This window comes from Accipiter gentilis, chromosome 34 (assembly GCF_929443795.1).
Source record: "Accipiter gentilis chromosome 34, bAccGen1.1, whole genome shotgun sequence".
In the NCBI taxonomy this organism is placed as follows: Eukaryota; Metazoa; Chordata; class Aves; order Accipitriformes; family Accipitridae; genus Astur; species Astur gentilis.
Window position 1 is genome coordinate 2776756 of NC_064913.1, and position 144179 is coordinate 2920934.

The window sequence follows — 144179 nt, forward strand, 5'->3', positions numbered from 1 at the left end:
GTGGTAATCACGGGGGACTGGGGTTATTTATAGCTGACTGGGTGGGGAGTCACTGAAATTGTTTTACATGCACAGGGAAAAGTTCTCAGGCTGTTTCTGGTTTCAAGACTCCCAAGGAACATGAAAAAGAATGAATCATTTGGCCATAAATTATTAAGGACTGACAAATGAGTTGTTCTGAAGCAGTTGATGGGATTTAGCAGCTAGAGGCAGTGGCCATGTGCTCCCAGACTTGGAACCGAGCTGGAAAGCCCAAACCCACCCTCGGTCTTCTCAGTTTGTACCTCCAACCCCATGTCCTGCTATCACCAATGGGCAGCCCTCTCGCCTTCCTCCTGGGAGGGAAAGCAGTGTGAATGGAGGCAGCGAGGCCACCTGGGTGCCTTCCTCAGTAAGGACACCCACCATAATTTGAAGGAGAACATGCCCATAGCTACTGAAACACCTGGAAAGCCGTAGGAGACGGGTGGCTGCGATGGGCAGCGGCAGCATCCCTCTTCTGCGTGACCGCGCGCGCAGGCTGTTAGGAGGGACGCGAAGCAAAGCGGCAGGGATGCCTCGTAATGAGAAGGAAACGTAGATTTGGTTCCCCTGGCCCCGTATACTGTGAGAAGTCCATCTCAGCACAGTCACGGTGTCTCTGGTGGCTAGTGAAACACAGAGAGGGGCCACGAGAGGGCTCAGAAACTGCTGCTGGGGAGACACCCCAATCCCACGTATTGCCACGCGCTGCAACTCGGTCATCCCCACAGCACGCACCCCTGGGATTTACCGTGATGCTTACTTCATCGACCGCTACCAGGAGTAAACGGTACCTGCAAAATATCCTCCCGTGGGTTTGACACATCAGTCTGTTTCCTCAGCGATGCACCTCAGCATCATCGAGTCTGATTTGCAAGTGCAGGGCACTAATTGTCACTGAAACGGAGTCTCCAGAAGTTGAAAGCAATTACTAAAGGAGTAAATGAATTCCGAATTGCCACCTATGGGGGATTTCCCATTTTGGAAATGTTTTTGCTTTCATCTTACTGAAAAAAGAGGTAACAATATACTGAATACTTCAGAGGTAATATGTAGTAGGGAATCGTGTCGCACAGTCAGGTTACAGGGTGCACAGTTTATCTGTGTTTCTAGATTACTGAACAAAAAGGCAAGCTGTTGCTCATGTTGAAATTACCGATTCCTGCAATTTTTTTTAAGTAGCATGTGAAAAGCTGTTCAAAAGCATTTTGGCTGAACTGTTTTCTGTCAGAAAACAGTTTCATTAAAATACAAATATTTTGTAGGAGTGTTTCAGTTTCAACAAAATAAGAGATGAAATACAAGTCTGACATAAGATTTCATCATGTCAAGTATTTAATTTTTATGTTGATTACTAGCCCAGTGACTCCAACAGAACATCTCCACTGAAAAACTAAAACTAATTGCTATAACATGTCTGCTTTTTCTGGGATACTTCCTGGGCCCTAATCTGCTGCGTTCTGGCACATAATAATGTGAAGTAATACACCTCTAGAATGCAAAAAAATCTTTCACATAAGAAAACTGCATGGCCCGATGTGCTCCTTTTTATTTTCACTGTTTCTTAAGTTGTAAGTTTAAAGTACAGAGCTCACAGTTTATTTTCTCATTGTCAGCTATCCACCTACAAACCAAAGCATTGCCTAGGCATCATCAAACCACGGCTTAATTTTGCAGACAGGGTGCTTGTGTTTGTTTTGATTTTAAATATAATACAGTTTATTTTGTTTTCTAAAAGTAATTTTATCATGAAATGGTACACAGTTAAAGAATGTCAAGGAAACCAAGTATACCAGCGTAAGTAACGTGATCTAATATCGCTGCCCTTAAAATGAACAATGAGATGTGTGATGGCTTCCACTTCATTTCTTACTATAAAGTATGCAGGTAGGCATAACACTTTTTATTAAATCAGCTGATACAGTGGAATTAAATGAACATGCTCTCAGACAAATAAATCTTATCTCAGTCTAACAACATTATATCAAAAGTAGATGTCTCTAGCCTTGGGTTTTTGACACTTCTTTGCCAGAGCTGGTGGAGGTACTGCGTGCTCACAAGTTTCTTTAGTTTTTGGAGATGGCCTAACAAAAATATTACCTCTTTCTACAAGTATTTGCTTGGATTTTGGAACATCATGCTTACAACGCTACTATGACAAGTATTTGCTAAAACATTGATTCTTTGTTGCTTGATGTCATTGGCTTTAAGTATTAATATAAATATATATATATATTTGTACATTGTTGCTTGATTTTGGTTCACTATCAGTAAAATATTCATTTTAGTGTTTATATTCTCAAAGCAGCGTGCCATGGAATTTTATTTTCTTAGACCTGGGAAGATTCTCCCCGTGCATGGAAGTCAGGGTTACAGCCCCTTACTGTTCGCACCAGTGAATTACATTGTCCTTCCCATTATTAAATATTTCACTGAAGCAACTCAATCTAAAAATCCATGACATAATATAACTAACTGTCAGAGCTTCAGTACTGAAAAAACTCCGAGCAAAATTCAGCACATGCCAGGATTTAATCCTTGTGGAAGCTGCCTACTGCATAGCCACAAAGCATGGTGAGGAGAATAAACACAGCCCGTTCTGAGACAGATGCTCCTGTTAGAGAAAAGTTTTGCAATTTCCCTCTGGCTTCTCTCCAGGTTAGTCAGTAAGTGCTGAAGAACCTCACCGTCAACAAGTGACTTTCTGGTTGGTTTCAGGAGATGGAGACAGCCCCTGCCGATGCCTCTCAGCATCGCGACGGGGCATTGATTCAACCGTGACTCAGAAGGAAATGTGTCACGTAATGAGACACCAGCATTGCTGCCCCCAACACCTCTGCTCTAGTGATTTAGGTCTCCCATCTGAGAGCTGACAGTGACCTCATCTTACTTGTGGTTTCTTGGGGCAGTAAAAGCAACAGATGTCATCGCTACGAGGCAAAATTATAGTGGAGACTGTTCAGCTACTACTCTGGAGTTTGACAGCTGAAGGACTTTGTACTCTTCTTTTTTTGTTTTTGATAAGGATGGACAACTGCTCAGGTTTTCAAGAAATGAAAAGCCAGGATAGCATTTACAGTACATTGGAGCCATTAGCAGGATAATTATCAATGGTATTTATGTACACTTTAGACTATGGGTATATAACTGTGATCCACAGCTGGAGAAAAATTGGAAAATTGTGTCATTTTCTTTTTTCTTTTTTTCTTTTTTTTTTATTAATCTATTAAAAATATTACCACGAGGAAGAACCAGTTCACTTACAAAGAAATCTGGAAATGAAGAGGTTGGGCCATCAAAGGAAGCAGAATGTGCCCAAAGGGGGTTACTCCTAAATAATATCACCTCTTTCAGGGGAGCACCTAATGCGTAAAAAATCTCACTTTGTTTCCATTTTCTAAATAAATATTTCCAATTTGGATAGAGGTTTTGAGTTTCAATGAAGCCAGATGCCTGCCTCTGTGGGTCTGGGACAACAGATGGGTTGCTCTGTATTAATATTTTCTTCATTGTAACCCTGAAAAAGGAACAAAGGTTGCTGCAGTTTGGGGAGGGAGAGATGTGTGGCCGTGATGCAACCTTTGTCATAGTCTGCTTAATTTAGAAGAGGAAAAAGAGGAAGAGAAATGGGGAAAAAGAGGAAGAGGAACTTTTACTCGTACAAGTGCCTTTCCAGTGGGAAAGACAATTCATTTGCAAAACCTGTTGTTTTTGTTACCTCCCCACTGTTTGAGCTGTTCTCTATAGGGTTAGGAAAGACTGCCAACGGCCCTCTCCCCACTTCTCCCATAATCCCATTAGTTTGTCTGTTAGCAGGAGAAACACAACGCCATGGAAGATATTAAGGCTACATGTCTAACGGTAAATTGAGCGGCGCAGGTAGGAGACTGAGCCCTGGGGCAGCCATCCATGCCGCTCAATTTCTGGGGGGGTCCCTGGCCCGTGACGCCTGGTACTCTGAGAAACGCCTGGGCACGGTCTGGGGGAGGCATGTCCCCAGCATACCTGCCGAGCTTGCCCGTTCTGCGACTCCGAAAATTCAGGCTGGTAAAGATGAGCTGGGGGGGTGCCGGTCGGCCACAGAGGCAGGGGAAAGCTCCCTGGCCTGTCTTATTCAGCAGCGTAATTGTGGCTGGAATTGGTGCAAACAGCCAAGATGGTGAGCAGCAGGAGCGAAGAGGTGGACCTCCTTCTGCGAGCACGGGTCTGGGTGCTGCCCAACCCTTCTCAACCTCCTAGTCTTCGAGATTCCCTCACTGCTCCTCTGTGACCACTACACTCTGATACATCTTTCCAGGGCTTCTTCAGTACAAGGAAACACTTTAAACCTGTCCATTTAAATGTGAAATATCTTACGTTTTTATATTGATTTAACTTGGTTTTCTGGAATAACCACACAACTCTCTCTCTTGCTTTTTCACCACCTGCAAGCCAGGACTCTTTTTTGCCATTCTGTGCTAATATATTTAACAATCACCCCACCTTCTCTAGTCTGGCTACTCAGAAAACACAAGAAAATACAGTAGCGCACTGTCAAGGGGAAGATACTTCTCTAAAAGCTGGTATTTTTGGTAGCAAGATGTCATAAAACCTTTTTTCTTTTGCATCTTTTATCAGAAGTGGATCATATTCTCCTGAGCATCTTAAATCTGTTTGAGAGGGCACCAAGCCCATTAAGGGCACCTGAAAAATGAGAGCCCACCATAAGGTGCCATGCGACCTTTGCCTTGTCACTGCAAACCCCATCCTGGGTGCCACAGAGCAATCACTGCTGATGTCTAAAAGATAGCTGGGGTCAAAGAGCATGATCAGAAGTGCTGCTGTGCTAGCACCAGGCATCCTTGCAGAGTTTAATCTCATGATTAAAAACACCTCATGTAATCAACGAGTTGCATTGTATAAGACAGAATTTCTGAAACATCAGCAGTTTGGTGACGTGCTTTTACGAGACTCGTCATCAATCAACAAACATATAAAGGCTTTTGGTTTTCTAATTAAAAGGCTGAATTTATCTTGATTCCCCATATGCTAAGTGAGGTTGATTAGTGAAAGATATAAGGGATTAAAATTTTAGCTGATTATAATTAAGACTAAATTATTCATTGCAAAGAAATTATCTGACAAGTTGGCCATTATCCTGCTCCTGAACAGATCAAAAACCAATCTAACATATTCAATCCCACAACTATTTTGCAAGTTATTTCCAAATATTGACTACATAGGACAAAAACATTTCAGAAGACAAACACAAACACTTGTGTCCATCAATGTAAGACGGGTAACTCTGGAAAAGTTGGACCATCTTAAACATTTTATTGTATGTCTGAAAAAATATATAGATATATCCTATGCACCATCCAGTACAACACTCTTACGTATGCATTTTGTGTATCTTGCTAAAAGATGTTTAATTTTAAAGGAACTTATTTTCAATTAGAAGGGCACAGTGAGGCATTTACTACCGTATTTTTTTTGTTTCTGCAGAAGTGGGCCTCAGCAGCTGCTGGTTGCAAAATGGTGGTCAAGCCCTCATGGCCTTTTTCAGGTTTTTCATGCAGTGCAAGGCTACAACAACCCCTTTGCCTTTTATAAAATCAGCTTTACACCCAGTAATAGTGCTTTCTCTGCCTATGCCATCTCAAAGCTTCCTCCTGCTTTCAAAGGAACACTCTAGCAAAAGCTTTCTGTATTTCCCACTGGCAGGTACCTAAGAAAGCAGCGGGATGTACCAGCATGCCACGGTGCACTGTGATGGCAACGGGCCTCGGGGTACTGGTGGGATGTGACCTTGGTGTACTGGTGGGATGTGACCTTGGCATACCGGTGGGATGTGACCTTGGTGTACCGGTGGGATGTGACCTTGGCATACCGGTGGGATGTGACCTTGGTGTACTGGTGGGATGTGGCCTTGGCATACTGGTGGGATGTGGCCTTGGTGTACCGGTGGGATGTGACCTTGGTGTACCGGTGGGACGTCACCTTGGCATACTGGTGGGATGTGACCTTGGTGTACAGGTGGGATGTCACCTTGGCATACTGGTGGGATGTGACCTTGGTGTACCGGTGGGACGTCACCTTGGCATACTGGTGGGATGTGACCTTGGCATACCGGTGGGATGTGACCTTGGTGTACTGGTGGGATGTGACCTTGGCATACTGGTGGGATGTGACCTTGGTCTACTGGTGGGATGTGGCCTTGGCATACTGGTGGGATGTGGCCTCGGTGTACCGGTGGGACGTCACCTTGGCATACTGATGGGATGTGACCTTGGTGTACCGGTGGGATGTCACCTTGGCGTACTGGTGGGATGTGGCCTCAGCATACCGGTGCCCTCCCGACCATTCCCCCTGGCTCCCTTGGAGGCTCAGCAGCCACTCGCCAGGTAACACTGCAGGAAAGCAACCCAGGAGAGTGAATAAAGGCTTTTGTCAACCCCAAACCTCTTATTTGTTGTGGGATAACAGCTATCCCATTGATGCCTGTACGCTCAAACAGCCCCACGCCCCAGCTGCCCGAATACAGCGGTGCCTGCGGTGGGGACGGAGCTATCGACGCCCACATCACGGGATGCTCAACCAAAACCCTTCCTGGTTTGGCACTGATGAGCCGTTAAGCCTGGAACAAGCCCTTGCCAGCGGGCAGGGTGCCACGTGAACAGATGAAAAGCAGCGCAGCCGTGCCAGGGATCTGGCCGACTTCATCCCAGGAGCAACGGCACTGGGGTCGGCGGCATCGCACCTGCGAGCTCTTAGTGCCAATGCGCTTCGCTAATGATTTTAGACTGAGGTTAATATCTGCTGGGCCAAATGGGTACAGAAGCATGTTTGTGTCACTGCAGGCCAGAAGTAGATTATCCTGAGAATTTTAAACACGAGTTTAGTGGCCGCATGTGAGAAAATGTTGGACTGAATTCTTAAATGAGCAAAGAAGAAACAATTATTTGCGAGGTTTGGGTGGGGGTTTTGTCTTTTGCATTTCAGAGTCATCAGATTAGAAATCCTGTTTGAATTCTTCATACTAGAGGATGACTTGCATGGCTGGTGTCTGAATTTTGATAAGGTTCTTGAATATTTCTCTGCTTTCAAACCAAAACATCTACGTAAATGCATCTTTCAAGGAAAAATGTCATCCGGTTTGTTCATAATTAGAAGGATGTTTCAGGGAAGCAAAACCTTTTATCTACCTTTTAAACATGAACACCATATTTCTAGCTGGCTAGGAGGGTTATTAGAGTTGGAAGCTGAGGTGCATAAAATGCATTTCCAGGAAAGAAAGTGCTGTGTTATTGAGCAAGGCTGCAGTTATTTAGACCAAATTCTCCTGCTGCAGTTCTTTCAGACAGAGGAAGGCGTAAGCAGCAAAACGTCTATGTAAAAGAGCCAGCTACAATGTATTCAATGTCTTTATTATTTTCTCTTTTTCCAGTCTCCTTTGGCAAGACAAAGGGAATAAGAGTGGCTAAAGAGGGGCATCATTTGCAGAGAATCGTGCTCCTGTAAGTATTGCGCGTCCTGGGTTGCCAGCGTTGTGCGCGTGAGTCTGCCTGCGTGCGTAGCTACTAATAGTAACGCTAGACTTCTGTCTAATCCAAGCACTTTTTCAGCTACTCCTTCTCGCTTCCAGGACGCAACTTCATGTGTGACAGCGAAGGATGACTGTGAGCACGGCCAAGGCTGCGGAGAGCCGGAGCCAGACCGTATGACAGGCAGCGAGCTGGTGAGCTTGAGGCTGCGCTCCAGCCATCGCCGCCTCCCGCGGTGAGAGATTTCATGATAGATAGCCGCGGTTGCCACATCCTTGGCCTTGGAGATGATCCTCTGGGATGTGTCGTGCTTGGAAAGACGCAGTTGCAGCCCAGGTGGGGTTCCCAGATGCAAAAGCTTGTTTTGGCACGGTGGGGGATCAGTGCAGTCCTTGATGTGTCGGTGTGCTCTGATGGCGCTGGAGAAATCTGTGTACAATCCCTTCCCTCTGAGAGCAGCAAAATAGCTAAAGGCTTGTAAGAATCCTGTCATGCAAAAGAGTGAAAAGGAGAAAAACAAGTCATTAAGACTTCACAATGAGAAGAGAGAGGGATGCTAAAGAGTGTGCACTACTGGGAAGGATCCTTTTTGTCCCAGGGAGCTGGATGGAGGCAAGTGTGGAGTGCAGAACTATACCAAGCAGGGAAGGCGAAACAAATAAAAAGGCCCAAACAAGTATCCAGGCTATCAAAGTGCTTGCCAAAAGCTGAGACATTGAGAACTGTCTAAAAGACAGAGGTTTTTTGGGCAAGAATGCCCTTTTCCACTGATGGACCAAATGGAGCTGAAGAAATTGTACTTCAAAGGCCAGAGGGGGAGAGAGAGAGAAAAAGTCCCTGATTAGATGAAGAGAGTAACCTAGAAAGGAATCCCAGAAGAAGGGTGAGGAGGTAGGAGGAGGGATGTCACGAACAATAACAATTTACTGACCTAAATCCCAAAGAATGCTAAAATGTAGTAGGGAAATCAAGCAGAGATGTACATGCTAAATTTCTTATGCTGCTTAAACTAAAATTCAGTTGAAGGAGTTTGATTCAGAATGAGGGTTTCCGCATGATTTGGATTCTGGGACAACACAAGCTAAACTAATAGGGTGTATTCAGTGGTTCACTGGTCCAGAGACGTTCACCACAGCTGTACTGGAGCATCCCACATATAGGTAGTGGATCATACAGACCTACAGATCTATAGATCTATACTATCTATACTGATACAGATCCAGGGAGTGAGCTGGAGGGGCTGATGACAGACACCATGCTACAGGTTACCTGGCCCAGGACAGGTTTACAACCCCGCCAGTCAGTGCTGGCATCCCACATGCAGCCATGCAGTGAATGTCCAGCAGGGATTTTTGGCTTGGGTGACATTTCATGCAAGATCAGAATTTCATTTCAGAAGGCAGACCTAAAATATTTAAATGCTGAATATATGACTTAGAAAGTATTGATGGATGAAGGATGTTCCTTTTATAGGAGGTGAAGAGAAAATCACTGCAGATATCTCCTTTGCTAAGGAAAACAGAAAAATGTTCCTAAAATGCAAGCTATAAGCAAATGAAGTAAGGAGGTGAATATCTGTGATATTTGTGTTCCTTTTGTGTGTGAAGTGAATTTAATTTCTCTGGCACTTTTGGTTTGGTGTAGAAGTAGTGTTTCAATACTTCCACCACTGACATACAATAATCAGGGTACATCCCCTTTGGAAGAGTTCCCAGTCTAAAATAAACAAGTATTAGGGCTTAAGGAGTAATTCTGTTGGCAGATGAGTGCCAATGCCAGCTATATCTGACAGACAAGCAAAATCAGAACGTATAAAAAAATTTTGTTTTAAAATAATATTTCTACTTATTTTTTACACAAGAATTCCAGGGAAGGAATGGTTCTGTGAAAATTGTAACTGGGCATCTCTTATTCTCAAGAAACAGCAAAGAAAAAGAAAGTCATGCGATATGTAGCAGCAGGAATGATTAGCAAGCTTTTATTTTCATCTCAGGAGATGGGTTTAGAAAGTAGGATCCACAACTGCTCTGTTTTTCTCCAGAGAACTGTAACAGTACAGTATTCACACACACGACACACATGCATGTGACACAGTCCTTAAAACACAATTGTTAGTTATTTTCCTTGCTGTGGGTGGGTGAAGCCCCAGTGCTCATAAAATGTCTCTTATAAAGGAGAAGTAAGAGACCGTTTGCCCAGTTTAGAGAATACAAATGAGGAATTATTCTAAACTAATTCAATGGCTTTTCTTTTCCCCAAACTGCCATAAAACGTAAAACATTTGATAATACTGTAAACAAAAAAATTATTGCTCGCACTTTTCCAGATGAATTTGTGCAAGTTACTGCTATATTATACCACAGGGATTTTAACTATATGCTACAAATGATAAATTCTTTAATGCATTAGATATGATTAAACTTATGAAAATGCTCAATGGCGAGCTTAGAAACGTATGTTTTAGCACTAGGATTACTCCCTTCCCTCCAACAAAATTTTTATCTACAGCACCGGCAAGATCTTCTACTGAAACTGCCACGAGGCCGAGACACAAGTCACTTCATGGTAGACTTGAATTAAGAACCTTATTTCCTGATAACTAGTGAAAATTTGGATTTTCCCACATTTCTTTATTTACAGCGGCAACAGATAGTGGAATGAATAGCTGAGGCTGGACATTTGCAGCAGAGTAACCATCTGGAGAAACACAGAGAAAACAGGCTGCTTCTGGGTGTCAGATCCGCCTGGGAAAAGGGCTGGAGCGATCTGCCCCAGGCTGTGCTGGAAACCCATCTCCCTGCTCCACCGCAGCCGGCGTCACGCCGGGAACCTTCCAGCACAGGTCCTGACCGAACACACTGCGACCTGGGCTCGGTTAAACACGACTCTTCTGCAGGCAATTAGCAGCGATAATAATGATAGTACCAAGAATAACATTGAAATTTGGCTCCCCAAATCCTGCTTATGAGCACCTATGGGAATCGCAAGGGAGTATACAAAACTACTTACGTAAACGTGAATTCGCTCATGAAGAGCTAAGCCGGCAGCAGTTAATGCCTACCAATGGGTGTTTCACTTTCAGCTCAGACCCAGATGAATTTGGCAACGAGTGTCCTACATTGTACTGTCTTTTATTGCTTTAGAAGCAATAAAACCAGAAGCGATGGCTACAGACACCGCTTTAGTGGTTGACAGGACAGTAGAACCCCATCTGCGCCAGAGCAGAGAGCAATGCCAGCTCCGGTAACCCAAAAGCAACGAATGATGACAGATTCACGCGCTTCACCCAAGAGGAGGGGGAAGAAGCGCAAAGACCAAACTTCCTAGTGTTTCGCTGTGCAGCAGAGCAACGCACCGCTGTGCTCCCAGGGTAGGTCCATCCGATGTTTTGGAGGCAGACACGAGGCCTCTCCCACAGCTCATCCTCCCTGAAAACATCATAATTTAGTTAGCCAAGCAGAGAGACCGAATTATTAGGGCTCCCTGAGCTAAGCAGCTTTTCATCAGTTTGCAATGTGACTAGCTGCAAAAAAAAAGCAACCCCAAATGCAGCTACCTGCCTTCAGACCATGATGGCTCACGCCATACCTATGCACTCCTGGGTCACAACACATTCTGGTCCATCCCAGTATGGGCTTGCTGACCCAGCCAGAGCTAGTTCATAGCTTTTCCTGATTTTATGTTGACTGCTGAAGGACGGACAATAGATGGCGTGGCATGAAGCTAGGCTCCTGTTTTGGCACAAAGCCTGCTGCTACAAAATTAATTCATTTACATTTTTTGCAACAAACATGAACTGACAGAAGAGGGGCCACAGTCTTTTAGAGTCAATACTGGGAACTCTGAAGCCAGATTTATTTTCTGACCAAACCCCAAGTGGTTTCAGCGCTCAGAGCACCAACTATCTTTTCACCAGGTTGGCATGAGAAACCTCCATAAATGTTCTCAACAAAGAAACACTCAAGGCTGAGTGGGGAAAGCTGGGACAGGGTCAGAGTATACCTGGGATGCTGAAGATGTCTCAGATTAGATCATATTTGTACACTTTTTTTAAAAAGATCATACTCAGCAGCCTTTGGCTAGTATTTTACTTGGGTGCTAGTACGGATTGCTAACAAGGATGTGGCAACCACAACTATTCATCACAAAATTGCTTGCCATGCTAACAATGCTAAAAATCATAAAATCTTTGCTCAGGATATTCCATGTTTGAATATAAACCATTTGTCATATTGTTTTTCTCCCTAGGGAACACTTTCCTTGAACTGGAAAGGCCAAGCTAACTGTAGAGTAAGCTAGTCCATCTGCAGTCCCAGTCAGCAGCTTTACCCCTGCACTGGAGCTTGGGAGAGGAGACTTTTACATGACTTTTAGCAAGTCACTTCAGCTCTTTTTCATCATCTCCTCCATTTCTGTCTTGTCTGTTTTGACAGGAAGCGCTCAGGAAAGGCATGTCTCCAGCTATGTATTTATAACACTAGAACCTTGATCTCTGGAGCTCGTAACAGCTCTTTGTGCTGGTGAATTTGAAATAAATATGCCTTCATACTAAAAAGCAGACATAACAATCAGTATGAAAACAGGGTGTTAGAACTGCTACTTACATTTAAAGAAGCAGATAACAATTTCACATCAAGAAACTGTTCTCCTGCAGATGATTTTTCCAGCCCTGAAAAAGGCAGAGTCCTTCTGAATTTGTTTTTAGTAATATACATTAGGATTTCATCGTTTTATATCTAGGATCTTCCTATCAAATTAAATGTTGCAATCAAGAGAATACTTCCCATTCTTTTATGCCAACATATTTCTTGACCAGATTTACCATATAGTGCATAAGAGAGAGACCTTCTTGCATACTTTACAAACACAGGCCCTGAGCAGAAAATCTTTATATTTGTGCACAAACTTTCTTTTTAGTAAATGCCTCCTAAGTATGCAGAACAAGCAATATTCAGGCTTCCCATTTGAGTAAACAGACTGTATAATCTCTCCCAGCTAGCACTAGCCATCCGAACGCCACACATCCCATCTGCTCCAGTCACCTGCAGCCAGCAGAGACACCCACCCTCAGGAGGGAGCGGAACGAGTGAAAATTCCCTTCTCTCTCCGTTGACTTGCAGGAAGACTGGCTGAATAGCTCAGACCAGGCGCCTCCTTTTCAGACAGCTAAAGGTGGTGAGATGAATCGTGTCCCTAGCTTTCAAATTCATCTGACTTAACATCAAAGGAAAAATATGAAAAGTGAAATATATTTGTGTGTGTGAGGTACACGACTCCTGTCAGTACATGATAGTGTCCTTTCAGTTACCGGTGGGAATCAGTGTTACACCGTTGCTTAGTTATAAGGGAAAGCGTGTATGCCCCACGGAGTTGCTGTAAACATAAGCTTGCTGGGACTGTACCTGGAAAAAAAAAAAAAAGAATTTAAAATGTACAGGGTTGTCTCGGTGGGTCTGCCCCTGTGCCCAGCCCAGGCACCACCTGCCACAGCTTCTGCCTGTGAAGGTGCTGCAGAACTGGGGCTTTAATGCTTTCATTTCTAGCTATCACAACCCATAATGAAATAGGAAACATTCTGGATGTAGAAATCATAATTGTAAGTTTTGCACAATAAGACCTGCGTGTTTCAGGCCCGTACTGAAATCTGTGGGGCTCCCCAACAGGCGCAGCAGTTCGTTTGCGCAGGAGCCGCAGCAGGAGCGGGGTTAGTCTCTCGTACTAAAAGGATCTGGCTGCTGATTGCAAGAATATTTATACCACTGTGCATGTGATTTCAAAAAGACAGCAAAGTAATGGCCTTAAACTGAAAAAGGGTAGAATTAGATTTGATGTAAGGAAGAAGTAGAAGTAAGGAAGAAGTTCTTCCCTGTGAGGGTGGTGCGGCACTGGAACAGGTTGCCCAGAGAGGTTGTGGCTGCCCCATCCCTGGAAGCGTTAAACCATCCAGGGCTTTTGGGGGCAGTTTTGTAATAAAACAGCATCCTATCGGCTGCAGCAAACCGGAGACCCAGGAAACCTCTGGAGGGTCCTGAGCTGGCACATGCACATAGTTATATCTCCTGCTGGGCTGTGTAGCGAAGGTGGAGAAGAGCTCAAAAGCAGCCGCTATTGCTCCGTTACAGAGCACTACAGTCCCTGATACAGGGGGTTGTTGCTCAGCTGGGAAGGCTCAGGCTCAGCCCTGCGATGGTAATGGCTACTGGAGTTTCCCAGGCGTGCTGGGCGTTGGTTTTATGCAAGCCAGAATGAAAAGTAATTCAATTCAGTATACTGGCTGCAGACACAGTTTAGCTTTGATGCAGTAAGTTCCCTCTCTCATCAGCCTAGCAACACGCTGCTGCTTGAATTGGCTAAGGAGGTAAGCAGCAGCTTTGGACTTACGATCTGGGTTTCAGCCTTCCTTGAGATGAACAGGCAGATACACCAAGGCTGGCAAGAGCAAAAGGATGTGCTTTTTGTTTTTTCTGCCTAAGTCTGTAGTAAACAAGTCTCAATTTAAAACGTGAGCTGATAACGGCTTTGGAAAATGAGGTAGCTCAAGCCCTTCCGAGCCCTTGTAAGCCTCATTCTGTCCTGGATCTGCAACCCAGTAACAGAAATGGGTGCCGTGCCTGGCAGATGGCCTTTGGCCTTATCTCAGGAAAAATATAAGACTCTCTGCCGACGTTCAGAGTCACCTAATGTGATGATCAAGACTCAGCAAAGCTTTCAAAGTGGCTTAAAAGCTGACTCTCCTCTTCAAACAGGCACAAAGCCCAGCCAAACACTTCTGCAGTCAGCAAGCACTCCCAGGGTCTGTCCACACGTGAAACCACCCACAGGCCGCAGGGCCGGCATGAGACACGGGGTAGATGACGGCACCGCTGGGGAGCTCAGGGACCCTTCTCCAGGCACCATCAAACTTCTGATCGTGGCATGAGTTGGCTAACTTGTGCTGCCCGGGCAGCCGTGCTCTTGGGGGTCTTCTGCAGCTGCACACTGGTGACTTGCTTGAACAGGGCTGGGGCCATGGTCCCAGCGCTCTGCCCAGTGGGACAGCGATACTGGAGTCCTCTGGCTTCTGGTGGGATGGCAGACTGTCGTCATCTGCTGTAGCCAGAGTTCATTTGCTGGGTTCATTAACACTTATTTAAGGGAGAGCACATTTTTGGAAGTAGGCCTGACTGTCAAACTTGAAAAACTGTCAAAAAACAAGAACTAGAATCCAGCACTTTCCAGCCCCCTAGGCTATTCCCTTCCCCAGCTGAGACCTGTCATAAGGGAAACTAATCCTCCTTTTACCATAGATACTGCGATTGCTTTCCCCAGGCTGCTGGCTATATATTTGCCAATCATTTTTACAAAGCCCTTGTAATAACTCTTACTTCCCAGCTTAACTTTTAATTATCACCATCTTAAGCACTTAAGTTTATGTTTTTATCAACAGGGACTGCAGCTTAATGGGGAGACTGTGCTATGTAGCACATATTCATAGTAAGTACACCAGTTAATCACGGGGAAAAGTCATGCCAAAAACACCACAACATCCAAAATAAAACATTGTCTGTCTTTTGACATGATCACAAGTGGTGTTCCCCAGGGCTCCGTACTGGGTCCAGTTCTGTTTAATATCTTTATCAACAACCCAGACGAGGGGATCGAGTGCACCCTCAGTGAGTTTGCAGAGGACACCAAGTTGGGCAAGACTGTTGATCTGCTGGATGGTAGGAGGGTTCTACAGAGGGATCTGGACAGGCTGGATCGATGGGCCCAGGACAATTGTATGAGGTTCAACAAGGCCAAGTGCCGGGTCCTGCACTTGGGTCACAACAACCCCACGCAACGCTACAGGCTTGGGGAAGAGTGGCTGGAAAGCTGCCCGGCAGAAAAGGACCTGGGGGTGCGGGTCAACAGCCGGCTGAATATGAGCCAGCAGTGTGCCCAGGTGGCCAAGAAGGCCGACGGCATCCTGGCTTGTATCAGAAATAGTGTGGCCAGCAGGAGCAGGGCAGCGATTGTATCCCTGTACTTGGCACTGGTGAGGTTGCACCTCAAATTCCGTGTTCAGTGTTGGGCTCCTCACTACAAGAAGGACACTGAGGTGCTGGAGCGTGTCCAGAGAAGAGCAACGGAGCTGGTGAGGGGCCTGGAGCACAAGTCTGATGAGGAGCGGCTGAGGGAGCTGGGGCTGTTTAGCCTGGAGAAAAGGAGGCTGAGGGGAGACCTTATCGCTCTCTACAACTGCCTGAAAGGAGGTTGTAGCGAGGTGGGAGTCGGTCTCTTCTCCCAAGTAACAGGCAGTAGGAAGAGAGGAAATGGCCTCAAGTTGCACCAGGGGAGGTTTAGATTGGATATTAGGAAAAATTTCTTCACCGAAAGGGTTGTCAAGCATTGGAACAGGCTGCCCAGGGAAGCGGTTGAGTCACCATCCCTGGAGGGATTTAAAAGACGTGTAGATGTGGCACTTAGGGACAAGGTTTAGTGGCAGACTTGGCAGTGTTAGGTTAACGGTCGGACTTGACGATCTTAAACATCTTTTCCAACCTAAATGATTCTATGATTCTGTGATTCTATGGTTTAATAGTTTCAAACAAGAAACAGCACATCTGACCAGGCAGCTCTCCAATAACCACCAGCAAGAGCACCACTGACTGCAATCTTGAGAACTAAGATAGGAAGGGTTCCCCTGTCGCCACTGCCGTAAGTCCCGTCTCTCCAGGGATAATCGTGCTTGGGAATGTCAGTCAGCACCTACTCTGACACCGGCTTGTGTTTCTCTAACACTTTCTCTCCTCTGGAAAACATATTTCCGTCTGCAGCATTATTCTCTTTCTCTTAAGACATACTTGAAACTGCTGCTATCTCTAACTCTTGATTTATCCTCTCATTTACTAGCACTCTGGCAGACCTCTTAGTTGCTATACAGCAGCACGAAGTATCTTATTTTTGGAAAATTTTACATTTTATCTCCTGTTTGGGGTCATATTATTTTCCAGAATTGGCAGATTTCTTTTTAAACTTGGTATTTTTGTTCCCTGGTACTCTGGTATAATTAGCACTAAATCAGACACTGAAGGCACTACAGCAGAAGGCTGAGATAGGGTTTCCTGATAGTAAAAATATGAGAGACTGAGATAAAGATACTTCCGCTCCCAATATTCCCTCCTGGAAACTACAAATCCAGCAGATGAGAGGCCATCTGTGTGGATACCTTGTGATGTGTTTTAACACTAAAACAGTAATGGAGCTGCACTTCTAGGGCTTCCCTTGCCAGCAGCCATCCCTGGAAATCCCCTGTAGGAGTGAAAGGATAGATAAGGACAGTGCCATGGAAACAGCTGATCCTTCCCTTACCTTTCCTAAATAAACTAGAAATTGGAGACTGACTTGCAAAAGTCAAACTAACTAACCAAATCTTCCCAAATCTAAGTATTTTGTGCTCCATTTTAGTGTAATAATTAAGAATTATGAGTAAATACAGTAGGAAAATGAGAGGTCTTAGTGCTTTTATTCTTGAAAAAAATGTTTTAACACCTCTCCGGTGAGATCTTTAGTATCAGATTTGGTGTACACTTTGACACACCTTTATCCTTGTGTTTTAGAAATATTTAAAAAATGAAATAGGCTATATTTATGAAAAAAAAAATCTGCTACGTTCTTCTAGGGCAAAGATTAACTCAGAACAGTGCTGTAACCCTACAACCTTCTTCCAAAGAAAGCAACTGAGAGACTTTTGAACATCATGCAGCAAGAAAGACATCCGTGAGAAGCTGCCGCTCCCGATTCATGAATCTCCCACAGTTGGAGTTCAGCAGAAATCAGACACCTTTCCTTTGCCTCCTTCAGAAGAGGTATTTCACTGTTTTAGCTCATCAAATGCACCTTGCAATGGAGGGGCACTACCTTCTGGTTCAAGCTGTTTCTTCTAAGGGACTTAAACCCTAATTTGAGAAAGAAAATACAGCCTGTTTCACCACTGCTGAAAGGCTGCTAACCCTTGCTCTAGGTGACTGCACTGTATTTGTTTTTCCTGAGGAATACTGGGACAAGCTGTAGGTGGGAGAAGGAAAGATCCTTGCTGCGCTCCAATGCACTTTTATGTTCTATTTAAAAATTACTTAAAGGCTGGCTATTCAGCATGTTCTGCCTCCGCTCATGATTGAGGATGGTGGTCTTACTACGAGTAATTTAATTTTACGTTTTGGTAAAGTGGAACACCCTAACTGTGGCCTGCACATACTCTGGGCAATTCGCTTTCCTCCCACTTCTGTGATCGCAATGCCCACATCTATCAGGAGCTCCATCTCAATGGGGCCAAAGAGCATCCACAAACTCTCTGGAGCAAAGGTTCAGAAAAACTGCAGAGAATTTCCAGTGAACACCCAGAGCCCTGACAAGGAAGCGTTTGGGGATTCTGAGCACATCCGTCTCCCTTGATGACCTCTTCCCCAATTTTCCAGCCAGATGCTGTAGGCTTTTAGCCCTCTGTGGGCATTAGCCGAAGCACTAGCCAGCCAGAAATCCAAGCGGCTTCTAGAGGAGTGTCACGATTGCTTCAGAACATGCACATTATGGCCCCAGCTTTCATGAAGATCAGGTAAAAGACTGTGCTGATTGACTTTAAGAGCACCACACGAACTGTTGACTGCATGGACCTACACATGCAACCACCTGCAGGACAGGTTTTCTGAAATTGCTGCCATCATGTATTATAGTTCCTTCACCTGTGCTGTTATAGACAAAAGTTTGCAGCCTGACTCCTAGAGACATTCTTACATTGATTAAAAAACTGGTGTGTATCAGCCTACTCTGTGAAATAAGCCAAGGGGAAAAAAAGATACCATTGATTAAATGAGATTAAAAATAACAAATGCATATCTGTTTGTAGACGAAGACTTCCACAAGGAGGTCAAACTGAATCATACAAGGTTCAAAACAGATTAGGAGTGTCCATGCACAATTAGCAGCCATTGCATTAAATGAGCTCAGGACACTTCTTTAATTAAGCAGGTGCAACTATGCAAAACAGGCCTCACCATTGTAGAAAAATGTATTGAGCCAAGACTAAAACTAGCAAATGTATGAACACGTATATGACAATACATCCTCTTCAGCAGCTTCAAAGGTTATTTTAAAGCATGAAAATGCTAACAGCTTTCACTTTCTTTAAGAAAACAAATGAGGAAGTCAAATACACACCTACTAGAGCAGCAGTGACAGGGTTCCTCAACTAAGCACATAGTTTTAGGCAGAAGGGCAGGTTAGATTTTTTTTTAATTAACAGAATTTAAATCACAATTTACACACACTGTGATTGCTAGTTAGGTTGTTGCACTAAGCTAACCAGTCTAAGACAAGAAAACCTATTTTTCACCCGTTCCCTAGCTCTGTTGAACTATACAGGCTTCTTGTCGTATAAATGCCAATTGATTTGCATGTAAACCGTGATTTTGCAATGGACAGAGAGATCAGCCCACGCAGATGAAATGACAGTGTCAGGTGCTTAGTTTACTTGCATCATATCATTGGGTATCCTAAGTATTAACCGACTTCTCTTGGGGAAATACAATGAAAATTAACTTTTGAAAAAGAAACTCAGACCATTAAAGTGTAAAATGAAACATTATGAAGCAAAATGTTTATAAATGGATGTAAAAAGGGTCAGTCAAGACTAGAGAAAACAACAGGAAAGATTAGTAAGATTCATTACTGTTTTCAGTATAAAAGTGCTGCCTTTGTATCTGTCATGTGGTGTAAAGAAATCTTTGATTTTTCAGATCGAACAACTAAAGTACTCCAGAAGTTCAGAGATACTCTACTTAAAACAGGATGTCACTTTCGCTGTTTTATAATGGTCTGTTTACAGCAAATGTATGAATATTTGCATGACAAAGGAAAGGTTAAAATATTAGAATAAGAAAAAGCAGTATTTTCCTGGGCAAAGTGCATAGACATTCCTTTCAATGACATGGCACCCAAGCTCAGCACACAATTGTGGTGGCATTAAGAAACTGGCCTCCTCTCTTAGATGAAAGACTGCGTTCGCTCATCTTCGAAACTTATGTTGACAGAGACGTTACTGCAGTACTAACATTTCTATAAAACATTAGTATCGTGTGACCTACTGAATACTTATTTTTTCAATTCAGTTTGGAGGTCCAGCATCAAACCTGAGAAGAAAGCACACATGTGAAATTATTGAAAGAAACTCACTGTTTCTGGTAAAGTATTATAAGTTTGTCTTTCTTTTTGTCTGAATTTTTTGAACTACGTGATGATTTCATAACAAAATTAAGGTAGAAGCGCCGTTGTTTTTCTTGACGGAGCGGAGAAGCCACTTCACAAAGAACGCTGGCCTCGATCCTGTAAACACTTGTGCACAGGCTTAGCTTTTGTGCCGTTGACAGTCTCATTGAATTCAAGGGGATTATTTGCATTACGAGTGTTTTGCGCATCAGCGTGTGCCGTACCGGAGCCACTGTTGTAAAACGCGTGCTTTCAGAGCCGACAAATTAAAAAGTCCGGTTGTGTCATCTTGGCAACGCTTTCCCATTTTAATAACGAAGCGGATAGCAGGGCCTGCCTGCCCGCTGACAGAGAAAACACCAATTTTCACAGGATTTATCCCACCAGGGCGGTAGTTCCTGACCTAGATCCTCCGCAGCCGAAGGCACAGCCTTCAGCAAGGCCGGGCCGCTCCTCCCGGGCTCTGTCACCCGGGCAGAGCGGACGGGCCGCGGCCACAGGAGATGGGGCAGCCCCTCGGGAGGCCGGGGCCCTTCCCGGGGGGAGGCCGGCCGGCGTAGGTCTCCACAGCCCCCCCGCTCCCCGGGCACCCCCGGGGGGCTCCCGCCTCCTCAGGGAGCCCCGCCGCCCCCGCACCCCTTCTCCGACCCGCCCTCTCCCCTCACAAAATGGGGGCCGGAGCCCCCCTTCGTCCCCGGCCGGCAGCGTCTCTGTCAGCGCCGGCGCCTTGCGGCCGGCCTAGGCCCGCGGAGTCTCGGCTGGGCCCCGCGGCCTCAAGCGCTGGGCCGCGTCTCCCGCGGGAGGCGGAGGGAGCGCAGCCGAGCGAGCCGCGCTGCTGCTGCTGCTGCTGCTGCTCCTTCTTCTTCCTCCTCCTCCTCCTCCTCCTCCCCGTCGCCCTCAGCCCCTCCGCGGGGCCGCTCCGCTCCGGGCCGGGCCGTCAGCCGGCGCTTGCCCCCGCCCCTCGGCGCTGGCTGCCGGGCCGAGCGGCAGCGGCGGCGGCGGCGGGGGTCACGGCGGCGGCGGCCGGGTCAGAGGGTAAAGGTTGCTCCCCCAGCATCCTCCGTGCTGGATACTCAGCCATCTTGAATCCGCGGGACAAGAAAATTCATGCGGTGAGTCCGGCCCCGGCCGCCCCCTCCCCGGTCGCCGTTTCCCCCCCCCCTACTCCGCCGCCGTCGCCGCCGCCCCGGGGCCCCGTCGCCGTCCCATCCGCGGGCCGATGAGGGAGGGTCGGGCGGCGTCGCGGCCCGCGGCGGGGCCCTGCGGGTCCGGGGCCGTCCCGCCGGGTTTCCGTTTAGCTTTTGTCTCCGAGGGGGAGCGGGGGGGGACGCGCGGCGCCCGAGCCGGGAGCGCAGCCGCAGGCCCGACCCGGCTCGCCGACCCCCGCTTTCCTCCGCGGCCGCGGGAGGCGGCGGCGGCCGCCGGGCTCCGGCTCCGGGGCCGGCCGAGGCCGAAGGCCGCGGCCCAGCGGTGCCTGGGCCCCGCATCCTTCCGCCGCCGCCGTTGGCAGCTCGCCCCGCGGCCCGCTCGGCCCGCCCGGGACGGCTCCTTCCCGCTCGACGCCGCCTCGCCGCCGGGCCTAGCGGCGGCCGCCTCCTCGGCAACCCCCCCCCCCCCCCCCCCACCCCCCCATCTCCTCCCCGCTCAACTCCTCCGACCCCGCGCCGAGCCCGTCTTCCGCGCCGCGGCGGGGGTGCGCGGTCGCCCGGCCCCGACCCCCGCCTTCCCCTTCCCACCCGGGGCAAGCGAAACCCGCCGCCCACGGCCGGGGCTGCCGCCGGCCCCGCTCCCGGGCGGCGCCGGGCTGAGCTCCTCGCCGGAGTGGCCTTTGCGGCCTGCTCCGCCGGCCCCCGGGAAGGCCCGGGGTGAAGAGGACCGGGGTGCTGCTGGCCGGTTTTCTTTGGAAAAACAAGATATTTGGGGGATTTTTTAATATTTTTTTTATTTTTTTTTGGACTGCGCCTTTCACACTCTCCTGCCGGCGGCGGTTGAGGTGGTGCGTGAAGAGGTTGTGGTGTTCCCTGGGACGCCTTCGTAAAACAAACTTGAGCCGCTTTCCCCAGCGCTGCCGGCGGAGAAGGGAGCCGGTCGTCCCCGGGGCCGGTGCGAAGCTTTGGCGTGAGCCGGGGCCGGGGGTGGTGGTGGTGGTGGTGGTGGTGGGGGTGACAGGTTAGGGGTCCGGGGTGGGGGGGGACACACCGGGGAGGGTGCGAGGGGCAGTCCTCGCGTGTAGTTAGTGTGCGTGGGCTCTTGACAGAGGGAATGGGCTGCTTATGGGGATCCTGGGTTTAGCGGTTCTGTTTGGGGGCAGGTTTGGGGTTTTTTTGTTTTGTTTTTTTTTTTTGTTTTGTTTTTTTTTGGGTGAAGTTACAGGTAACTTTGTTTTGGAGGTTTTGTGACGTGAGAAAATGAAAACGCGCGCGTGTTAGGCGTGGATCAGCAGCAGAAGCTGCGTGTGACTCGAGCGTGTGAAGGAGACGTTCCTGTGTGCCTGCACGGCGGTAACATCTGGTGCTGGTGACTGGCTGCTCGTCTTAACTCTGCAGCTGGGGGAAGGGAGTTTGAGATGATCAAACCTGCTGTCACATCAGTTAGTGGAAACCTTTCTGTTTCTGGAAACTTGGATATGCTTCAGACTGTTAAGACTTGTAAAGACCTGCAAGAGCAAAATAATTGTTTAGGTTTATATTGCAAAGGCGTCTCTGCTTGGACCTGGAGGAGTTGGTGTGTGTGTGTGTTGGTGTTTTTTGAGTTCTCTTATAGTGGCATGTGAATAGAACGCAGCTTGCAAGATCTGGTTTTATGATCTTGAAGGCAATGTATGTGTCCAATGCCTTTTTTTTTTCCTTCCCCCCCCCCCCCCCCCCCCCCAACTTCCACTGTTGTTTATGTTGAGAACTCTGCTGGCATGCTAAAATTCAAGGTGTTGACTGCTTCTGATTTTGGGAGGGGATTTGAATACTCGCTATCATAAGCTGACTGTCTTGACTTGCAAGTGTATTTCCGTTTCACTTTCAGGAAGCTGTTGATAAAGCTAAGAGTGTAGTAGTAGATAAACCTTGTCTACACATCTCTTCTAGAAACTTAATATTGCTGTCAAAGTAGTCACTGTTATTGCAACCCATTTGTGTGTCAGTTCTACCAACAAATGAAAGCAAAAGCCCTTGGCTAAGAACTTAAAATGAAGAAAACAATCCCCGGAATTTATGAAAAATTTAATCTGAATTCTCTTTGAAATAATCTAATTTTAGAGAATTGTTATTCAGTGGAAAAATAAGGCAGTTAACACGTCCTGAAGTTTGATGCTAAAAACTGGTCCCATAAGTGGCTGTTTGCACCTGAAAATTTTGATCTGTGCCTCAGTCCCTTCATAGGAAAGTTGTGCATGCCCACAGTGGAATGGTAGCTCTCAGTATTTCTGCTGTATTTGCTATACTTCTAAATGTATTTCTGTCTAGATAGAGATTAGCTCTGAAATTAGAAACATTGTTGCATTGTTGGCCTCTGCTGTTAGCTTTTAAAAAAAAATTTACTTGTTTTTGTGTTGATGTAAGGGTCTGTCTGTTGTGTAGTAGTGCAAAGTTGTAACCTCATTATAGCCTTAGAGCAGTGTTACAACTTTTTTTATTCAAAAACATCTTGCACCTCCTTGTTGTTATTGACTCCAGAAGTGATTAGGACTTAAAAATACGCCATAGTTGAATTAAAAGAGACGTTTCTTGCACCTGGCTTTCTGACTTGATCTGGAAACTTAAGAGAAATATAGAATTGCTTGTTTTGTTATGAGGTGGTGTAGTTTCCAAGTACAGAGTTTTGTTCTGAAGTAAATAGATCCTTGTATTTAATTTTTTTTTATTATGTCTTCCCTTAAAGCTGTAATGTGCTTGAATACAGATGTTTAAAAAATGTGTGCTTAAAAAAATAAAAACATAATAAATTCTTGGCAGAATACTTGCTGTATTTGTTGCCTGTGTTTCTAAATGTTAGCTTGGATAGAAAGCTCTGTGCCAGTTTATATAGAAGTACAGTACCATAGTAAGTCAAAACAATGGGTTTTTTTGCCACAGATGTAAATGTTTGCTAAGTGATACAGTCTTTCTCCTTTTTTTTTTTTAGTCGTTATTAATACAGTGTGCACATGAATTACAGTGCTTGTTGTGAAAAGCCAAGAAGTTCAAGTTAGGTTAACTTTGCTTCATCTGGGCTTTTGAGGTATAAATAAATAAAAAATTGTATGTAAACATTCTTCTACACAACAGAGATCTGCTAATATTTTTGCTTGAAATTTATCCTGATGTCTCAGATACGCTGTACTGAGCAATTCAAAACAACCTGTTTCAGTTGTGTTTCCTGAATAGCGTTGGCCGTTGTTTTTTTTTTTTTCTTTTTCTTTCCAAATGTGCTTTAGCACATACGTTCTGTGTTTGTGTGTGTTGCGTTGGTCTCCTGACCCAGGTTCCTGTAAAAACATGTGAACAACTGCAAGTTTGTGGGTAGTCTCATTGACTTAAAAGCACCTACTTGCATGTTGACAGTTAACTTTGTGTGTGAGAGTTTTCAGGATGGATGCTGTATGTTGACAGCTAACTGTGCTTTTACTGAGCACTATGACAGTGTAGGAAGAATTGTGTCAAATAAAATTATTGCATGGTAGGATGTTTAAAATTGTCCTTATGGAATTACTTTGGTTTTGGAGAAGGTGTGTGTATACCAAACGTGGTCTGTGCTAGTCAGTAAGAGATTTCTGCATAGGATTTAAAAACTTGTTATGTTTGTATCAGCAAAAATAAAAAAAAAAAACCACAAACAAACCATAAAATGTTCAGATTGCTTTTAATTATACTTTATCTTTTATTTATAATGCTCTGCTGAAAAATGAATATTTGTTTTGTAGTGTGTACCAGCTCAGTTTCTGCTCCGGCTGTGTAACAGGCCCCAAATCAAGGTGTCAATGGTCCTGGCCCAAAGAGGTTACTCAGCCCCTGCGATTTGTCTTGACATAGCATTGGTTATCAGTAGTGTTACCGAAAAGTGTGCATTATTTTTTCCCTTTAGGTTGCTTGCGCTGCTATCTGACCACTCTTTACACTGCTAATATATTTAATTTCACAACTCTCTACATTTCCTAGGAGGATTCCTTTCAGTTTATGCTGGTAGGTTAAAACACGTTTATAATTGAGACTTTTTTCAGACACATCCTCCTCTTGTTGAATTGCAATGCAAGAGTTGTTGATCAGAAAGTCATTAGTAAGTAAACCATTGTTTCCTCCTGTTTTCATTTTGATTTGGGATAATTTGGGGGTGTGTGTGTATTTTTAAGCATCATCTTGTACCCCATGTCGCTCAGGGTTCTTTTTGGTTGCAGTGAACAGTTTAATGAACTTCTGAAGCATTTTCAAAGTTCTGCCTTCAAATTTTTCATGCGTTTGAGATCAGTGATGGTTGAATATTGTTGGCTGAGGTCAAGTTCTTTGTAAAAAGGTATAGCTTATTTAAAATGAAAACTAGTTGAAAATGCTGGTGTATTTGTGGGAAGTAAAATGGAAACTCCTCCTTTGTATTACTCTCACTGAGCAGACAGTAATCCAGTGGATTGAGCGTAAACGTAAGAGTTGGAGCATGCTTTCTGTCTTTCTGAGTTACATACTGAAGTGATGGGTGACTCTGGGTAAGTCATTTAACCAATTTATAGCCAAGTTCTAGTCTGTAGTAAGAGGATGACGCTTTCCTGTGTTTTACTTGCATGGTTCAAGGCTTCTGTGGAACTAGATACCAGTAGCAGTTAACATACGTAGTCAGAGAAAGCAATGTTCACCCCCCCCCACCCCCCCCCCCAAGTGGTCCTATACCAAATTCAGTAGGTGGCAGTTGTATTGTTTGTCCTTACGTGTTTCTGAACTGTATGTCCGCAACGCTTTTATTACAATATAAATATGTGTGTATTTAAAAGCAATAGCAAGGAGTTTCCAGGCACCAAAAAGAAGCAGTATGACTAATTACATTAAAACAACCACCAACTATTTTAAATTACAAACTGCGAATGTTTAGATTTGTAGGCAACTTCTTGGCAAACAAGTTTTTCTAAGGCTGCCTTCGTAACACAGACAGTGATAATGTAATGTCATATCTTCTGTCTAAGGTTTGTAGGAAGATGCCCGTCCTAGTGCAAAATAAGTAACTAATGCTTGTGTCCGTGGACTGCGTACTTGTCATACAGTCTATATATATGGCTGCATGAGTTTTTTTTCTTCAAGCTTCACTGGAATAGTATTTTTCCCCTTCCAGCCTACTAAAACCTTGCATTGTTTGAGGTAGACGGACTATTCTTTGTAACTATTTTTAATGCATTTTTTTGTTCTAATTGTGAAAGCTGTTCTTGCAAAGGAAGTGTTGCCAGAGAATTATAATGATGGAAAAAAGGTCTGCCAACCTTCCTTTTCTGTTGCTCTGCTGTGTAAGGGACTTGTTCAGGTATATGCTTGGAGTCTTTCACCATTCAGCAGTACTGCAGTTTGTCAGAAAGTACTTGTTGTGTATAAATATATTTAAAAAAAAAAAAAAAAGTCCAAACCAGGAAAATAGCTGTGAAGCAGGTATTTTATATAATGACTAAGTAAGCTAAAAAAAAGTATAGAAGAAGGGCTTCTCTCTTCTTGAGAGTTGAATACCATGCTTTGTGGTGTGGAGAAGTGGAAATCTGAAAGGTTTTAAAAAAGAAATTAGAGCTGTACGCAGTGTCAACTTTTGAAAGACTGAAGAGATGATGAGCAGTTCTGAACGTTAGAAGTACCTTGCAATATTGTGTCCACCTGTAAAACAGTTCCAGTAAAAATCCTTTTATGTGAGAGATTTGATTAATTTGTTGCAATGTCAGTAGCGTTCTTGATACTTTGCTGTGTGGTGTACCTTTTTCAACATGTCAAAAGCATCATCGTGAAGTAGAAGGGTACCTCATGTTGAAATTTTAATTTGTTGGTTTATTTACTGGATGTGGATGCACATTTCTAGTAGTTGATTCTTCAAGATTAAATTGATTAAGATCAGCATTATACATGAGAATAAGTCAGTATCTCTTTATTTCATGGCAGAAGTTGAAGTAAATTCAGGTTCCTGTGCTTTTGTGAAACAGAGTTTGGTTTGGTTTTGGGTTTTTTTGGGGGGGTGGGGTGGGTTTTTTTTGGGGGGGTGGAACTTTTGGGCACTTGCAGGATGATATGCTTTGGGCAATAAATATATTATTTTTCCCCCTGATTCATGGAAGTTCAGTTATACAAGAACATGTATGTTGTGGGGCATCTATGATGAAACAGGAGGTATTCCAAATTTCTTGGAAGGGTAAAATGTAGTTTTTCAAGAGATTGGTGCTCTTCTGAGCTTTCCTTATATCGGGTAGGTGTGTATTGTGACTACCAGCAGTATATGCTTGATGGCAAGTAGTATGTTCATGACAGTTTAATTAGGAATTTTCAAACTGTTGATATTAGCTGTGATTCTAATCTTTTATTTGTCTTCAAAAGACACATAACTTTAGTGTAAATGACCTTTTTTTTAAAGCATCTGGCAGTTCTTTTAGGGTCCTAACTGTAGATTCAGTTTCAGGCCTCCCTTTCTTAAATACGCTACTAGACTGAATTTGTTTTTTTTTTTTTTAGGAACAGCTCAAGTCTTGAAAACTGGGATGACTGAGTGCAGGTCTGGTTGGCAACCAGGAGTGACTCACTGAGAGCAGGTGTTTTTAGCTGCCCCTTAACTTGTTGTCCAGTGTACAACTGCTGGACTTTTCTATATCGGTGAATACCTGTGTCTGCACAGTCTGGTTTTTAAAACAAAAACATTGAGAGGTGTGTTTTAAAACTCAGTAGACTAAGCGTAGTCCACAGGCCATGCTGTTAATCTACTTAGCAAAGAGCCTGAAGAGGAATAACGTAGGCTGCAAATGAACAAACAGTGGTAGTAAAATCTGTTGACAGTAGGATGTGCTTAATGGCTTGTTTTATGTCTATATCTGCAAGAAATGGGGGAAGCAATATTGATAAATTCAGGTTGGGTTGTTTTGAAGAGCAGTGTGATGCGTGATGACAAAGTTAGCTGTAGTTTTTTAAAAAGTGGCAAAAATGAGACGAACGGTGAAAATCGGAGATGGTGAGGGAGGAGCAAAGTTTAATCTAGGCAAATGCATGCTGGCTTCATTCTGCGGTATCTAGTACTGTTTAAAGAAAGCAAATGCCTAGGAAACTTTGATTCATTTTGTGGGGGGGGGGGGAGGTGTGATTTGTGAGGTTATTTGGTTTGTCTGTGTCTCAGTGAGACATAAAAATTTAAAATAAGTCAAGTATATATAGGTAACCCAACTTCTGAGTCAAAAGTTAAGCATTTTACTTAATTTATACTTAAAAATATATTTATATATGGAAACTTAAATCAGAAAGAGAAATTAAGACTCAAATTATGGTCCTACAAACCTCATAAAATTGTGTCTAGGTTGAGGAAGGAAGTCCAAATTAGTGCATCCCCTTGGAAAAGAGATAGTCAGACCTGATCTAGTATATATTTTGTATGGTGGCAGCTGGTCAGGCAGCCTGTGAGCACATGCAGACATCCAGAGTGTTTGCACTGTGACTCTTTTCCCTGGAGCGGCGGCGAGGGAGATGGTCATGAAGAGACATAGAAAAGAAGGAAGTTGAGGGTTATCGTGGTGTGGGAGAAGTATTAAGAAACAAAAGAACAAATCTGTAAGAAATGAGTTTTTATTAGTTCTGCTGCTCATAGAAGAAAATATGTCCATATTTATGATTAGGAGTGTGTTTGTGGTTTGTTGCGTTGTTGGGGTTTTTTTTTTTTTAATGAATGAAAATTAACTTTCTTAGTCTCAGATGGTTCAGTATGTTTTGGGATTGGCAGGAGAGAACTCTAATCTGAATCAAATCTAATATTCTGCTCCAACTGAGCGATTGTTCTTTGTGCACATTGATGTAACTGTCCATGGCTCTGCAACAGATTCCAGTGTAGTACTTAATTTTGTAATGTGCTTCTAAAAATAAGTGCACAGTCTTATGTAACACTTCTTGTATTGTCAGCACCTAGAGGCTTCATCCCCGGTATGAAGCGGAACACTTCCTACATAATTTTTGATTGTATGTGTTTACTTCTGAAATATTTTCCCTGTCAGTGTCTGTGGCCAAACAGTAACTTTGCTTGTGTTTTAGGAATATTGGGTATCTTGTTTGCACAGTTAGATATGTTACTCCTCTGCATTTGCAGAGTGTTGCAGTATTATTCTGGCATATCTGAGTGAAACAACAGTTTGGAAGTACTATATAGTACAGTAGACCTTTGCTTCTCTAATTTAAAGAAGCCCGGTGGATTCCTGCATGAAGGTATGTGCACTTTCTCAGAGACCTCTCGCATAATCTGGCTCAACACTGTAACTGTTGGAGTTGGAAGTCTGTGGATGCTGCAGACATGAAAAGGAGGTGTTAATTGTATTAATGCAACTTTGAGGTCAAACTTGAAATACGCTTGAAAATAAACCACTTTTTTTTTTCTTCAGTATTTTACGTGACATTTATGATCAAATTATACTATTCTCTTAGCTGTTGTACACTTCTTGCTGTAGTCTTAGCAATGTTTTGATCTTAATGTGACTTTTCTCATGCTTTTTGAATTCAGGCTGCAAATAACATGTTGAATTAAATGATAAAATGCATCATGTCTTGCTGATAGGATGACACCTGTACAGAACAAACTTGTCGTATGTAAATAATTTAAAGGACAGAGACTGGATTTGTCAAGGATTATACCTTTATTACAGAGTAACTTCGTTCTCATTTTTCAGCACCTCTTGAAGTAGGTGCTATATTTTTATGTTAGGAGCACAGCTGAAATTTCAGACTAGAGGATCGATAGTTGAGAGTCTCAAAATCTGAGGCCAAAACAGAGACATTCATTGTTCTATTACTCTCCTTATAAAAGTTAATTTTCTATAGTGTTGTTTACCGACTTCCCAAGTGCTTCATTTTACAAGGTCCTTCTCTTTCCCTGAGGGATCCTGTAGTTCAGTGAAGAATGAATTCAAAGGGATCTGAGGTCTGAAGAAATAGATACTTTTAAAACTAAACAAACAGGTAGTCTCTTCATTAGGTCACAGCTTTAAGAATAAATGAGGTTTTGTAGATGCTTTTAATGATTGTTTTATCTGAACAATTCAAATTATTTAATTTCCTAGCAGTGTCTAGGTCAGGTATCGAGAACTTTGGGGCAGGGGAAGTACTGCCAGCCCTCAGACCTCCTTGTCAAGCATGGAGGTCATCCTGAAAGACTGAAAAATTTGTGAAGCTTGGTGTTTATGACACCAGCAGCCCATGCTTCAGTCTGAGGGTTGCCTTTGGCAAAGTATGGGTTACCTTTGGCCTTCCTGAGGCCAAGCAGCTTCTATACATATTCACATAGGTATTTGTGTGCCATTCCTACGTGGATAGGTTTTGTTTCTAGGTTTGGCTTGGGTTGTTCGGTGGGAGAGTGAGGCCTGTCACCCTGTGTCTTCTCCCTTTGGTTGTGGGTCTTAAGAAACCCTCTTGACCCAGCTGGTGTACTGGGAGGCTGGGGAAACACAAAGCACTATACCACCCTTCCTGGAGGCCTGGGGGTACCGTCCCCTTATCCTGGGGATGGGGAGGCAATCCCTCCTGTTTTTGGGGAGCTGCTGAGCATGCCTGTGAGGGGAAAGAGCAGGACGTCCAACACAAACCCGTTGTTACTCAGCTTTGCCTTGTGAATACAACATTTTGTGTTTTTTCTCAGTTCTGGGCTCTCCAAGGAGCCCTGGGACGCAGCCGGAGCGCTGTGGCTCTGGGGGAAGGAAGGACATTCGTCTGCTGGTGCTGAGGGACTCCTGAGTGCCACGTTCTTTGCGTAGGAAGGCCAGGACTGTGCCCTAGCCGTGGTGGAGCGGGCACACAGCTTTGGCAGGTGAGACAAGGAGCAGGAGGGCAAGGGTGGAAGAATCATCCCAGAGAGGAAGAGCCTGTGCCGGCCAGGCCATGTTCTGCACCTGGTGTGTCAGCCAGGGACTAGTCTGTCAGTTAATAGTGCGTTTGCAAAGGAGAAATGCAATGTTTTTATAGTAAATACGTTCCTCTGCTCTGTTTGGTATTGTTTCCTCTTATTCTTGCGTTTGGCTCCCTGGATTACCACTCTAGAAAAACACATGGGTTGTGTGTTTCAGCATTTATGTGCCTAGTCTTTTTTTTAAGAGTGTACCCCAGAGTTTCCTCACCACAGCTGTCTGTTGTCCATCTGTCCACTGGTAAGAGAAGACTGCTGATGTCGAGGAGGCCCTGGTGATTGTTAGTATTTTACCACCGAGTTGTCTTGGCCTGGTTTGAGCTGGGCTGTGTCAGGAAACTGTTGGTATCACTAGGTTCATGGGGGGTCATTAGGAGAGGGGAGTTTTGTGAAAAGAATTTCCTATTTATTTTTGTGTAGAGAGTCAGCACATGCTTTTTACTTTAAAAGCTTAATTGTCCTGTTAATATAATTTAATTCTGTGAACTTAGTGTGTTTATCCTGCACTCCTTGTATAATTTGCAATTAATGAAAAGTTTTAGATTTTTGTGGAAGATGGTGTAACCCCCCTTTTCTCTCTAATTAAGTAAAACTTTGAGATTTTATGTCAGGTTTATTCAACGTCTGCCTTTTTGACTTGCAATTTACAGAATGAATGAGTAGTCTTTTCATTGACTAACGCAGGGTTAGAATGAGCGCACATCCCTCTAATGTTGCCCTTGCCACGGCACTCTGTAAAACTGTGTGGGTATGTTTTGATCCTTCTGAGGTATGGATATTTTGGTTGTGAACATGTTTTCTGTGAAAACTCTTAGTCACTAATAATTGTAGTGACACTATAAAAATATCTGCTACTGTTTTTAGTGGAAAGGAAAAAAAGTGTATAAAACCACAACAGAATGACAGATTTTGCTTAGAAGGTAAACCTCTGAAATTGTTATGCATGAAAAGCATTTAAAATAATCCATTTGTTAGTGTTAAACTCTAATACTGAAACAGGGGGAGGGGGGGAAAAAGTGAAAATGGTCTTGCCTAATCAGTTGCCCTCATGCTTTGTAGTGTCAAACCCAGAAGACATACCAAGTTTTGCCTCTGTTAACAAAAGAAATTCCCTTTGGTGGTGTCTGCCCACATTATCCTTTTCTTTTTTTTTTTTTTTTTTTTTTTTTTTTTTTTTTTTTTTCTCCTTCCCCTCTCTCCTCTGAAGAACCACTCAGTATTTTTCTCTCAGAGGTGACAGTCTAGCGGTGTCAGGGTAAGGGTGCTGTTCTGGAACAAGCTGGACAGCTGCTGATAGAATGGGTTAGGTTTGGGTTCCACAGCAAAGTCTTGTCATTCACTGGAAACCTCACCACGTCCTGCTCCTGTCAGCAGTCTGACCTCTGTGGGCACTTGTCTAACTGGCAAAATAAAATCAGCAAAAAATCAGAATTACAAATGGCTAGGTTACTAATGGAAATATGTCCCTTGAGTAAGAATGAGACTCCTAGTGATACCTTGTAATTACACATCTGTTATGAGGAACTGCTTTATATTTGGGGTTGATATATGAAGTGATAGCGATAAAAATCTCGGCAACACTGCTGAGGTGGTCATATCCTCACTCATTTTGTAATATTTCCATTGAATTTTTTGTAATATCAAATATGCTTTGAAATTTTAGCTATTAAAAGTTTAAATTTTTATTTACTTAGTGTGAGAAGCTTTGAATTGGGTTACTATATAAATCTAGAGAGGAGCAGCTGTGTTCCATCAAGGCATTCCTGGTGTTAGTATAGGCACATGATGCTGTGAAGTTAATTTTTATCTGAAGCGAGGGTTTTAGATAAATGCAGAACACTTTAGCTAGCCATTTTGTCTTCTGTGCTCCTTTTTCTACCTTATGTATTCTTATGATTTTTTTTGTCCCTGTCCTTTTCTTACTCTTTTTCATCTATTCTTTCCACTCAGTTTCTTTGCTTCCCCAGCAATTTAAGATTGAAAAGCTAAGATTTGGATTACTTCATTGTTCTTCCTGATGCTTAGCCTTTGTATTGCCATGTCATAAACTTGTCTCATTTTCAGTTCATAAACAGAAGGATGTAGGTCACTGGTTATATGAGCATTTGAAGTTTTGTTACAAACAAACCGCTCCCTTAGTACATAAAACCCTACTTCAATGACTTTAAAATTGCAAACTCAAGGCAATCTGAATTTAAGAAATGCTGGAATTCTTTCCTAAGTCAGGTTCCATCTGCATATCACTGTTATATAGTTTTTTGATCAAATGGTGTTTTTCCCAGAGGACTCCAGCCTCATTTGTTAGACAGGATGCATGGTGTTCACTCACTGAGGTTTTTCTTTTTTAATCCCGTTGTTCAGATCATGCTATCCAAAGTTATAAGTAAATTCTGGATTAATGTTTTCTCCCCAGTTTCTTCATTACAGTTTCATAGAAGTGCTTTATATATGTTTTTTTAAAGAAATATATATTTTTATATTGCCTCACTGAGGTGACATCCATGCATTACAAATGAAGAAATGAGGCATTGGCTTAGTATTTTGTAGCAAATACCTTTCATTTAATTTGCAGCTGTGAATGGTTAATGCTTCTGCATAGACTCTTGAAATATTTTGAGCAGAAGGCACTCATGAAAAATCTTTGTGTGGCTCCCCCAACGTGATTACAAAAATAATAATAATAAAAAAAAATAGACAAACCTTAAGAGACAGGCATAAAATCAATTTACCTATGTGACATTTAAACATCTTAGCTAGACATGTTGTTTTCTTCCTGTAGTCTTTGCATCGTTAATTAGAAGAGGATAGAGGCACATCTTGAGGGTGGTCCCTGGTCCACCAAAAGAATGAGGAAATGCAGAAAGTGGGTCCAGGCTCTGAAGCTCTGCATGCTGTAGTGGCTGGGTCTTTGGGACTCTGCTTTCCCATCAGTCTTGCATGTCTGTCTCTTTCTCTCTGCAGTTTCTTTTTCTGTTCCTGTTTTGAACTCTAATTCCTTTTCTGGTTTCCTCCTCCCCTGTGTCCTAGCTATCCTCCTGATGGCACCCAACTGATTTTTAAGAGAATTAAAAGTATTTCTCAGTCCTAGGATGAAGTGTCCTTAGCTATCCTGTGGCTAGGCTTACATCCACACCATGGTGCAGAGGTCTCATGCGAGAAGGTGAAACGTGTTGTAGATCAGCAGAGAGATGTTGTGAAATTCTGTATGATCTCAGTGTAGCATGTGAGCAGGGTGGTGTTGCAAAGTCTTACAGCTGAAGCAAACCTGAGCAGGTCTTCCTTGTGATGGTACACAGTGCTTTCCTAAGACAAGAACATGCCCTGCTTGTCAGTGTTGCACAGCATTCAAGTGCTAGAGTGTTCCAACAGACTAGATTTTAAAATGTTTTCAGCTGGAGGGGGAATATTTTCCTGTTTAAAAACATTCAGAAATGAGTGAACTATCTTAGCTACTTAAGAAAAATAAATAAAAAAATCTGATCAGTTCAGCCTGAAAGATGGTTAAGGAGGTATTTGGGCATAAAAGGCTTGTGCATTCTGTAATTTGGCTAAGTGAATAAATATGGGGTCTTAAAAGCAATGACTAAGATTATCCAACACTGTATTACTGCCTGTACTGTCCATAACAATGTAGTTGCTCTTAAAAGTAAAACAGAATCTGTATATTTTCATAGCTTTTTCTTCTTCTGAAGTAGTGCATTTGAAGGCAACTTTAAATAAGGCCCAGATTAAAGTGCGTTTCATGTGCATGCAACTTACTGTGCAGTTCTCTGAACATGGAGTATAAGAAGAGCGACAGAAAATTTCTGGAAAATCGTTAGTCTAGAAATGTTGGATAAACCTCAAATTACAGGATTGTTTTCAGAATTCCTAGCTTTAAAACATGGTACAGTTTTCAAAGTAAGTTAGCTGCCCAGGTTTTTTTCAAAAATGGCACTGCAGTTTAAATGCTTAGAAAAAGTATTTTTGTGCTCTTGATTTTTTTTCTTTTCTGAAAAGAAGCTTTACTTGAGGTTAGCTGTAACTTCATAGTTAAAGAATGACTACCATTGCTACATTAAAAAAAAAAAGTCTGTGTTGTAAATGAAGATACTGTAGTTGTAAGGTTATAGGAGGATTATGTAATGAGGAAAAGGGTGAAGCAATTAGAAGAGAAAGTGTTCGTTATAAGAGGAGTGAATGTTCTCAGGTGAGGTGAAGGTTTAGTTTTATTTGATGTGTTCACCTATGTTAAAACTGTTGTGAAAACAGTAAAGATGTCTATTCAAGTAACATATGACTCATTTTCTCCTCTTCTTTGTGTTTTACAAGTGAGGCAGTTAATACCCAGAGTCAGCTATAAATCTTTGGGTGTCAATTCAAGATGTGGGATAAATCTGGGTATCTTCCTCCACTTAATTTTAATGCTTGAGGTGAAATTTCTCTCTTCTGACTTCAGCTGGCTCTGAAGGTAGGAGGTATCTAGGCTTCTGGAAGTCCAGGGAAAGAAATGGAAGAACTTCTTGTGTATCCTGGAAAACACATGCATATACCAGAAATGAGCATTTGCTCTCTGAACGAATAAGCGTAACTGAACAAGAGCACGTGTGTTACTGTAAGGCGGATAACAGGTCATACAGTCGGTATAAGTGTTGCTGTACCCTTTTCCTCCTTTTCAAACTATACTCGTGGCAATACACAGATAGCAAAATCTATGTGTTATGCAAATACGCTGCAGAAAATGAACAATCAGTAATTTTCACTTGGATTTATAATGTGTAACTGTGACATTGTGAGTTACTGGAGTAAAACTTTCCCCCTTTGCACTTCAATTTCCAGGTAGAGGTATTTTTTTTTCTTATTATGCAGGTCTCATTTTCTGCCTGTAACTCAGGGTTTTGGTAAAAATCTTACTGTATAAATAGGCAGTAGCGATGCTAGACTTGTGCTAAAGCATAAGAATCTAAATAAGTCTTGTATCACTATAGCAATTACAGTATAATATATTAACAATTGTGAAACCTTTGAGTAATCTTTTTTTTTTTTTTTTTTTTTTAAAAAGCATGCAGCAATGTATAGTCAGTAGAATCCCTATGGGATTATGCATTTTTTGAAGACTGCCTCCATGTGCCTTTGTGAGTAGTGTTTATTGAGATCACAAATGAGAATGTGGTTAGCATATTTTCCTGTAAGGGATCAGTTCTGGACTCATACTTTCTTCTCCCCCCTCTGTCAGGCCTGTGTTGTGGTGCTCATCCTTCTCAGTAAAGGGCCTGTATCGAATTATGGTTTGTTTACTGGCTCTTCACTGGCTTCTTACTGCCTGCTCCTCAGGCACAGTGCTTCTGGGATCTTTCCTTCTAAACCTTCTTTGTCTGGGAAAACCAGTGCCTGTAGTTTGTAAAATTTATTTTAGTTCTTTTGGCTGCAAAGTGTGATAATTTTTTAATGTATAGTTTTATATTGATGTGTAGTGTTAGTGCAGAGTTTTGTTAAGTTTGCAGACTCTTAATGTGTCCTTCCCCCTTCAGATGCACATATAAATCGTTGCCAGTTTTGACTAAAAATATGCTTAAGTTAGTTTAGTGCTTATTTTTAGAAAATCGGAACAGTATAAATTGGATTAGGTGTAGAATATGCAGAATAAGAAGTTTGTGAGCTGTGTAATTTTTGCTCAGTAAATGACTCTGTGTCCTCTAATTTTGCACTTCTCTTTAGATCTATTGTGAGAAAGCCCTTACTGGGCCACCATGCTAATGGTATGAAGTTAGCCCAAGGTTCTGACCTTGCTTATAAAAACCTTAAAATATGAGGCAGAGTTCTTGTCACCAATTTCTGTGTCCTAACAAAGTTCTAAATCAGGCTACGTTGCCTTTCCATTTGGGTTGGTTTTTTAGTTGTTTTTTTTTTTTTTTTTTTTTTTTTATTGAAATTTTGTTTGTCTGTGTCAAGTCAAGTATGTAACGTACTCAAGAATCACTGAGTTTTAATAATGGTAAAATTTATTTTTATGATCTTTAGATTGGCTGTTAGACTTTACAACTGTAGAAATGTGCTTGATACTGATGGATTTACTATAAACATTTACTGTGAAACTTTTTTTTTTTAAAAAAAAACCTTCTGGATCAGTAAGAAATGTAATGGTAAAAATCTAATTTTCTGAAAAGAGGTAGATATGGAAATGGTTAAGGGAGCCTCCGTTAGGGCAGCAGAAGTATATTACTCCCATATACATCATGTAACTGACACATGTTAATCATGATGCACTTCAAAGGAGTAAACTACTGAAACAATTTCTTTCATTTAGGCTTTTATCTTGGGATGTTTGGTCATAATTTAGGACTGCTTTACTCTGAAAGAAAAGTATGAGTGGGTTAATGGTATTTAATTGAAAACTCTTTCTTAAAGGATTTTTTTACGCTGGAGCCATACTAAATGACATTAAATAGTAACTATGCCAATTAGGAAAGATGATGATCTTTCATACTTTAGTTAAAACTTCTAACTTACGTTTTATGTGGTTTTGAAGATTCTTGAAGGGCCAATTCTTTTAAAGTGAAATTTCTTTTGTGTTAAGTATTAGCCTTGCTGGATTGAATTTCAGTATTAAAACCTATAGTTTCTCAATATTGCAGATAATAGATTTAATTGTGAAGGTGATTTTTTTATTTTATTTTATTTTTTTTTTAAATCCTGTTACAGAGAAGTCTAGAGATTTCTGGGATTCTATTTTTTTTAATTCTGTGGTGAAAAGTATGTTTACTCTTGATTTGCAAACATGAGTTGCAATCTCCAAACTGATGTATCATCAGGTATATACTACAAAATTGGGCAATTGGGTTTTTTTACATATAGATTTGAGGGATAATATAATGAGATTGTGGCTTTGCTACATTTTGGATTCTTGCAGAATTTAGTAAACAGTTCTCAAGTGAACTTCTTCCTTATAGAACCTTGTTATGGGAAAAGTAAAATTTAGTATTGCGTATTGAAAGGTGCCTCTAAACATCTCAAACAGTGTCACTTTCATTAAACCAAGTTAATAGTTCAAGTTTTTATCCGTATAAGAAATAGAAAATCACACCACTGCAGTCCAATAAGGTGCAGAGAAATGCCTGTGATGTCACTAACAATAGCTAGTGATCTCAAGATCAGAATGGTGAGTAAAGGAGCCACTGAAATTAAAAGCACTTAAAAATTATCTTCAGCTTGTGCTCAGACAGGAGACTGACAGTACTGTCTTCTGTTCGTTTCAAAGCACACGTTTGTCAAGCAAACAGCTTGGATTATTGGGGTGCTTAAAACTACCTGAGGCAATTCCTAAGTAATGTCACTGTTAACCCTCTAAGTAAGTAATGTCTCCGTTAAAGGGTTAACAGAGATGTTACTTAGGCATTAAATCTAGCTTTCCTCAGTTAGCTCCAAGGACCTTCCCACAGGGTTGTTATCGGAGAGGGACAGCTGATTCTGGATTTCCTGTCTTGGAGATCAGTGTCCTGGAAGTTACGAGCGTTTGATAAACAGATACCACACAAGACTGTAGGAGGGTGTCCCCTGAAATGCTCTTTAAGGGTCTATAAAGCAAAAGTCTTGAAACTGTTCTTCCTTTCTATGATTTCTCTGGTTCCTTGCAGCTTGCTATTCCAAGGACATAGAGGAATAAGCTCTGTCTCTTAGAATGATTTTCACTTCTCTGCCTTTCTTGAAAATGCCAGTGTTACCATTCATAGCCTGCAAAAGGTGTTTCGTATAGGAGGGAAAAGCATAGATGGAGAGATTTTGGAAAAAGTGTGGGAAGGTAAAAAGCAGTGAAGGTCTTGGGCTGTTCAGGACAGCGTCGTGTTTTTCTCTCTTGGAAGCAAGAGACAGAAACCATTTATGCAAGCAAGGTGCTGGTTTCCCCTAGAAAGAGGTTAGGGAAGAATGATCTATACCTATTCTGCTTTACTTGTGGTGTCAGCCTTCCAAGTGAAATGTCAACTGCAAAGCAGTAGCTGAGATACAGATGTGTCTGAGCAGAGTATTTAGGATCATCACTGCCACAAAGCGCTTTGCCCTTCCTTTTTTTTTTTCCTTCCTTCCTTCATAAAAGCTTCCTTGCAAACAATGGCCTGCCAGCACAGGTACCTGTACGACAGGGAAATGAGCAAATAAACATAAACGCAGGGGATCCTGCCAGTCCGTGCACTGGCTACAAAGTTGCTGTGAGAACTGGTGGAGAAGTTGGTTGGCAGAGCCTGCTCTGATAAATCTGGAGTCGTTTTTTCACTGTTCATTGCTAGACAGGCTTGCAAGCACTGCCTTAGGCTCTAACAATTATCTCTGATTTCCAGCAAGGCAGCTGAATTAAAGAGAAGTGCTACATCAGGGAAAGACAGGAACAAGTTTCTAAAGAGATATTTCAGGTAGTTTGCTGGGCTCTTCTCCAGCTTAAACGTCATCTAGGAAGCTATTGCTGTTCTTGGTCCTTCTCACAAAATTAGATTTTGGAGGTCATAGATGGAATATTTCATAGATGCAGCAAGATCCTGGCTCACCAACTAATTTAAACATGTCATTAAAGTAAGATGTTGTGCATCTGTTCATGATGTGACTAATACGATACTTCACGGAGTATCCATTTGAAATTACTTGAGTCTAGGTGAAGTCCAGGATCCCTTTCTGTATAGGATGCCTTTTTCTGTAACTGTCTTTAGTGAATATACTTCTTTTGCACACCACTTCCAGAATAATTTCTGCATTTTTGTTCTGCTTTGATGCTACTTAAAGAGGAGTATCATGCCAGTAAGCAAATGGCGAGAAAGGTCCTGTTGCTTCCCCTGTCAGTATTACCTTTTTACAAAAGTCATCTGATAAGCCACTAACCCAAACCAGAAAAAGTCTATTGGGACAAGTCTGCAAAATGAGTTATGGTAAAATAAACTTTATGGGGGAGAAACTTCAAATCTGTCGTCTTGCATTCCTCTCAGTTTTTTTCATTTTGTTTTTTTTTGTTCTGTTTTTATCTATATGCCTGTCTTATCCAAAGGTAGCTTTCTGATATTTTCCTAACAGTCAAATTACCTCTCAGCTTCTTTAAGTGTGTCTGTTTCTAGGAGCCAGACCTTCCACCTTTCTAGTAGCAAGTCCTAAGTCTGGCTCTTGGCTGCTGCAGGCTGAGTATCCATTGTAATAAGCTTATAGAATTTATTTCTCTAGGAATAACAGTTTTTATAGTAATTTCTGTTTGTCTCGCTTCTTGAAGTTTAGATAGAGAAACAGAAGCTGCATTCCTTGCATTCTATCCATAGGGAGGGAATGAAGGAGGGAACCTGTGCCTTTCAGTAAAGAGCATAAACCTGGGATTTGCTCTTCTGTGTAGTAGCAAAATATGCTAACAATTCCCCATAACTTTTGTTTGGGTTACTACCCTCAGCTTGTTAATGTCTATCTGGTACTAACAAATACTCAGTGCAAAATTTTAGCTTTAGAAACTGATTGATAATATGCAAAGGAAGAAAAAGTAGAGTAACTTGTATCATCATATTAATTCTCATTGTCAGTCTTTGATAATACTGTCAGCCCCATTTTCCATATCTGTTGCTTTTGGTGTTTTAAGTGGTACTGTCTGAGGCCTTTGGGGTTTTTTCCCTTGTCTCAGTTGTTCTTGTCCAGAGTGAGTGAAAATGGACATAAGGCATGTCCAATTCAACTCAAAGCAAACTCTAAAAGAGACCTAATATTTAGTCATCTTTTTATCTAAACATAAACTTTTCTATTATGCTTTTTTCAAATAATTTATCATGAGAATGCATTGAACTTTAAAAAAAATTGATTTGCATATTGATATTGTGACTTCAGACATATTTGGAGGTCCAGATAGGTACAAGAGCAGAGATTATACCAGCATTATTTTTAAATTGATTTGTCATGGAAGGTTTTCAAATACTTTTTTTGTTATTGTATTGTTACAGTAACTATTTTTAAGGGATAAAAGGCCAGCAAATACGTAGCAAAAAAAAAATTTGAATATAAGGCAGCCTGAGGATGATACTACTGGGAAAACTTATTAAAAATATTATATATTTTTATATTTAAATCTATGTAAATGTCATTATCTCTAGCATTGACTTTGGAGCATTTTTTGAATGTTTTATTATGCATACATGTCTTTTAATCTTAACTACATATAGTCAGTCAAGAAGATCTCTGGGTACTCATTCCTAGAAGCTTAATTAATTTTAAATACTGCAGAAGAAGGGTTTAGCATACATAGTAACATTTGTAATACTGAAATTTGATGTAAAGCCTTAAGTGTTCTAATGTACCTTCCCTTAAAAGAATGGTTCTTAATGTATTGTAAAATAATAAAAGCAGTGCTCTGGATAGCTCTATTTATAAGAGTGCCTGTGTAATGACACATATTTTAATTACAAGATCCTTGTGCTTTCAGATATATAGAAAGCAAGCTTTTATTCTTTAGCTGTCATCTACATATTACTAGTACCTTGAGAAGTGATGAGTGGAATTACTGTTCTGGTCCATCAAGAAATCAAGAGTGTGGAGTGGCATAGACAATACTGAAGCAATAATTTGGCCTAATGAGTTCTTGCATTGTTGTCTGCAATACATCTAAAGAAAACTTTGCCATTTAGCTCTTCAAATTTAAAGAGCAAAAGGCTGAATAGTTTTCTGACTTGACAACTGAGCATGTTTATGAGAGAGGAGATGAATAAGCTTCTTGTTGTTCCTAGGTACTTTGGATTTACCATTCAGGAGTAAAGAAGAGTTTTCTAATCAAAGGCAAGATAACCTGGACACTGATCAGCTGGAAGAGATGTGCAGATTGGTTAATTGACAGCGGTACCTTGCTCCTTCCTATAAAGGGAATGTAAAACCTGCATGAGCCTTAGAAGGAGTAATTGTAGCCATACTTTTACATGTTAAATGCAATTAGATTTTTGTAATTTTGCTTGATAATTATGGGTATTCTGCAAAGACTGAAATATTTTAAGTTGTTATCTGTTGCCGAGTGTTGAAACATTAGCAGCAAAGTCCAAATTTTTAGTGTACCTGGCCAAAGGCAGTTATACAGGTAAACATTCAGTTAAGAAAAAAATGCTATGATATTTAATGTGAGAACCAGCTTTTCTTTAAATTCTTGTGTGAAGGATATGTTATTGCCAGGGAGTTGTAGGTCACAGTGCTTTTCTTTTATTTTTCTCTTTGAATTTTTCTGCCTTGCTGTCTGTTTAAAACAAAAGAAGGAAAAAATGAAGGGAAAGGGCTCTTCTACAACCCCCTTTCCCTCCTTAAAAAACAGGGAGAGAGGTGGCAACTTAGTTTTCAGATTTTAATTTAGAATAGGCTGGGCCCTGTTGGTATTGGTAGGATTCCCTGCGTATAAAAAGCACCTGCATTTGGGGAGAGACTGGCCCCAATCCCACACTAAACATAGCTTGGTTTAAGACATGAGTTTCTGATTTGACTTCAGTGAGGCTAATTGTGTGTATAGTGTTTGCACTTGAGTAGGTTGTGTAAAAAGAAAATAGAAGAGTGATTGAAGGGGCACTGCTGATTGTTTTAAGTTGACATTTTCTAATAACGCAGTTTGAATATTATACCGTGAGGCCTTTTTATTTATTCAAATACTTCCCCCCGCATCTCTGTTGCTGATCTACGGTTGGCTGCAGAAACTCTTGCTTGTCAGCATAGGTATCTTGCTGGTCTGCTCTCCTCCTGCTTGTACACCCTGCGCTGCCTGCTGGCTCTTCAGGGACAGGGTTGTTTCTGCTCTTTGTCGCTGCTGGACGCTGCGGTTGGTCTGGGCGTGCAGGAGTGCGAGTGCACGAGCAGCGCACAGCATCGATGGACAAATCGGGAAGTGCCAGTAAGAGTGAAACCAGTGATCTGCAAAGTGCTCTCAAAGCAAATAAGCAAAAATACTAAGAATATTTTGAGTAACTTTCACTGATTAGGCATTTGTTTGCAAGCAGAGCTGACAAGTGCATAAACCACTTTCGTGTTTTAACAAAGTCCACAACAGGTGTTTATTCAAGTCATGTACTCTTGTCTCCCCAAGGAGTATGTATGTATGAAGGGTGAAGGCATGTCTCCTTATCCTTGTAAAAGTAAGTTCTATTTAGGAGATACGTAGCTGTTTATCGTGAATTGCACTTTTATTTTGCTCTGTTACTGTTGCTGCGTTACTGTAAAATTGCTGTACTGGCAACCTAAAAATAAGGGCATTTTGTGATTATCTAATATCCACTTAAATAGCAGTGGATAAAATGCTTGAAACGTTCATGGGATATTGTACTGTGGTGTCGGGTTAAATGGAAAGATTGGAGAAGAAAGATAGACCTGTGTCTGAGCTATGTGAGTAAATTAAAGGAAGTAGCTCTCTGTCAGTGGTTGACTGAGCTAGACTAGCACAGGTGCGTGTTTCTAGCTCCACATAAACATACAATGTTTGAAGAATTAAGGAGAATGAAAATTGGAGAAATATAATCTGTTAGACGAAATAGAAAGAAATCCAGTTTCAGTGTAAAATTTGATTTAGCTGCAGTGGTGTATACTGACCAACTTCAAACAAGAAAGCAGGAATAGTGCAGGTGTGCTCCAGTGAGTGGTGTCGATTCGCGCTGGACTCCCAGCGTGCAGAAGCTGGGTTGTTGCTGTCGGGACTGTCTCAGTTCCTTTTCTGCAGACACTGTGCCAAATGCTGCTTGTGCTCTAAAGCTCAGATACTGTGGCCAACAGTTTGAGAAATATTTAGTTAACTTGTTAACATCTTTGCCCAAACTTCTTATGGAATATACTACTGCTTTAATGATACTAAAAAAAGGATAAAAATAGTTACTTTTGCAGGTTTCTTGTTTTACCTTTGAGACATGAGCCACATGTGATTTCAGAGAGATCCCTGTATGCCCACAGCTACTTGAACCAGAGACCTCTGCTCCTTTGCAATTGGTGTTTAGCTGGAGTATTCTTGGTGCCCTCTCCTGTTTGCTGACAACACTTTGCTATTTTTGTTTTTTGCTGAGCTGCACTGTTTTTCACTTGGAGTTTCTGGCCTTAAATCTACTCACCCTACTTGTCATTGTAATTTGCAGTAGTGGCTTGATGGTATCTTCAAGCCAGGTGTGGTTTAGGACCAAAAGATGGTGGCTAGGTGCAAAAGCTTCTGTTTACCTCTTTTTTTAAACAGCAGGTGAGATGGCTGACTATTAACTTAACCTGTCTGGGCATGTGCTCCAGGCCGCAGATTTGCGCGGTACAGTAGTGGATCTCCGTCTTCCCCACATCATCTGGGAGTCAAATAACTTCTCCTTACAATACAGGTCTTCTGCCATCTTTGTCCTTCAGAGAGAGCACCACTTGCAGGTGCTAGTGGGACAATGGCTTTACTACTAGATTTTAGGCACTGCAATGTCCTGTGTATTAGAAACAGAAGAGGGAAGAGAAGCATCCCACAACCTCACAGATGTTCTACAGTAGCTAGGCTGTTTTTACCTGCTGGTGTGGCCAAAGCACAGCTGTGCTTTGCTGCACACTTCTGCTTCCTAGGCTGTTGGAAAGAAAGGTCAGAAGTTCCAGGCTTCTAGGAGGGCATTTTTGGTATTGTTTTCATGTCTGGCTGTCTTGACACGATCAGAGAAGTTTTAATAGTCAGAGTTTAGGCATAGGTGTTCTAGGAAAGCCCAGGATATGTAATAATACACCTGTGTTTTGCCAAAGTGCTTGTATCTGTTGTGGAAGATCTGTTTTTTAATAAACCCGTGCTGTTTGGCCTGAAAACAGATGATCTTTCATTTTGTCAGGGTTTCTAGCTGCAGTGACATCCATTGAGCATCTTTTCTTTTGCCTCTTCGCCCCCCCCCCCCCCCCCCCCCCCAAGTAAAGGTGGCTTTTACACTGCTTGAAGACTTCAGCTTCAGCTTTTCCTTACTTGCTGTTCAGACTTGCAGAAAAATACTTCCAGAGCTTGAAGGCTTCACAAGTGTTACCCCCAGTACCTATGACCCATCTATATTCCCTCTGTTGGTATCACTCTGTGTCCCAGCAGCTTCCTATCACCCTCTTTGTCCTGACTGCCTATAGTTCCTTTCTCTAAATTAAAAAAAAAACAACAAAACACAACAGAAACCCAAACCACAACAAACTGTGTCCTGTTCTTGTAAGACTTATTGCTAGTATATCAAGTCATGCCACTACTGTCCTGCAGTTCATCACTGCCTTTCACTTCCTGGAGTCTAGAGTGTGGACTTTCACTGTATGCTGGAGAAAGTTTCATTGCACTGTGGAGGGAAAGGATTTTACAGCCTGTTTTTCTAACATCAAAAAGGAGGAGAAAGATGGAGTCATTTTAGACTTGAGCATTCATCTTCTCCCCTCCCTTTTCTTTAGGGCTTCAGGACTGGCCATTCTCTTGGCCAGTCAGGAAAGAAATCGGTGTATCTCTTGATTTCAGGATACTGGAATGGATATACGGAAGTATATCCACAGAGGAAGTATCTGTATTTTTTAGTGATACAAATCTACTAACAGTAAAATACCTGATTGGTTGGCTTCTTTATGGCACTAAGGTATGGTGACGTCTCCTTTCTTGTCATAATAATGAAATAGGGGTCTCAATTAAGAGACTCAAGAAACTGTGTTGTTGACTTGAAACATGCCCCCCCCGCCCCTGCCCCAGTGGAAGACTAAACTTCAAGCCCAATGCCCAGAAATTTTGCTTATGTCCTATCGGTTGGATGCAGCTGACCGGGGTGATTCTGGGCACAGTATCTGTGAAGGCTTTTCTGCCTTGGTGGATTCAGAACTGTTAAGTCTTGGTATAGATGCCTATCCTACCACGCAGAGTAAGGCCCTTAGGATTGTCTTTGTAATGGACTACTCCTTCCAATTTAAAATTTAATTTGAATTAGTTTTACTTAATCTAGGATGAGATGCACAGGTCTTGCAGTTTAGAGTTGCTCATCCCAGTGAAGCAGAAATGTCACATCAGCTTTCTGGAGCTCTTCAGTGAAGCAGAGTGACTGACAGGTCACTGTCTTTGGGTGACAGTGATGGTGTGTATCACTACAGTATAGCAATATGGAAGAAAATACTGTGAAGTCACATGGTGTTTACCAGGATCAAATAAATTAAAGTCCAGGGTTGAGTTTGCCTTTAGTCTGTTTGCTGGGTGTTTAGAGTACCTTAGCAAAAGTCTGAGTCACTTCATGGCTTTGAGTCTGAATGGGAGAGTTGGATGAGTGTGTTAGAGGTGGATGTCTAGAGATGGATCTCTGTCTGCTCTGTTACACATTCAGAGAAAAATTCTTGAAATATCAATTCTGTTAGTTTTAGTGCTGCAGTGGTGTGTGTTGATATTTGCACCCCTTAGAGAGCACAGCGGGGTCAAGATTTGCCTCGGACCAGTGAGAAAGTTGGTCAGTGTTTTAAGTGCTACCTGTGCTCCTGTTTGGACCTGCTTCTGCATCGTATTGGCAACCTGAAGGTCCTTTTCAGTTTCCTTTTTCCAGCATAATGTCTTCCAGTTTTTAGGATATTATTAATTTAATGTTTCTTTGATTTTTAAAATTTGGGATTAAAATAATGATCACCTACAATGGATATTTTGAAATGTCCTTTATTGGTAGGAGAACCACTGCAAAACAGCTGGAATGGTTTGGGTAGCTGTAATTTGCAGGTAACGGAACAAATATATGAGACCATAAAAGCATGTAGTATCAACAGGAAATTGTGTAATTTCACTGATGTTGTAAACACTTACCTATATTGACCCAAACCAGATTATTTTTTTTTAATTCCTTTTTGACGATATACCCATTTGGAGTGCCTTTTATCTGCTTGTTGATTCACAGGGAGCCCGTGTTACGTCTGTGCAACGTGGACTGAGTCAGTGTCTTTGCAATGCTCAAATTTTATGCATTTTTGTGGTGATGTTTTCTTGCTGTTTTTTATTTGTTTAGAAGATCTTTGACAATCTGAAATCTAACTAAATGAATGCTTCATCATTTTCAGTCATCTTTATTAAAAGTAAGTAGTCTACCCATAGGAAATTTACTGAAGACAGATGAAGTCTTCGGTGTATATACCCATGCCAGGTACTGAGGAAGACACAAGTTTGTGCACAGATAAGAGATGTGGATTTTAAAGTTATGTTGTCAGAGGTGCAGAATGAGGAGGAATTAAAAGTGAAAGATGAAAAGGACTTGTCAAATCATACAAGCTAATGAAGAAATTTGAAAGGAACAAGTTGAAAAATGTTATTGAATGTGAGCATTGTTAGCCAGAAACTGAATATCTATTTAGGTTTTATGAGTTTGAATACCCTTCCATTACTCCCTTGTGAACTTTTTGGGGTGAGGAGGATAAAAGGAAGCTTACATTATAGGAGTCTTGTATTATCAAATTGAAAAAAACAACAAACAAACACAACAACAAAACTAAATTTAAGTGCTCCCAGTTCATAAAGCTTTTGAAATCCGTGGTCTGCAAGGAAGACCTTTTTATTGAGATATGCGTGTACACACATTTGTGTGTGTCTGTGTGTGTGTGTGTATATATATATATTGATATATGTGTTGTTATATCCCTGCCCCCTAACTTTGGTGAAATAAAAAGCTTTGTTCTTCTAGGATTGTTCGGTCATCTGCATGATGCAAGCAAACAAGAATGTGGTTGTAAAGTGCCAAGTGGAGAAGTTTATTTTTTGTGTCAGTTAAACTGGACAGAAAAATATGTGGAAATGTGAATAGTTTAGGATGATCTCTTCATTAATATGTTAAAGCTATTAATTAAAACTTTCCTGCATTATTTTTCTTCATAATAGTCAGATGGTGACTTTTTTCTGAATGGAAAATATTACTGTATTTTGGACTTTTATATGGAAAGAAAGGTGTCGTGGTTTAACCCCAGCTCTAGTGGCAACTAAGCCCCACACAGCCACTTGCTTACTCCCCCCACAGTCTGATGGGGGAGAGAATCAGAAGAGTAAAAGTGAGAAGACTCGTGGGCTGAGATAAAGACAGTTTAACAGGTAAAGCAAAAGCCACGCACGCAAGCAAAGCAAACCAAGGAATTCATTCCCCACTCCCCACAGGCAGGCGGGTGTTCAGCCATCTCCAGGACAGCAGGGCTCCATCAAATGTAATGGTGACTTGGGAAGACAAACACCATCGCTCCCAACATCCCCCCCCCTTCCTCCTTCTTCCCCCAGCCTTATGTGCTGAGCATGACGTCCTATGGGCTGGAATGTCCCTTGGGTCAGTTGGGGTCAGCTGTCCCAGCTGTGTCCCCTCCCAAATCCTTGTGCCCCCCCCAGCCTGCTCGCTGGTGGGGTGGAGGGAGAAGCAGAAAAGACCTTGACTCTGTGTAAGCACTGCCCAGCAATAAAGAAAACATTTCTGTATTATCAACACTGTTTTCAGCACAAATCCAAAATGCGGTCCCATACCAGCTACTAGGAAGAAAATTAACTCTATCCCAGCCAAAACCAGTTGTGCTGATAATTTTTTTTGGTTTTAAATCCTGAAGTGGTTAAAGGAGAAACTGATACGAGAACAAGCTTCAAGTATTTCTTTTTCCCTACTTCATTTTACCTGCATAGTAGGAAGTTTTAGAAGTCTTATTCGGGTATTTCTGTGCATCTGCACTTACCAAGTGTGACACTTGGGTTATGTAGGTGAACTTTTCTGCAAAGCAGCGGTGGTTCTGCTTTGATAGCTGTCTCCCACTCAAGTTAATAGCGGTAGTGTCTATGGTAAAAGATAATTCAAGATTATGGGTCCTTTGTGTTGAATGTTTGTTTTCTGTTAACTACCTTTTGTGTAGTCGTTTTGTGCTCCTGCCAAAGTTCTGCATGTTTGAGCAGTTTGTAAATCATTTTTGACTGTTTTAAGTGCAGATCACTGGTGTCTGTTCTACTTCAGGCTTCACGTGCTGCATCCTAAGATACTAGTGGCAATTTAGAGCCGTTTTAGGTGAGTGTAAGATGCTGTTGAAATAGAGTATGTGAGAGCATAAGTAAATGAGCTGCAGATAAATACAGTAAGTGATAAACTTTGTTTTGGTTTATTGCGCATGGTTAATTAGTCATTTTAGCTGGTGGTTGCATTTCTGTGTGACAAATAAAATGATGATATTCTCTTTAGCATGAGCCGTTAGAATTCTGCTGTGACAAATTTAGGATTATTGCTTTTGTTCCAATCAGTAAGATCAGAGGAAATGTGAATTATGCTCAGCTAAATGCAGTGAGTAGGTCTGCCATGCTTGTATTTAATTACTAACAAGCTTGAAATCTGTTTCACCTACCTCTTCAGGTTCCCTTTGTAGTCAGTGGATGGAGGTCACTTTAGGGAGCAGTTCCTCCCCTGATACTTCTCCTGACTGACTATAGAGCAAGCCTAAGTGTTGCTTTTGAAAGCAGGGTTCTTCATGCAACTGTCTGTTTCTGATCTCTTCCATTCCTGACAAAGACCTTGTGCTGCAGATTTGCTTGGTTTGGTGGAGCATGCAAAAGGGCCTCATTACCTAGAGAAAACTTTTCTTTTTCTTTATGCATTAGTACAGGCACGAGGAGGGAGCTATTTCTCTGTTAAAAAAAAAATAAAAATTTAAAAATTCTTTCAACAGTGTGTTCCTGAAAATGACCTGAAGTGGTTGGGATTAGGATCACTGATCAGCTGAAGGTTTTGCAAGTATGTAAAGTCAAAGCAGTATAGGAATATCTGAATTTGAAGGAAGATGCTGAAATAAATTTAATTTTCAACTATAACACCAGCAAATCAAAGTTGAAAATAACAAAACTGCTCATCAGTCAAGACTAATGAGTATGAGGCTACAGAGAAAATATCTTTCAAAGTAATTCTTCTACAGGGAAAAATGTAGGCAGCCTTCTCCAGTATTCAAAATGCAAATATTAAACTAACGTATCACAAATAGAAGCAGACTATATTATCTGAACTTGGTGGAGAGGAAATGTTATGCAAAATGACATGCATATTTTAATATGTTTTAGTATAAATGCTGTTTTGACATTTTTACTGGAATTTGTAAATTATATAATGAAACTTTTCCAATAGTGAAATACTTCCTGTTGTCCTTTACTGTATGGAACCTGGGGTCTTAATATCTTAGCATCTTTGTTCTAGCTTTGCATTAATCTGTGTTAAAGTTTGGAATGCTTGAAGAAGCATTTTGCAATTTTCCTGGCCCTTAACATGTATTTTTTTGCTAGGATTGGTTTGTATGGAGACAGTTGGCCAAGCTGTGTAGTCTGGAATTCAAAGTGGGACTGGGGCAATAGGAATACTGCATAGTATTTCTGAAAATCAAAGGTGGAGGGAAGGGAAGATGATGTTTGACAAGATGTTTGACTTCTCTGTGATTCTGTCAAATTTATTGTTAATACCCATTTTCTCTCTCTTTTTTTTTTTAAATAGATTGTTACTTATTTTTCTGTCACCTTTACTCCTCTGTGTCTAACTTCCTTTTAAAATAAGATGGTTCTTAAAGTGTGTCATCTTTGTGTGGTTTTGGTTGGGGTTTTTTTGTTAACACCTTTTCTCAGTTTGTTAGAATGGAGGGTCAGTCACTTGGTTGAGGTTTTAGAAAACCTAAACCTATGCTATAGATTGAATTTGACTTGGGTATTGCTCTTGAAACTTAATCTGAAAGTGTTAGTACAAAATGAAACTGCTAAAGCAATCCAGTATCCCTCTGTGGTAGAGCAGAAGATCTAACTAGAGGAGAAGCAGTAGATACTGCGTATTTTAAGAAGAGCTTTTGGCACATGCTGGTATGGTCTACATAACTAAGCTAAGGAGGTATGTCCTAGATTGAAGCTGCTACAAGTTGTTTGGAAAACGGTAGTATCAGTACTTCACTGTGAAACTGTAGGAAAACTGTAGGTTTTGTATGCATTTTCTTGAGTCTAGTACTTGTCGATATTATCCTGAATTATTGGATGATAGAAGAGGAAGTAAATGTACCCATTGCATAAAAAGGCAAATACAGAGGCAACAAACAGTACAAATATATAATGAGGAGTACTGATTAATTAGCAGGGAAGGATGTAGTCCTTGTAGTGTGTAATAAGCCGTTCAGACCGGCAGTACGTTGTTGAGGGTGAGAGGGAAGCAGACATAATTCCAGGATGTATATGTATGAGTGCCTGTATCCTAATAGTAGTGAAATACTGTTGCTATATTCAGAGATGTTAGGACCTCACGTGGAGTACTGTACTTACAGAAGTACATTAACCATTAAAAGGACTAAAAAGGAACATGGGTCTTGCAAAAACGGCCCAGAAGACTGGGGGGAAGAACTGGAGCTGCTCTCCTCTGGGAATGAGTACAATGCTCTGCCTCATGAGTGCAAAAGGAGAGGGAGAGGAAAAGCTGTTCTTTGCCCTCTGGGAGGGGATAAGGTCTTCATGATCTTTGTACAAAGGGGTTTTTTGAAGATTGGAGGGAGTTTTGGTAAGCAAGGTCAGACACTGGCGTAGGTTGCTCAGGGTGGTTGTGCAAGGTTGGCTCTCAGACCCGTGATGGGCCTGTAATGGTGTTACTGGGCAGATGATGGCTCCTGCCTTCTGCAGAAGTGAGAGCTCAGCAGGAGCCAGGGACTAGCATCCAGGAGATGGTAGGAGCTGCTAGCCTCTCTTGAGTATGAGGTATCTCTTTGCTCAGGACGATTTCCCGTTTCCTGCAAAATTCTTAATCAACAAATTAACATCTAATTTGGAAAAGAAGAATACAGATTGATGCACAGCCTTTGGGCCGAAGAATTCTCATTTCTCATAAAACACGGAGAACAAAAGCCCTGTAATGAGGTGGAATTACAGTGATTTTAATCAGTATAGAATTTGTGTGTGTATGAGAGGCTAATATTTGTATTAGCGTGTTGTCTTCTCAATATAACATTATATACATATATAACAAAATGATGAAGATTGACATTTTCTCATTTAAAATGTATATTCGGTTTGGTTTGACTATAGCTCTCTCAAGTCATATTTTGGTACTCGACTGAGGTCCTCCTCTTGCTTTCTTAATTCCTGTCCCAGAGATGACAAGGCTGGAGGGTTGTGGAATTTCACCAGTGCTGTTTGAATTGGCCTGGTAAAGATTGCGTTATAATGTCATGATGTTTTTCTACTGCTGGAACTGAACACAAAGCTGCTTTGGTTAGTTCATGCTGTAAAGAGATGAGAGGGAGGAGCTGAAACCCAGCTACTTCTGTGGCACTGCCTAGAGAGGCTTTGCAACCCAAGTCCTTTCCCTTGTTGCAAGGGAAAGGGAAAGTCTAGTTTTGTGCTGAAATTAGGATACTTACTTGGTGATTATACCCTCAGCTCAGTTGCTTATGCTGTGACTAACTTTATAATATCAATTTGGGAAAAGAATATAACGCTTTCTCTCTAATTTCTCCCATGGTTTTATTATATTTGCATGTCAGGTATGGTGCATGTTCCCACCAATAGGTTTATAGGACTGAATGAAAGAGCCATTCCACATGTAGCAAGTCTGAGTTGAATGAAATAAAAGAAACTTAATATGGTCTGAATGATTACAGTGTTAGAAGATATACTTAATATTGGCAAGTGTGTGGATGCGAGAACTGAAATGATAACATTTTAAGATGAGTAAAGAAAGTATCAATACTGAGTTGGGGATAATGCATTCTGAGTTTAGAACCTGCCTGGAAGGGAGTCTTGGAAACTCTGAAGTTTTGTGTCTTAAGGTGATGGAGCTCTCTAAGGATCCAGTCCCTTGTCAGGCAGAAATGATCAGTCTGCCTGTAAGACTTCAGTGATACAATTTGTATTTTTATAGCAAACGTAGTTCTCATAAACATCCCTTCCTCAAAAAATAAACCTGTTGGTTTTCCACAGTATTTGGTACAGTTTCCATTCTATCAGGTAAAAAAACAGCTCTCGGGCACAACGTTATACCAGTGGCGTCAAGTCCTACTCGCACTGGGCAGTGCTAGTGCTCTCGCTGGTGCTGGTGAAGGAGAGTGTCTCTGGATTGCCTGGTGTAGGCACTTGACTTGAGGCCTGGTCTCTTCACAGAACCAAGCAAGTCTGAAACTTTCTGCTGACTTTATTGGTGGTGTATATTGACTTTGCAACCTTTGGAAGTGGAAGGAGGAGGGCAGCAGCTTGCCTGGTATCCTACAGTTTCTTTGTGGGACGTGATGAGGCTGGGTGCGCACCAAGGCGGTCTGGCCGTGCTGGAGATCGCAGCCTCTCCTCCTTTGCTTCCTCCCATCGCCCCACCACTGGCAAACTATGGGTTTGGTTGTGTGGTGCAGCCCTGGCACTGGGGCCACGCTTGAATCGCTCAGGGACCACAGCTTTAACTGCTGTAGGCCTGGGGAACTTGGTTGCTTTCTTCAGACTCTTAAGATCATATTCAGTGGTAACCACTTTGAACAGGTCCTCTAGTATATCAGTGCCTTGGTGATCTTTTCAGTGAAGTGTTTTTGTTGAATCATTTAAAGCTGAAGAAAACATTTTGCAGAATAAATGCACACAAATTATTCCACAAATCTGCTTTGGAATTTTGCTGCTCTTCTGAGGTGAGGAACTTCAGAAAAGTATTGTGTGAAGGGACAATGCAAAACGCTTGGTGGGATTTTATCCTGTAGCTGCAGTAGAATCACCGAATGGTTTGGGTTGGAAGGGGGATTTAAAGATCATCTAGTTCCCACCCCCCTGCCATGGGCAGGGACACCTTCCACTAGACCAGGTTGCTCCAAGCCCCATCCAACCTGGCCTTGAGCACTGCCAGGGATGGGGCAGCCACAGCTTCTCTGGGCAACCTGTGCCAGTGCCTCACCACCCTCACAGGGAAGAACTTCTTCCTTACATCTAATCTAAATCTACCCTCTTTCAGTTTAAAGCCATTACACCTTGTCCTATCACAACTGGTTGTGCTGTGCCTCTTCTGGGCATCACTCTTAACAGTGTGATTATGCCTTTTGGTCTTTTTGGTGAAAAAAACCAAACCCAAAACAACTTTATCATTGCGTGCAACAGCCGGTTCCTTCACTGGCTTAGGGCCTTTGAATACGGCTCTGTGTTCAGGGCTGGGGTGATGTGGTTTTCATGGAGGTAGTTGTTCATTTCCTGTACCAGTTACAGCCAGAACATACTGATTCTGGAGATCAAAGAAGGTCAGAGCCTCTACTTTCCCAATTGTTTTTTGTTGTTGTGGGTTTTTTTTGGTGTGGTGTGTTGTTTTTGTTTGTTTGGGTTTTTTTTTCCTTCCCATTATTTCTTCAGTGAACCAAGATTTCTGTCAGGAACGATTTTTGTTTCCTTCCTTCTCCTTTGGATATGGAAACACAGATTCTGTGCTTCCAGCTTCTGGTTTGGTTTTTCCAGTCATCTCTGAAAACTGTTGGGGCATGAATTTTGGCTTGTTCTCCTGTTGTCCCAAGGGTGGTTTGGAAGCGTTTCTGTCCTTCTTGTAAGGAGGCAAAGTTCCCTTTAAGGTGTATAATAGAAAGAGTCGGCCAGTATTCAAGTTTTATTGGGTTTAACAGAGAATAAATTACACACAGTTAAAAATAATTTGGGGGGCATTTGTGATTTCTTATGTGGTTTTCTTATGAGACTAATTCTGTATTATTTTTAGAATTACTTGTCTTTACAGGATCAAGGCACCCGTGCCTTTCTATTTGGACAAAGGATCTGTAGATATGTTAGATTTCTGTAGCCTGTTAGTTTATGTTGTGAACTCCTTTCTTTTTCTGGGGTGAAAAAGTTTACTGATTCATCTTTTTCCTAAGTGTCCAAAATAGGACTGATTTGTTTTTAAAATGAAATTCTGACAGTTAATGACTGCTGCTTTAGTTTGTGTGTGAGTATTGCTTTTTATTGCATTTGCTTTTTGCTTTAAAACTACTCAGAAGCTTTTTATTTTAAGTTTATATTATTTTCAGTGCACAAAATGTTTTGAAATGGATTTTTTTTTCCGTTTATGGAACGGTAAGAATTGTAAGAATCTTGGAAGATAACAATATACTTTTACTAATAATGTTTTATTAATCTACTTCATTTACAGGAAGTGGTCATCGGTCAAAATTTGCTTACCTCAGCAGAGACAAAAAATTAATGGGCAAAAGTACAGTGTGTAGGTAGGTAGCTATTTTCAGTGCACTTAAGGTTCTTCGAGGAGAACTTTATTCTAAGGGAGTGGGATAGCTATCAAAATGTAAGATTTTGCTCTTTAAATATTCAGGCAGAAGATTCAATGATGAGGTGTTGAAGGAAGTGGCTTTGAAGTATATTAATGTGCTCCCTCCTTTTATGAGATTTTATTAAAAAGTGCCTTGGAATGATGCATATGTGTGGTAGAGAGAAATTGAAACAAGTATATTTACTTTTATATGTGCTTTTAAAAATTTTGCAAATATTTTCTTTAAGATTTCTAAATGAAGTGTTCTTTCTGATAGCATTCCCAAATTTAAACGTAACTTACATTATGTAAGTTATAAAGGGATTGGGCATGGGCATCTTTATTTTGTTGACTGTTGGTGTTTTACTACATTCAATGCATTGAAATGTAGTGCAATAATTGTTACACTTCAATATATTCTTTTCTTTTACAGTATTCTGTAATCGTAACAAAAGTTAGTCAACGTTCCATGATTGTAACTTTGCAGTAGTACCGTACAGTGGGTGGGTGAGTTCTGCATTTTGGCATGTGAATAGCAATCACATTTTATTTATCCCCTTAAAAAAAGAAATAAAATAAATCCGTGATTAAAATTTTCATATTAACATAGTCTGCTCTGCAAATAAATGTTCTTTGGAATCCCTAGCATTCCTTCAGCTCAAATGGCAAAGGCGAAAAGAATCCCTGGAAATAACTTGGTTTTGTTCATAGAGGAATGTATGTTGTTAATAATTATATAGGATATTTCAGGATAGCATTTCATTTAATAAAATCATCTTTGAAGATGGAAGGTTCAATTTCAGGACTGTTTTGTTTTATCTTTACATCACTGAAGTAGAAATGCAGTGGCTTTGTTTTTTATTGCAAGTCTCAAACTGTGGTGCTATGTAACGTAGCCGGCTTTTATATTTATGGCCTAAAAGTAGAGCAGGAAGGAGGTGACATTTCTAAATGGGGTATTATGCAATTTTAAAAGTAAAATTTTTGTGAGTTAGGAAAGAATTTCAGTGTACTGCAGACTGTGGGTTAATTGGAGCCTACAAATTGTTGGGGGTAACAAAAAAAAGTGAACGTGATAAGAAGACATGAAGTTAAAAACATACGGGTTAACTCTGGGGTTTGCCAAGTAGCATGTTAAAGTAGCATGAATGTATTCCCAGGAACATGTCATGACATGCTTAAGATTCATTAAAATAAGATGAGCAGAGTCAGTAAACCTCAAGAATAGCTTGCTTTTGCGATTACTCTGTTTTAAATTTTGGCAATATGTGTTTGAATTTAATAATACACTGTGGAAAGTCCCAAAAGTAATTTTGAAGAGTTTTTCCTTTCATTTGTCATGTATTGTTTGTTATGCTCAGTTAGTCTTCAGTTTGAGGATTTAAATGCGAACGTGAAATTTTTCTCCTGTGCACTCCTAGCTCTTGTCCCAGAACCCCAAATTGGTCAGGAAAAAGTTATGCTTGGCAGTTTGGTTTCTTGTTCCTCAGAATAATTCATCAGTGTATTGCTTTTGCTTCCAAGGCAGTCTCCAGACTGTTTTGGCTTTCCTAGAGCAAAGCTGGGTAAGTAGTTTACCATTAGAGAGCGTGCCTTTTCACTAATATTTTCTGAGAATTATTTTTGTGGCAAAGCATGTTTCTCTTCAGTCTCGCATGTAGTGCTTGAAAGAAGCTGAGATCTGAGCAGCCTGTAGTGTGGAATTACAGTTCCCTACACAGGTGAAGGCTCAGCTTTGAGAGCCAATGCTTGAAGTGCAGCAATGAAGTATGCAGACTGGTAACCCAGGAGTCTGAGAAGTCGCAGTTCCAGATACCCTTAGTATCAGGAAGACAAAAGCTGTCCTGGCTTAATTGCTGTGATAAGGAAGGCAGGTGAATTTATTTATTCTGAACTAGGCAATAGGATCACAAAGCCAGAAATCCTTGAGACAGATGCAGGTACCAGGGTATGAGAAGTAAGGACTGGTATAGCTTGAGAGCTCCTTAGGCATGTGATTCAGGAGTGGCAGTGCAGCCCTGCTTATTTAAATTTGGACTAGATCTGATACTTCATGAAGCAGTACCAGACAGACCTGTTTTGAAATACTGGATTCACAGATGAAAAGTCATTCATTTATTGAGAGTAATCTTCAGCTCTGTTCTTTTTGAAGTATTAAAATGGTTTTGTCTTCTCGAAGAAACCTGCTGTGGTTGTGCACTCTTCTACCTCTGTGTCTCTTTTCCAGTCTCTAGTGCTTTTGATACCAAGAAATTTTACAGAAGCCTCTCACAGAAGACTATACCTAATGTTATGTTTTGCTTCCCTTAAAAGTAGGTATTTTAGAATGGAATTTAGAACAGAGGGATGCTTTCGTGAGAATGTTTTCAGATGTGGATTTTGTTTGTATTAAATCCTTGAGAACGGATTTGTTGCTTTGAACAAGAATGAAGTAGTTATATTTCGGAGACTCTGATTTAGAGGGTGTGTCAGTCCTTATGAACTTATATGGTGGGGGGAAAACAAACTGTAAAAATCTGCTTTAATATAAAGTGTAAGACCAATTAGAAAAGTTAGTAGTCTTTACAGAAAGAAACTGGAGAATCCTTATAGAGAACAGCACGCATGCTCTGCCCTTGATGAGAAGAAATTAGGAAGCATCAACACAGAGCGAAAGATCAGCTAAGAAATGTTGGAAATCACTAAGTTCCCAGAGGGACTCCTGTCTTTCTCCATATTAGGCTAAACCCCAGCTTCTTTAAAAATTTGTTGGATTACTATAAATAATGGAGATTTGAAATAATTTTTTCCTCTGAAATTTATCAGAATTGTGATAAGAAAGTAAGCTGTTAAACTGGAAAACAATAATAAAGGAGGAAAGTAGAACTGACCAAGGATGCACTTTCTACCCAGAAAGTAAAAAGCCTAAATGGTTTCATTTCACTGTTTTGTCAATTGATTGGACTATGGACTTCACAGGAAGCCCAGAAAAATGAATATACACAGGATGCAGAGAACACTTTCAAAGTTCACAGAGCCATAGTATACTGAAAATCTTCCTAGAATGACTTCTTTCCTAAATAACCTGAAACGTAAGTCTTCTTTTAAAGTTTATCTTACAGCTTCTCAGTTTTATTTGCTTAACTAGGGCTATGCAAGCCTAAACCAGTTATCTAAGCATTTAATCTAAAGTTTAGCAAATTTATCTTGTTTGTTTGTTTGTTTAAAAAAAGGTGCTTCAAGTCATGCATCTTTTCTCTGTGTTCTTCATGGCTTGCTGACAGTTTCTTTTCCTTTAGCGTTATTTTCTTATACCACTTATTGTAGTATCTGAATCACAAATTAACAGGCATTGGTCAGTATTTTGTTTTTTCAATTGAAATTTTAGACTGAGGGTTAACACTTCACATCACATGAGAAGCATAAAGGTAACAGTAGTTAAGATCTTTTAGGATCCATTGGTTTACTGGTTTTTTTGTTGTTCTTTCCCAATGAAAAGGCAGTTGAGTAGATAAAGGAAAACAACACATGCAGGTGCTGTGTGGTGATTGGCAGCCTGTGGAGTGGAAGTGGGGTGGTTTATGTGGTTACCACCCTCAGTGTGTTCTTGCTCCTGTCCCAGAGGTGGTTGTACCAGTTGTAGGGATGGTTGGACAGGTTATGTAGCAAATCCTGTGCAAATTTCAGTATAATCTACCAGGAGTAAATCAGTGGTACCTCAGTTGGTACTTGTGTTCTGCAGCTTGTCAGCAGCCCCTGGGGAGGGGGCATGATGGAAGAATTTAGGATGGCATCTGTATCGCCCCACCCTAGTTCAATCCACCACTGCATGTGATCAGTTAGGTATTATACTTGCTTAACAGTGATAAAGTGAATTTGGACAACAGGGTGCTTGCCTTTCTTCGTTTCATAGAATCATAGACTGGTTTGGGTTGGAAGGCACCTTAAAGATCATCTAGTTCCCACCCCCCTGCCATGGGCAGGGACACCTTCCGCTAGACCGGGTTGCTCCAAGCCCCATCCAACCTGGCCTTGAACACTGCCAGGGATGGGGCAGCCACAACCTCGCTGGGCAACCTGTTCCAGTGTCTCACCATTCTCACAGGGAAGAACTTCTTCCTCACATCTAACCTAAATCTAACCTGTTTCAGTTTAAAGCCATTACACCTTGCCCTATCACTACATGCCCTTGTAAAAAGTCCCTCTCCAGGTTTCCTGCAGGCCCCCTTCAGGTACTGGCAGGCTGCTGTAAGGTCTCCCCGGAGCCTTCTCTCAGCCTGTCTTCATAGGAAAGGTGCTCCAGCCCTCTGATCATCTTCATGGCCCTCCTCTGGCCTTGCTCCAACAGGTCCATGTCCTTCTTACATCGAGGGCCCCAGAGCTGAATGCAGTACTGCAGGTGGGGTCTCAGGAGAGGGGAGTAGAGGGGGAGAGTCATCTCCCTCAACCTGCTGGTCACGCTTCTTTTGATGCAGCCCAGGATATGGTTGGCTTTCCAGGCTGCAAGTGCACGTCACTGGCTCATACTCAGTTCTTCATCCCCTAGTACCCCAAAGTCCTTCTCCTCAGGGCTGCTCTCAGTCCACTCATCACCCAGCCTGTATTTGTGCTTGGGATTGCCCCGACCCATGTGCGGGACCTTGCACTTGGCCTTGTTGAAGTTCATGAGGTTCACCCAGACCCACCGCTCAAGCCTGTCCAGGTCCCTCTGGATGGTATCCCTTCCCTCCAGCACGTCAACCGCACCACACAGCTTGGTGTTGTCGGCAAACTTGCTGAGGGTGCACTCAACCCCACCGTCCGTGTCCCCAACAAAGATGTTAAATGGCACCGGTCCCAATACCGACCCCTGAGGAATGCCACTTGTCACTGCTCTCCACTCGGACATCGAGCCATTGACCGCAGCTCTTTGAGTGTGACCATCCAGCCAATTCCTTATCCATCAAGTGGTCCATCCATCAAATCCACGTCTCTCCAGTTTAGAGGCAAGGATATCATGTGGGACAGTGTCAAACGCTTTGCACATGTCCTAGTACCTTGATCTTCAGATACAGTTTCTTGGCTGTTAAGATAGTGCAAATTGGGTCTGTGGCTATTGCCTTGTCCTATGCCTATGGTGTGTTATAACTGTGGCTGTAACCATGTAGTAAAGCTGCAGCAAGGAGCCAACTGGCTGAAAATTTAATAAGCTAGCCAAGAGCAGGACTGTGACAGTAGAATTTGCTGCTGTGAAACCTTATGCCTTGTGAAAATCCTGCTCAGTGATGATTCACACCGTAGGGAATCCTTAATTAAAAACAAAACAAAACAAACCCCAAAACTTCCTGTGCAGCCCCTTAAAGTAAGAATTGTCCAGTGAATGTGTAGAAGGCTTCTCTCTGTCACTTCAAAATCCAAAAAACTTGCTTACCATGAAATTTTTGTGATTGCAGCCTGTAATGGATCATGGTTATCTGTTTGTATTCCTCCCTCCCTCTACCTGATTTCCTGTCACTTTTAAACTAATTTTAGAGTATCCTAAACAACCTTCCTATTCTCAAAGATCAGTTTGAGCCTTAAGTAAACTGCTTTCTACCAACTATCAGTAGTATATCTGTTTTGCTTTGTTCTGCTTTCAAAACTTCCATTAAGTATTTAGTTTGTTGAGTCATCTAGACCTTTCTTTGCAGCTGCCTAACAAAATTCTGGTCAGTACTTCAGAAGCAGTGAGTGCTAATGGATCCTCCCTTCCGGGAATCTCCAGTTTTGGAGGCAGATCGTTTGTCTGCATAGAATTTGCTTGATAACTGTTTAAGTTCAGATTCCTAAAATATCATTTGTGACTCTGAATTTTTTCTGCATTTCACTTAGATGTGGCTGATCCAGCAATCTCGTTAAGTTTTTTCTGTTAATAAGCAGAAAGTTTTTGATGTAGGATATATATCCAGTCACTATACGGAATATGTTTTTTTGGCTCTTTTATTCTTACCTGTATACTTTAAAACTATTGCTGTTCCTAAACTAGCTTTTTGAAGATAAGTTCTGGGCAGAACTAGAAAAACTTACTTTTTTGTGCATGACTAGGCTTTGGAAGTTGTGAATTGTGCACGGTGTTGCTTTATGGGCTCTTTACATACACTGTCTCCAGGAATGTTTTTCTTTTTAGCAATAAGCATTTTGATAACTTCCCTTTTAAAAAGGGAGGAAGGGTTAACAAAAGTGGTAAAGAATACATTTATTTAACGGTGCAGTAAAAAAGCTTTGGCACCACAGAGATTCAGAAACCCTTTTAAAAGTGACAGTAATGAAGGAGATCAAACACAAAGAATACTTCAGTATTTGTAAATGCTTTTGCCATTTGTAGTTTTTGAGAGCTAATTATTGTACGCTTCCTGTCATTGAAAGAGAGCTGCACTATGTGGGTGATGTTTTGTTCAATTTAATAGTTACAAATTTATGTAATGTGTAACTGCCTCCAGTTATCCAGTGTATAGGTTCATGATGAAATGTGTGGCTTTTCATATTCTCACCAGCCTGATGCTCAGAGAAAGACATATCCATGCCTTTATAGTATTCATTTGGATTTTGAAAATGTGGTAAAGAAATTAGTCTTTCTTTGTCTTTCCTGGAGAAGATTTAATGCTGGAACGATGTGTCTTTTTAAAAGCAATACTTTTCAGAGTCCTGCTTCAAGATTGTGCAGGGTGGGGGAGGGCAGGGAAGGGATTCTACCACTTAAGAAGCAAGAACTTCTTCCGGGACTTGTCTGACCCTGAGAAGACTTGAAAGTATTTGGCATCAGATTGCAGTGTAGTGACTTACACCCCTGTATTTTCCCCATCTGCAATACTGGTAAAATGGGTTGAGACTAAAATTGATTTCAGTGTTTTGCTACTGCAACTCTAGATGACAGTATAGTGATGCTGCTGGTCAGGATAATCTTAATAAATCAGCTGTAGGAAAAGAAAAACTGAAAGCTGAGGTCTTGCATTTGCAAGCACTTCACTAACTACAGAACTTTAATTGCGAGCAAGACTATATACATTAGCTGAAGGTTGAGTAGTCCCATTTTCAGTAAAAATACTCGTATTTTTTAGTGAGAACAGAATAACGGGAAGTAATGCCCTGTTGCTTGTTTTACCAGGCTGTTGAGGTGCTAAACATTGCCATCGTGTCTTGGAGCTCTAAATACATGAGACTGTTCTCTGAGAAACTGTGAGAAAGGTATGAGATGGAGGGGACCATCCCATGTCTGGGACTTGGGCCAGGTCTAAGCAACACTTGCAGTCTGAGCTTAGACTGCCAATTTGAGGTAGCTCTATTTTAAAATGTTGTGGCGTAAAGTCTGTCTCTTCAAAGGGGAATTGCTTTAAAATGAAAAGTGACATGTTCTTTCAGTTTCCGATATTTGAACAAAGTTTACAGTATATATTGAGCCAGAATCTTACAATATGGGAGTCTGACTGAAGTCCACCTCCTTAAATAAGAGAGTGCATAGCTGGATTAAGTAATTTTTTGACAACCTTAATGGAGAACAGAATGATTGAAGAGGTTTAAATTAAGCATGTGAAGATCAGTACAGTGAAAAGGCACGATAGATGCATTTACTGCTTTCTTAATTTTATTTGGTGATTGTATTTGTGATAGCATGGTAGGGATCTCAGAGTCTGTAATTTATCTTTTCCAGTGTGGAATAGTATTTAAGTCTGAAAATTCTTTACTAACATCAATTAACACTTAATAATAAAAAAATCAGTGAAGAAATGCAGTTCAGCAATTTCAAGTCTTAAATAATTCTGGTACTTTATCTTTAAAATAAATTCAGTAATTTTTATTATTATTATTACTTTTTTAAGACTGGTTGTGTCCTTGTTCTTTAGATATGATGTAAAAACATCGAAGTTGTTTTGTTATACTTTATTTTATAGCTGAACCTGGTACAGCTGTAATCACAACATAGCCTAGCTGTGTAGTCAGAAGGTTACAAGAAACAGGCCCTGGAATATTTTAAGAAACATGCTTCCTAAAGTGTCTTAAGACTTTCATCTAGAAACCAAAAAAAAAAAAAACCCCAAAAATCCCCAAAGGGTAGAAGTCTTTAACTTCGCATTTTTGCGTTTGCCCTGAAGAATCACAGACTCTCTTAAGTATGTTTTAGGACGACACGCTAAAAAGCCATACATTAATTTACCTTTAACCTGTCTGTGCTCTTGGGAGATGTTTCTGCTTTTGCAGAATGTACCATTAGTCTGGAGAAGGAGAGTCACTGAGAAGCAAGTATGCTGCCAGGAAGTTGTGGCAGCTCATAAATATTTCTTTCCCTTCAAGGGTTCAATATATTAAACATACTTAATGTTTTGAATTTTCCAGTTGTATTTTAAGGTAAGACAAGATGCTTGATGGGCTGTGTGTGCAGAATGAAATTTTTGGCCAGAATATCTCAGCTATTTCTATTTTTAGAATACCTCTGGAAAAAAAAAAGAAACTCAAACCAAAAGGAACCCTGTATTTCTTAAAATTCAACATAAAGTAAAAATACTGTTTTTACCTCTAAATAGTCAGCAGCTTACATCAAATACTGTATGTGTGAATGTTCTGTTAGATAAATCTTTAAAAATTAGTTGTGCTCTTTTTCAGTTGTCCTCTATCTTGTGATCCCTAAAGAAAAAGAACCCCAATAACATACCTTCCCCCTGCTCCCCCCGCCCTGCCTCTGCAAATCTAGAGTAGAAATGGGTCTAGTACTGATTTACTTAATGTCAACAAACTCCATCCAACTAATGAAAGAAGAAAAAAAAAAAAATAAAAAATTCCTGTTGCTACTCCATTAATCACGATCTACATCTGACTGTATAGTGCTTAACTGCAGGAAATGCTTGGGAAACCAGGGCTTATTTGAAATACAATGTTTTAGATTAACCAAACACAAAAGTTTTGGCTGTATCCAGGAAGGAATAGGTAGGCAGTGCTGCTATCTTAAAAAGTTAATGGAATCGGTTGTTACATTAAAAAAAAAGAAAAAAAAAGAAAAAAAGTAACTGCAGCAACCATCTTCCCTTGCTTGTGAGCCCCAGCTGACCTTCATGTCTCCAACTCATCCACTCCCGTCCCCATGCTACCACCCCCTGCCCTGCCAGTATTGTTGCTGCTGGCGGTCTTCAATTTTGCATCCCCTGGAGGGATAAAGCCTCCTTAAGACCCTGTGGGAGTGTTGTTTTCTTTTTCCTCAACACCAGCTTTCCTTGTAAAAGTTTCTGATTTGGCAAATGCAAGAAATTCAGCAAGTGTTTTGAAGCAGTGGGATGCAGTTTACGTGTGAATTAAAAGGCTTTAAATTGTACAAAATGAGTAAGATGTTTGGCTATCAGTACACAAGCTGTTGGTTTAGTGTGCCACTTTTATTTAAGGCTATTTTATTTTAACTATGTCTTACCATTTCGGAGGCTTAAGTGTGTATATATATATATATATATTTTCTTTTGAGTATAATGTCACACTAGGCTAGAGTGTAACTAAATGTGTAGATGTTTTAAAAAGAGGGAGCATAATGAAACTTGCAGATGCTGTTGTGAAGTACCAAAAAATAGAGCCTTTGTTTGCAAGGATGCTGGCAATCAAATATGTATCTGTCCTCTACATGGGCAAATGGCTTTTCTCGCTTTCATAAGTAGCAGGGAAATTGGTTTGCAGAACAGTTAAGGACTCTTTCTTGGGAGGATTATCAGCTATTAACATACTAGTTACAATGGGCATAATTCAGAAAATGGTTACCACCTTGTTTCAGTGTAAAATAAAGTTTGCATGTTACTCCACCAAGGATTTTCTTTTGGTTTTTTATATCTTCTTAGGGGACTCATCAACATATAAAAGGTTACTGAGATGCTCCTTATTAAGGAAACCTTTATATCATTTCTGTAATACTGGGAGCAATTATCTCTGCTTCACAAGTGGGACCCTAGTGAGAGCAATTGGCTGGTTTGGACTAGATTAGAACCTGGTTTGTTTTCCAGGTTGCGCACGTGGACCAACAGCGCTTATCTGTCGTGGTTTAACCCAGCTGGCAACTAAGCACCACGCAGCTGCTCTCTCACTCCTCCCCTACCCAGTGGGATGGGGGAGAGAATCAGAAAAAAGAAAGTAAAACTCATGGGTTAAGATAAAGACAGTTTGATAGGACAGAAAGGAGGAAAATAATAATGATGGTAATAATAAAAAAAGACAATAATAAAAAGATTGGAATATACAAAACAAGTGGTGAACAGTGCAGTTGCTCACCACTTGCTGACTGATGCCCAGTTGGTCCCTGAGCAGCGACCTGCTCCCCCCAGGCCAACTCCCCCCAGTTTATGTACTGGACATGACGTCCCATGGTATGGAATACCCTTTGGCCAGTTGGGGTCAGCTGTCCTGGCTGTGTCCCCTCCCAACTCCTTGTTCCCCTCCAGCCGTCTTGCTGGCTGGGCATGAGAAGCTGAAAAACCCTTGACTTGGTATAAACACGACTGAGCAACAACTGAAAACATCAGTGTGTTATCAACACTCTTCTCCTGCTGAACCCAAAACACAACACTGTATCAGCTACTAGAAAGAAAATTTCTGCCATCCCCACTGAAACCAGGACAGCATCACCTGTTTGTCGTTTGTAGAAAAAGGTGTGGCGTGGCTAGGAGTGATACCAAGCATCAGAGGTGACAAAGTACGTCATGTTGATATTGAAGCTGTAACACTTGGTAGAGAAGAAATATTTTAGCATAGCAGGTCTCGTGATTATGAAGCTGAAGTCTGACCTACTTAATCCTACTTAGCTAACTACCTGTTCTAATTGCTATTAAAAAAATTGTTCGTGATGACTGTTGAATAGCAATGAAGAATGAAAACCTGTTAAAAGTTGTTTGTTTCTTCCCCTCCCCTCAACTGGTCTGAGCTTTTCATCAAAAGTCATACTTAATTTCTTTGCATTTTTTAACATATCTGTCCTGTCTGGGGATTCTATGAATGAAGATGGTAGAATTCCAGACCTGCTTTAGTTCCTGTCTGGTTATCACTTAACCTGCTTAATTCTCTTTATAGAAGTTCATTTCTGTCCCTTGAGGATCTTTTCTCTGCTATATGCATATACTCATAGCATGGAACATAAACTAGTAAAACAACTGTCCTGTTTCAGTGCATTCTAGCAGAGGGAGAGTACCGTAAAGAGGGAGTTGATAGTACCAGTACTCTGGCAGCAGGCTGGCATTTCCCTGTTGAAATCCCCTGTTTTCTGTTGCTTATACAAATTGCAACAGTTTTTTCAGGCTGAAATTTCTTGTTCCCCATATCTGCTTCTCCTCATTGTCTTGGCACCCCTCCTTGAGTTTTCAGCTGAAGTTACTTGAATTGTAACTAGTTGTACAACTTATTTCATACAGAAATGAGTTTTTAGAGTAGGAAATGCAAAATTCTTTAACTGTTGGCTTTTTTGTCACTATTTCCTTTTCTGCCTCCATGAGAAATGCATAGAATCTGTGACAGTTCTAAGACTTTGAGAAAAAAAAAATTTGCATGTGCTTAGTATGATTTGATTTTATGAGTTCATTTCTCCAGTTACCTGATCCAGCTTTCAGACTGCACATACACCATGTCAGTTTGGCCACACGCACCATTTGCTGCAGCAGAATTCTGCTGAACACAGAAACTCCATTTTTATCAATTTGCTCCTAGTACTGCAATGTTTAAGAAAATGCCGAATTCCAACTTCTTTCTCTGGGGATGAGAGGGAATGATAGGATTTTGTTATTTCTGAAGAACTTAGTGCAGTAGCTGATTTGCTAATCTTCTAAAGCTGGGCTTTACCATTGTATATGCCCTATTAAGGAGCTGAGGAGTGCATCGGAGTAGATCTAGAATTTCTAACTGGGTAAAGTGCCTCTTTATTTATTTTATTAAAAAAAAAATAATGCCACAAAGCAACAAAAAAGGCAAGCCCAGACATAAAACTAGAGATAAAATTCAAATAGATTAACTTGCTGAATTAGAGCATATCTTATTCTAATTTGTTATGAAAGGGTAATTTCTGAAATACAGGAAAACTTATTTCAGCTACAGTGAAATACTCAAAAGCACTAATGCAGTCCATATAGCAAACTACAATGTTGTTCAATTGTAAAATCAATTTTTAGTTAAAACTGCAAGTAGTTTTCAACCAGTGCGTTTCTGAAGAACATGATGGGATGAGTCAAAGGTTTTCAAACAAAAGAAGGTAGGAAGTTGTCATTCTGATAGCGTCCAATGGCAATTTTTCTTATGGCTGAGGTACAAAATACTGGTCGAATCTCATAGAACAAGCTTTTGAGCAGCCAGGAGAAGTGCCACTGTAGTAATAAATTTATTATGAGAATATATGAAGCAAACTTCATTATCTTTCCGGAATGGAATTTTTGGGGTTTTGCTTATTTATTTACAAACTTGACAGCTGAATTTCTCCTTTCTAAGACTGACCTATTTCCATATTAACCAAGTACCAGTTTTCATAGACAGGTTTACTGTAATAGTTACTAGAAATGCAAGTTTGCCTATCTGTTATTTTATGTGCTTCTTTGCTTGTTTGTTGGGTTTTTATTTTGTTTTCCCATGACAACATAGGTACTTCAGAAGCTTATTTGGTTTCTGAACTTAATTTTGGTTAAGTCTGGCTTCTTAGCATAACTGTTTTCTTCTTTGATGGTATTCCCAAAAGAGAATCGATAAATAAATGGGATACACAGATGGTGTATATTCAGCTGATAATTGTCTTGATGGATCATCAACTGATGACATGCTTTAAAAGTTACTTTTTGTTTACAAATTGAACTAGTTTCTTTTTTAAAAAAACATTATGGCTGAGGAGTGTCTGAAGTAGGTAACAGGAGTATGCCAGTACATAATTTATTTTCAAGATTCTTACTGTTCACTGCATGTATACTTAAAATAGCATTGAATTTAAATGTACGAGCCAACATATTGCCCCCTAAAGTTGCTGGCACAATTGTCACTTCTTTCTAAGTCTTTCATGGTGAAACCTTAGAGTTGAAGGACATTGCACAGCCAAGCGTATAACATTTTACAATAGTAAGTCAGAAATGCTATGTTAAATTAAGTCTAGAACCACTCTTAGTCTTGAATGGACTGTAAATACTACAAATGACTGGAAGCATCAAGAGGAGAGAAAGTGGGTAAATATCCTCACAGTTTGGATAGGCTATTGAAGGTGGTATATTGGGTTTGGGTTTTTTTCTTATTATTGAGTAAATAATATTATTTATAGTATCAGACAAGTAATAGTTGTTCCTTATCAACAAAATTCTTAAACCATGTCTTTGACAGATAATCCAGCTTTGTGTTTTACAGTACGTGTGTGGGCATGGATACGTGTGTGGTTAGTCAGGACTTGTGACTTCCTTGCCATGTCTACAAAGGACAGGCTCCTGCTTCTCTTCGGGTCCCATCACTAAATAAGGTGGAATGCATCTGGCATCTTCTTGGTTTCTCCACACAGATGCTCTAGATGGAGTGCTAGTTCGTTTGCTCATATGGTCACTTTTTCAGATCCCTTGCTGCCTTTCTCATCTTTGAAATTTATTTCTTTTGTGTGTTTGGATTTTGTTGAATGGGGTGTCCAAAGATTATTTCCTAAGTGAGTACATTTCATTGATCAGACCCATGAAAGGTATCCACACAGCTTAGTGCAAAAACCCAACCCCTGTTGGTTTCTCACATCTTCCAGATTTTGTGCCTGTGATTAATAGAAGGAATCTGCCCCAGGGTGGGCATGGTGTCAACCGTGTTATGAAATGGAGCTTCTTGTAATCTCAATTTTCAAGTTTAGCTTTAGCAATTTCAATGTTGGTTTACTTTTATTTTAACATGGAGTAGTTTTTCTTCCTGTTTTATTTCAGGAGTGTTTTAAAATGTTCATTTTGTAATAGTTAAGGATGGTTAAAGGTTTAAAACAGCGTGTAAATCTTGGTCAGGAGAATTTCTGTGGCTTGTTTGATGTTAGGGACTGCATTTTCCTGACATAGTTTGAATGCAGCAGAGATTCACAGTATTAGTGTAGCTTTTGAAAGCATTATTATACTTTATAGAACACTTGAAAAATTTTACCTTGTAGATGGCTGTTCTTGAGAATGAGTGGAGGATAGTCTAAAATCATATGTTCTTTATTTCCTTCATGCTCAAAATTTTTGTCTGGAGTTCCTCGCATGGAAGTTGCTATGCATCTCATTGTTTCCTTTTTGAAAGGAAAGACCATGCAGTGGTTTAAGGAGACTGGTTATATCTTGAACAACTTTCAGACTTGACCTAAGTAAGTCTGTAAATGAGAGTTGCTTTATGGCTGTTATTTTCTACAGTGCTCTGGGAATTTGGAAAATAATCAGTTCATGAACCATATGACACAAGTACTATGAGATTGTTCCAAATGCTATCCAACCTTCAAGTTTTTTGTTGGATTTGTGTCTCGTATTGTGGTGGTCTTCATTTCAGTCTTCCATATTTCTGAGAATTAAACTTAAAAATACTTACATAAGTTAAAATAATATAAACCCAGTTCTTAAAGATGGACAAAACACCCATTTTACTTTTGTATTCCTACAGTGAGTACAAATCTGTGCCAGTATTACACTCATCAAGGAAGAAGGCTTTGTAACAAAAAAGGAATGTAGTGAAAAGTTCCATTTTCCGTTATTATGTATTGTTGATACTACAGAGTTGTTGCTTGAAGGGCTACCGTAGCATAAGCATATAGTATAGTGTTAGAGGTTATCGGTCACCTTGGAGAAATGGAGTGACTGTGATTGTGAACTGAAATGAGGAAACAAAGGATCTCAACTTATAGTTTTGTTTTGTCTTTCAGCCTGAAAAGAAAATGTATCTATTTGTACCAGTGTAGTATTCATGGTGTTTTTTAATAGCTGTAACTTATCACTAGAGCATTGGGATTTGAGAGATCTTTTGCATCTAGCAAGTTGGTAGTCTATATCCTATTGCATATCAGTTCCAGTTTGGGACTAATAGGAATTATCTTTGATGCTGAGAATTAGGACCGTAAACAGTAGCAGGTTTTACCATAAATTGAATTTATGCTATCTCTTATCAACTGATGAAATTCCAAATTCTGTATTTTGATTTAAGTTGCAGGCTGATTTGGTGGTTAGCAACATGTGACTTTTGATAGACACTTATTTTTTGAGACACTTGATTCTCACTGAAGGCCTGCCTCATTAAGGGTCACTTTTGTAGATACTTTGGATATGCAAGTATGTTACCTTTTGTTGGAAACATTGATTTGTAACAGAAGAGAAAAATAGAGTAAATTATTAACTTTTCTTAGTAAGACCTAAACAGCAACATCAGAAGCCTTAGTATATAAATGGGTGTAAGCTCTGTAACATTAGGCTGGGATAACAATTTCTCATTGCTCTCATGTAATAATAGTGTGCATGTTGACAAATGCTGTAGTCATTGGAGGAGCAGGAAAGGGAACATATTGCTAAAATTCCTAATGTGGTTTCTTTTTTTTTTTTTAGACTTGTATTACTGTATATAGTTTTCAGCTCTCATAAAGATGATGAGTTTAATCAGTTGTAATGCAATGACTGATTTTTCTGCTCAATGCAAAATTAAAAATACTCATTTTCCAGGGAGATTTTGTAGTATCCTCTTAGTTTAGAGTTGGCTGTGTTAATGTTGTGAGTGAGCTCTCCTTAGGCAGTACCTATAGTAATATTGCAAAACAGAAATATAATTAGTTTTCATATTTTAATACTATAATTTGCTTCAGGCTGTTAAACTAATTTAATATACAATCATAATATCACTTTATAAGTGATTATAGAGAAGATCTTTTTGCAGCTTAAGATAACAAAACTTTTAATAGTTTTTCCTTACAAATTTTGTGTCAATAATGTATTTTCAGTTACTGCTAACAAACAAGTTTTTATGTACTGAAGTATGCTATACTGCAGCGTTACTTGCAAGGAAAAGGATTTTTCTTGAATTCTGTTTTCTTTACATTTTATTTTATTTTTTTTTAAAATAAGTGTTGTTGGTTGTCGTGTGTTCTGTACTTAGCTGAAGGATAAAGGTCAACGACCACGGCAAACTGCTTATTAGATGCTTCAAGTTCTTAACATTTGTATGCTGCTTTTAGTTACCCTGTAGCGGTTGTTGTTAGGAAACGTTCCACAGAAGAATTTAAAGGTCTTATCAGGTTTGTGACTGCATTTTGCTTGGTTAACATTAACTTGAAGTTGTGGGTGAATCTGGTTTTTAAAGATGATGTGCTTGTGTTCGTCTGATCAGAATCGGGCTTGGTTTGTGGTAAGCACAGCTGGTTAGTTCTCTGAACTCCATCCTAACATATAGCTCCTTCCCTTTCTTTCCTCTTTTACCGTGAATATTTTCTAATAATATTTGTACATGGGTCTACTGGTGGGAGTTGCAAGTACTTTGGCAATATTATCCTAAAGGATGAATTGACAGAAGTGCACCATTTTTACATTTTTAATGAAAGGTTATGCTGCCAGTGTGTCTTGTGCAACAGAAGACTGAGTTCCCACGGTAGAACAGGAGAAGTAGTTACAGGATTAGGAGAGCGATCTGTTTGAAATTAGGCTGAGTAGACAGGAATTCTTTACTTAAGAAAATCGCTATGCGACTGGAGTACCACTTCTGTGAGACTGTGTTGGCATAAATGTGTGTGTTTATAGGTATATATGTATGAACGAGGAATTTAAATACAGGAGCTGATTACTACCTTTCACCCCATCAGTCTAGGCCCTGTGAAGGTACAAAACCTCAGGTCAGTGTTACTTTCCAAAGGGCTTAAAATGTATTTTGAAGTGCTGCATGAACTTTGCTGTATCTGCTTTTGTATTGGATTGGACACTGATCTCTCAGTCTGTGAAAAGGGAGCTGCAGTCCTTCTGTGTGAGGTTTCCCGGTGGCTTGTTGTCTCCTAAGAAATAAGCAACAAAGCTCCATCTGCAGATCTGCCTGCATTTGGCACATCCCCAGTTATTCTCACACCTTCTTATAAATAGTTCTTCAACAGTGTTTTTTCAATATCTATGCATATGCTTGTAGCGTGACTGACTAACGAAAATGTTGGTGAAAACTGGAATAAGTTAACGTGGATAGGAAGATGCTGACTGCTAACTTGGCAACCATCTGGCACTGTCATTGCGTAAACCTGCTGTAATATTGTAAACGTCTGCGCAGGGATAGGTGCTCTGATTCAGAAGTTTACCAGCCGTTTACTGACACTGGCGACTACTGGGAAGTAGATAAATCGGCTGCTGTTGTTGGCCTAGGAACAAGCGAGAAGCGAAGCTGCCTGGCTTCAGACTCCAATCCCGACTCCTGCCCTTTCAGTTACCGGTCCTCAGCGGCTGCCTTGCTGTTCATTTTGTTACAGGGCTGGATAGCAGGGTGAACTGCAATGCCGCGTTTCTCTCTTGAGATCCGCGCCCTGGTCCACCCTCAGAACAAGCGGCGGCTCTTCTAGCGAGCTGCAGTCCTGTTAGGGGTGCAGGCCGCTGCCAAAATGGCCTCCAGCGCCTGTACTGCTTCCCTCGGCGGGAGCGTGGACAGGCCGCGCGCGCGACCGCTTCCCTCGGCAGCCCCGAACGACACGCTGTCGCTTACAAAAATGCTGCCGCGAAGAAGCGTCAGCCTCTGCAGAAGGTTTTTGAAGGTGTTGGGAGCAGCCAGTCAGTCAGCGAGGCGCAGCGGTGCAGCTGGGCTGCAGGCAGGGCTCCTCCGGCCTCCCCTCGTCCCCTGCAGCTGCAGCCTGCCACGCGCCGCTCCGCGCTCTGGAGTTCGTCAGCACGGTCCCATTAGGTATCGTGTAGGCATGCGGATCACCAATAAGAATATCAGTATTTGACCTATCTAATTATTAAAAGTTTTCTTCATTTCACTTTTTAATAACCATGAGACGCCATATTGATACCAGTGCACTTGATCAGTCTTCAGGGCATAATCTTTATTAGGGTTTGGGCCACTGTCTTATACAATTATCAATATAGAAAATAATCTTTTAGACAATTTCAAGTTAGTGGAGAGTGTTTAAAATATCTTTCAGCTTTTCGGTATATAGACTTCATATTTGGGCATACTAGCTTTCTTGCAGCAGCATTAAACATATTTTGACTGAAAACTCTGACCTTACCCCACTGACTCAGATCTTTACAGTGTATGTGCAGCCAGCCATGTGTAACCTTTGCGGAAATAAGATCAAAAGCTACAGGGTCAAAGACAGAATCATTTTTTCCCTTTACATAGTTCCTGTACTGTAGCTCATGGTTCGGTATTACATCAGTACAGTATGGTGTACACTTCAGTGACTTGCTTTCTATCACAATTAAATTTTGTTACTCTGATGATGCATCACAAGAGAAGGTTATGTGGCAAAAGAAATTCTTCTTTTATCCTAGGTATTGTTAAAGGAGCATCAAAAAATTCTTCGGCACTTGTGAGAAGCTGCCTTTTACCTTGTCAAGAGCAGTAGTTGGTTGAGGCGCTCAGCTTCTCCTCCTTGCTCGCGGTAGCTTCACCAAAGCATTTCACTATCCTTTTTACAGCGGTTCTCTGCACTTTACTCAGGCAGAACAAAGGACAAGATAATCCCCTTAGCCTATTAAATGCTCCATCCCATCTGGTAGGTGATAATTGCATTGTAAGGGGATTAGCACAGTGGGATATGCTTATAGTGTAATGAAAGCTTCACTACAAGTGTGAAAGTCAGCTGAATGCATTCAAACAGTTTGGGACCTTATATTTGCACATTTTCGTAAATATCATAAACTAAAAGTTTCATCTGGAGAAGGTGTGCAGTGCCTTTACATGTATATAACAGATTATAAATTTAGTTTTGAGACATCAGTAGTCAAATATTTGAAACCTTCTTGTAGGAGTAGTGGCATAGGCTTTTGTTTAGCTCAATGTTTTAGGGCAATTCTGTGATTATAGCTGTATTAAATGCATCCCAAGTGTTGACTTTACTTTTACTCAAAACTCCCATGACTTTGAAATCATGGCTTAAGTTGTTACTAGTATAGGAACACCCATATTATTAAATGCTGCCTAGAAATCTTCATCAGTAAAGGTGAAATTTGAATAAGCCACACTGTGAGGAATATCAGAGTAATTTTGTGTCAGTAGGGATAAGAGGATTTCAAGCTGAAAGTAACTCTCCTTGCAGCCAACCAGAATAAATATTTTGAAATTTCAGTTTCAAGCATGAGTCTAAGGTAGTGCAAAATGACTCTTAAAAAAAAAAATAAATAAATAAAAAATTAAAAAATTAAAAAATTGTCTTTTTTTTTTTTTTTTAAGTTTACCTAATGCTGTCAGTAAGTGAAGATATAGTAAATCTTAGGGCTCAGAGCATTTCATAAGCTAACTCTAACTTAGCATCCTTACCTTACAAGATGTTAAAGATCCGTTTGAAGGTATGTTATGTAGCTCAGGCTTGATTACCATCCTGTTGGTTGCACTCTCTCCAGTCTCCCTGTATGGTACAAGAAACAGAGCAAGTTCCTCAGTGCTGACCAGTATGTGCTGTTTTGCTGGTTTGAACATTAACCTGTTAGGTTAAAACAGGGCTTGGATAGCCCACACTGCACTGTGACAGTGTTTTGTAGTCACATAGGTTAGAAACTTCGGAGGTGTGTGTATTTTTACCTAAATAAGAGAGTCAGATGTATAAATATGCACTGCATGCAGTAGATGCTTTAGCAATGTTGTATCACCCTGCTGCAGGATTAAATTTTCTAATGAATTAAGGTTCTGTGACCAGCTACGTGGTTGCTCTTTCTTTAGTTTCCAGTTCCTGACTTAGCAGCTCTGTATCTGTGTGTGTGCCTGTGGGAGTAAGGGCAAAATAAAATCTAGCTGGTTTTTATGGGCTGTCTGCAGTAACTTTGCAAGTCTGTGATGAGGTTGTTGAGTGTGGTTAGGCTTGACCTTCTCTTACTTAATCATGGCTCTGAGTGTGCAGCATCGAGTAGAAAGCTGCTTTTCCAAAGTTGTGGTGTGAAAAATAGGAGTGATTTCACAGATTTTATTTTCTTTTTTGTCTCCCTTTTTTATTTCTGTTATTTCTTTTAAGGTGGCTGTGCGCTAAATAACATTCCTTAATTTTCTTCTTTTAGATTGAAAGTGTTTACCTGAGGAGAGGAAAATTTAAGAAATTTGCTCTTTTGTTTTCTGGCGTTCTATAATTTTAAATAAACCTGAGTGATTTGAGTCATGGGACTCAAAAAAACAACCAAGAAAACACCCCTCCAAAACATGAAGCATGTCCCCTCTCCCTACCCCACTCCTTTCTGAAATACGAGTTTCTTTCCTCTGAAAATCCCACTTGAAAGAACCATTATGCTGGCAATATACAGAAAATATTTTTAAAGAGGAATTTTCAAGTGTGTAGAAACAGTTTGTTTTTATTTTTAACAATCCTTACATGTATTTAAAACATATACTAAGTATGTAGCAAGCCAAATCATCTATGGAATATAATAGTTTTTCTTTTTATTTAGGTGACAAACAGCATGTTTGGTGCTTCAAGGAAGAAGTTTGTAGAGGGGGTTGATGGTGACTACCATGATGAGAACATGTACTACAGCCAATCATCGATGTTCCCACATCGGTCAGAAAAAGATGTAAGTTGAACAAGTTTATTTTCTTCCTCTTTCAGTAGCTAGATAGTTTCAAGTATGTGAAATATATCTGAGGAAGGGCTTCATTTAGCTTTAAGCTGTGCATGACTGTGTTTTCAGTGGCAAGTGCTTTAATTTTAGTGAGTTTACATGTAGAAACTTCAGCCATATGCTTGCCAGGGTTTTGGGGCTTTTTTTGTCTTTAAGAATTGTGTTTGTAACTTAAATTGGGTTATTGATTATATCTTGTGTTTACATGTTGTGTCTACAGTGGTTTTGTTGTGGTTTTGCATTTTACATCTTCAGTGGTTTTTAGTTTCTGAAAATGCCTCGTGCAGCTTGTTTGTCTGCTCCAGTATTCTAATTTAGGTATTTCTCCCATTTCTAATGACAAAGTTACAAACCCAATCATTTTTAATTTTTTTTTCTCTTGGTAATGCATCATTATATGTTAGAACTGCATTGACATTACTGAAGCTTTGCTTATTATTAAAATAAATAAATTAGCCAGTAAAGTATTTCACTTTTATATGGAGTGGCATGTAGAAATATACAGAAGACTGAAAGCATGACTTGAAGTCTGTGTCACCTGAAGGTCAGTAATACCATCTCATGACAGGCTTGCATTTAGTATGGGTAAGCAATGTGTAGGCTAGATTTTCTTTTTAATTAAAAACAAATAATAAAAAAATCCCTTCAGACTTTCAAGGTGTCATTGCTTCAAGTCTGCCTCCATGACCGTCCAGAAATACAGTTATTTAATAGCAGATGTGAACGTAGTCTTGATAGACCTTGACCTATGTAAACATAAACATTTCCTGTAGACTCTTAGTTAGATGAATTTTAATGCAGATTTTCAAAGAGAAGGAGATAGGTTTAGGGTTGAAGGCTTTTTAAAGCAAAATCAAACAAACAAAAAACTTAAACGCAGCTTTCCAATTCAGTTTCATAAATTACTTTGAGAAATTTCAGGTGAGCCAGCAAAGGATTAAAATATACTCCAGTGTAAAGAAAATGAAATAGGCTGCTCTTTTCTGTTTGTCTATTACATATGTGCATGTACCACAGATGCACACAGGCACAATGGAATATTTATAATGTTGGAACATGCTTTCCTTTCTGTGAGCACCAAGAGATACAGCTAGCACTCACAAAACCAGTAGATGCTATTTCTCCAAAGTGATTTTTGGATATTAAATCCCCACTTTTAGATTTGATGCACCAAGGGAGAAATCATTATGGTATGGTAAAGAAGTGTAAAGTGAGATGATCATATACTATATGTATATACTGTACAGTGTACATAGTGAAAGCTGATGCTTGGCACGTTGTTGACACAATGAATGAGTGTTTTAGTTGCCTACTTTTTCTGTAGGCAATGTTGCAGAAGTGGATCTTAGAATGGGACTTCAAGAGAAGGAAGGTGGGTGTTCCAGGCACCAGGAGTGACAAATGAGAAATCGTGAAAGCTTGTGGGAGAAGTGGCCAAAATGGGGCATAGAAGCTGCTGTAGTTGGCAGAAGAGTGATGTCGTTCCTACAGGAAATGGAAAAGTGATTTTTGCAAAAGCTTTTTAAAGTTTTATTTCCAAAATCTTTTTGAGGGCTTTTGTTTTTCCCTGTAGCTTTCACTATTCACCATTACAACTTTCTGAGTTTATGCTTATGAAATCTTGAACTATTATATGCTATTGTAATATTTTTTAAAAAGTTGAACAAAATAAATATTTTAATATTTTAATATGGTGATATTGACATTGTCTGTACACCTGTGATCACTCATGTATAGCTAAATGTATATTCTGTATTACATGATCCTTTTGATACCTCATTTGGCTCACAGTAGATGAGAAAGGTTGCAAGAGTGGTTGTATTCTTTTTAGTTTCCAACCAATTTTGCAGCTTTGAAAACCTTTTACAATTGAAAATAACCATGTTTTCAAATAATCTTTCAAGTGGAATTCTACTAAATATGTTGTTCTGTATGTGAGAACACAATAAATATATTGACTGTGTTGTTAGTTGGATAACACTTAGTATTGACAGACAAAAATAAATTTGCTCAGAATTTTCTCTGAGTAAGCTAATAAAGACTAACATTCAAAACTTGGATCCAGTTTTATGAACACCTGGGGGGAAAAATGTCCAGCATTCTATCTTGAAACATTTTGAATCTTTCTTTCTTCATGTTTATGTTGAAATGGAGTAGGCAAATGTGGGGACAAAATAAAGGTAGAAGAAACTTTGTGGAAAGGAGGAAATCACTTTTATATTCAGGAAAGCCAACTGGTAATAAAAAAGATTAAAACATAGCATACACAATTTCTTTGTAAGCTTACTGAAAAACAGCAGTCTTGATACTTTTTTTTATAGTAGAATTATCTAAACAAGGTGCAGTTTTACTGCAATTTAAATTCTTCCTTTTTATTTTTTTTTTCATTTTCAGTTTCTTGTATATATTTTACTGAGAGCAGGTAAAATGAATGTATTGCAGGTTTTAGCTACAAACTTGTAGAAAAAGACTGAAACTTTAATATTTTTTTTTCTCCAGTGTATCATGCATACATATGAATCCTGAGTCCTTCATTCATGCTTTTTTTATCTTCTAGAGTTCCTAAACGTGAAATAGGGTGGTGCTGAGGGAAGCCCTCTGTGAATGGCCTCCTTAAATACTGCCCTTTGCAAAGAGCTAGAGCTTGTTTAGTATTTACCCTCATACTGGACATGACTATGTTTTTTTTCTGGTTTTTGCTTTGTTGAAGTGTTACTGATTCTGACCTTAAAAGTTGCTACTTTCCAAGGAATTGTTACTGTGCGTATGTATGTGTACTCCAAGCAGAGGAATATACAGAATGGTGAAACCTTTCTAAAACTTAGAGTAGAGTAAGGACTATTACTGAAAGCATATTCTGTATAAACTTTAGAACCTATTTTTCACTTTAATTTTACAGTAGGGTTTCTGTACTTGTGAAGAGGCATTGTCTTCAGGTGGGGTACATTGATGACTTGCGCACAGTTTTTGACTGGGTTGGGAGCTTTTCGGCTTTCTCCCTTGTTTTAACACCTAAGGTGGAGGGTTTAAATTTTTTCAAATTATATTAGGAAATAATTCTTCATTCACTAAGTGAAAAAAGAATTTAGAACCTATCTGAAAAAGATGTGAAAAAAATATTTTATGCCTTTAATAATTTTCATAGCACTTAACTGATGTGGTATTCTTGTGACTTGTTGCTTTAGCTAATTTGTATTTTAAAATAATTTCCTTTACACAAAGGCGAAGTGAACTAAGACTGCTTAAGTCCTGTCTTAAATTTTGAAGACTTTTTACAAGTGGAAAGTAGCAACAGCAAATAGTTTAGGACATGTTATTTTTATTTCAGAACCTCAGTGTAGCTAAAACCTAAAAGCTTTCTTTTAACTTGCCTGTTGTTTTCTCAGTAGGGAATACAGTTCTAGACAGGCTGGACTGATAGGGTAATTGAAATGGAAAAGTTGCATGTTACTCATGTGCACAAAGTGCTTCTAAAATCATACGGGTCTGTTGTTTTAGGCACAAAATTATGGTTTCTTAGATGAGATTAGGTCTTACTTAAGCCATCTAATGCTTTCATTTTACTAAATGAGCGGCTCTGCCTTGAATCATCGCAAACCTTGCTATGCTAAGTAGGGAAGTGGAACAGAGTATATCCATGAATGCTCTGTCTATGAATTCTGCTGCACTTTGGGTCAGTGTATGATAACCAAGTCAATCTTTTGGCAAAGAAATTGGGCGTTTTATAGAACTTGCAGAAAATGGAACAGTTTAAGAAAATAGTTTAAGATTTCTTTTGAAACAAGTGTGGTCCTGTAACTTAAATTGACAACGAGATGCACAACGTGCCCATAAAATAATTGCAGAGCTTATTTGTGGCCAATTTCACCAACTTAATTAAGCTGTCTATGCACTCAGCAAAATAGTTTTGAGGACAAGGTACATGTATTTTTATTTAGGTAGAGTGACAATGGTAGAAATTGGTAACTCAAAGCCTTCATATACTTTTGAATCTACTGTCTTCAAATGAGGAGAAAAAAAAATGACAATGAGGTTTGAGAGAAGATGGGACCCGTTCAGTCTGAACTTCTTTGATTTCTCATGTATAAGAATGTAAGTAGTGCTCTACAAAGTTTGACCAGTGTAGACCAACCCCCTGAAGATACCTATGTGAGAATGTAGGATCAGGGCATCTTCTGTTGTTCTGAACTGCAGTCATAAATCTGACAGTAGACAGACATGCCTTTTAAGGAAGATCTGCCCAAATAATGAGGAAGGTTAGGAGAAATTTTTCAGTGAATGCTTTTTCCGTTTCTTGGCCCAGTGCTTTGCTGTTCATTTTCTCTCCCAGTTGCTCAACAGATGATAAAATGCTTACAGCAACATAGTAATAATTATCTGATTTGCACTTCTAATGGGTTAGTTTGCTGAGCTTATTCTCCTCTCTGAAAAATCTTAATGTTTTAACTCATTCTGGACTTTCTCAGTTGAGACCTGATGTTCTTTCAAAATGTGGCTTTTTGTGAAGTCAAATATATTTTAACAATTAGAGCAAGTGACATCTAGCCTGCAGATTAGATTTGGCTCATTGCAACTATTTATCTAGCTCCCTGGCACTACCTTCCCTGAAGTAGGTCTTCATGTTTGGATATTGACCTTAGCGAACAGGGTTATTGATTCTGGGAGCCAGCTTTCCAGAGGTTTCTTCCATCCTGATGTAGTAGAAGCATTTCTGTGATGGATCAAATTCAGGTGTTCCTCTGTTGTGAGACAGTTGCACGAAGGCAGGTGTCAGTGGGTTTGTCTGGTAACGGACATGATGGTGGTGATACAACGAAGGGGTGGCCAGAAGCTGTTATCAAAGCCTTTTACTGCAAACTTCCATCAAAGTAATTTATGGAACCTTTATCTAACTCTTACTGTGTTTTAAAATGTATGGCCTTATAAGAAAGTGGTACTTTTACAAGAGAGAAAACCCTGAAGCAAGACTTAGCTTACCATGGAGATAGAGATCCAGAATCTTGCTAAGTTTGGGAAACTACACGTGGAAGAGTTTAATCAGTCTTCTGGAGACAGCTTTCGCTTTAGGGTTGCTGAACACCATCTCGTTCCAGCTGGATTGTCGACTTTCTAATGCTATTTTTTAGGATTTTAAGGAAACCTGTGGTATCTTGTTTCCCAAGGCATCTTTCTTGGCATTTGCCTTAGTCATTGCACGAGAGCTTGTTAGCTTAGTCATAATTTAACTTAAGATGCTGCACATGCGAGTTGTAAGTATTTAAGAATTCCCATTGAACCCTCTTGTATCAGGAGCAGTCGCAGCATTCATGCTAATGCTGGCTGATTGAATAGAGCTGTTTTACATTAATGGAACTTGTAGTCTGAATAGTTTTGATCTGTTTGTGGAGGAAAAAAAAAAGTAAAGCTTATTTGGGGAAGAAAATAGATTAATGTCTTTAATTATAAATGGCAAATGAGTATTTTCATATGCATTACTTTGCATGTAAACATACTTGTAGATTTGACTGAACAGTGGCTTGCTCTGTGAAACACATGGCTTAAGCTTTTTTCTTTGAAGTGTGAGTTGCAAAGCAACAGAGTTGCTTTTTACCTTCCCAGAGAGTGATTAAACATTCTTTGCATCTTTTAGTGAGTACATAATATGTTTTTTTAAAAAACAAAAGCAAACTTTAAGTGAATGAAAATTGCAGTGCCATTTCTGAAAACAGTTGGAAGGACTTGCAGGGGATGAGATTAGAATCAAACTGTGTTTTAGTGAGTATACCCTTTCAGAGCCTATTGTCATTCTACCTATAGCTTGTGTTTTCATAATAAAGTTACACAGTATGAAGAAAGAACAAAAAGTTTAGAATGCAAAATGCAGCCTTTTACTGTGTCACCTACAAGTTTGTACCTGGATGGGTTTATCAAATAAAGCAATAAGTGATAAACTAATTCCACTTAGAGAGGAAAATGGGGTTTTATCCTCTGTCACAGAGTTTGCAAAAAGTATGTATCCGAATTGAAGTTATTTCACATGACTTACTTCATAATTTGAAATTATATCATAAGGAAATTAATTTCACTATTGATGACTGTAGTATATAATTTTCACCATGATTGAGTTTGTATTTAGATTTTTTTTTTTATAGAAGAACTAAAGGACTCTGGTAGGTGTTGCTTCTGTACTTCATCTAAAAGCTGTATTTTACTGCATCTCCACTTAAATCAACAATATATAATAGTTTTTGTATGTCAGCTTTAGCATTTGAAGTGGTTCCTTGGACCAGATTAATTCCATGCATAAAATCATCTGCCTTTCTAGAGGGAGAGGTTATGGTTTCTTACACAAGAAGTCAGTTCACTGAACATACTGTATTGTAATATTGGTGGTTTACATGCACACTGTATGGGTGGTTGGGGTTGTTTGCTTGATTGTTTTTTAGTTTTTCGTATGCAACTGGTTATTTAATTGAAATAAAATATTTGCTTTGTTGTCCTAGTTCTTAATCGCTTATGGCATTTTTTGTAGCAGCTTTCAATGAGTTTTCAGTAATCTTTTGGCTCATTAATATACTGTGCTATCAAACTGAATGTCTCTGCACAGGGAGATATATATTGGGTTTTTTTTTAAGAGTTTTACTTTAATAGCCATGTTAATCTCATTTAATAATGTCATTGTCATTTAAAGGCAACATCTTGTCTTTAAGATCTTGAGATACTACTGCCAACAGCAGTGAGGTCCTACCTCCTTGTGCTTCCCAAGTGCCACTGGAAGCAGAAGACCAAAACTGTAAATGATGAAATCTGAAAGATTGAATAAAATTTCATTGATTTTTCACTATTGTATTTGATTTTATATTTCACAAATAACTTATATTGCAAATAATACCCTGCAAATATACAGCTTTCAAAATTTCTTCATTGATCTCTGATTTTTGAGATTTGGAAATATTTTGTTGTAATGTGTGAATTTTGTGAACACTGTATTAAAAAGCATTATGTAATCTAGAGGAGGACTAATAATAATACTAAATATTAAACTGGTGTAGAAAAGTCTTTTTTAATCTCTTATTTGTTGGTTTGATTTATTAGGTTTGAATTTTTTTTTATGTCACAATAACACTCTCTCCTTTTGAGGCTGTGGGTCAGCTGTTTTATTATTAAATAGTGCAGCACAGATGGCAGATACCAGAAATAAAGTAGTGCAAATACAAAATGATGCTGATGTTTGCACCTGTGCAAAACCCGTCATTTATCAGGCCAGATATTACTCACAGACTTACTTGCTTATTCTAACATGTTTTGCTTTTAGGAACTGACTTTGCAGCGCCGGAGTGATGTATTTTAACTTCAGCTTGCGTTGTGTTTAGGAAAGTAGCTTTAGGCTATAACTGCATAATGTAGCAGCCTTTGCAGAAGCATGGCTTTCTGAGTTTTCTTGGTGCTGCCGTGCCGAGGTGCGCTACCGCGGCAGTTACGGTGACGGGCAGCCGTCCCCGCGGTAAATTGGGAGTTTGCTTGGAAGAGGTAGGATGCTGCGGTGCTGGGGGGGGAGGTGGGGAACCCCATCAGCCTCCTCCCACCACCTCCCTCTGCTTTCGGGGGGGCTGCAGCCTCTGCTCACCAGCCTCCCGAGAGGTTTGTAAAATGCAGAGGGTTTTTTTTTCCCCACAGTTCTGGCAAATGTAAGCAATTGCTGGTGCTGTTTTTTGAGATTGTTGACGCTCTTAAATGAACTTAACTGCAGTAAACTCAGCAAGACTTGACAAAAGCGGTTACAGTAAAATCTCGTTCATCACTAAGAGTAGGAAATTGCCTGATAGTACATTAGGGCTTACTCATTTTTGGTGTGGACCAGTCCAGAAAAACTGGGCCATCTGCTTGCATCGTCAGTTGGTTTGAGTTTAGATGCAGAATCTTCCGAGATCAGAACTGCGCTGTGACTGTTTGAGACTTGCGAGTAAAATGATGTTCACGTCTTAGTTGACTGTCATCAACTCGGTCCTTCAGCCTGCCAGTACAGACTGTTGGTCCTTCTGTGTGCCAGCAGAATAAAGCGCACCCTTTGTGTTACACAAGGTCTTGTTTGCTCCGTTGTCTCCTTGCCCTGTGGGAAATGCAAGTCTGAGGCCTCCTCCGTCTCCTAATGTGTGCAGGGAAAGCCAATTGAAACAATCTGTCTAGTTCAGTCATGCTCGGTTGGAAGAGAAGCAGAAATCCTGTGCTATTTCACAACTGGGTTTTGTAGCTGTTAACCACTGGCAAATTCATTTAAACCTAAATGCCGAAGTTTGACGAGTGGAGGTTTTTTCTACACATGCAGCAAAAGCTATAGGTGTCAGAAACTTGCTCAACGATTTCCTTGACTCGATGGAAGATTACTAGTTGCTTGTTTAAAGAAGTTAGTATTGTATACACAACTGCTAGAATATGCTGTTCATTGACGTGATTGCAGTATTTTGGTACGTTTTGTTTTTCAAAGGTTGTTACAGGTATAATTCTGAGCATTTTTTTCCTAAAATACTGACATAATAGGGTAAAGCTTAAAAGGTCTTACCAACTGGAAGAGGCTTTAGTCACCTTAAGGGTTAGGCTGCTTTAGTTTTTATTAAGATTATCATGATCTTTGGCTGTTGCAAACTAAAAGAAATTCAAGAGTGACTTCTAGCCACTGTTGCAAGTACACTCTTGGAGAGTTGTATTTTGTGTGTCATGTGGCTAGTAGTCCAGTCAGATAATACAATGATTGCAGAATGCCAGAATGAATGTTTTAAATACTACCAATAGCATTCATCTTGAATCTTCATTATCTTTGGTAGGCCAAGTTTGAGTGGCCTATAATAATGACTTAGAGGTTGTGAATGCATATAAATGTCTGGGTAGCACAGGTTAAGGTTTTGGCTAATTTAGTTGTTTTGTTGTTGACCTAAATTATGTGGAAATAATAGAAAAATAAGACAAAATTTTAAACTGGACCTTACTTAGCTATGACAGAAAAAAGGATTCAATACTGGGGAGGGTTTTTTGGGGATATTATAAAATAAACTATTCCTTTTCCGTGAGATTTGAGAAATGCTGCATTTAATCAGCCTGGAACAGATCCACAGAAATTTTTATTTATTTCTTCTTGAGGCTTGTTATCTTTGATGTTCTAAGTATGTTATGACTTTAAGACTAGTTATTAGACTTATTGAATTTAATACTTGGCCTTTATTATGGTTTTCTGTAAAGGTTTCTCTACAAGTCATTTTGCAATTAACTTTTCATGTAAAAGCAAATGGCACAATACATGTGACCTACTTTGCAATGTTTCAAAAGAAAATCCAATTTCTAATAGGCAGTGTTCATTAAGTATTATTTGCCATTCCTTTTCTTTTAACTGAATTTAAAAAAATCAAGTAGTACTCAGTGTAGAAGAGGTACGATCCTTTTTCCTCTCTTTCAAGTAATCTAGTACCTCTTAGGTCTGTGATTTTTTTAAAATAGTTTTGGGGTTTTTTTTGTATCTAAGTTAACATTATAAATAAAAGGTTTTGATGCTGAGCTTTGCACCATGGTTTGCTAATTATATCACATGCCATCACAGCAATTTTTGAATGCCCTCAGTAGCTATTCTTAAGGATCTTGTATTTGGCTTAACTGTTTTGCTTTCCTGTCCTAAAGCTAGTAGTACTTTTTGACTGCTGTTTCTATCTCAATATCTGGTTGTTTGGGATTTATTTTTTTTGCTTGTGTGCCCTTGCCATTGTCTCTGAAGGTATCTCGTAACCTTTTTCTCTCATTTTTTTTACTATGCAATTACAATTTGCCACACCTTGCAACATGTTCTTGGATTTTCCAACTTCTCAAAGTTGAATGTTGGTTTTTTTACCTCAACATTTTACTTTGTCTTTCCTTTCTTAAAATTGCTGTATGAGCTTGTTTTATCAATGTTTAACAAACATCAGTTTGTTAGTTTGGGTGGGGAGTGTACTTTTGAAGTCTGTCTCCCAAGTATCCCCACTTCAGCATGCTTTGGTTCGCATGGCAGAGGAGTCTTGGTGTGAGTGAATTTGATTCCTTCTAGATCAAAATATCCTGGAAGAGATGCTCCAGCAGTGCACCAAACGTGTTCTAGTCACTCACAGGCAACCAGTCCATGGCATGAGGTGTTACAGTCGCGGCTAACTAACTCCAGCTAGAAATGCATACCGTGTGTACGTTAGGCCCTCAGGATCAACTTTCTTGTTTCACAAGTGCACTGCACTCTGGCTGCATTGCTTGCTGATGCAGCTGTGGCCTGTGAACTTTGCTGTATGAGCGCTGAGCTGAAGCCACTAGTTGTTATTTAAAGTGTTCTTTTTGTTCACAGCCAGTTCTTCACTAAGAAAGGAGACATTTGGTCCAGTTTGGCCCATACTTTAGTTATATTTTTTTCTGCAGGAAGTTTTTGTCTTAGTATTTCAAACCTCTTTGTGTATGCAAGTGTGAATGTTTATTGCTGTAGTTGCTTACTATCAAATATGTGCACCTTGCTCAAAGTATGTGTGAGTGTACAATATTTTGGGGTGATATTTTTGATATGTTTTGTGATGGTCTACAGTAACTGCCTGCTGTAATTTTTCTTCTCATGCCTTCTGTATGTATTCAAAAAATCATAAATACTTTGTGATTTACAGACGTGAATGCTACTTTTGATATTTAGTGTCTACCCTGCATATCTTCTTTCTCATTTCTACCATCTAGATTTGGCCCCAGTATAGACAACTAGCAGATTCAGTTTATAAGGTTTGTTTGAGTTTTGTCTAGATTAAGTCAACAATGCAATTTATCGCAGTAAAAGCTATTTTGTTTTCAATTCTTTACTCTCAAGTTGAAAAAGCTTGAAAACCCCTTATGTGTAAGAATCCAGACATTCCTTTCCTTGAAACCGTCCTAAAATTCAATCCAAGTCCAGACTACTGCACTAAACAAGCAGATACTTGCCGATGGGTTGGTAAGTATGAGTAGAATATTCTGTTGTGAGCTGGATGGATTAGGTCAACTAATACCTTTTCTTGTTCCAAGGGCCAATCAGCTATACCTAATGTTGATGAACATCTAATCTGTTCTTCAAAACATCTAGGGATGGATGCTCCAGTGCTTAACTGTCCTTAAGATTGTAAAGGGCTTTTTTTTCCCAAATATTTAGCCTAAATCTCCTGTTTCTCAAATTCATTAATACTTTCCATTTCTGCAGCAGCATGGAGAGGTAGTTTATTCTTTTCCTCTTAAAGCAATGACTGGAAGCCTGGTGTCATGTCCCTACCTTAGTTGCCTTCTTTTTGGAATATACAAATCCAAATCTCAATCTTTCTTCATAGATTATGATTTTTTTTGTTTAGATCTCACTCTTCCCAAGAGTCTCTTTAGTTCATCACATTTCTTGTGTGATGTGTGAAAGTTGACAAAGAAGGTTTTAATGGAAATATTTGGTAATGTGTGGTATCTCTAAAGTAGGCGTAATAGAGCAGGAAGGATTATTTCTACATCTTACCTATTCATATGGTGTATACAAGTGTGCAGCTAGTGCTTAGGGCAGTGCATTATAATTTTAACATTGGAATCTTACCTGAAGTTCATCTCTTTCTATATACCTGCTGCTACCTAGCCACTCATTTCTGACCTTTTACTATTGTAACTGATGGTATGAAACTGCACTTGCTGTTTTACATTGAACCAGGGATTGATCTGCTTGTATGATGCGTGTTTGGGGGGGAGGAGGGGAGTGGAAAACCCTATATCTGATTTAAATAAAAGGGTATTCCTTCTTCTGTAAAGGTAGGTCTTTTAGCTACAAGGATAGAAAAACTGAAAGCTTTTAGAACTTCTTCCTCTGCTATTTGTCGCAAGTGAAAGTCTGGTTTTATACGTGAAAAGTCATACTTTTTATTGACATGTAATATACTTTTACAGTTGTTACTGTGCAGGTATTTTGGGGAGTCTCTAAAACTTTTGAGGACTTAAAAGGAGTTTTCAGTTGTTGTTTGACTTTCTTGGCAAAACAATATAGTGTTGTAAACTTTTAGAGCCAGATAGCACAGTATCTTGGTGTCTTTAATAACCTTTTATTCTTACATTTTAGATGCTGGCATCACCATCAACATCAGGTCAGCTGTCTCAGTTTGGGGCAAGTTTATACGGGCAACAAAGTAAGAATTCTTTTTATTGATGATATGTTTATTTTATGCTAAATATGTTGTAGTTTCATGCTCTTTGGATAAAGAACATGCATATGGCTTTGTTTTCTGGTGATTGTAAAAAAGACAGCATGTCTCCTTATTTGTGTGTTTGGGGTTTTTTTTAAGATACATTTGTGCTTTGCTTAGTATGCATTTTTGCAGTGTTTACTATGCAAAGTGTCATATGTTGACACTGTATAGCTGTTAAAAATCCAAATATAATCATCCTATAACGAATGTCTGTGATTTAACTGTGACTCTCTGAAGGAAAATCTAAGGAAAGTGAGCTGGGCCAAAATGAGCCTAGCTCAGAAAAATATGTAAGGAATAGAAGGAAATTATACCTTAAATTGTAACTGTTATTTCATGCTCTACACGAGCAATTGAATCTTGTGTACATGCTTGGCAACTCGCATTTGGCAAAGAACTATGCCAGTAAGATTATTATTGCCTTCTGCACCACTGTTTGGGTTTTTTTGTCCTCATACCTTGAAGATTTTTTTTCTGTACCTGCCATTCTTGTGTATACTGTTGCAATAGAAGACCTATGGGAGCAACAGTCACAGTATGTAACGCTAGCCACCTAACTGAAGGGCCAGCGTTGAGAACTGAACCTCCTTGTAGCTGAGGGGTGCATCCAGAAAGTGACTCAGAGTATCTTAAGTTAGATACAGTTACACAAGTAAAACAGGTTTGTGAACATCTCTCTTTTATCACTATATGCTTTTGAATGCTTGCAACTTTCTTACCAAGTGCATCTGACTTGGATTCTAAGAAAAAGTGTCTTCGGAGTACTTTAGAGAGTCTGGAGTTTTTTATCTGGACAAACTAAGAGCTTTGTCTGCTAGGTGCTTGGCCTTTACAACTTCTTTTGGCTTTCTTCAAATAGTTTAAAAAATACAGTGGGGTTTTTTTTGTTTTGTTTTTGGTTTGGTTTTGGGGGGTTTTTTTTACTATCTCAGTGGCTGTTCATGAGTGCCCATGTAATATAAACTGACATTTGATTATGCTACTGAGATTTATATGAGCAGTTTCTGGCCAGTCTGAGAGTCGTGTTTGGCTCTTGACTTTTTGGGTCCTGAATCTGGCACTATTGCGCCTTTCAGATGTAACTGTGTAAAGACACTGAAGTAGTTTATTCAGTCTGTTTATCACAGTTATTTGTTGTTTATTTTTAAGGTTAACTTTTTTTCCTCAACTTTGTTGTTCCTTCAGTTGGTTGTGGTGCCTAGGACATAATCTCTCTAACATGGAGACATGCATGGCTAAAAACTAGAAAGTAAATATTATCGGGGTTCAGTTTCTACCAAATATTGAGAAAAAGGGGGAAGAAACTTCTGTGTTGAAGTCAATGCTTACAATTAAAATACTTCTAGGAAAAACAAAGCTGATAATACCTATGTGCTTTTAGATTGGTAGCTATCATTAAGCAAGATGTCATGCTATAGTTAATATAACTAACTATTAGGCAGGAAATCGGCCACTTCATTGATCAGCCTCCAATACAGCCCATGCAGATCTCTTGTCTCAGTTAAAAAGTGGAAAAAGGAAGCATAAGAAAAGAGTTTGGGTTTGGTTGGGGGGGTTTTTCCCCCCTTTATGGTTAATGTTTCAACTGCCCCTCCTTGCCAGCCACAGAAGTATGGTTCTACTTCACTGTAGAACCATACTGTAAAAATTCTGGTTTAAAGAAAGCCAACAACAAGAAATAACCATCAGTGTAAAACTGGCTTTGTTGAAACAAATGTTTGCACAAAATTAACCTGAATATTGTAATCATGTTTTTCAGTGTACTGTATCTAGTTTGGAAGTGTATGTATTTTTTCTTTACCTTTTTTTTTTTTTTTAATTCCACATAATTGTTAATCAGCGTGAAATATTATTTATAATATATATTTATGCTCATTGAAATTATTCTGATGCAGCAAATTGCCAAAATATTTACAGTGAACACCTTGATATAATCAGCATTTAATGAAGTCTTAGGAGGCTTGTTATAGCAAGTCACGCTACCTCTTAATCTGAATGTATAGATCTGAAGTGTTATCAAAACTGTTATTGCAAACTTGGATTGCAAATTGTAGGGTAAGACACAGACAGAAAGCAGTTCTTAAAGTGAGAGTGCTAAATGACTGGGAGGTTTCTTTAGACCTTGTCCATTGTAATAACCTGAGCGTATGCTATGTCCGTTCTTTGCATTCTGAATATTTAATCACGCTATACACTGGCATATTCAGCTCTTCTGCAGGAGTGATCCACCATGGGAGAGTGTTGATTCATCATAATTTTTCTTTTGTTTGGTCTGCAAGATAAGGTTTTAAGTTCTGTGAGTCTACCTCAGCAGCCTTATGCCAAAGCAATAGGGACCGTTACTTATAGCTATCACATTTTATATGCTAAGGTTGGTCTATTGATGTGTTGCACTAAATGACTTTTTCTTGTCTTTGAACGTCATTCCGAAACTTCATAAGCACAGAAAAGTGTTGCAGGAGTGATGAGAAACTTCATAAAGTTTTCAGACATTTTGAGAAAGGGCAGCAACTGGTTATCTTTTGCTGTTCTGAGTTAAAGTAATTTTGTTCTTTACTTCACTGAAGTGCTTACTTTATTCTGTCACACCCAATTGTTTGCATAGAAAATACCTTTGATCACAATGTTAAAAATCTTCTGTATATTTTTACATGCTAATAGAGGGCAGTTAAAATTCTGCTTGCTTGCTTTTCCCAAAAGATGGAACTTGACTTGATCGTGGCCACTGAAGTTCTGTTATCAAAAAGAAGCAACTTAAACTTCACAGAGAACTGGCCTAAAATGTTGCTTTTGTTGTCCTAAAAGCAACGTTATTCTTAACTAAATATTCATAACTTTCTTTTTTTATTAAAGGTTTGCTTAATTTTTAGCAAGACAGATCACTGTTCTAAATACTCACCAAACATATACCAGTTTGTTCAGAAGTAATTAACGTGTTTCTTGAGTGCAGCTACTAATTTTCTCAAAATGCTGCCTTTTTTGAGATAATTTGTAGATTTTCATGTCCTCATCAAAAACCTCAAAACTGAACCCTTTCTCTACAGTATGCACCTCAAAGGAAACAAAATTTTGTTAGTGACTCAAATACAGAAATTCCCTAAAGAGCCTTCCTAAAGTTTAAAAGAAATGGGGCTAAATTTTAAATAATTGGGCTTCTAATATGCAAAGAAGGACTTAGTTTTTACACTGCACTTTCCTTCAGTCTTTACACTTTTTTGTATGTAGGTTGTCAGCATAAATTGTTTCCATCTACACCTGATGGAGAAGACTTTGTTCCTGATTGCTCTATGTCTCCACCCCTCTGAATTTTTTTTCAATAGGTGCACTAGGCCTTCCAATGAGGGGAATGAGCAACAATACCCCTCAGTTAAATCGCAGCTTATCACAAGGCACTCAGTTACCGAGCCACGTAACGCCAACAACAGGGGTACCAACAATGTCACTTCACACGCCTCCATCTCCGAGCAGGTATTTATTGATAGCCAATATTTCTGCGATTGTGTCTTTCTGCAGAGCTCTTGTTAAATGTTCTGCATATTTTGCCTCAACTACTTTACAGTCTGATTAATTAAAATAAGAAGAAAAGTAGTTTCTATTGACCACTGCCTGTGTTAGGGAAATAATACTGTAGAACAGTAAGGACTTACTGTAAGACAGTATTTGATTTTTGTATGTAAAGGACAATTTGCTGGCAAATTCTGCTTCAGAATGTAAGAGACTGTTTTTTGATTGTTCTGGTAAATGTACGGTTAAAATTTTTGTATGGATGTCATACACTGTATGAGAATATTAAGGTAGCAGGTCTGAAGTGCTCCTTAACTAAAGAGCTGTGACACCTTCTCAAATGCATAATACTTAAGTATTTATCTAAACCTGACCAAGGACTTGATTAGTATGTAATGGGTCATCTGGTATTTCTGAAGAAACCCAAAACTACATTAATTATAGAGAGTAATCCAAACATGCTGTATTGACGCTAAGCACAAATTAAGTTGCAACAGCTCAGAGTGTCCTACATTAGTAATCTAAATGAGTAACCAAATACTATTGTACAGATTCATCTCTGTGGATGGTTTTTCTCTTTCAGGGGGATATTGCCTATGAATCCTAGGAATATGATGAACCACTCCCAGGTTGGTCAGGGCATTGGAATTCCCAGCAGGACAAACAGCATGAGCAGTTCAGGGTTAGGCAGCCCCAACAGAAGCTCTCCAAGCATAATATGTATGCCAAAGCAGCAACCCTCTCGACAACCTTTTACTGTGAACAGGTAAGGCTGTTTAGTTGGACCATCCCTGTACAGCCATGGAGATGCTTAAATGCCGCTCTGGAAATCTAATTTTTATCCTTTAGAATAAAGCTCAAAAGCCGCTTCGTGTGTTCTCATCTCCTGGCAATAAACTTTGAAGCTGCTTTTAATATTCACGCAAGCTTTTTGATGCCTTAAGCTAAATTCTGTTTCTGACTATTGAATTTCTACTGCTGCTTCTTTAAAATATGTGATGTTTCTCATGTGTTCACAAGTTTGTTTTTGAAACATATCTTGACTTTTGGGTATATGCATCCATTTTAAGACTATTCATCTATGAGTTTGGGAAGAAGTAAGGCAAGATTTAAAAACACAATACTTATTCTGGAAGAATAGTTAACTGATGCAGAGACAGTAGGGACTTAGTATTTTCTTCTTTAAATTCAGGAATAATACAGAGAACAGTGGTTTGCCATTCGTTTAAGGATTTGGTGCTCATTTGGATGTCAAAAGCTTCTCAATCACTTCTGCTCTTTTTCTACCACTGGGCAAGATTCTAATATCATAAATCATTAGGCTTTAACTGTGGTTTGGTGCTGTGTTTATGCTTAGTTCATGCTGATAAACTTGTAGTAAAAAGTGTGTTTGATTCTAATTATTTAATGTGTGTAGTCACAGCTTCGCACAGCTGACTGCTTTCCAGGCTTCATTCCACAACCTCACTGTCTCTGTGCTCCCAGTTTCATCCTTTTTTTCCCTTCAGGACCTTCCTTAGGGGACTGACTCTTAGACAGAGCACAAACAAACTCATGGCAGTCAGGTGCCACCTGTAACCTGACCTAGTATTTTACAAAATGGATAAAGGAAGGCAAAAACTAATGTCACGGTCATCTGAAAACTGGTCAGGCTATTTACTTCTGTAGTTTCGCACTCATAGAGGCGTAAAAATGCTTTTCTCAATCACAGCAATAGAGACTTGGTAGTAGCGGTTTATGTTCTTGGAGTGTGAGAAGTCTTTGTATCTTGCCCCTGATTACATAGAACTTGTCTTTTCTCTCCTGTGATGTATGGTGGCATGTAAAAGCAATGATAATTTTAAAAGATAATTTTAGATTTTAGAGTATTTTTGAAACTTGAGCATCACAAAAGGTTGAAATAGTAATATACTTAAAAACTGTACATGCAGAGGACAATGATTTTTGGAGATTGATGTATGTATAGAAAGTAAGTGTTTATGGTTCAGCTGTAGGGTAGATAATTAAATCCCTGTCTGTAGGAGCATTTGAATTAAAATCCTCATCTTTCACTGTTTGCATTGTATATCTCATTTTCAAGAAGCTACAATTTTTACAAGTTGAGAAGGAAATATCACTGTAATAATGACAAGTTCTTATTCCATAGTTTATTAGCCTACAGAAGTATAGTAGTGGTACATATCCAATTGTTAATTGATATATTTAACAAAATTTTGAATTTATAGTTGGGAAAAGAAATTTATAGTGTTTCCTTGACAGGTGCATGAGTTATGTGACTTCTAAGAACTGTTTTCTGAATGGTTGCCTCAGTTGGAGGAATGAAAGTTTTTAGGTTTTTGAACCTAAAATCTACTTCACTTTCTTAGTTACATTGGTAAAACAGGTTACAAACAATTGTAGAGGAGTATGCATTTTGTGGCCTAATCCCTTTCCTATCCCTGAAATTCCTAACATGGTTATTTCTAATTACTTTAAAAGCAAACAAAAAAACCCTTGCATGAGAAATACTGTCTGTCACCAGGCTAGATTATATGCCCTCAAGACCAAGTTGTCTCCTGTTGGTGCTCTCACCAGGTCTAGAATTCATAGATGATACCAGGAATGTGTTCAGATGTGTGAGGTGTCAAAGATCTGGATGCCTTTCAGATACACTACCTTGGGGAAGCAAAGCAGGACAGGACCGGCCTTGGCTAACTATTCCCTTTCTTGATGTCTCAATCCAAAATGAAGCATTTAGGGCTATTTCAGATTGGAATGAAATGCTTCAGAATTGTAACTGTGGAAAAAGTCCACGTAGGTAAAATTTCCACTAGGAAGATGTTTGATGTTTTTATTTACGGAAACTTCTAAAACATCAGCTTCCATCCTGTTACAGGGGAAAAATGAACGTTGTGATTTCCTACAGGGCAAAAATTCAGAATTTCACTCAGCTGGGGCCTACCTTTGGGCTTCTCAACATCTCCATCTTGCACAGAATGAAGCGGATCGTTTGTGAGGGTGTCTTTCCAACCACAGTAGTTCTAGATGATATTTAGATGTCTTCAAGCATTTTTGCCTGACTGTATGAAACTTTAATTTAGCTGGTGTCCTTGTGTGGCAGAGACCGTCCCTGGGCTCGTACTAGTGCCGTATGTACATGGTGATGATTGCACACCATAACTGTTCAGCTTATAACCGAATCATGATCAACTTGATCACTTCCATGATCCAGCTTCCCACCTGCAAATGAATGGATTGCAGTCTGACTTTTCACTATTGCATTTACTGCTGCTTCACTTTTCACTCTGAAATTACTAACGATCGTGTTTGTCATAACTTGTTGGTTGACAGGTGTCTTAAGACATAGCGGCTATTAAAAAATGAAGTTATTTTGAAGTCATTCCAGTTGTCTTGATTGAACGGTGCCGCCTGCTGCTGCTCAGAGTTTTCAGAAGTATAAAGGAAAATAATTAAAAACTGAGTTTAGGCTAACGTGGTCTGCTTAAGCTTAAAACAATTTAGGTGTCTTAGGTTTTTTTTCCCCTTAATGCCTTCCACTGGAAGTTACAAAGTATGTATACCCTTTTGTCTGACTTCCCGGATTTTTTTCACAGTATGTCTGGATTTGGGATGAACAGAAATCAGGCATTTGGAATGAATAACTCCTTATCAAGTAACATTTTTAATGGAACAGGTGAGTTTACGATGATTAATGTTGATCTTGAAGTACAGTAGAGAGATTTTTTTGACTAAGTAAATCTAATTGAAAATACTTTTTTCTGTTGGAGTGCAACTTTGTTATAATTTTAAGTTGTTCCATAGAAACACTGCTCCAGGAGCCCTGCTATGAAAGTGTTACTACCTCATAACAGTGGATTTTAATACTTTTGAAGACAAAGTGAAAGTGTTCTGTAGAATGCTCACTGCACATCACATGACTATAGATTATACCTAGTCGGTTAGAAATGCAAAATAGCTTATGGAATTGAAAAGGGGATCAGAGAAGAAAAGATTTATCCATTTTCTACAAAAACATTATATAGGGTAAGAACAGTGGGAAAGATTTTTTGATATCTCCAACTCCTTTTGAGCAGCTGGTATATAATGTGATTCTTTCAGTCAGTTGTTTCAGTTGTGATTTTTCTCTGGGAATTACTTCTTCACCTGAATTTAGTGAACTAGAGTAGGGAAAATATCCTTCTGCATAAACGCCTTAGGTTTGTCCGTGATGGTGTTTCTGTAGGTAGCCGTGTATGTGAAGCAACTTGAGGTGCTAGTGACATCACAGAGTGTAAGGGTTTGGGCATCCCCTCGGACCTTATGACATCTTCATAGAGCCACGGCTCTGACCTCGCCTATGTAGTATTTTCTGCAGCAAAAGAAAAAGTGTTCCCATGTAACTTGCGCTGCATTGGCTCTACAACTGCTTCAGCTTTATCTCGCCTTATCTAAGGACAAAAGAGCTCCTTGATGTTGCTGCTGATATGGGTTATTATCTTCTCTCAAATTTCTTCTTGATAGCTCCTTAAATTTTAAAAAGGCTACCTATCCTAGCCTGTATTTTACGCATGCATTCTTTAATTCAAAATGAGTGGACTTCATTACTAAGTACTGTTGTCTAGCTGTTGTTTAAAAACAAACCCCAAACATCTTGATGCTCTTTAGGCTAGCCTCCTAACACAGAGGCTGTAGTTATTTGTAATAATTATAATGAGTAAAAAGATCAACTTGAAGAAAGAAATTATGTTCTACATTTATTTTGCACATAATGAAATCTGTGAGTAAAAAATGTAAGGGAATTTAAAATACCTGTTTTTATTGTAGATGGAAGTGAAAATGTGACAGGACTGGACCTCTCAGATTTTCCAGCACTAGCAGACAGAAACAGAAGGGAAGGAAGTGGCAATCCAACTCCATTAATAAACCCTTTAGCTGGAAGGGCACCCTATGGTAAGACTATACTTTTGAAAGCTCTTTCAATGAAATCAGTGTTTGCTTGATTCACCTTTTGCTGTTCATAAGACAATAGGTAGTCTTTTAAAAAATGCCAGACACTTGAGCTCCTAAGTCTCATTTTTTAAAATAAATATTCAGTATGTCTGTGATTGGAGATTACCCTCAGGCTTTTGTAACTCTTAGAACTCATCTGCTTTAGTTTCACTGTCAATAGAGGTTGTTGGGGCTTTCAGTCTGTATAGTATGATTACTCTGAAGCTGCTCACTCATTTCTTAGGCAATAGGTTGTTTTCTAACTGTACATATGCAAGAACTGTCAATGTCTGAGTAGTAAATTTTAGAAATAATATTTGATTACTAGAAGTGGTGTTGTGTAAAAAGTCAGCAGCTGTAAATATACTATATATTTTCTCTGTGTATTGGTAGTACTAGCTGTAGTACTGTTCACTGTCTTTTATGATGACCATCAGATTTCAAAAAATAGCCTGTAAGCATCAACTATTATCAGTCAGATTCCAAGTCTGTGTCTTACATAATTCTCGCTGAACAGCTTAAAAAATAATAAAAAGGAAAACTTTAAGGTGGATACAAATCTTATTTGGGTCTGGAAAAAATTCAAGTAAGCTTAGCATGAGCCACAATACATTTTTTTTTATTACTTTAGTAGATTTTGTCATGCATGTTGCATCAGCTACTCTGAAAAGTTGCTTTTATAACCTGAAGTTATTTTTGTGACACTTGTCAAATTTCCAACCAAAAATAACCCAGAGTTTTCTAACTATAAAAACCTAGTGTTTTCCAAAGATATCTCCAACTTTAATTGGAGAGAAATAATAGATACCACATTATCAGGAGAAAGTAGCCTTGTGGGTTGGGCGTAGCCAGGGCCCTTTGCTTAAGATAGCTGTGAGAAAGAGCTACACGAGTTAAACTGAAGTGCTTCTAAACACAGGGAAAAGTCACTTCCCCAAATAAAGGCACCGAAAAGCCACACTGAGAGTGGAGAGATAATACAGCTTGTGGTTTACATGAGATGCTGTCTGTCTCAAAGAGAAGCCATTACATGGAAAATTGATAGAAGGTAGGAAGGAGATCCACACAGATGTACTTCCAGCATGGAGCTGGAGTTCAACATTCAGCAGCACTGCTGCATTAAAAAACCCTCTAATTGCTCCTGTGCTTACACCATTTCCCTGTTTTGGTGTTAGCATCGGTGTTTGCATGACTGTGTGGTGAACCAGGAAAGAAATTTCTCTGTCTGAAGAGTCATCTTGAGCAGCTGCTTAATGCAGGGGGATGGGTGTGCTGGTAGAAATAATCAAGAAATGGGGATATGAGATGCACTGTACACTGTCTCCAGCAATAATAAGTGGAGAGCACTTTTCATTGTGGTCAAGAATAAGAAGGTTTGAAACTGAGCAGAGACATACTTTCTTCATGCTTAGCTTATTCAGGAAAATTAGACTTCAAATAACTTTTAGATAGAATGAGAATATGCAACAGTTAATTCATTATCAATTTCATTCATCCAGCGGAAGGAATTGTAATAACCCTGGATGAAAAGGGTGAACAACAGAAACAAGATCAACTCAGTGCGGTTTTTTCCTTAAAGAAAGGACCTTTGATCTCCAACTTCAGAATACTAGAGAAAGTCATAGTCATCTAACTGAACCATTTTAGATCCTAAAAACATCTATTAAGAATCTTTATTAAAAATAGGCCCTAGACTTCCTTCTGTCTTCTCTTTCTCTAGTGCAGTGTTGTTTGCAACCAAGTCACTGTATTACTTCTCCATCTCTCAGCAAAGAACATTTGCCCTTGGGTGTGTGGTGTGGGGGCTTTTCTTTGGTTGATTTTTTTTGTTTGTTTGTTTGCTTTTGTTTTGGGGTTTGTTTTTTTTAACTGGCATTAAAAAAAAAAGAATGTTGCTTTTCAGTAGTCGGAATCCATGTTCCAATGTGACTGGCCTACTTTTTTTAAATTAGGGTCAAAGCACTGAGAGTTGCAGGCTAAATGCTTTCAGTTTTCATACTGAAAGTAGGAGTCGGTCTTATGTCACAGGCAAGTATTTCATTGGTGATTATGTTCTGTTGCAAGTTAGCTGAGCACCTTTTAAGAATACTTGCTTCTAAAGAGATCATGCTAAGAAATTCTTCATGCAATTAGGGGATGGAGGAATAATGTATTATAATCTTAAAAGCAGTACATCCTTCCTTCATCAGTGGATTTCCTTAAATACCGCTTTAATAATGCCTGTGAAGATTATTTGATCATTTAGATGTGCAAAACAGGTGCTGTTCCTGGTAAAAGTACTGGGCTTCGTTCTTAAAGCAGTGGATGTGTCTATGAATTTAACCCGGAGTGTTTCTCAGCTCACACTTAAATAAGAGGCTTTAGTCTAATATGTGTGGATGTTTTACATGAATATGCTTTGTTTTGGTTTACCTGGTTTTTTTGAAAGTCATTTCTGCTGTACAGCTTGCACATAATGAAAATGGACAGTAAGCAAGATCAACAGCAGAAAATTCTTTACTTAGCAGTCATTTAATGTTATTCCTGCTTTCATTTTGATGATAGTTGGAATGGTAACAAAACCAGCAAGTGAGCAGTCCCAGGACTTTTCAATACACAATGAAGATTTTCCAGCATTACCAGGCTCCAGCTACAAAGACCCAACATCAAGTAATGATGACAATAAATCTGTAAGTAAACCTTAAATCTTCTTTTTATTTTGAGTGTTTGTGGTTCTTCTGATGATTATATTTTAAAATGGGCAGTGACTATATTTGTAATATAAGATTTTCAAATTTGCCCCTCTAAATTAATGAGAAATTTTGCATAATCAGCATTTCATGTGTAACTACTTAAATTTAATTTCTCAGGAAGTTTTTTGGTCCCAACAGTCACTGCGACCTTGCTTTCTTAATTTCATGTGACTTTTGTGTATCCTTTTGTATTTGGGGGAGGGACCAGGGAGGAATTTGCAAGAACATCTCAAAATTTATTTTTGAGAGTTGATATGTATTTTTCAAGTTTTGCAATTTGTAACTTCTTTTTCTACCAATTCTAGCTTATTTTTTGCTGTTGGTGCCTCTCATCAGTAGTAGTAATTTACACATTATAACAGCTTTCTTGAAAGCTGTCAAATCCTTTAAAAGTTAGGTGGTACAGTATCACTTCAGGGTAAAATTCTCGACGGGGAAATGAAATCACAAGGAAGAAGCTCTTTTAATAAAGACCATTGCATACATGGGTATATTGTAGACTAGTGGGATATGCTGTATCTTACGTATTGTTGTAATTACCATGCATTAGATATATAGCTTAAATCATAAGATGATGGGGTTTTTTTCATTGTTTACTCTGAAAGATTTGTAATAAAAATGGGGTTTTATTACAAATGAAGGGTGAATAAAATTTGGATGGCAGAGAAAAGTTTCCTACAGTATTTGACAAAATGTTTTAGTTTCTGTTTGGTTTATTACTTATAATTGGGAAAAAAAAAATATGTTAATCAAGGTGGCATAAATACTGATGAGGAAGTAGTAGACGTGACTACAATCTCATGTGAAAACTGAAAAATGCAACTGTTCAAAAAAGGGATGGGGGGAAGCCTAGCACCCAAATGTTGTGGCCATGTTTATCGTGTGGAAAATGTTCTGATACAGTTAGCATTGAATGCAGTAAGGAAGAAGGCAGTAAAAGTAATTGCATTGTGTTATTGCAGACTTGTTTTAAAAAGAGTAAGAAATAGTAGTTGTGGAAGATATCTTTTGTCAGTATATGGGCTCGTGGAGCGCAATCACAGTTTTCTTGCCAGACGTAGTGTTTATATCTCTTTCCTGATAGTTGCAAATGTGCCAGCTGTATGTTGCTTGCACCTGAAATTGGTTTGAGTTATTGTTATCTGTTGCTGTGTCATGGAGTGTTACGTGAGAGCAAGACTGTATGGAAAAAATATATGATGTGATGAGTCCAAAATATCCTCTAGTCACAGGCACTTGGGATATACATTGTGTACTGAAACTCAGGTGTAAAATATTTTCTTATCCTTTTAGAATGCAAGCTGTTAGCTCATTAATAGCTCTTATTGTATGACAGGTATACTTTAGGAAGTGGTAAATATTACATAAGGTTTGTCAATAGAACTCGAGAGCTTCAGCTTGGTTCCATTTTAATGCCTAATTTATTAGAGTTGCCATACTGGTTTAGATCGCTTGACTGAAAGGTATGGTCAAGAAGTTTTTCCATTGTGGTTTGTTTCCATCATACCAACTCAGCAAATTATTTTTTATAGAATTTGAGTACATCAGGCAAAACATCATCCAGCACAGATGGGCCCAAGTTTCCTGGAGATAAAAGTTCAACTACGCAAAACAACAACCAGCAGAAAAAAGGGATCCAGGTGTTACCTGATGGTATGTGTCATTCCACTTTTTTTTCTTTAAAAGTTTTGACAGTCATTTAGGTCACCTTGTTGATTCTTCCACGTCTTGAAAGAAGAAAATTAATTTGTTCTTCTTGCCCAGGTCGGGTTACCAACATTCCTCAAGGGATGGTGACGGACCAGTTTGGAATGATTGGCTTGTTAACATTCATCAGGGCAGCAGAGACAGATCCAGGAATGGTACATCTTGCATTAGGAAGTGATTTAACAACACTAGGTCTCAATCTCAACTCGCCTGAGTAAGTTTCTGGTTTTTAGTACTATCTTCGGTTTCGGTTTTGTTATGCTGTCGTTTATAACAAGCTTACTTAGCTCACACGACTAACAAACCCACAAGATATTTTGCCAAATAAAATTTGAAAATGTAATGGCAGTAAAAGAAAATTTTCATAAACAAGTGAAATTGTGCTTCAAGGCATACTGAGATCTTGTTATGCAAACTTTCAATAAAAGTAGTGGCTTTGCTTATTCTCCCAACTTCTGTAGGACTTCCTTCAAGGAATTGACACTGTATTGCTAATAAATTTCATGTATATGTTATTTTTCAAATAATAATATTCCTTGAAGATATCTATGCTTAACTCTCAGCAATTTAGGGGGTAAATTTGATTTATATTAGTGTAATGATGAACAGAGCATCTGCAGTGCTACCCGGCACCAAAGATTAATTTAAATGAAAATGCAGTTTTATAGTTAACTTCTAGTCATTCAGTTCACCTAAGTTCAGTCATCTAGGCTTCCTGTAGACACAGTGGGGAGAAAAGCAGTTAGGGACTGCACTAATGGTGAGATAAGTGCTTAAGATAGGCGAGATGAATCACCAGCCCAGAGTGCCTCTCTTTCTCTACTAGTTACAGAAGGAACCTAGATCAGTTTGGACAAAAGCAGTATCTTCTAGGTGACTGTAATTGTGAGAGAAATTTGATTTCTGGTACTCTCTTTCAGCTGAGAATCTCCCATCATTTTGTTTCAGCAGAGATTTATGTAGTGTTAGCCCTGTTGACAGCATAGTATATGTATTTAAGGTTTGCACATAATAGATTAACAAAACAAAGACCAAACAGCATACACGTGCACAGTTTCCATGTTTCACAAATTTATATGCAGCTGCATATAATCAGGGAAGTTTGATGAATGTGGATGTCGAGGTGTGAGGGAAAGCATAAGAAAAGTGGCTCCTGATTTTTCTGTCTTGAAATAATTGGCATGAATTTACACATCTCTTTCTAGAGATGTAACTCTTTAGAAATTACCACTTCCAGAAATTTGTTCTATAGAGCTTGCATCAAAAGTTAGTCAAATTGTTATGCCATTGGCACTTCTAGAAATATTTCAGAACGATCATCCAAAGTCAATTGTCTGTAGATATTTGTAGTGTGTGTTATGTTAATGTAATATCATCTTCATGTGTAGTGTTAGTCTCACAGCTCACTTCTCTCTTGAATCCAGTAGCTTCCCCACTCCCATCCCCATACAAACAGTGCGTGTTTGTATGTGAACACTATATATACCTGGCATGCTGCTGCTTTTCCTTAGCAGCTATGCTGTAAATAGCTGGATTTTAAACATTTTTCATATTTAATTACTGTATATAGGGTATTTAGGGACTTGGGTGGAGGGAATAGGGTTAATATTTAATCCAAACAGTTCTGTATCATGAACTTTATCTGTATCATGAAACTTCTACTGAGCCTGTGCAGTCCTCAGTGTCTGGCCTGCCATCTTGCCTTATGTTAAATGTCCTTTGCTTGCTTTATGAATTGTTGTTTGAAAAACTAAAAGCATTTCACTTGTGGAAAGCTGAAATCTTCTGCCTTGTGAGGTACTTCTGATGGTAAAAATATCTGTCTGACTTAAATACTTAGCACAATAAAATGTGCTTTTAGAAACAAAATTTTAGAATTCTGTGTATATCTCTAATGGTTTGAATTAACCCTTCTAACTCCTGGTTTTATATAGATTTTCTGTGCAGGTAGGTTAAGATTTGTTGAAAGAACAATTATGTATTGCCTGTACAGTCCTGCATTTCTTTAAGAAGTATGCTTTTAATTCCTTAGGATAGCTTAAAATTCTACGTAAACAAAAATGAGAAAAATGGCATTAATTCATGTAGTTCTTTAGAGGTTATGTAGTTGTTTGTTCATGTTCTGAAGGTTTCTGAAATATTCATCATCAACTAGACTGTAGACTGTCCCATACCTCCTTGAAAAATGTTAAATTAGTAGAGTTTTATTTGTATCATAGAGGGAACACTGTGCACAAACTTCAGGTTTTCTTGCATACAGAGGTGCAGTCTGAGTCTGTAAAAGCCTGGATTCTTTGCCCTAGGAAACCAAACTCTGGGGCATGCATGGTGCTCCTATGCCTATCCGTGCTTTCAGTAGAAGGAATGGGTTTGTTATTTTCAACATCTGCAGCTTTTGCCACTGAAATCTTCCTTCAGGCTCTAGAGCATGTTTTTGCTAACAGTAAGATTAGTTAGCCTGGAGTAAGATTGACACCACTTGATCAGTGTAGTTTTTGGCCCATATAGTTCAGCTGGGAGTTGGTTGTGTTCAGGTAATTAGGTAGGTTTCTGATTATTTTATATTTTTTTTTAATAGCAATTATTTGGGCTTTGAGAAGAAGGAAGCAAGGGTTTGATAGGGTGTACCATACTCAGGTTTCATTTACAAAACTTGCCATAATAGTATGCTATCATGGATAATTAAATGCAGGCTGTAGCTACCTGCCAGAAGTACATTTCACTCAGTCCTTTTTTTTCACTTCTTTACCTGTTAATTAGAAAACTCATTCCTCAGTACATCAGTCACTGTAGTAGAGTTGGAAGGCTCCTAATTTTCTCTTTATTAAACTAATGGCTCCATTTCTTTAATATATGTTAGCAAAATCTATATGAAAGAAAAATACTAAATCATAATAAACTTACGTTCATGTTGTGCTGGGATTCAATTATTTGTCGTCACCAAAATTTAGAAGAAGAGTAAAATCTTTACTGGTTAGTTAAAAAAAAAAAAAAAAAAAAAAAAAAAGAAAAAAAATCTGCCAGTATAAGCTTCTCGTCCCCTGTTAAATTGTAGGCTAATAAATCAGAACCCACTGGGCTTGTGGCAGCTGTTCCTATGCAAATTGAACCGTCTAAAGTTGGATCCCTGAAAAGGGGTGGGATCCCTGGTGCTTCTAAGTTGAAGGAATGATAGACTCAAAAGTAAATCTTGATCTTGATTTCAATGGCAGTTTTTAAATGCATTCTTACTCCCCACAGTAAAAACAAAATAAGTGTATCTGTTTTAGGAAAGTGGGATGGATATTTCCTTTTTCCCTTCCTTCTCACTCCAGCTAGTGATTTTGGTTGTATGGTTTTCAGGTTTGTGAGGTTGGTTATGGGAGGATTTTTTAGTTGGTTGGTTTGGGTTTTGTTTTTAATTTTGATAAATCTCTGCTTTTCTCTTTCTTCAGAAATCTTTATCCCAAATTTGCATCACCCTGGGCATCATCACCCTGTCGACCTCAAGACATAGGTAAGAGAGAAATAACTATTTAATTCAATATCAATATTTGCAAATTATATTCATTTACATGTCTTAATAGTTGCATCAATTCCGATTCTTTTTTAGACTTCCATGTTCCATCTGAATACTTAACTAACATTCACATTAGGGATAAGGTGAGTACGTGTGTGTGTGCATATGTTTTGTTAATATATTACCAGTAATTGTCCAAGTTTTCTTTCAGATAGGTAATATTCAAAATCAGTGCATTTTATGGATATCCTCAATCTTTTTAGGAACAGTGGTGCATTAACCAGCTAATTCCACACATCATGCACCCATTCCACCTTAGAAAAAGAAAGGGAAGACAAAACTGAGAATGGGCATGGTTAGCAGAAGAGCACATTATCTTTTTAAGAGTTTGCCCTTCATGCAAAGCAGAAGTTTCTTATAGTCCATATACTGTAATCAAATGCTATATTAAATTGAGATATTTCTTCTTGAGATAAGGTCAGAATTGTGGTTCAAGATATTCTCACATTTATCCGTTGCATTCCATATCTGCATGGATTTTTTGTTAGTTATATTTTCTTTCAACTATTGTAGTTCTGTAAGACGGGATCATTGAGAAATATTGTAAGACATTTTAATGTTACTTAATAGAGTATGAAGTGAGCAAATACATGTGTATGTTTGGTTGTTTTTTTTATTTTGTTTTCTTAAAGTAAGTAGAAGATACACACAGGTATAGGGAAAAAATCTGAGTTGCTGATTCATTACTTCTATTTTTCTGTTGAATTCTTTAAGTTAGAAAGGTTAACTAAAAGTGATGAAAAATTGCTTTAATAATTATTACTCGTTATATTAGAGTGTCATTTGCAAACACACTTAGGATGGAAGCACGTTCTGGATGTATCCTTGTGTTATTTAAGTGGGATAGTATGTCTTAAAACATTTATCTATTGTGATTTTTCATCCTCATTTTCTTCAATCTTTTGCAGCTGGCTGCAATAAAACTTGGCCGATATGGAGAAGATCTCCTGTTTTATCTCTATTACATGAATGGAGGAGATGTATTACAGCTATTAGCAGCAGTAGAGCTGTACGTTCAAACTATTTTGTCAGTCTTATATGATTTAATCTATTGCAGTAATGAAGTAGTAGATGTTAAAAAACCAACCAACCAAACAAAAAACCCCAGCAAGTTAGACACTGAAAACAGAAGCTTAGTCAATCTAAAGCTGGAAACCTTTTTTTAAATACCTCCTCCAACCTTGGTTCCATTTTGTACTTTTTTTTCATTCATACAGTGGAATTCAAAAGTCTGTCTCATGAATTTTGCATTATTATGAAGCACTGTGAAGAAGTGGCAGGTGCCAGTCGTTATTAAACATCTAACTTATCATCTTCAACAAAATGAAAAACAGTAAATAATCATAAAAAGAGTTTGTTGTTTGAACCTACCAGACTTCTTAAAGTTCCAAATGTGATTAGTTTGAGGTGTAATAATTGTATGGAAGAGGTATGAGATTGCAGGTGTAACAATGTCTTAGACATCTTGTTTCAGTCTTGAATGTATTGCACAGTTTTGATTGAAACCCTTAAAATTTTAGTTTTATGAAGTCAAATTCAGATAACTAACACTAAAAATTATTTTTCCTTCCTATTAAAACTGCAAGATTTAACCGGGATTGGAGATACCACAAAGAAGAACGAGTATGGATCACCAGGGCACCCGGCATGGAGCCAACAATGAAAACCAATACGTACGAGAGGGGAACATATTACTTCTTTGACTGTCTTAACTGGAGGAAAGTAGCTAAGGTATCTCTTTTCCCTTGTACAGATTTTTTAAGTCTGTCAACCATGTATTTTTAGAAGGACAAAAGTAAAACCCAACATCCTCCCCGAAAATCTCAAACTTTTTAACCTCCTATTGTTTTAAGTTCATTAGCTTAATTTCTGATGTGTGAGGGAATAAAGATTGCCTAAAACACTGGCTTCCTTGTGGAAAAGGAGGAGCTGTGTCTCTGTTTTCAGTTTTCTTTGGGAGGTACAAGGATGTAGAACTTTCATTATGAGTTTTGTTAAAATCGAAAGCTTTTTTTCAAGTACAGAATTACAGAATGGAAAGCATTATTTAGCATTTTAGAAATTGTGCTTGCAAATATTTTATTATTTTGCTTTAGAAAATAAAATAGGGAGCTACCACATCTTACTTTGGAATTAAAAAAGGGGGTGGGATGGGTGGGTGGAGTGCTTTTTTTGTTTTTAAGATACTGTCTCTCCTTGAGCATATTGCAGGACTTCCATGGTCTGTTGTTTGAACATCAGAGTACTTTGAAACAAATCACTTTAGGGAGGAGGCATATTTTCATGATGCTTGTTTTCTGTATTCTAGGCCAAGAGGCAGTAAAAAAGTCAGAAAGCTATAGTCTTCTGCCTTCCCACTTTTCATAATCTATTTGTTCCTTTTTGTCCATGAATACTGTCAGTAATGTTCACCCTTGACTTGTTAGCTGAAGGAATTTATAGAATTGTGCTTCATTTTTTTCCACCCTCCCCCAAAGATAATTAATTTTCAGTATCTTCCAACTTTTAAGACTATCCAACTTCTAATTCCAGCTTCCAGCTTTTAAGACCGTATCATACAACGTCTTTTGCTGACTGGATCGTGATTTCTGTGATTTCTCTTCCCCACTAAAGCAAAGATATTTTTTTTAATGTAGATATGTGCCAAAACACTATTTGAGTAATCAGGAGTGCTAATGTTCACTAACCTGGCAAGAGGTTTGCTCTTTTGAAAATAGCCTGCCCTACAAGGTGATGCATTCAGCTTCAGCCAGAGCTGAAAAAAGATATATTCGCAATATGCATACAACCATTACACCTGCCTAGAGCCTGTTTGAGTTAAATAGTTTGTCAAGAATCTCATTCCCCACTTAAGTTTGGTTACATGAGATTTTATGAATGTGGCATGATTTTTCCTTCAAGTTTTAACCAACATGTTGGATTCATCAGTGAAAGAGCAAACATAAAACTTCCATGACAGACCTTCTGTAGATACAGTATCTCACTCCTGCTTTTCTCCAAAAAAACACTTAACAGATCAGAGCAGATTAATCTTGAAGCCTTGAACTCAACAGATGTGATTCCAGCATGTTGGAACTATGTTTTGTGGTTCCACAGGCTTAGGTATTTGGTTTAATCAGAAATCTTTTCACCTGGAGCATAACTTACGAATTGTTTGCTGAAAAGGCATTTTATTCCTGTGAGCAAGTCGCATCTATACGCTTGAAGATTATGAAATACTGCATTAAATAGTTACGTCTGTTGTGTTTTTAAACAGCAGCTCTAAATTAAAGGGAATAAAGTTCAGTGTTGTCCCCTCTGTTAAGTGCATTACATTTCTTCCTAGCCAGTATATTGAAGTTTGTCATCATCTAGAGATAACTAGATATAACAGTCTTCTTTCTTTCTTTCCCCCCTCCCCCCAGTAAATTTGTTTAGTCTGTGCAAGCTGCCCTCAGAAATTAATGTTTTAGTTGCCCCAAAGGATATAAGAGGCTCTTCATTCTGTATGCATGACTCGTGCCTCTCCTGCCTTTCTTGTGACCATAAGAAAACAAAGATTTTGTAACTGAAGGTTTTAATGGCAAGCCCTATTTGTATGGGTTTTCATAAGTGCAAGGTAATTCCAAAACTTTTAAGCAAAAGCATCACTCCTTTCAAAAGAAAACCCAAACAAAAGGAAAGTTATAATTTCTACTTGAATTATTTATTTGCTGCTTGGTATACTTTCTTAGGTTTCCCAAGACACTGTTTTAAAGCTATTTTATTATTATGTGAGATCATCAGAGGGGAGGTAATTGCCTTTTGAAAGGATAGATTTCTTCTTTGGAGTCAACTGAATATGTTCCATTTATTTACGAGCAATAAGAGCCTCATGTCGGTTCATATATCAGTGGAATTCAGTTTTTACCCTATGTGGAAACACAACACTTCTTTTACTAGCAGGAAACGGTGCCAATTGTACAAGGATAGTAATCTCTTTAGTGTCTCTTCTCTTTCTACCTGTAGTAAATGTATGAAGCTGCTACTTGATGCTTAAGCATTACTTTTGAAGACAGTTTTCTCTGTTTGGAGTCCTGAGTGCTGTCCTGAATGCAGCATCCAGTGCGTGAGTTAATTAGCACACTACATCCTTCCTCTTCTAAAGAGTAGAGCTGGCTTCATCTGTTAGGCATTCCTGGAGATACTGCGGTGAAAGAGAGATATGAAGCACTACTGTTCTCCAAATGGTTTTGCCCAAGATCTACAAAGATTCTCTTCTCTTTACTTTGCATGCTGAAAATAATTCCCCCAACATTAGGAAGCAATTGATAGCTAGTAAGGAGAGGGATAGTGTTTTCTAAAGTTTTGCACCTGCAGCAGTAAGTTAACAAGGAACATGATTTTTTTTATTTTCCCCAGTGTCCATAGGAAAAGATGTAGTATCTTTTCTTTAGGCTTGTGTATTTCTTGATGTAAAAATTGGAACTGGAATATTATTTTGACATTTTTATTTAATTTAGTTTGGTGCAAAATACAGCAGGCAAGATGAGGCAAGGAAGCTAGAGAAGGATTTGGGGAAAAATTGCCATTTTGTTACATGGAAAAGGAATCACTTGCTAGAAATAATTCTGTGACGTTTCTGTTTATGATAAATAAATAAGAACTTACATGTATGTCAGGTGTGATCTTGGCATTGTGTGGTAATGTTGTTACCCCTGGTACTAATTTCTGGAGGTGACATTTCCTTGGAGGAAGACTAACATAGACTTACCATAACAAGAATGGCACTGTTTGATAACTCCATGTTGCTTTGAATGCAAAGAAAAGTATGGCCAAGTAATTTTTTGTAACAAATGCAGAAGTATTAATTAATGTTTCAGGAAATTAAAATATAAGAAGCTGGGAAAAAAAGAAAGCATTCTGATAAATTGCAGTCTCTTGCTATAACTGCTACATTAGTAGTGATTGCTGGGAATATCAGTTCCTTAGAAGGCCGCAATAGTAATTGCTGCTTTAACGGTTTCATTGGTCCTTTTTTGAAGCAGTCAAACAAGAATTATTTCTGGTAAATTACTGTCTCTTATATGTGCAAACTCAGTTGTTTTTCAAGGTGCTTTATAAATTTGTCTGTTGTTCTAGTGTATATGCTCAAATATAGGGCAGCACATATTTTAATGCGTTGTGCTTTGCAGACATGGTGCATTATGTATTATGAGCTTCTGTGTATATTGTACCTATTTTAAATTATACTGCATTACGATAGATACAGTGAAATATAACTGTTTACTTTGGATAATATTACTAAATCTTAAGACTAAGTCTGTAAAAACATACACCAGATGTGGTTTAACAGATTTTTTGTTAGTGTCCTAAACTGGTTTTAACAAAGCCCACTAAAGTAGACTGATTAACTTCTTTCAAGAAAACATCAAATAGATATATTTATCTTTTTTACTGAGCTGTAGGCTCTATTTTTATATTCCTAATAGATAATAGACCGAAGAAGGAAATGCAGCAAAACAGTTGAGTAATGAGAGAATTCCTAAATTGTTAGGAGATAAAATCAAATTAATTCTATGTTGATATGTGGTAGTAAACAGTGAAAAAATATTAATTACAATAAACTTCAAATTCACCTTAAATGCAGAACAAAATGCAGGAAAACGCTGATTACAGATATGTCTGTGTACATGGGTTTTCATCGTAGGGCATATGGAAAGTATGGTTAAAGCCACTTTGACTTTTCACTGAGGATTTGGCTATATAGTTTGCTGCTTTTGAGGAGACATGAAAGAGGAAGGGAGGTGGATATGACACTAAAAATGCTTTCTACAGTTGCACATTTACTGAAATACTGATTTAAATTGTCCATAGTGAAGTGTCTGGAATTTCTCTTTGAAAAGTAAACCTGTTTAAGGAAAAACATTATAAAAACCTTTTACTTTGGTTTTTTTTTGTTTTGTTTTGGTTTGGTTTGGTTTTAGTTAGAAAACATGGAATTCTCTATGGGAGAGCAGGTTAAATTTCCAAGTGTTTATTTGCTTGTAAGGGTTGCTGCCTATATTAAATTACTCCCTATCCTTTTAAGATCAATATTAATTGAAATACTTTTGTAATTGCTACAAAGTTGAATTTGTTCTTCTAATACAGATGTGCCATAGCATTTTAATTCAGCCCCTAATTTAAATTTGGGTCTTTGCATCCATCTTTAAGCCAGTATAAATGCTGCCTTTTTGGTCCCATTTGGAATTTTTGAACTACCCGTGGGACTTCTACCATCTCCTTTAGTGGACTTAGTCCAGAATATTTTGTCCTCAGGACACTTCCTATTCCGCTAACTTCTTGTTTTGTTTCACTCTATTAATGCTATGGATCACCTTAAGCGATTCTCTTCTATCTTTAGTTTTCTTACCTATTATTGTTTGTACATGTGCAGGCTGATGTAACTTTACCTTCAAAACAAGTTTTCAGGATGACATAAGTGATTGATTTCTTTGCATAGAACAATTTACTTAGTGTTGCACATGTGCTGTAAGTTTCCACACACATTTAGTATTCATTATTCTTGGTTAATAAAAGGTATTTAATTTTTAATAATTACTTCCATGTGGAAAATGAAACAATTTAACAGATGTTTGTCAATGGATAAATGGCATTTTTCTACATTTTATTTGTATCTGTTCATATTAAAAAATATCAGTGCTACTGTTCACATTCTAAACCACAGTGGCCCCTGGAATCAAAAGCAAAAACATAAAGTATACCTGTAATACAAGTCTTTTTCTATATGTAATAAATAATTGCCTTTTAGTTTTCAAAAGTATTTGGTCAATGAGTTCTTTTTTTTTTTGTTGTATTGTCAGACATAACTTTAGGTGTTCTTTGCTGGATATTGGACTTGAGCATTGCTGACACTGGGATGCAAATCAAAAAGGCTGTTTTAAGCCTGTTTATTTTAAAAAGTGATGACAGTTTGAAGTATGAACTCATACTTCTAAAGAAAATTTGGTAGGGAATCGCATGCCGCCTTCTAAATGAGGGGCTTCCAAATTGTGGTACACAAAGGACTGCTCAAGCTACTGAGCGTTTCCTTCAGACGCTGCCAATACAGGCACACAACCACCTTAAGTTTGGAAAGCTCTTTTTAGGCTACTGGTACTGTCTGGCTGGTTTAAGTAGCCATTTTCCATGTGTAATTTTGAAGGCATTTCAAAGTGTGTGGAGGTTCAGGTAACTGATTGAAGCTGACCATAGACTGATAGTAATCTGCAGACTCTTACGTGATTATGTGCAAAATGGAAACTTTGAAGCCATGAATGGGAGAGAAGTTTGAGTGGTATTCTTTCTATTATGAAATTACTTCAGAATTACTGGAGATCCACCCATCCTAAACCAACACCAAAATACCTACGTAGCTTTGTACTCCTTGATCTTGCTTCTGACAAAAGGTGGGAGCAGGCATCTCTTCCCTATCAGCACGTGTGTATGTATCTGCACAAAAAGAGAGCATGCACCAACTGGCATGTAGCGTTAATTAGGAATGCCAAAAGCAATTGACTTGTGTGTAAATATATATATATATATATATGTATAAAATATAACCTAAAAAAGCCCAAGCAAAGAAAACAAACCCACCACCAAAATAAAAAAACAACCAACCAACTAAAAAAGCCCTTGGCTGGAGTAGAGAGCAGGGAACCAGAAAAGAAGTAGATGTGCAGCACTTGAGTGCAGCTGGCTGTAACCTCACATAGGTTTTGCTAGGATTTTCCAGGTTTAGGGACGGTATTCTCTGGGAAGTACAGACTTAGTGAATGCTTAGCATTTTCCCCTACTTTGTTTCCTTACCGTGCTTAATGTTCTTTCTATGCTAGGTGGATCTTGTTTTGCCTTAAAGAAGAGAGATCTGAGAGTTGGATTTCCTAGATTTTATTTTTGGTTTTGCATTGACTTGGTCTTTCGTTTGGTTTGTCTACCTGTAAAAACTGATTATGTTGTATTATTTAATCACTTCAGGGAGTGTTCTAAAAGATCTATTCACTACTCGTAGTGTTTTCATCTGTATGTAAAAATAGCGGGGTAAGTTTGCTCTGCAGATACAGAGGATGTTCTGCTGAGGTTCTCCAGCGAGTTAGGCAAAATAAATTACTGTTCGCGTCCAAGGTAGCTGTTGTAGAATTACCAAGAAGTACTCCTAAAGAACAATTCTGACATCTCCGCTTACTCTTTCTTAAATGAAGATAAAATGGTGATGAGACAGATAACTGCTGAAAGGGTCTGAAAAATATAGGATTTAAGTAAGTCCTTGTACATTTCTGCATGGGTGAAGAAACAAACACCACATGTCAAAATGCACTGATTAGGTTTGTGTGCACAAATGAAGGTCACAGGGAAGGAAGCTGCTTTTTTCACTGTAATAATCACAACGCATATAGACATCAAGGGTGCTTACAGTCTGGTTTGTAGTAGCTGCTGTAGTCAGAATAAGAATTTCTTCTGGATCAGTGAAATGTTTTACAATTATGCAAACCAGACACCCTTAAACAGAAGTCAGGCGATTGTGCTGGTGATTCAATAAAGCTGCTTATTTATGAACCAGTAGTGTGTGTGGCATCCGAGTACATGGGCAGAGGTTTTTATTTGGTGTGGTTGTCTATAAAACACTGAGAGAATTTCTCATGAAAGATATTGGCAAAGTGTGATAATAGGAGTGAGGAGCTTAGGATGTGCAGGAGGGTTGGGTGAGTCTGAAGCTTAAGTCTGAGGATGAAATGTGGTGGAATAGTTTGTTAAATTCTGGCTTAAGTAGATCTCGGTACTTTGTCTCTAACATCTTAGATAGTGTTCTGAAGGAGAAACCTAGCTAGTTTAACTTACAGTTGGGTCTGGTAGTATGCCCTAAAACATCCCCGAACTTCAGGTCATCCAAAATACGTATGTCTGACATGTTTAAAGACAGAAGCTTTCATTCATAATTCAGCCCATGCTGTGATTGTGTATTTGTGTTTTGTGTGTGTGCGTATATAAAATTGTTTTGAGATCATAACTAGGGTTCTGAGAGTAATGTAGCGTAAAAAAAAGTAGGAGAGCCTACATATTGCAGGTATAATGGCTTAGGATATTGACTTTTTTCTCCTGCTTAAAATATAGGAACCAAGATAGCGAAATTGTGTTGCTGCCTTAAGATAAGATAGGACTTGATCTCTTCTTTATTTGTGCTTTTCAAGTATGGCTGGTAGAAAGACCAGGTCTCGACAGGTAAACGATATGTTGTTTTATTTGGTTTTGTCTTTTTTTTTTTTTTTTTTTTTTTTTAATTGTAGGAGTTCCATCTGGAATATGACAAATTAGAAGAAAGGCCTCATCTGCCATCAACCTTCAACTACAACCCTGCTCAGCAAGCCTTCTAAAGACTTCCCTTTTCTTGGGGTATGGCTGTCTCAGCACAATACTCAACATAACTGCAGAACTGATGTGGCTCAGGCATCCTGGTTTTAATTCCTTGAGGATCTGGCAATTGGCTCATGCGAAGGGTCACCATTTGAGGTCCTGCCTTACTAATTATGTGCTGCCCAACAACTAAATTTGTAATTGTTTTTCTTTAGTTTGAGCAGGGTCTGAATTTTTGTTTTTGTTCTATTTTTTGCCAGCAGACAAGCTTGGGTCTGTAAAGACAAGCGAGTACACTGACAAAAGTTTACCACTTAGTTTTCCAAAATGTAAAAACAAAAAAAAAAGAAAAAAGACAAAAAATGAGACAACAAAATTTGCATTGTTCATTGTAGCACTATTGGTAATAAAAAATGTTTGTGCATTTTTATGTGAAGATCCTTCTCGTATTTCATTTGGAAAGATGAGCAAGGTTTGCTTCCTTCATTTTACTTCCCCTTCTGTTTTTGAAAGGCAGTTTAAGCCAAGCTTAATGCAAGAATATTTGACTGTTTAGAAGAAAGATATTGCCACAGTCTCTGGTTAGTTTCCAGAGTTGTGTATTACTGAGCTTCATCTTTCCAGAATGAGCAAAACACTGTCCAGTCTTTGTTACGATTTTGTAATAAATGTGTACATTTTTTTTAAATTTTTGGACATCACATGAATAAAGGTATGTATGTACGAATGTGTATATATTATATATATGACATCTATTTTGGAAAATGTTTGCCCTGCTGTACCTCATTTTTAGGAGGTGTGCATGGATGCAATATATGAAAACGGGACATTCTGGAACTGCTGGTCAGGGGACTACTTTGTCGCCCTGTGCACTAAAGGGCCAGATTTTCAGCAGCCAAGGACATCCATACCCAAGTGAATGTGATGGGACTTAAAGAAGTGAACTGAGACAATTCACTCTGGCTGTTTGAACAGCAGCGTTTCATAGGAAGAGAAAAAAAAAAAGATCAATCTTGTATTTTCTGACCACATAAAGGCTTCTTCTCTTTGTAATAAAGTAGAAAAGCTCTCCTCACTGCAGTGTTGACTTTGATTTGAGATTGTGAAATTATTTCTTCAACAATGAAAAATGGAAAAAAAAAGTTGAAGTATTAAAAGTATCGAGCTGTACAGTGGTTAAGACACTTGAAGAGTCTTTTTGCTGCTGACAAGTAAATTTATAAGAGAGTTTTATATTCTTTTCCACAGCCAAAAAGTTTGGTTAACCTTGGTTTCAGATCCCCTCTCTGTAATAGCAAATAGCAAATCATTTTTAGGAAGGCGGGTGGGTAACATTTTGAATGACAGAAAGATGCTTCAAGAATTCATCACAGAAGGAGCACTTGGAAGAACCTTGGTTTAGAAGTGATCATAGCTTAGTTCCAGGTTGGTATTTTCCCACTTACAGCAGAAATACATTTCATTTGATGATCACTACTACTTGCACTTCCAGATGCAAACACACGTGAGTATACACTGGTTCTGAAAATTAAAACTGTTCTCTAGGGTGGAAGAAGAAAAACCTGAACCGTTTGGATAGTTTTCTTCATCTTGATGTGACTGCCACTTTGCATTGAGTTGCCTCTGGTGATGGAAACCATTTCAAAATACCTGAAATTACCAAAGCAAGAAAAGAGTTGAAATGCATGTCAGTGAATTGTGGGGGTTTATTTTTAGGTTTTGACCTGTTTTGCTATGTAGTGCAAAACCAGCTTGTTGGTATGTATTGAATTATGCTTGGAAATTGAACCATTAATGGCATTGGTGTGGTTCTGTATCAGGTGTATAGCAATTTTAATTTCTACACTTTTTTTTATACCTGTTTTAAGATGGTAGACATAAAAATATAAGCCTATTGATTATAATTCTTTTATTATTAAAGCAAACTGCTTTTTCAACTTGAAAGAAGAGGATGGTTACAATCCAGATGATGGCTAACACAGCTGAAAAAGATGGTAGCTTTTTCTTTTTCTCAAATTAGAGCAGATACAAACATATATTTGACTATAAATTTTAAAAAGAATTCTTTTCAAAAGAATCTTTCTCACTCCACAATTAATGTTACATTTTTTTACTGTCAGAGGTCCACTGTGATCTTTGTGTTTGTTTTTTTTTTAAGGATTCCTGAAATGGTGTTTACATCTTCAAATCAAATGTGATTATTTCTTATTCTATGGGCTTGGGTTTTTTAAATGTCATTTTTCATCTGCATAGCCAATCTCATGGAAATGAACAGCAGACATGATTAACGGGAGCAAGATAAGTTACATTAAAAGTGGTATCTTGTACTACTAAATACCTATGGTACTTTAAAAACATTTAAGCTGAAATTGGGGACCTAAGTTCTCCAAGAAGTTGCTTTGATTATACAGTTGTATTCAACTGCGTGATACTCAAAAATGCAAGATGCTTGATTTTAGCGAACTTCTCATCTGTGAGCAGGGAACTGGTGCTTTGCTTCTTCCAAGGGGAAGAACAGTCTGGCTCTTGTTTGTCGATTAAATAAGCATATATGGAGACTTTAAAATCTGTGACTTAATTTCATGTTGCACTCTAGGCTGAAGCAGGTCTAAACAGAAAACAAGGTGTAAAATTGGACTCACTTCCTAGCTGATACCGCGTTAATTAAAAAAATTGAAAAAACCCCATACTGCCTCTTTTTCTGAAAGGAAGACAATCTCAGCCCTCATTTACATATTTACACGTGTGGCAAACTGGCAACTAAATTGACCTGGAGATTTTTAACACTGACACTAACAACACTGAAGCTTATTTAATATGTTTTTACGTTCCACTAACACTATGGATAAGGGGAGAGAATAGAATGGAATTTTAAAAATATATTTATTTGAGGTAGGTTTTTTCCCCTCTGTAATTACAGTGTTGTACAACAACGTGCAAGGTAAGTTCTGAGTAGTAAACCCAGTGTTCTTGAAAACAAGGAAGGTATTCCGATTTCTGGCCTCTTTGACACACTGTCATGTTTATTGCTTCTTATTGCATAGTGTTTATAAATCTTTATTGAGTAGTTAGCTCCAGTTTCTCTGGAAATGTACTGTCCTGGATTTCCAGGGTTAAAATGGCTTTCACCCACTTGATTATCCCTAGTATTGCAGAAAACACTTGCAGCCGTTATTTTAACAGTTAAACCACCCTGCTTGTGGAAAATTGAGGGTACCAGGGAGTCATGGGGGAAGGAGGTAAGGACACTCCACCTGGGTGTTTAAAAATGAAAATAAAACCAAAACCCCACGCACTTCTCTGCCTTACTACCTGGTGCCACAAATACTTAAGTGCATGAGAACCTTCGTGGGCTTGAGTAATCTAATTGACGGCCCCAGTAATCCAGGGAAGCCTGCAGGTAGTCACGTTGGGTAAAACGGCTTTGCACATGCCTGTGACCTCCGACAACGCGTCGGCTGCGTGTGTGTTGGGATTCACGACTGACCACACCACTCCGTCACGGACGTGACATCTGTGCGGTACAAAGATGCATAATCCTATCGCTTTGCTGCGCGTCGTGCCTGAAATCCTCATTATCCCTAAGCCAATATTTTTTGGACTTTCCTGTTTCCATTTTACAGTTTCCATGAAAAAAATACATTGAGAAGGTACCCAAAGTAAGAACTTGTGTGTTGTAGTCAGATGTGAAATTGTTTGCAGAATGCTGCGGGGCTCTTTTTGGTGACCGTAAAGAGACCAGAAACTCTCTTTGCCGTGACCTAAGCAGTGCTAGAAGGCGTAGAGGTCTTTGGGGTAGTCGGCTTGATCCCGCATGGCTCACAAGTGGCCCTGGCTTATTGAAGAAGGGTGTTCAGTTTCTAAATGACATTGTTTTAAAGATATTTGTCACCTAAAAGGAACATAACTTTAATTTTTTTTATTATGATTAATTTCCCATAACTTCTGATTGAAAGTACTTCCATGGCTGGTTGTTGACTGAAACAAAAAAAATTTGATTGCTATCTGTCACACTCAGGAAGAGCTGCTGAATGCACAGTTGTCATCCTAAGCATGAGGTAGCTAGACAGTGCTTTTGATTTAAGATCCTAAATATAGCAATTGCTTCTACTAAAGCAAAATTTCTGAGCGTGCTTAGTTTTCAAATACCATACCCTTTCATCGTGTTCCTCAAACATTTGCTGCTGCCTAAAAATGGGGCTAGTTGAATTCTGGTAAAGAATGCAGGTTGGGCTAAACTGTTAGTCTGGATTGCCAGCTGATGCTTTTATTTTCCTATAGTATGAGAATTAAAATGGTGTGGCTGTTTTCATTTCTCTCCTCTGATAAGTGTGCATGTTCTCATTTCCACAAATCTGAAAGCTTCTAGTACGTTTAAAAGGCTTGAGGAAATGCAGCTGGCTGACTTTGAAATTGTGAGTTGAATTACTTCAGTAAGTTTACCTTTTAAAACCACTTTACTGTTGGAGTTAAAGTTTATTTATTTGAAAGGAATGTTAAAGCACATCGAACAATAGTTTTGAATATTACTGATCCAACCCACTTCAGTATTAGGAGTGCTAACCAAGCTCACGTGTTATTTCCCTGGACTTCAGTTTATCATTTGCATTTCATATTCCCTTGTCGGTATTAACGTGCCAATATGGGACGTGGGTATACGTCAGGATTTTCCTGCTGAAGCTGCCAAAATAATTTGCTGCCAAATCACTTCTTTGAACTCCGTCTGGTTTAACGAACAATCCAGTGAAGTGGCCCATTTTCACCATTGCACCATCCTGCATCACCTGTAAAACCCTCCTGACGAGGAGCGAAGGGAAGGCAGGCAGCCCAGCACATCGACGAAATTCTGCGGGAACCCTTCAGCCTCCTCTACAGCTCCTTTTTTTGGACAAAAGGGCTGGTTTGGTTGTTCCCCTGCCCCAGGTGCGTTTCTACCAGCCGGCTACGCTCTCCCTCCCTTTGAAGGCCAATTTACTTTCTGGTGGCTCTCGCAGTATTGGTTTCAAAAAGGCGTTTTCTTGCTGCGTATATGTACGTTTGCTGTTCAAAAAGGCGGTTCGTCGCTGGCACTTTGGCAGAAGACGGCGCGAGGCAGCTCCACGATCGACATCACGAGGACCACCGCTAGATTTTGGCAAGGAGACATGGACCCCCGCCACGGCCTCTCCAGCCTCGACGTACGTGACCGAGGAGGAGGCAGCCTCGCCGCGGGGCAAGGAAGGGCCCGAAAAAAGCAGGCAGCACCCTCTTTTCCTGTTGTTGAAAATTCCATTTACCTTCGTACGCTGGCTTTCTCGGCCCTGACGCAGCCCGTGGTGGTGGAACCAGCATCCCCGCTCCTGCCCTCAGCAGGTGACAGCAGAACTAAAATCTTCGCAATGGGGCCCTCGTACCTGGCTTTACTCTCTTAAAAATAGGGCATCGATGGTCATTTTTCACTTCCGACTGATCCAAATAGACTTTGAGTCCTGACTGAGTTATTGTGCGGAACTTCACAACCGCTGAGGTTACCTGGTGAATGTTAAACGCCGTTCCCTGATAAAATACAGCCTCAGCACCTCCTCCGACTGCTGGTGATGTAGGGCTTGGATGCACGCAGGAGGACTAACTCTGAAGGTTACTGTGCCACCCTGTGAGCTGTTGCCTTTAATTTTCAGCTGACAGCATTTATGTACGGGGGACAGCAAGGAATTGAGCCGAGTACTGAGGGCAGGGAGACTCAACGCCAGCTGTTCAGAAGGTAAGATGAGAAGTCGGAGCCCGTCTGAACTGGGAAAGCAGGGCTGGAACTTCCCTTCAGGTGGCAGACAACAAATCGATCTGATTAAAAATTCATTTTTTATAATACAAAAGCTCGACGCAGCCATCCCCACCATGAGAGACTGCTGTCACCGCAAGCGCTGGCAGCAGAGCCTGACTGATGGGAATGCGTGAACAGAACCAAGGACTAACCAAGATGAGTTCGGTTTCTAGTACAGAAACCTATTGCAGGTTTAAGTAAAATAAAAATAAAAATAATCCCAGGCTTAGAGCTGGCATACTTTTTCTGAAACCCTTTGGTATTAGGAAAGGCTACTACAGAGCAGCTGGCCTGAGGGCAGCGTGGTAGCGTACTGGTGCAACCAAGGACGATATTTGCATCCATTTATATTCCTGTCACAGCGTGGATTCTTAATAGCTTTCCTGCCAAACGTTGCTCAATAGTCCATTTGGAAAACCTATGGATCAACTTAATTTTTAAAAGTTTGATGTCGCACTCTGCAGTGGGGAAGTGATTGAAAAAGGTGGCCAGAGGAATGTGCCAGTTCCCGTATTTATTTTTCTATTCTTTCTGCACCTTCTTGTCTGCTGTATCATCAGGTTCAGCTGTCGGCTCCAAAACTGTCATATTTTGTTCTCCCTAATTGCCTATTACAGAATAAAAATATAACTATTGTTTTATGGCACTCGGGCACCGAAGAGCTTGTTCTGGTGTGTTGCCACGGTGGGCGACGCTGGGCAATAACTAAATTTTATGTGCAAAATAAGTGTGTTTTCTTGGAGCGACTGCTTTTCTGCAGCCCTCCTTTGAAGAGGGCACTTCTTCGGGCAGTTTTTCAAAGGTCAATACCTTCCTGGTGAAGGCAATTCCGACGTAAAACACTTTGACAGCTCTCATCTCGCTTACTTGTGAAAGAGGCTGGCTCTGCCCCCGCTGTGCAGATGTTGGATTTGGGGCTGGCCAGAGCAGAACGCTTAACCCCTCACCCCCCAAAAGTCATGTTGAGGTGGAATAACTCTCATTATTTCCCTTCTCAGTTAACGAGGTGAAACGAGCAGCTGCTCCCTCCCTCCCAGCTATTTAATTGCTTTTAATTTCGGGTCTGACTCTACGCCTGCACACAGAGCCCTCGCGGATTTTGGCACGTGGGGGGTATTGAGCGTGATTTTGGGGGTCGCTATCCCATGTTGGTTTAAGGGGGGGTGGGGGGCGGGGGGGGGCCGCAACGCGCCCCCAAAGGGCGCGTTGCGGCCCCCCCACCCCCCCCACCCCCCCAAAATATTGCACCTTGCCCAATACCCGCTATTAATCCGGACTAGCCCTCCCCAGAGCAAATCTCCCAGGCTAGATAATCCCCTTGCAAGCTGTCCCTTCCAACCCCCCCCCCTTCCCCAGAGGGACCTGAATTAGGTCACCAGAGTTGCCATTTGCATTTTTTTAAATTTTTTTTTTTTTTTTTAATAAAGAGGGGGATGCTCCCTCCTATCCCCCATCCCCAGAGGAGGCGTGGAAGGGAGGCGGGGAAGCTTTAGCCGATGGCAGCGACTCCCCGGCGGCGTATGCCAGCGGCAGGCGGGCGATGGCGAGGAGCAGGGCGATTTCCGAATATACCGAGGCTGAAGATAAGAGCCTGCGGTTGGGTTTTCTCCTTATCGCCGCCGGGTTGTTCTCCCTCTTGGGTTTGGGTTGTTGCTGGTTACGGCCGGCCTTGCAGGAGCGGGGGGGAGGCAGCTCGGCTAATTGCACCGTGCTGGCGGTACGGCAGCTCGGGGAACGGTTTTTTTGTACCTTCTCTTGCGGGACAGCCTGCCGAGGGACAGCCCGCTACCCCTGCCTCCAGGTCCTGGTCCGCACCTCCCGCTCCTCAGCCCCCGCTCTGCTCCATGAGGACGAACGGCAGCTCCGCACCAACCCGAAGGTGAGATTTCCCCCCCCCATGCCCCGTCCTGCTCCCCAAATTAGGGGTCCCGCAGGGTAAAGCCTTGCACCCGCCCACCCATCCCACCACCCCCCCGGTACTGGGTGCCGTCTCATCGCCTCCCACCTTTGGGGTGTCCGCGTCCCCCGCAACCGCCCTCCGCCAGGGTTTGTCCGTGGGTGAAGTGGCGGAGCATCCCTCCAAAATACCCCAGTGCTGTTACTCAGCAAAAAGTGTGTATATATAGTATACACATACAAATACCATATGTGCTATGTCTGCGTATACATACGGCATGTGGATATACTGCATGTGTATACATACAGCACATATATATACACACACACGCCATGCACAGCATACCGCAAGACTATATCTAGAGTGCATTATATACATACACACATGCTATACATATATGTTTTTTCCCAAAGAGCCCCAGCCCTAGATTATCCTTGCTGCTGCTCCCTGCTCTGCCCCGCCGGCAGCCCCGGGATGCCGGTGGGAAACCAGGGAGAAACTCCTGCTGCCGGTGAGGAGGGTCTGTCCGCCCAAACGGGGACCGATGAGGTTGTTGCGCTGCCTGTCCCGGAGGGTGAGGGGCTTCCCAGAGCAGCTCCCTGAAGTGCAAGAAGGAATTTGAATGGAGGTGCTGCTGCCAGGGAGAGGGCTGCGCTGAAACAGAAGTTTCCTCGGTGCTGTTTTCATTCTTAAACTTTTCCATCCCCCGCATGAAAACGGACCGAACGGAAGCATCTTTAAAGTTGCATCTTCTAGCAAACTAGGAGAGTCTGAAGGCAATGCGTGACTTGTGCTTTTTTTTTTTCCTTTCTTTAAAGGCAGTTATTCTGCTTTGTCCTTTTTCTTTTCACACTGGCTAAAGACTGCCTTGCCAGCAGCCTGCCTGCGTGGAGGCGATTTTCTTAAGCGGCTTCCAGAAAATAAAAAACCGTGGCAGAATCCGCCCCCCCCTCCCCCCCCCCCGCCCTCTCCCTGAAGGAACCTGAAATCAGGAGTGTATTTGGAGAAGCAAATCTCAGCTCACCGCCCCAGAGGTGGCTGTAGCGTGATGCCAAGGACCACGCTAAGCAGGACACAGGGCTCTGCGTGCAGGGGCTGGGGAGCAGACTTGCGTGTCCAGTTTTGGGATGCAGCCTCGAATCTCCACAGTCACAGTTACACCGGTGTGGATCTGTCCCTTGGAAGGTGGATTAAGTTGAAAGCTTGGGGTTTAGGGGTCACTTTTTTTTTTTTTTCTGTGGCAGCTTGTGGGCTTGGAAGGGTGGTCGGGACAAAAATCAGCAGAGCAAGAACCAAAGCGATGAGTCTGACAGGATTTGGATTAAATTGTTGGCACCGCTCAGAAGGGATGGGCGATGAAGCTGCAGTGCCGGATGGTGCCTGACAGCGAAGCGGACAAAACATTGGCTTGTGAGGGAGCTTTGCAAACTTCTCCTTTCCCTAGGAGTGCTTCTGCCAGGCTCCCCGCGGAGAGGCCCGTGGTTTTGGAGAGGTGCACCCTGAGCACCCAGCTGTCCAAGCACCACGACTTCCCCATAGCCCCTCTCCATCTTCACGTGGGCTGGGGGTAGTTGGTAAAACACTCTTTTGAGGTGGGGTGAAGATGCCGCGTCGCTGCGGAGGTTGCAGCGTGGCTGTCCCTGAGCACGCCCCGACGGCCCCGCTGTGGCCGTCTCCAGCAGGGATGGGAACTGGGAACTGGGTGGTGAGCCGTGCCACCAGCACGCCTGGGCTCAGCAGCTCTCGCAGCATCCTCAGTTTCAGCAGAGGCTTTTGAACTGCGCTGCGACCCCAACATCCCTCTGAGTAGTCGGAGTGGTTTATTTTGGGGGTTTTTTTCTTGATTCCCTCTTCTCCCACCTTTCTGGAAGTCTGGTGGGAAAAGGAGGATTGCAATTTCTGCAGGGAGGCACCCAGACCTTCAGAAGCGATGCCTGTAAATGTCACTCAGGAGCCTGATTGTATTTAACAATTAATAAGGAAACTGAGGGCTGTGCGTTGGCAGCACGTTGTGCTTGCGTCCTCTTACCCATTTTTCTCTAGCTTGCACCTTGCATCTCTAGGTGTGGGCTGTTTTCCCTGGGATATTGGTTGCTGAGGACTGAATCTGATTTATCAGATGAGACCAAGCAGAAAGGATGCATTTTTTTGATGTGTCTGCATTCTCTGGTAGTAACTGAATTTAACTAAGTGGAAAACAACATAGAAAAAAAATGCACTCCGATTATTTTCCTTACCTAAAGCAGCTTACGTAAAACCAATACAAAATAACATGAAAATTTGTTTAGGTCATATTAGGAAAACATATGCTTTTAAAGGAATGAAGTATGTATAGCTGTCGCTTTGGTTTTCCCTTTTTCCCCCAAGTTTAATGTCTGTGTAGCTGAGCAGTTATATTCTCCTTTTAATTTTTGTCCTAAAGTCTCACCATCTTCAAAAGCTTTCAGGATTTTATGGTGAAATAGATCAGCTGTACCAACAGAGTAGGAATCTGCTGGATTTAATACTTGGGATCCAGTACGTCTTTATGAATGAACACTTAAGCAGCCATTAACCCTTCCCATTTCCATACCTTCTTGCAGCATGCACGCTTGTGTTCATGCAATTAGACATACAACATGTTAATCAGTTCCAACTAACTAGAAGGAAAAAAAAAAATGGACCAATTTTGTTTTGAACAGTCTTTAAATTTTACATTCTGTTCAGCTGCTTCTCTGTGTGGGGTAGCAATTCTTCCTGGTAAATCAATAGTGCAGAAAAGGCGTAGTTCAGGTTCCTTACAACACACAACAACACTGAATCAGTTCGCAGCTTCACTCCACCCCCAAAATCCCCAGTGTATCAGACTAAAAATGTTCTACTTTCCGTAGTAGAGTGGGCTGGCGTATAAACATATGGGCAGCTACGAATTGGTCTGTTCTAGCGAGGTCTAGCTGCAGGAAAAAGAAATCTTCTTTTTTCTCTCTCTTGCTTCCTAAGATAATCACACCATTGTCCAGCCCAGGATTCATTTTAGCTCTTAAGAGATTATATAGCTGGGTCAGAGTTAATCCAGAAATGTATATATAAAGCACCAGGCACGATTACATTCATGTTCAGTCCAAGTGATTTGTGGATTTCTTTTTTTTTCTTTTCTTTTTTTTTTTCTTTAATTGTTGTCTCAGAGGAAGAAATTTCAGCAGAGTGACAGTAGCCTTTCTTCAGCTGCCTTGATAGCAATAATAATCTCTGAGATAAGGCTTAAGGGAGATTAATTCTAAAGTCAATTTGTCGCTATCGTTCTGGCCATCGAGTGCGTCGGCGGTGCATCGAGCCAGCGCGGGGGCCAGGCCGGAGATTCGGTTGGGTAAAATGACAGGGAGAGTATGTCACCTGCTAAAAGATCTGCTTGCTGGCTTTTTAGACTGTTCCCTTTCTGTGCTTAAAGTTAAGCGTACGGCTGGAAGAACTTGCCCACCGTGTTGTTGAAGAAACTTTTAGGGGAGTGACTGGTGAGCCTGACGTTGGCCGCTGCGCAGCGGGACCCGGTTCTGCCCGTCCCCGTCCCCGGGCAGGGTGCGGAGCGGGCGGCCGCTGCTCCTCGCCTGCGCTGACGGATGCAGGTGAGACCCAGACGTGATGCTCAGCTCCAGCTCCCTCCATACAGCCCGCTGGGAGGGGGGCATTGTTTTTGTACTAAGGAGCAAGTCCCCCCCGCTCATCTCTTGCCACAGTGGGATGGTTGTGGCAGCGCTTCTTCCCTTCGGGGCCATGAAGATAACCCAGTAACGCGCAGGGATGCTCACGCACAAAGTTAGGAGAAGCTCATACGCTGCTTGGTTGGTGGGTTTACCCTGGCTGGATGCCCCAGGTGCCCACCAAAGCCGCTTTATCCCTCCCCTCCTCAGCTGGACAGGGGAGAGAAAATATAAGAAAAAGCTCATGATTCAAGATAAGGACAGGGAGAGATCACTCATGGATTACTGTCATGGGCAAAACAGACCCAACTTGGGGAAAAATTAATTTAATTTATTACCATTCAAATCAAAGTAGGATAATGAGAAAAAAAACCAAATCTTAAAACACCTTCCTCCCACCCCTCCCTTCTTCCCAGGCTCAACTCCACTCCCAATTTTCTCTCCCTCCCCCCCCCCAGCGGCGCAGGGGGACGGGGAATGGGGGCTGGAGTCAGTTCCTCACCCCTTGTCTCTGCCGCTCCTTCCTCCTCAGGGGGAGGACTCCTCACTCGTCCACTGCTCCAGCGTGGGGTCCCTCCCGTGGGAGACAGTCCGTCACGAACTTCTCCACTGTGGGTCCCTTCCCCAGGCTGCAGTCCTTCAGGCACAGCCTGCTCCAGCGTGGGTCCCCCAAGGGGTCCCAAGTCCTGCCAGCAAACCTGCTCCAGCGCGGGCTTCCCCCGGGGTCGCAGCTTCCTTCGGGCAACCCACTGCTCCGGCGTGGGCTCCTCCCCGGGCTGCAGGTGGAGATCTGCTCCCCCGTGGACCTCCCTGGGCTGCAGGTGGAGATCTGCTGCCCCGTGGACCTCCCTGGGCTGCAGGTGGAGATCTGCTGCCCCGTGGACCTCCCTGGGCTGCAGGGGGACAGCCTGCCTCACCGTGGTCTTCATCCCCACGGGCTGCAGGGGAATCTCTGCTCCGGCGCCTGGAGCATCTCCTCTCCTCCTTCTGCACTGACCTGGGGGTCTGCAGGGCTGGGGCTTTCACTCCTCTCTCCAGCTGCAGGTGCACAGGGTTTTTTTCCCCGTCTTCTTAAATCCGTTCTCCCAGAGGCACTACCACCATCGCTGATGGGCTCGGCCTTGGCCAGCGGTGGGTCCGTCTTGGAGCCGGCTGGCATGGGCTCTGTCGGACATGGGGGAAGCTTCCAGCAGCTTCTCACAGAAGCCACCCCTGTAGCCCCCTCCACTACCAAAACCTTGCCATGCAAACTCAATACACTTGTAGATCGGGAGTCAGAAATTGTTGGCTTTAGTGGTGCATAGTACTTTTGTAATGATACTTATCTAGAGCGTCCTTTCCACTCCTTCCTTTCATCACAAGCTTCCCAACCTGGGCGGCACACGATGTGGGGGCTCTCTGCCATGTCAAGCAAACGGTACGTGCTGTGTCCTGCAGTTCAGTAGCAGCCAGGAGGATGGTCCTCGAGAAGTTCCTTGGAGACTGAGGCTGGAGAGTGTCCTTTTAGTGCCATCGGTTTGTCTTCTGATGGGCTGACTTGCTTCTACTTTGGGCCCTTACATCTGTTTACATTTGAGACTTTCTTGGTCTCATCTTGTAGACAGTGTCTTCCAGGTTTGAGAGCGCTTCCCTCGGAACCTACCAAGCCTGGCTTCTTTTTCGCAAAAATGTGGCTGAATTAGGCAAGAATTAGCCTTTGAAATGCAACCTGGAAGCTGAACCATGGTCAAGAGTTCATGCCTCTGTCCCTTCTCCATGCTATGGAAGAAGACCTGCTCCGGTGAAGTGTTCGGAAAGACCAGGAATCTTCCCAGGCATCTGCAGAGACACCAGAGCGGGAGCATCCAGCAGCAAACACAGATACAAATCTTAGAAAACCTTGGTGTAAAGGTATATCAGCTGCTTGCCTGACATTTTTACTGAATTGAATCCTGAGTCATCTATCCAAACACTGGCTTTGATTGAAGGAGGAATATTATTAGCCTGATACTGATTTTGAGCTGTGTAATTGAGACAGTATTTGAATTACATAATAATTTTATCGTTGCTATGACATAGCGTAGGAGGTGCAATTACGGCACCGTGTACCAATAGATCTGCTGAAAAGGCCTCCACTCCATTAGATTTATTCTGAATGTCTAATCTTAAGTCTATTCTCCAACTCCATTGTAACTTGTTAAAGAAAAAAAAGGTCAACGAAATATAGAGTGGGACTCTTCCACTGAAAATGGATGTTGCTGTGCGAGCTGCAGTTGAGCACAAGGCGTCCTAGCTTGCTTTCAAACACTCGGCGGTTGTTTATGTTTTGATGGTAGGATTTCATGCCGTGTCTTGTGGAGGAGGACTGTGGAATTAACCTTTCAGAAACTGCCTGTTGCCAAAGCGGGAGGTCGTTTCAGGTTCATCCACCAACTCATGGCAGCGAAAGTTGCCAGGTTATGATTCCCTTTTATCCGCCTGCTGACTGTGCTGTGGAGGGTGGTACAGCTGATCAAGCAAAGTCCCCAAGAAGTGTGTTTGGGAGGCTGAGAAAAGAGAGATGCACCACCTACATGGATCAGAAGGGGCCAAAATGAACATCAGGTTGGTGGGAACCGTGCCGGCATCCCAGGGAGGCAAACAAGCTCCGGCGTTTGTGCAGCAGGCGGTGAGCCCACATTGGAGTGGGACCTTGGGCGTTCACTGTGGCTCAAGGCCTTCATCATGTTGAGGAGATGTTTCAGCGTGGCCCTTGAGATTCCGATGATGAGGGTTTTGCCTTGGGCAGGGACCACTCCTCTCTTCGAGGCTGTTAATCCTTGACAGGCTCAAGCAGTGAGGTCTCAGATTTATGGCAAGCCCCTGGGCGTCTCCTTTGTGTTTTCCACGTGAAGATAAAGAAGAAGAGAAGGAAAAGAATCCAGCCTGTTTTCTGTGAGCTGCCATTGGGATTACTCGTGTGAAGAGTGGTGTGAAGTTTGGGTTATGGAGAGCACATTCACTGTTGTCCCCAATTTCCAGGTGTCCCTCCCGTAGGTACCGGCAGTACTCCTGTGCACTGTCTTGCCTTGGCATGGGGAAAGACAGACATGTTGATCAGGGAAGCCTCTTTGTGGGCCCCTTTACATCTTCCAAACCAAGCAAAATCCCTGCCCTGAAAAACTCCATTTTTGATAGCTTCATGCTGAGCTAAAAGCATGGGGACTGATGTCAAAAATGTTGAAGTCCTCTGTGATGGAGCTGTTGTTGGAGACTACTACGGCTTGCTACTTCTCTGTTCAGATGGACATCTCTTGGGAAAAAGAGATCTCTGCAGTTGTTTCTAAGCCTGAAACTCAGGTTGGAGATAAACAACAGTTCACCAGGTTGTGAACTTTGTGAAGGATTCGAGCAATATTTGGTGGAAGTGGAAGGTCTCTGAAGGACCTGGAGAAAGTTTGGCCAGCAGAAGACTGGTGAGGCGGTCACCGTTTGATAGCAGAGGACAGGAGTAAGCTCAGCCGCAAGGAATAAACATTTTAGAGGAGAGAGAGAAGCTGCGTACTGGAGCTGGTGCCACAGACAAAGGAGTTTTCGAGATCGCTGAGGAAATTTAGGCAGAGGAGTGTCTATTGGTACCTAGTTGTTTTGCCTGGTCCTGCATTTTGTGGGCCGGCTAACTAGGGGCTGGTCTGGGGGGCTCTGAGTAAAGCCTGTTTACTTCTGCTCTCTTGTATCCCTGTATTGCAAGACCGTAGCTAAAAGCTGGGGGCTTGGGGAAAAGCAGGGCGTAGATTAGTCAGACGTAGGCAGTGGGTGTCCAACGGGAGGGATGTGGTACCGTTCCCACAGCAGGATCTGCAAGGCTTCACAAAGAAAAACACTTGAGTGGAGAGGGTTGGGTGTGCTGGATACTGGGCCGAGCTGGGAGCACCGGGAGGGGCCCAGGTGGGCCGGTGCGGCACGTTGGTGGCTGTCAGGGGGACAGAGCAGAACCAGCATTGCCCTCGGGTATCTTCATCCAGAATCTGCTGACTCCATCCAGCTGCTGCACAGATGTGTTTGTGCACTGGGAGCGTGGAGGAAAGACGAGTGCGGTTGATGCTTCCAAAGTACACAACCAAACCAAAACTATTGCCGGCCAAGGAATGTTATCTAAGATGGAAATAATTGCGTGTGATAAATCCTGCATTCTGGTTTCTGAAGCAGAGCGGTGTTGCTGCTCGTTTCTGTTCTTCGTCGTCAGCAGCGGAACAATTCTTGTTTAGGGTCATCTGACCAGGGATCTAAAGGGAGCTCTGGGCTATGGCAAAACCAGATGTGGGCCCATGTAAAAACGGGGGCCCATGTGAAAACAGGGGCCCTTACACGTGAAAAAGGCAAGTTTCAGCTTGGAAGCAACAAGCAAGATCTTGCAGATTCTTCCAGTCTGAAGCACAGAAGCTACAGGCAGCAATTGTAAGTGCTGACAGAAGTGGTCAGGTCTTACATCATCAGGACAATAAAATCCTGAGATTTCTCCCATCCCTATGGAATGGCAAAGATCCAAGCTGTTGTATGGTGGAGATGGACGTGTAGGTCTGTACAGCTTGGGTATAGCGTGCAGCAGGGGGCACGTAGACCCCTGTGGAACCTCCCTGGGTGGGAAGGGAGAGGAAGCACTCACTAGGCACAGTGGGTCACGGTGATCTTTATTTTTGGGTTAGAGAGAGTATCTCTCTCCTTGTTGTTATTGCCTTCAGGATACTGGGAAGAAACTCACGTTGTGAACATATGTGGGAATCCCTTTAGGGGCTTCCCGCACCCTGCACCTCCTGCTTCCTCATCCTACTGAAGTAGGAGGCTTTTTAGCTGCCTTCAGAGTCCCTGTTTTCTGCTTGCAGCTCCCAATTTTAAAGGAATTAACAATCTGTGTATGCACCTGGAGCCTTGCTGTCTGTGCATCCTCCAGGGTGAAAAGCCTTTATGTTATCCTAGGATCGGTTAAGCTGGGCTACTCGTGTTTGGTTCAACATCTCCTGTAACGATCTCCCGTATGGATGCCTGGTAACGATAGGAGGAATTGTGCTTGGACACTGAGATCCAGATACCACCAGCCTTGGTTTCAGTGGGCTACTTGTTTTTTCGTGTTTAACTCCCTGTGGCTAGGAGGGAAGGGTGCTGCGTCCAAGGCGAGACTTGCAAACGAGGTATGTGCGTTACGTGTGACCCCGAGTGGAGCCTCGGAAAGCCCGGTCCCAAGTGCTGGGGGAGGAACTCGCCCTTGATCTCTTTGGGCTTTGAAGCAGATGTCTGAGGGTGAGATCTGCAGATAGCTCAGCTGCACGCTCAACTCTTGTTGACTTCTATACAGCAGAAGCAGATGCTGAACCTTTCCACCGAAGTGGGGCTTTGAACTTTCTGTGCTTGTTTCCCCGTGTTGTAACAGTGGCAGAATACTTGTCTTTTGCCAACGGATATCAGCCAGTTATCAGATATCACATCATCTGGGAAAGCTTGCTGGAATATTTTGGTTATTAACATGGTGCTAAACAAAACTTGTGATTACATGCCTCACTGAAAATAGGAAGTAATTCAAATCCAATCCATGCAGCTGGCTAAGAATACATCAAAATGAAACGATCATTTTTCCATTCATCATGCAAAAACCCAAGGTGTTATGTGGCAGATTGGTTTGATAATGGAACAAACCATGATAAAGCCTTTATTTTATTTCTGAATGCTGGCATCTTCTTTTCCAGTACCTGCACGGAGTAACTAGCAGTTGCATCAAAGTATAGCTAACTTTTCTTTTTTTGTTTCTTTGGAGCTTGTACTTACTATTCTTTGTCCGTTTTTAACAGTCACATTGGTATTACGAGGAAAATGCAGAGAAAGTGATGCCCTGCGTTCTCGAGCGCAGAAGTAACTCTGTTTTGCAATGTGTGTTGGCAGTGTTCGTACATCCCTCCCTGTGCAAGAGACGATCAGGAGAACTCTGAGAACGTCACGTACAAGCAGAAATACTGGAAAGAGAAAGTGGGTTCGCAACCATTTACATGCTATTTTAACCAGCACTTGAGGTGAGTAATTTAGATTTGCATAGGCAGAAGCGCTTATGCATCTGTTTAACAGCTGTTGATTGGTTCTGTTTGAAAATATATATAAATGCATGCATATGTATATACACCTCCCCCATCTAGTGATGTGGTTTATCACACAGAGTTTAGCGCAGAACTTTTTGCAAGACAACTCTACTGATGAAAAGCTACATAGAAAGTGGAGAAGCGGTTTTACCCCTTGAAGTAAAAATTTAAAACTCTGAGGAATGTTTCCCTTAAAACATGTCATTTTATGGCAAAAAGCATCTCGGCTTTTAACACTCGGATGGCAAATTTGTGGCTTGGATATTAATGTTCCTGCCCTCCGTGGGAGAGAAATGCTACTGTGTTCATGAGGGGCTGGAAGAAAAGGGGAGATCGGTAAATAGTACAAACCAACTTGGGAATTGTGTTCATGGAGGATTAACGAGTCAGATACATGTAATAAATGTTCACAGAACTGCCAGTTTTCATACATGCTTGCAGAGTAGAAAGCTGTCACTTAAAGCATCTCCTCTTCTGTCTCAATTCTTACTTTTACTACCGACATCCATGTGACTTACATGTGTGTAAGGATGACGTGTGGTTTCCTTCCTCCAGTAAATGGGAAGAGGAGGGAGTCCTTTTGCCTGTTTCTGATGACGATGATGTGCCGGGAAATAAAAGGTGATGTGGCAGCAGCAACTTGCTGTTACTGCAGCGTGCAGGCTCACTCGGAGGACTTGGGCGAACAGCAATGATTGGGGTGATAGGTCCATATAGACAGGGAGGTAGAAAGGGAATATTTAAAATCTCCAGATCAGCCAATGTTTTATGGGGTTTAGACTCCAATTCTGGGGGCATATGATAATTGCTCAATTTGATCAGCATGAGTCCGTTTGGTACAACTGGGGTTACTGTTCTTGGTTGCTAAGTTAAGCACCTAAATAAATATCTGCCACATCAGGGACTAAAAGAGGTTGGTCCTACTCCAGCAGCACCTGGAAATTAAACAGACGAGGGAGACCTAGGTGGGAAGAGCTCGGTGCTTGCTGGTGCAATTCAGGGCTCAGTGTGGGAGCGTTGGCATCGGATATTTAAGTCTATTAAGATGCACAGAGGGAAAATGGATGCCAGCATGTGCAAGGACCTTGCAGGAACCAGGTTGCCGGAGCAGGGTGGCAGGCAGAGAGACGCCCAACTCTTCTGTGGGTGCCCCGCTGCGTGCCTTGGGGGCTTCAGGTTTGTCCTGGGCTGGCTGTGATTGTTGTCCCCTCCCGGGAGAGGCCACAGACCCAGATGGCGTGCCCAGGGTGACAGTCCGTTGTCCCTCGTCAACTCTTTGCGGAGGGAAACCACCGATGCTTTGTAGCACAAACTAGTTGTTTCTTACAGTGGGTAAAGAAGCACCGTCTACAGGGTGCAGAGGTTAAAACTTAGGGCACCCGGTGCGGTGACATCAGGCCTGGCAGGGACCTTCTCGGAGCTGCTTGGGTTCACAAAGTGCCAACGCTTGGGTCTGCAAACCAGGAGCCGAGTGATGATTTTGGCTTCTCTGGGCAGGGAGGTGCTGCCGAGACCTGGGACCTGCAGCAGCCGCTGCCTGAGTGAGCAGGAGAGTTGGAAACGTGGGATCTGCTGCAGGAGATGTTGTGGCTAGGATTCACCTGAGCTGGTGGGGACAGGGTGCTGTGGAAGTCAGCTTTTACAGTCAGTGGAAAGAAATAGGAGCCTTTCGTCCTACCCCCGAATAAATGGCTAATATAGGCTGGCTGCCCAGAGATAGATATTTCTCTCCTGTAAAGGAGCCTAGGGTGATCTGCTCGGGTGCAGGCACCCAGCTGGTAGGTGTCCAGAGCCAGGGAAGCTGGTTCTCACATCACATCTACAGGTGAAGCAAAGGCAAAATTTTTCTGAGGCTACATACTGCCTAGGGTCTGTCATTTAAGTAGGTTGACACCGAGGAATTGTGCAGCACTCAGGCAAGGTTTTTTCCTTACAGTTGCTGCATCCCATACTGTTAAATGTTCTTGCCAAATGCAACGGCTGCCTTGAAACGCTGCCTTTTGCTGATCATACAACAATTTATGTACAGCAGAAGACAGGCTTGCTGCCAGAGACATCTGAAGATAGTCTAAGCTGAAATGTGTACACCATCTATTTTCTTCTGGAGATAGGAATGAGCTTTGAGACATAAGTTTTGCTGACTAGGAATGTGCTTGCTTAGGTATACTTTTAGAGCTATGATGACTAAACAGCTTGTGAAGCAGTAAAAAACCCATACAAAGTGAGGGAAAAATCTGTGCACTTCAAAATAGAAGTGCCCATATTTTCAGTCAGTGTTTTTTTTAACTGTGTGGATGAGCTAACTCTTCTGTGTCTGTCTGTACAAAACATAGAGACTATAGTGGTAGGTTCCTTAGGGAGAGTAGTATTTGCAATATTAATGCTCTCTCTTTTGAAGAAGCAGAATAAAATTCTAGGTAAACATCTAGGCAATGAATGAACATCGTCTCCCCTTCGTCAAACTTAGTTTAGCCTCATTCTCAGAATTGTTGCTGCATGCAGAACGCAGTTAGGCAACACCTCCCTTCAGTTTTGCGGGGCACATTTCAACAGGCTGCTTTGAAAAGAAGAAAGTGATGCTGTTTGTACAGCTCAAAGTTATACAAAAGGGGTGAGAAGCAGACCACATGCAAACAAGGGTCACACCAGCATGCCTTAAAGCGGGAGGTCCGCAGGAATGCGTGGGATGGGGCTGACCCTGTCCCTTTATTTCTTCACCTTCAGGTCTCATTGACATAGACTCATAGAATCATAGACTGGTTCGGGTTGGAAGAGACCTTAAAGATCACCTAGTTTCAAGCCCCTTGCCATGGGCAGGGACACCTTCCACTAGACCGGGTTGCCCAAAGCCCCATCCAACCCGGCCTTGAGCACTGCCAGGGATGGGGCAGCCACACCATCAACAAGAACAAAAAAAGAGAAACCAAGATCTCCATCAGCTCAGACCCCTCAGTCTCATGCCGTGCAGAGACAGGCAGAGAAACATATGTCGAGTCATTTCTTATTAGGGGCTCATTTATGTGCCATTATTGCTTTTTAACTCTGGGTTTGAACGGTATGGCGAGAACGCTCTGCAGTTCCTTTGCTGCAGCGCAGCAGATGAGCCAGCCAGGCTTTAAACTTTCCTGTGTTTGCTGCAGGATGTCGTACACAAATCCACCTGAGATTTGAAGAGCAAACACTGCCTAGTGATTAGCAACCACCTGTACAGTGTTGGGGCACCCTGCAGGCCATTTATCTGGGAATAATTATCTGCAGAAGCCAAGGGCGCTCAAGTAGTAGAGCTGCTCGTTCCTAAATGGTGGGACAGAAATCTCGGTTTGCTGTGGTACTTCCCAAAGCTTTCTAAATAAATTCCTGCCAGTCAGAAGACGGTGCTGCTATTTTGCATCCTTTCTTTTCCTGTATCACCCGTGGAGCAGTGCTCAGCCCCAAGAGGGCGAGGACTTTACTGTCAGTAAGACATAGCACTGCCCCTGCGTGCAGCCCTCCAGCTGAGGAGCTCCGTGTCTTGCAACAACAGGGAAAAAAATACTGATGAGTGCTTGTCACAGGGAAGGGATGTGAATAATTGTGGGCAAAGTAAGCATATGCAGATTGCAAACATCTTTACATCCAGATTGTTTGAATAAAAAAAATATTTGTAAGGTTTCCCCATCCCATGCCCCCCGCCTCTGTCAGCTTCCGCTGTGTGACATAAATCGCATGGTGTGGTGCCTAAGTGATGACTGAAATGTTGACGTGCCTGTAACTTTTTGGTCCTACATGACTTTCTGGTAACCCCTGCACTGCAATTTTTCCTATCGTGTTCAGTCGTTGCTCCGAAGGCTCTGCTTTATCCTGTGTCTTTCTGAACTGCTTGGCAGCGCCTAACAGGGCTGGGTTGCATAATGCAACAACTAATCCAGTTACCCCTGGTCAAAGCCCCACGAGGCTCCAGCCCTGAGCTCAAAGTCCTGCTAAAAATAGGTACTGGTCTCACCTTTTAGCAACAAAAACAAATTTCCTCCTTCCTTGTCTGTTCAGCAGAACCAGGTCTGGATGCCTGAGCATCGAGTATTCAGGTGGTTTCCCCCCCTTTTGTCCCACTAGGTCTCTCTCTTGCCCCTGCCACTGTTTTGTCCGCGGGTAACTGGTGTTAGGAGGTTGGGTGCATCCCCTCGAGAGGCTTCGCATTTACTGGGGAGCTAAATGGCAGCATCACTAGAAATGAGAGATGGTCCATAACTGAGCTTAGGGGGGTTATGTGCAACCCCTCTGGTCAACATCTTTGAACTGAAGAATTAGATGGAAGTCACAGAGCAAAGATGGGTTTAACAAATGCGCTATACTTGCAGGGACAATTTAATTTTGCCTGCTGATTTTCACAGGGAAAACCCCCACATTTCCAGGCATGACATACCTCCTTTGGGTTCGGCATCGCTGCCTCAGCACCAGGGGAGTGATGCTGGGGGGGCTTCCAGCAAAGCCTCATCCTTGTTGTGAGAGGGTTTTCCCTGGAGATGGGGACACCTTCCCTTTTCTGTTTCCAAGCCAAACAACAAGCCTTCAGACTCTGGGAACAGGCAGGTCACCTCTACAAAAGTAGCAAGGAAAAGTCAAAACTGCAGTTTTGATACATGCTGACCTTGCCACGCAAAACCAGAACAGTTATGTTACCGTGCTTCGGGTGTCCTGATATCTCTTTATTTTTCTTCTTGAGGAAAGGGGTTGTTTGCTGTAGAAGTACAGCCCTCTCTCTTCTCTTCTTTTTGCTGCTTGCCTGTGAAATACATGTTTCTCCCTTCCCCCTGCCACCATCCCCTCGGTTTAATCCAGAGTTTTCAGCTAAAATTTTCTGCTCCTTTGCCCTGTCTCTAGCGTTCCCGGGCGTCCGCAGTATTTTCCTGCTGCTGTGTGCTTCTGTTCCATGGGATAACCACCTCAAGGCTCCTTCTTCTGAAGGTCCCACAGGGTGTCTGGTTTCTGACTTTGCTCCCTTGGTGACACTCTCGGTCTGTGCTTGGCAGGACAAATATCTCTGTGTGCGTATTTCTGATTCAAAAACACGCGGGGCGGCTCTCTTGTATTAATCGCTGTGTAAGCCTCGGAGCAAAAGCCAAAGGGTTTTGTGCCAGGACGGATCCAGCTCGCGCTGATCCTTGAGGAGGGGCTGATGCAGCACCCCGGTAACAAGCTCAGCCCCGAGCAGGATTGCTGCAGCACGGCTGCGTCCCATGGGCCAAGCAGGGCTTCTGCAGTCCTGGCTGGGTCCTCTCTACACGCATATTTTGTTCCTTATCCCTCAGGGTTGGTTGCAGGATGGCTTAGGAGTTGTTCCTGGGATGTCCCCAAGCCCTCTGCAGACTGAGGTGTCGGAGGACAGCTGCCCCACGCACCTCGCCGGTGGGGGGGTGGCCGTTCTGCTCTGCCCTAGAATTTATTTTTCTTCGGGAGGTGGAGGATAGCTCGTCCCTGAAACTGATGCTGTCACCTGAGGGTAAGAAACAGCCCGGCAGAAGTGAAATCCAGCTGCTGTGGGCTAACCTGTTAATTAATCACTAGTGAGTTTGCTATTTAATTCATCTGATTAATTCTGATTCTAACTCCCTTTATCTCCTAATTTTTCCCCGGTCTTTTGGTTTGGACCTTACAGATCTCACATGAAATACCTAATATTTTTTTTTTTTAGCCTGGTATGGATCACCTGACAACAAACACTAACCCATTTATTCTTCAGGTTTTTAGGCAGGCAGCCCCCCAAGCCCTCACTCCCGCTGCCCACCATGCCAGTCCCTGGCTGCTGAGCCAGAACTTGCAAGTCCGGCTTTGCAAACCCCCCCACCTCGTGCCTCCATCCCCCTCTTTCCAAGGAGCAAAAGAAAACGTGGGGATGAGCCCAGTTACCTCATTTTTTGCGGGGTGCAACACTCGGGGCCACCGTGATCCGCCCAAGCCCCTGGGGTTACCTCTGAGCATCTTCTGCGGGGCCGCGGCCGTTCTGCTGCACGGGATGTCTGTCTGCCCGGCCCCCCGCTCCTCGGACCGCTCTCCCCATGGATTTGCAAGTCCAGTACAACCCGTGTGCCGCTGGGGTGTTTTTCCCGGTCAGGGGGGTTCTCCTCTGCTTGGACGATCCTTCTCAGGTCACGTTGGGCAACTCGGCCACGTGGGCTTTCTGCCGGCACCGGCCCTGGGCTACGGCAGCAGGGTGGTGGGCTCGGGGTTGTGAGGGTGCAGCGGGGCTGATTTTTTCCCTCCTTCCTTTGGAAGCTGTTATTTGCCGTTGACTGCAATGTCAGCACCGAAAAGCAGAGGTAAAAGGAGTTATCTTGCAAAGGAAAATAGCAAACATTTTCTTTTCCAATAACCCCTCTTCAGGTATTTCCCTCCGCTGTCAAAGCTGCATCTCAGTGGGACCCTCCGCTGCCGTTACCCCCTCTAAGCTGTTTTCCCACTCCCCATAACTGCTGTCAGCTCCGGTGATGGATCTGCAGGGAAGGCTCCTCAACGGCCGAGCCCAGGCTCCCATCCTCCGCTGCCTCCTCCCTCCGCCCCAGTCTCCCCAGTGCTCTCCCCTGCGCCCTGCCACATCTCCGCGCCGGCCAGCAGACGCGGGAAAGAGGAGCTGGTCCTGACCGGAGAGGGACGGAATCACACGGACACAAAGAAAGGGCATTATAGGCTGCCAAAGTCGATCTCGATAAGTTTCTGTGGGCTGTTACAGGCGGATAAGCAGGACGCTGCCGTTCAGGAGCGTGCGGTCTATCTGCCGGCAGCGCCGTCTGCCTTTATTAGCTTTTCTCATTCCCTCCTGGGGTCCGGCGGTGCTTACCTGCGCTGGAAAGTTAAGTTGGGCTAAGATAAAGTGCAGCTGAAAGTACAGTAGTTCTTCCAGAATAACCACGCAGATCAAACCAAGTAGGAGGAAGGCTCAGATTTGTTCCACCGATTTTCGACGCCAAGAGTCAGTGCCGAGAGGCTACATCCCTTGAGTTCTCGTGTGCATTGGGTCACCCTCCAGGAGTGCTTCTCCTTCCCCTTGACTAAAGAAGGGCATTTAATGTCTTAAATGTGGTGCCGATAGTCATTTAATGACATATTTTTGGGGGACCCAGTCGTGACTTGATGCATTGTCCGAAGAGCCGCTGCGAGCAGTTGACAGTGAATTGCTGCGCACTTTCTGCCACGCAGGAGTTGCACAGGGACTCTTGCTGTAGCTAAGAATAGCAATAATATCCATCTGAACCCAAACCTCATCCTGAGGCTTCATTAAAGGCCTCTCTAAGTCTTTGACTTTTTTCCAAAAGGGAAACTCTTTTAAATGACTAAGTTGCAAGAGTTACAGTCACACCTATAATGAGTGTTTGGCATCCATCGCTGCTACCTTTGGTACAGATGTTTTCCAAAATATCTAAGGTTCAGTCAAAAGGCTATCTCGCTCTCCCTAGTCACACTTTCTTTTCTTTAACTGAATCCAATTTTCTAGTTTGTTTGCTTGCCCCTTATTTTTGAACACTTTGATTAGTATCAGCTTTAAAAAAACCACTTAAAATTCAATGTCGCTTGTAAGCTGAGAGCTGCGAGGATCAAATGCTGCCTACTTATGGCCTCCTTGCCAATTAGCACTCTGTTATTCACAGATGATGATACAGTAAATATGAGGGAAGGAGTATTATACCCGCTGTGAAAGGATTTTTCCGTTCGGGTGCTGTCATTTATGTGGCACAGGCTGGTGAGTTTGTGCCCATAAAGTTAATATTATTTTATTCAATTTATGGTCTCCACATGTGCCTGATTATGTGTCTGGAGGATTTGAGTTAAGCAGACTTCACGTGTTCCACTATTGAATACACCTGGGTTTCTTTTGATCATTTTTTATGTTGCTGAGTTTCAACTTTTATATAGCTGAGCTGCTCATAATCAGAATCTTATTCCACAGCTTGCTACACAAATAGAGGTGCACGGTGCCAGCCTTGGGGACTTGCAGGCTGGTATACAGTGCAGAGGAACCTCCAGAGAGCGGTTTTGGGGGAGAGACCCCCCAAATGTAAATGCGGGTGCAATTAAATCAGGGATCAGGTGTAGCCTGGCGGTCTGGCTCCGCTGACTCCTCAAGGATGGACAAACCCCTGTAGATTTGCAGGCATCTCCCTTAATTAACTTCTTGGTGAAGAAAAAAGCGTTTCTGCTTGCTTTCCCTCTCGGGAATGTTTTCTTAGCGCTGCTTTTTGATCAGGACGAAGCTGTTGGCGTAGAGACAGCGCAGTCATTGCGCAGGTGTCTGTTCCCACGTGCAGCCACGTTAGGAGAGCGCAATTCCCACATCCTGGCTGGATGATCCTAGGTTGCCAGGATTTTTGGCTGTGAGGTTTGTTGCCCCAGGGAGCGTTGGGTAGCATTGACAAATCAATCTGGGGTGGGAGTGTTCGTTGTAAGTGAGGACCAATATGAGTCAAGGCTATATATATTTTCCTAATTAGAAAAAGTGCTGTTTCTTTCCTTTGCAGATAGTTTCCCAGCAGACTGCGTGTCTCTGGCTGTAGATGGGAAAGCAGTGGCGAAGTGCAAATGCCACGAGACTGATTTAATAACTCTTTTAAACTGCGGGGAGAACAGAAAGAGCCAGAGCTGAGGAAATCCTGCCATCAGATTTCCCAACCAACTTCCCAGACTTGGAAATGGCAGACGGACACCTGAGCTTTCAGACACGTGGCACGGCTGAATTTCCAAGCCTCTTGAGATGCTTCCTTCTTGCTATTCTCTTCCTCTCTCTGTTTCCCTTTGAAAACGCATAAATCCGACACAGCCCCAGCCGTGACCGTGTCAGATGCTGTTGGCAGAGGCACGGGGGGGGGGGGGGGCGGTCAGATCTTCAGGGGAGGCTCCCCAAAGTGCCCCCACAGCAGCGTGCTCAAGTCCACCGAGCAGCCGGTGTTTGCCGTACCAAATCACAGCTTATTGCTGAGGCAGCCTCTGCTGGCAAGAAGCCGAGTCGAGAGCCTCCGGCACCCCAGGGCCGGGCAGAAATCCTCCCGGGGGGAGGTTTTGTGCAGACCCCTGCCCGCCAGTGCGGCTGGGCCAGCCTGCGAGCCCAGCGGTGCGGGGCTGAGGACCGGGACTGGGTCCCCATCCAGACCCAGACCACAGCCAGGGCTTCGCCAGGAGCCTCCACGTAGCCCCACGGACACGTCAGGGCTCAAAGCTAAAAGGGAAGCTTTAATTGCACTTTAAACTCTGCGCAGTGTCCGATGCTGTTTGCAGTAGATACGTGTAACTGCCGCCTGCTGTTATGGTTTTGTTGGAGCCGTTTTTCAATCCACAGTGTGATATTATATCTCTCACGGCTGTTTGTGATGACCGTCACCCATGGAAGACCTAAAGTACCAATGCTTTTAATATTTTTTTTATCTGAATGGACTTGTTAGCCTGTAAACACTGCAAGTGGAGAGCCCTCACAGCCTGCCACGAGTGCCGGTGCTAGACGGGCAAACGAAAGCAGTGAATGAAACGGTGCACTTAATCATTTTCTAACGCTGTCGCAAATAAGACACCTTTATTGTTTCCATGGCAGATGCTTTCCACTTATGATTAATTGATGATGCCGAGTCGATTTATATTTTCTCCCTCTTCTGTTCCTCCTCTTGGCAGGCCAGACGACGTGATGCTGAAGCGCACCCACGACGAGACCGTCGTCTTGCACTGCTTCCTCTGGCCTCTCGTTACGTTCCTGGTCGGAGTCCTCATCGTGGTCCTGACCGTTTGTGCCAAGAGCTTGGCTGTCAGGGCAGAGGCGATAAAAAAGAAGAAGCATTTGTAAACGGCAAGGCTGCTGATGGCAAAGAAAGAGCTGCCAGAAGGTCTCAAGAGGGGCAACTCCACACCTGCAGGTCTGCGGGGCACCCAGCTGCGCCTCCCACCAGGGTCTCATCTCACGGCAGAGTTGCTCATGCCTCGGGATTATTCTTGGGAGACTGCCCCGTGAAATGTCAGCTAGTCGCTTCTTCTGCTATGACAGTGAATAAGTATATTCTACCAAAAAAATCGACACTGCACCAAATACGCTGTGCGCTGTTAGTCCCCGACAGCAGCTACCCGGGTCCTAGCAGTATTGAGAGACAGTTTGTCAACCCCCTGATGATGCTCATTTCACCTCCACAAAGTCCTCTTTACTATTGTTTAATATTAGACATTTAAAATATTTACTTTATGATAGACTGTATTTCCAAAATAATAAAGTTTGGTTGTTTGGGTTGGTTTTTTTTTAAACTTTGGGTTTTTTGGTTGTTTATTTTTAAAAAGCTTTAAGACAAAAATAGCACTGCTGATTTTGGGGTTATTTTCACTGTATAGAACTTCATTTTAAAACTCATACTTTAACTTCTGTCTAGACGAAATCTTCCATCGTCACCTGTTCATTGTGAAGAAATGTAGCATTCTCTCAGAAATACTCCTCCAAAAAATGAAACAGTTATTGGAAAAGGTGATTAAATACTGGGTCTCATTTTATTGCCTCGGCGGTATTCAGTCCCTACAGTTTTCCTCGTCCCCTCTCAGTTACTCTCTTCACCGAGATGCTCTCAGGCTGTAAGGAGCAGGGACCTGGAGTGGTTTTATGTGAATTTACCAGGGATTTCCCCAAACAGCTGCCGAAGCGCCCGTCCCGTCCACGCGCGGGTCCATCCAAGGGGATGGGATGCTCCAGAAGATGCAAAGCCGGCTGCGCTCAGCATCTCGCCGGGTCGCCTCTCTCTGCTTGGCCCCGCAAATTGCCGCGTACCAAGGGAGAACCGGCCCTCGTCCGCTCGCTCGGTGCGGAGATTTCTGGTAGTTTCTCCCAGCACATCCGAGCCCGGAGCAGGTTCCCATCGCTCGCCACCGACCCCGCGCCCCCAGGACCGGCTGCGTGGCTTTGCAGGGCTGGCACACTTTTGTGGGGAAGAAAAGCCACGCGGCTCAGGCAGCGAGTCGCTCGGCGTGCGATTACTGGCAAAGCATTTTAATCTACGCTAACAATTCCGCAATTCTAACCATGCTGTTCGTTGTGCTAATCTCCGATATTCCTAGTATTACGTTTAAATACCTTGTGTTTCGCTGTGCTTTTAACACGTAGGAGAGATATCTCCCGAGGACGAGGAAAGTGCTAGATTTGAAAGCCCAAAAGGTTTGTTGGCACATGCGCAGTGACAAACCTGCTCGTATTGCCCAGGCTCCAGCTCAGATTAATCATACTCTGCATTTAAGAATTGATTTCCTTACGGCTTCTTATTTTGTAAACTAGTGCACGTTGTGGGCGTCGCGGTGCCCAGGGATGAGGGCAGCAGGGCGACTGGAGGTCATTCCCCACTCCCCTGCTTACTTGCTATAAAACTTTCGGAGAGTCCTTTGGTCCCGGTGCACTCCAGGATAGCTATTCCTTCGAAGGAAGTTAAGGAAATCTGCCTGTGGAGGTGGGAGCTTGACGCTTCTTGGCTACTCTCTATGAAAGATCTGATTAGTGTTCGTTGCACATGTTGCAGCACTTCCAGTTCTGTGGATGAAAAGTGCTGCTTGCGTGAAAATTTCCCAATTCTCTGTTTTAAACGTCACCCCTTTGGAAGTCCCTGACATTGCACACATGCGTCTGGTCGGGGGGGGGTTGCTAACCACATATATATTTATTTTTTTTAGTATATATTATTTTTTCACACTCTGCAAATCATAGAAAGCTGCTGCTGTTGGGGCGGTTTGGTTATCTGGGTTAACGTGGTGGCAAGTTCCCCTCCTCTGTTTGCTCTTGGTAGCTTCTTACAGGTAAGGGAAATAACCCTGATTTTCTGCATATATACATCCTTTTGTTTTCCCAAGGGAGAAGGAAATACACGGTGACACAGATCCATCATGGATTTTTAAGCCAGTAGCTTGGAGCTCACAAATCCAGATTAATAAAATCCTCTCTAGCTTTGCTCCAGAAGCTTTTGTGACTGAATTGTGCAGCTGATTCAGTGAGCAAAAGGCAAGAAGTGAATTGAGTTGATGCAGCTCACTTGATGGGCCGTCATATCTTTAAATCTGTTAGAAAGGCCTCTGGAAGTAAGTAGTGGTTACAAGGATGATATTAAATCATCTTGCAGAGAGACTTTCATCCCAAATTAAACATCCAAATTGTCGTGCAAAGACAGGCAGTAAGTATCTCCCTGGCTTGGCAGTACGTGATGCTGAGGGGAAAAAAACCCAGACAAAAACCTAAAATTCACTCTTCTGTCCCAGCCTGCACCTCGCTGATTTAGAAATGTCTTTCTAATCCCCCTACTTGATCGGGGAAGCTGGGGATTTCCTTCTAGTGGATTATTCACTGATTTCCCCCTTGGCTCTGCGGATTTCCAGTTTTTGCAGCGTATTCTCTAAAGTGTATTTGCAGCCAGAGCAGCTCCTTTTTTCCAGACCCATCTGCAGAGTTGACTTTTGCATTTTATTCAATACTTATTTGCTATTGCTTTGAGGAATTTTGTTCCGTCATGCTGCCTGCTGCTCCGCTTCAGTAAGACCAGCCTTCTCTTTCATGTAGTGCAATTAAATAATTTTGTTTATACAGTATCTTCCTCTGTCAGCTTCTTAGGCTCATTTTAAAAGTTGAAGTAGTAGGAGCATTTTTTTCTTGCATTTCTCCCGCTTTGTGTGTTTCTGTGTTGCCAGTAAAAGATGGGATTTCACAACGCATTAGGAAATTTAGCTACTGAACGAGGAGCTGAATTCAACGCTCGGAGCAGAGGAGGGATGTCACGGGGGTACCCAGGGGTAATTTAAAGGTCATTACCTGTCGTTTCTGCCATAAACGTAGCCCTTTGGCAGGGGTCCGGCACAGTCTGCTGGATTTGAAGGGCTTTTACCAGCTGGGCTCGTCGCGTTATTCCGTCGGAGTCCAGCTGGGAAATGTGAAAGGGGAAACGTGGGTTAATATTTAAAACCCTCTCATAGACAAGGTATAGGGGTTAAGTAACCTTGAGGAAGTGTCTAATGGAGTTTGCTAGGCGTTTAGGCCTTACTTGAAAA

At 41.1% G+C, this 144179-nt stretch overlaps 2 protein-coding genes across 7 annotated transcripts; both read left to right on the forward strand.

Moving 5' to 3' along the window:
• Nucleotides 1-20411: 20411 nt before the first annotated feature.
• On the forward strand, nt 20412-114786 carry CNOT2 (CCR4-NOT transcription complex subunit 2). 6 transcript variants are annotated; one of them, XM_049792023.1, is made up of 16 exons: nt 20799-20881; nt 54878-54950; nt 75508-75630; nt 87764-87830; nt 91211-91358; nt 91978-92160; nt 94988-95067; nt 96198-96323; nt 98907-99031; nt 100627-100747; nt 100859-101015; nt 104236-104297; nt 104394-104443; nt 105269-105369; nt 105947-106091; nt 113645-114786. In XM_049792023.1, exons 3-16 carry the CDS (start codon nt 75520-75522, stop codon nt 113729-113731), a joined length of 1563 nt encoding a protein of 520 aa, XP_049647980.1. In that variant the 5' UTR covers nt 20799-20881; nt 54878-54950; nt 75508-75519; the 3' UTR covers nt 113732-114786. The 6 variants fall into 6 exon arrangements, with proteins under 6 accessions (XP_049647976.1, XP_049647980.1, XP_049647979.1 ...); XM_049792022.1 differs by lacking the exons at nt 20799-20881; nt 54878-54950 and adding exons at nt 21541-21872; nt 22160-22359; XM_049792019.1 differs by lacking the exon at nt 54878-54950 and having other exon boundaries at nt 20412-20881.
• A 6187-nt stretch (nt 114787-120973) lies between these two features.
• KCNMB4 (potassium calcium-activated channel subfamily M regulatory beta subunit 4) lies at nt 120974-141635 on the forward strand. The gene is made up of 3 exons (XM_049792080.1): nt 120974-121390; nt 130978-131105; nt 140799-141635. The coding sequence occupies exons 1-3, from the start codon at nt 121052-121054 to the stop codon at nt 140965-140967; spliced, it is 636 nt and encodes a 211-aa protein (XP_049648037.1). The 5' UTR covers nt 120974-121051; the 3' UTR covers nt 140968-141635.
• The last annotated feature ends 2544 nt before the right edge of the window (nt 141636-144179 follow it).

Coding starts and splice junctions, on each gene's coding strand:
- KCNMB4 (XM_049792080.1), top strand. CDS start 121,052: ATGGCGAGGAGCAGGGCGATTTCCGAATATACCGAGGCTGAAGATAAG. Junction 121,391..130,977: donor AGCTCCGCACCAACCCGAAG/GTGAGATTTCCC, acceptor GTGTGTTGGCAG/TGTTCGTACATCCCTCCCTG. Junction 131,106..140,798: donor TATTTTAACCAGCACTTGAG/GTGAGTAATTTA, acceptor TCCTCTTGGCAG/GCCAGACGACGTGATGCTGA.
- CNOT2 (XM_049792019.1), top strand. CDS start 20,438: ATGGGGGCCGGAGCCCCCCTTCGTCCCCGGCCGGCAGCGTCTCTGTCA. Junction 99,032..100,626: donor GTAATGATGACAATAAATCT/GTAAGTAAACCT, acceptor TATTTTTTATAG/AATTTGAGTACATCAGGCAA. Junction 100,748..100,858: donor GATCCAGGTGTTACCTGATG/GTATGTGTCATT, acceptor CTTCTTGCCCAG/GTCGGGTTACCAACATTCCT.